Source organism: Carya illinoinensis, chromosome 3 (genome assembly GCF_018687715.1).
Source record: "Carya illinoinensis cultivar Pawnee chromosome 3, C.illinoinensisPawnee_v1, whole genome shotgun sequence".
NCBI classification, from domain to species: domain Eukaryota; kingdom Viridiplantae; phylum Streptophyta; class Magnoliopsida; order Fagales; family Juglandaceae; genus Carya; species Carya illinoinensis.
Window position 1 is genome coordinate 14,187,120 of NC_056754.1, and position 128,401 is coordinate 14,315,520.

The 128,401-nt window shown below is 35.8% G+C and overlaps 7 protein-coding genes and 1 non-coding gene across 16 annotated transcripts; 2 read left to right on the top strand and 6 right to left on the bottom strand.

Annotated features, from left to right (window-relative positions):
- Positions 1-13,525: 13,525 nt before the first annotated feature.
- Positions 13,526-22,179, bottom strand: LOC122303392 (GDP-mannose transporter GONST1-like). Of its 5 annotated transcripts, none has more exons than XM_043115164.1 (10): positions 21,783-22,175; positions 20,328-20,488; positions 18,973-19,204; positions 18,668-18,807; positions 18,430-18,559; positions 17,484-17,582; positions 16,292-16,446; positions 14,606-14,722; positions 14,035-14,132; positions 13,526-13,916 (listed from the first exon to the last, which is right to left on the bottom strand). In XM_043115164.1, the coding sequence occupies exons 3-10, from the start codon at positions 19,189-19,191 to the stop codon at positions 13,858-13,860; spliced, it is 1,017 nt and encodes a 338-aa protein (XP_042971098.1). In that variant the 5' UTR covers positions 19,192-19,204; positions 20,328-20,488; positions 21,783-22,175; the 3' UTR covers positions 13,526-13,857. The 5 variants fall into 5 exon arrangements, 4 of the variants coding, with proteins under 4 accessions (XP_042971098.1, XP_042971099.1, XP_042971100.1 ...); XM_043115165.1 differs by having other exon boundaries at positions 20,328-20,491; XM_043115166.1 differs by having other exon boundaries at positions 20,328-20,505.
- A 7,191-nt stretch (positions 22,180-29,370) lies between these two features.
- On the bottom strand, positions 29,371-33,129 carry LOC122303395 (5' exonuclease Apollo). Of its 3 annotated transcripts, none has more exons than XM_043115169.1 (4): positions 32,748-33,129; positions 32,552-32,657; positions 31,814-32,025; positions 29,371-30,851 (listed from the first exon to the last, which is right to left on the bottom strand). In XM_043115169.1, the coding sequence occupies exons 1-4, from the start codon at positions 32,934-32,936 to the stop codon at positions 29,715-29,717; spliced, it is 1,644 nt and encodes a 547-aa protein (XP_042971103.1). In that variant the 5' UTR covers positions 32,937-33,129; the 3' UTR covers positions 29,371-29,714. The 3 variants fall into 3 exon arrangements, with proteins under 3 accessions (XP_042971103.1, XP_042971104.1, XP_042971105.1); XM_043115170.1 differs by having other exon boundaries at positions 31,814-32,062; positions 32,748-33,127; XM_043115171.1 differs by having other exon boundaries at positions 31,814-32,079; positions 32,748-32,777.
- A 1,081-nt stretch (positions 33,130-34,210) lies between these two features.
- LOC122303394 (mitogen-activated protein kinase kinase kinase 3-like) lies at positions 34,211-40,608 on the bottom strand. The gene is made up of 11 exons (XM_043115168.1): positions 39,893-40,608; positions 38,560-38,877; positions 37,576-37,663; positions 37,444-37,506; positions 37,089-37,249; positions 36,937-37,012; positions 36,322-36,381; positions 36,062-36,169; positions 35,717-35,953; positions 34,885-34,988; positions 34,211-34,792 (listed from the first exon to the last, which is right to left on the bottom strand). Exons 1-11 carry the CDS (start codon positions 40,327-40,329, stop codon positions 34,525-34,527), a joined length of 1,920 nt encoding a protein of 639 aa, XP_042971102.1. The 5' UTR covers positions 40,330-40,608; the 3' UTR covers positions 34,211-34,524.
- Positions 40,609-50,804: 10,196 nt separating this feature from the next.
- LOC122303397 (callose synthase 5) lies at positions 50,805-69,451 on the top strand. The gene is made up of 44 exons (XM_043115173.1): positions 50,805-51,108; positions 51,267-51,325; positions 51,896-52,139; positions 52,342-52,442; positions 54,408-54,529; positions 54,634-54,730; positions 54,860-54,970; positions 55,055-55,183; positions 55,301-55,393; positions 55,741-55,832; positions 55,929-56,055; positions 56,176-56,313; positions 56,392-56,468; positions 56,575-56,653; positions 56,734-56,859; positions 56,970-57,084; positions 59,256-59,590; positions 60,388-60,440; positions 60,555-60,615; positions 60,711-60,792; positions 60,875-60,924; positions 61,053-61,139; positions 61,981-62,103; positions 62,211-62,305; positions 62,396-62,480; positions 62,555-62,715; positions 62,895-63,018; positions 63,120-63,214; positions 63,335-63,452; positions 63,552-63,703; positions 64,175-64,284; positions 64,404-64,529; positions 64,607-64,675; positions 64,906-65,095; positions 65,209-65,320; positions 65,404-65,523; positions 65,612-65,727; positions 65,824-65,907; positions 66,416-66,528; positions 66,595-66,824; positions 67,083-67,880; positions 68,349-68,399; positions 68,490-68,675; positions 68,886-69,451. The coding sequence occupies exons 3-44, from the start codon at positions 51,956-51,958 to the stop codon at positions 69,114-69,116; spliced, it is 5,748 nt and encodes a 1,915-aa protein (XP_042971107.1). The 5' UTR covers positions 50,805-51,108; positions 51,267-51,325; positions 51,896-51,955; the 3' UTR covers positions 69,117-69,451.
- On the top strand, positions 64,604-64,682 carry LOC122305933. The gene has a single exon (XR_006241364.1). It is a non-coding gene; the product is annotated as a small nucleolar RNA J33 (small nucleolar RNA).
- A 9,999-nt stretch (positions 69,452-79,450) lies between the features above and the next one.
- On the bottom strand, positions 79,451-84,856 carry LOC122303398 (BTB/POZ domain-containing protein At2g13690). Its single transcript, XM_043115174.1, has 3 exons — positions 83,972-84,856; positions 80,293-81,224; positions 79,451-79,742 (listed from the first exon to the last, which is right to left on the bottom strand). Exons 1-3 carry the CDS (start codon positions 84,656-84,658, stop codon positions 79,646-79,648), a joined length of 1,716 nt encoding a protein of 571 aa, XP_042971108.1. The 5' UTR covers positions 84,659-84,856; the 3' UTR covers positions 79,451-79,645.
- Positions 84,857-85,558: 702 nt separating this feature from the next.
- On the bottom strand, positions 85,559-89,774 carry LOC122303399 (NAC domain-containing protein 82-like). Its single transcript, XM_043115175.1, has 5 exons — positions 89,514-89,774; positions 88,619-89,005; positions 88,207-88,517; positions 86,667-87,083; positions 85,559-85,834 (listed from the first exon to the last, which is right to left on the bottom strand). Exons 2-5 carry the CDS (start codon positions 88,776-88,778, stop codon positions 85,682-85,684), a joined length of 1,041 nt encoding a protein of 346 aa, XP_042971109.1. The 5' UTR covers positions 88,779-89,005; positions 89,514-89,774; the 3' UTR covers positions 85,559-85,681.
- Positions 89,775-90,797: 1,023 nt separating this feature from the next.
- LOC122303400 (phosphatidylinositol 4-kinase beta 1-like) lies at positions 90,798-116,465 on the bottom strand. 3 transcript variants are annotated; one of them, XM_043115176.1, is made up of 16 exons: positions 114,324-116,465; positions 109,050-109,241; positions 108,869-108,917; positions 107,154-107,286; positions 106,465-106,984; positions 104,651-104,731; positions 104,439-104,558; positions 103,716-103,785; positions 101,708-101,805; positions 101,512-101,616; positions 99,950-100,003; positions 99,254-99,397; positions 99,036-99,089; positions 98,821-98,895; positions 91,997-92,080; positions 90,798-91,910 (listed from the first exon to the last, which is right to left on the bottom strand). In XM_043115176.1, the coding sequence occupies exons 1-16, from the start codon at positions 115,839-115,841 to the stop codon at positions 91,809-91,811; spliced, it is 3,399 nt and encodes a 1,132-aa protein (XP_042971110.1). In that variant the 5' UTR covers positions 115,842-116,465; the 3' UTR covers positions 90,798-91,808. The 3 variants fall into 3 exon arrangements, 2 of the variants coding, with proteins under 2 accessions (XP_042971110.1, XP_042971111.1); XR_006240664.1 differs by lacking the exon at positions 90,798-91,910 and adding an exon at positions 97,972-98,651 and having other exon boundaries at positions 92,010-92,080; XM_043115177.1 differs by lacking the exons at positions 90,798-91,910; positions 91,997-92,080; positions 98,821-98,895; positions 99,036-99,089; positions 99,254-99,397 and adding an exon at positions 99,698-99,812.
- Between the last annotated feature and the right edge of the window lie 11,936 nt (positions 116,466-128,401).

Genomic DNA, 128,401 nt, shown 5'->3' on the forward strand with positions numbered 1-128,401 from the left:
GAATGGTAGTTGGGACTACCACAGTAAGATTTGATTACAAATCTCAGCAAGTTAACAAAAAAAAAAACTTCCACACAGGCTAATGATGCATGGATGACAGTAAAAGCATAAATACATAATCAAATTCATAAATAATTAAAGCATAACTTAGCATACAATATAGCATAATTGACATAACTTAAATTGAAACATGAACTGAACTTGACTTGATATGAATTTGATCTGAAACTTGACTTAGCATGAACTTGCTCTGAAACTTGAATTAACATGAAAAATACATACTCCACAGTTGTTGTGGCCCTATGTATTCTATGTAAACTTGACTTAACATGAAAAACACATACTCCACAGTTGTTGTGGCCCTATGTATTCTACGTGTAAATACATATTCCACAGTTGTTGTGGCCCTATGTATTCTACACAAACTTGACTTAACATGAAAAATACATACTCCACAGTTGTTATGGCCCCATGTATTCTACGTGTAAATACATACTTCACAGTTGTTGTGGCCCCATGTATTCTACGCATCACAATTATAGTTAAATACATACTCTACAGTTGTTGTGGCCCCATGTATTCTACACAAACTGAATGTACTCAAGATGAAACGTGACTGGAATACAAAAGGACTGAAGCCCTGACGTAACATAACGTGACTTGAACATAACTTGAAATACATGACCAACTTGAAATAGAAACATTTTGTAACATGGCATAACATATAACAGACAACATATTTAACATGACATACTTGTAATGTATAGTAATACATGACAGAATATATTATGTAACAGATAAAAATTGATGACAGAATAAATTCTGTATAATAGACAATTACGTAATAACTTGGCATGGCATGACATATATGATAACATACATACATACACTGTAGTTCTTTTACTTAGCACACATACACAATAGACTGATAGTAAGTTAAAAGCTAAACTTACCTCGATCTCCGCGTTTCTTATAAAACTTCAAGTGCGATCACGAGGAACTATAATTAGTGATTCTAAAAGTTAGAACTAAATCACTAATAATTTGAAATATGGAAAATACTAACTTAAAGAGTAAAATTTTCATTTTACTCTCTACATGTGGAAAAATGACCGTTTTACCCATAACTTAAGGATTTTGCATACTAACTCCAAAAGTTTCCAAAATTTACATTCCTCATATAAATTTTGTCCTAAACTTAAATATTAACTCAGAAAAATTTAAAACAAAACACAACTATGAAGAACACACTATGGCCGAAACATCCATAGCTCATTTCCCTTGATTTTTGTTGCAATTCCTTCCAATTTCAAAACTCATGCTTAAACCAAAATTTTGCAACAAATATCTTCCAATCCTAAGTTCAAAACCATACTTAAAACATCCATTTAGAAAAATATAATAATTAACACCAAACTTTTTTTGTAAAAAGATCCAAGCACTTGAATCACAAGTTTTGACCTTAAATCAAAACATCTCCAAGAATTTCAAAAATCAAATCTTACTTCTAACATATTCATAATATCATCCTAACATCAACCATGCTTTAAATCATCAAACTAAAGTCACCAAAATCACAAAATAACATTTGGAGTTTTTGGTTTTACACTTAGTCCAAAAACAGAAACTTTTTCCTCAACTAGTTTTGATAAATCTCTTTATCTATGACTTATAAATATATGATCTTCAAACCAAACCATCACAAGGTTTAAAAAGATGTCCTAAAACATATATAAGCTTCTAATTCAAGATCACATAGTTACAAATTAACCAAAACATAAATTTAGCCAAGAATATCCACACTTTGGCTTATTTGAATATCTCTTTGCATAAAATTTCATATCTTTGAAACTAACATCAAATAACTTCAAAATAATAATATAACATGTATATAAGATACTTAGGATCCTCCAATAAAATTATTAAAGTCATTAGAATAGGTTTAGACCACCAAAGAGTTAAACTTTTTCAAAACAGAAACTGTTTTTCTTTTTCCAGTTTCTAAGTTTCTAAATCTAAGAAAATCTTTCATCAAAACCTTTAATCATGCAAAAATCCTCAACCAATAGTCACATATACATGTTAAAAATACTCCATAAAAATTTCGGACCAATATCTATCCATTAGCTTGGTCAAAAACTCCAAACTATAACATATTCTCCAGTTTATCTCCTAGAATGACCTTTCTATAGTTTACACAATATTTGACTGACCAAATAATCTTAAAATGGGGCAAATAAGATATCCATGTAAACTAGACTAAAAAAGAAACAGCTTATATGAAGGAGACGTTATGATAAAACACTTACAACAGCTTCGAAATGGGTATGCAAAAGAACTCCTAAAAGCTGTCCAAGAGAGAGTGTTTGATAATCTTTTATTGGAATGTGTAATTGAAGATAAGTTCATGAGTGCTGGCTGGACATACTTATGGACGAGATAAGGGAGGTGATAAGGCTGGAGTTGAGAGTTGAGTGTGGTTTTCTCCTACCCAAAATATCTATAAAAGATTATCTCAAAATATTCTATCCAATAATGTCTACAAAAATTAGCTCAATATATTTTCCAAATGTGGCGTAGACTTGGAAGAGTAAGGTGGCTAAAATATTTCCATGTGTCCAAATAAAATTTCGCTAACCTAATTTGGACATTACACATTGTGATTTTGAAAAACACTGCGCTTAGTACGTTTACCGAGGTTACTATTCACTCCAAAAATAAACGTAACAAACTTAGTACTGAAAAATCCTAAATGTTGAACCCAAGGTTTCAAGTTTTGTGTAATTATATATTTACACATGGATTTTGATGATAACAAATGAATTCAAAGAATAAAGAAGTCTCAAGCTCAAGTTGTCTACACAATGGAGTCAAGCACATCAAGGAAACAAGTATGAGCAAGAAGGGAACAAGTTCACATTAAAGTGATAGAGTAATGTTGTAAATCTCTTCAAAATTCGAAATTAGGATTAATGCTCAAAATTAATATTTTATCATAAAGCATTAAAATACATTTTCAACATGTGCATGAATATTTTGAAAATTAAATTTGAAAATTTTGAAAGATGATTGATAGTCATCTTTCACATGTGCATACCTTGATTAAAGGGTTGAACTTTGAAAATATTAAAGATGATTGATTGTCATCTTTCACATGTGCATGTTTTATTTGAATATTTTCAAAAGTGATTGATACTTTTCTTGACTTATGCAAAAGGAAAATGTCTTTGTTTGAAATATTTGAAAAGTAAAGTGTGCTCCTTTTGTCATATGTAAAAAGTAAAAGATTAGGTTTGAATTTTTTGAAAAGGAAAGTGTGCTCCTTTTGTCATATGTCAAAAGTAAAAGATTAGGTTTGAAGATTTTGAAAAATGAATGATGTTGTATTTGACAATTGAAAAAGAAGAACCTTTTATTTGAATTTTTTGAAAAAGTGAATGATGTTGTCTTTGACATGTGAATCTTTTTAAATTTGAATATGAAGTCTCATATGCCTATAAATAGATCATTTGAGAGCTTCACATTTACAACACCAAGAGCATACAACATTCATTCAAAGCTTTCATTCTCTCTTCTCTAAGCATTGAGCCTTAATCCTTGTTCATTTTGAGAGATATAGTTTGCGTTGTATTGTTCTTATTTCACTCATTGAGGAATGTTTTCTGATAACCTACCCACTATCAGCTCTTGTATCAGAAAAAGGGTGTGTATAACCCTTGTGTGTGTAGAAAGTATTCTACACGGGGAATAGTTGAATCACCACGTGTAAGGTGATTGCAAGTGTAGAGGGTGTTCTACACGGATCCTTTGTAGCGGTGTTGTTCAAAGGTGTAATAGGTTTCTATCTCCACCTGAAGGAGGTTGAATAGTGAATTTGGGAATCCTCAAGGGGTAGCTTGAGGCGAGGACGTAGGCAGTGGGGTCGAACCTCGTTAACATACTGAGTTTGCTTCTCTCTTACCCTTACTCTTTATATTTATTGCTATTTCATATTTTGTTTATATTTTATATTATATATTTGATTTTATAATTGTTATTTTTTTTAATACAACTCAATTCACTCCCCCTCTTGTGTTAGTCATCTGGGCAACAATTGGTATCAGAAATAAGAGCTCTATTATAAGATTAACTATCTTTTAAGTTAAGATCTTATGGCTAACATTTCAGTTTCATTTGGTGAAGGTCAATCTAGTAGTCGGCCTCCACTCTTTTGTGGAGATAATTACTCATTCTGGAAAGTTAGAATGAGAATATTCCTTCAGGCTCAAGGTCGAAAAATCTGGAAATGCATTGTAAATGGACCTTATATTCCAACAAAAGTGGTTGATGGAGTAAAGGTCAAAAAGGAAGAAGAAGAGTTTGATCGTGAAGATGATAGACTTTATACTTTGAATTTAACTGCTATGAATTTATTATTTAATGCTCTCAATGGAAATGAGTTTAATAGAATAATGACTTGTGCTACGGCAAAAGAAATTTGGGATAACTTGGAAGTTACTTATGAAGGAACTTCGCAAGTCAAAGAATCAAAAATTTATATTCTTACTCATGAATATGAAATGTTTAAGATGAATGATGATGAATCTATTTCTAGTATGCATACTCGTTTTACTAACATCATAAACAGCTTGACAGCTCTTGGCAAAATTTATTCCAAGGTGGAGATAGTAAGAAAAATTCTCAACTCTCTACCAAAACGCTGAGAATCAAAAGTGACAGCGATTCTTGAAGCTAGAGATCTCAAGAAGCTCGAAATGAATGAACGCATCGGGTCACTTATCACCCATGAGTACACATTAAAAAGAGGAGAAGAAGAAGGAAAGCCAAAGAAGAGCTTGGCACTTAAAGCTGTTCCTCATGAAAGTGAAAGTGATGACGATGAGGAAAATGAAGATAAAGATGAAGAAATTGCGATGATAACAAGAAGAATTCAGAGGTTCTTAAAGAAAAATAAAACTCCTCCGAGGAAATCCTTCAAAAATTTTTCCAATAAAGATTCAGGTAAAAATGACACTTTAATTTGTTATAAATGCAATAAGTCTGGTCATATCAAGCCAGATTGTCCTCTGCTAAACAAAGATCGAAACAAGGACAAGAAAGCAATGAAAGCTACATGGGATGATGATTCAAGTAGCTCAGATAGTGAAGCAAGCAATGAAGAATCAGCAAATCTTTGTCTTATGGCTAAAGATGACATTGAGGTAACAAATCTTGATAATATTGAAGATCCTTCATATAAAGAATTGCAAAATGTTTTAGAAGAGGTTTATAAGGAATTTGAAAAATTAGGTATCAAATATACTGCTTTGAAAAAGAAAAATTCTTCTTTAACAAACAAAATTGATATTTTAAGAAAAGAAAGTATCATTTTGAAAGATGAAAATCTTGAGTTGAATAAGAAGAAAACCGATTTAGAAAATATTGTTGAAAACTTTACGAATGGAAAAAGAAATTTTGAAAAACTTCTTGGTAGTCAAAGATGTGTTTTTGACAAGGCAGGTTTGGGATATATGCTAAAACAAAAATACAAACCTTATAAAAATTTCTTTGATAATCCTTTTACATCAAAGACCAATATTCAAAATTCTTTTCATAAAAATAATTTTGTCAAAAAAAGATATTATTATAATTATTCAAGTTCTTCATATATGTCACATGCTATTTGCAATTTTTGTAATAGAAATGGTCATAATTATCATACTTGTCCTATTAGAAGAAATCATACAATGACTATTAGGGCCATATGGGTACCTAAAAATCTTGTTTCTTCTAATACTAATAAATAAAGGACCCAAAGAACTTGGGTACCAAGAAAAATCATTTTAATTGTTTTTATAGGTATGCATGAAGTCATCCACAAGCAAAAACAAGTGGTTTTTAGATAGTGGATGTTCAAGACACATGACAGGAGACAAGACTAAGTTCTTTGATCTTAGATCTAAAGAAGAAGGACACGTGACATTTGGAGACAACTCGAAAGGGAAGATTGTGGGAATAGGTAAAATTGGTAATGAATCTTCTCTCATAATTGAAGATGTTCTACTTGTTGAAGGTCTAAAACATAATCTTTTGAGTATAAGTCAATTATGTGATAAAGGATTTACAGTTACTTTCAAAATGGATAAGTGCATTATTTTGAATGATCATGATTGTAATATTTGTTTTATTGCTTTTATAAATAATAATGTTTATACAATCGATTTTGAAGAAATTACCTCACAAGATGCTATTTGTTTTTCAGTTCAAAATGAAACTAGTTGGCTATGGCATAGAAGATTAGGTCATGCCAACATGGAACTTATTTCTAAACTTTCAAAAAATGATCTTGTGAGAGGTTTACCAAAAACAAATTTTCTTAAAGACAAAATTTGTGATGCATGCCAATTTGGTAAACAAACAAAAACTTCTTTTAAAACCAAGAAACATATTTCCACTACTAGATCATTGCAACTGATACACGTGGATCTTTTTGGACCAAATAGAGTTGCAAGTCTAGGAGGAAAATATTATGCATTTGTTATTGTTGATGATTTCTCTAGATATACTTGGGTCATCTTTCTTGCTCATAAAGATGAGGCACATAATGCTTTTACCAAGTTATGCAAGAGAATTCAAAATGAAAAGGGCTATACTATTTCAAGTATTCGAAGTAATAGGGGAAAAGAGTTTGTTAATAAAAATATTGAAATATTTTGTGATGAAAATGGTTTTGTGCATAATTTTTCTGCTTCTCGAACTCCTCAACAAAATGGGATAGTAGAGAGAAAAAATAGATCTATTCAAGAGATGGCAAGAACAATGCTCAATGAGAACAACTTGCCCAGTTATTTTTGGGCCGAAGCGGTAAGTACTGCATGTTATGTTATAAATAGAGTTATGCTAAGGTCTAAATTAGATAAAACCTCTTATGAGCTTTGGAATGAGAAAAAGCGCAACATTGGTTACTTTCATGTATTTGGATGCAAATGTTTTATTTTGAATGACAGAGATAATTTAGGCAAGTTTGATGCAAAATCTGATGAAAGTATCTTTCTCGGGTATTCTACTAACAGTAAAGCTTATAGAGTATTCAATAAAAAGACTTTGACTGTACAAGAATCTATGCATGTAGTATTTGATGAATCTAATTCTCCACTCTCCAAGAAATCTATTGATGAAGAAACAGGAGGTATAAATAACACGGAAAGTCTCAATCTCAACAAAGAGAAAACAATAGAGGAAGTTCAACATGGAGCCATCAGGAAAGATCATCAAAATTTAATACAAGATGCAACCAAACAGTGGAAATTTGTAAAAGACCATCCAGTGGAACAAATTTTCGGAGAACCTTCACGAGGTGTAAGTACTCGATCATCTCTTAGAAATATTTGCAATCATACTGCTTTTCTATCTCAGATTAAACCCAAAAATATTGATGAAGCACTTCTTGATGAATCTTGGATTCTAGCTATGCAAGAAGAGTTGAATCAATTTGAAAGAAATAATGTTTGGACACTTATTCCTGGACCCAAAAATCATACTATTATTGGAACAAAATGGGTTTTTAGAAACAAGAAAGATGAGTCCGTAGTCATTACTAGAAATAAGGCTCGACTTGTAGCCCAAGGTTTTAATCAAGAAGAAGGAATCGATTATGATGAGACATATGCACCTGTCGCAAGATTAGAAACTATTCGAATGCTACTTGCATATGCTTGTTATAAAGATTTCAAACTTTTTCAAATGGATGTTAAAAATGCTTTCTTAAATGGTTTTATAAATGAAGAGGTATATGTTGAGCAACATCCAGGTTTTGAAAATCATATTTTCCCAAATCATGTTTTCAAACTCACAAAAGCACTATATGGACTTAAACAAGCTCCTAGAGCTTGGTACGAAAGACTTAGTGATTTTTTTATTGAAAAAGGTTTTTTAAGAGGAAAAATCGACACAACTCTTTTCATTAAATATGAAAATGATGATATTCTTTTGATTCAGATTTATGTTGATGATATAATATTCGGTGCTACTAATGAAAATATGTGTCAAGTTTTTGCTAAGACTATGCAGGAAGAATTTGAGATGAGCATGATGGGAGAACTTACATTCTTTCTCGGATTGCAAATTAAGCAAGCAAAAAGTGGGACATTCATCAATCAATCAAAATATATTAAGGAATTACTGAAGAAGTTTGGGATGGAAAATGCTAAGGAAATTGGAACACCAATGAGTCCATCAACTAAACTTGATAAAGATGAATCCGGTAAGCCAGTTGACTCAAAGATATATCGAGATATGATTGGTAGCTTATTATATTTAGCAGCCAGTAGACCAGATATTATGTTTAGTGTGTGCTTATGTGCACGCTTTCAATCATCTCTAAAAGAATCACATTTAATTGCAGTTAAGCGCATTCTTAGATATCTTAGTGGTACAATTAACCTAGGGTTATGGTACCCTAAGCACACATCTTTCGATCTAATCAGCTACACAGATGCAGATTATGCTGGCTGTAAAATAGATCGAAAAAACACTAGTGGAGCATGCCATTTCTTAGGTCATGCATTAGTTTCCTGGTTTAGTAAAAAACAAAATTCTGTTGCACTATCTACTGCTGAGGCATAATATGTTGCTGCGGGTAGTTGTTGTGCTCAAGTTCTCTACATGAAGCAACAACTTGAAGATTTTAAACTCAAGTATAATCACATTCCAATCAAATGTGATAATACAAGTGTTATAAATCTTTCAAAGAACCCAATACAACATTCTAGAACTAAGCATATTGAAATAAGGTATCATTTTCTTCGAGATCATATGCAGAAAGGCGATATAATATTAGAGTTCACAAACACACACGATCAGTTGGCAGATATTTTCACAAAACCTTTACCAGAAGATAGATTATGTATGATCAGAAGAGAAATAGGTATGATGCATGCTATGAATATCTCTTAAAAGATAGACCAGAGTCAATAAAAATAGAGATAGATTTTTTAAATACTTTTACATAAACTTGAGATTCTTAGCCTCATGTTTGAGACGCTCATTCTCTTCATACAATATCATGTCATTCTTATCCATGGGAACCGGCAAGCGGAATGAAGAATCTAATAAAGATTTCAACTGTTTATTCTTCTGCCGAATGATTCCTTCCCTTGTGTGAGACTATTGAACAATTCGTTGAAGTACAACAATTTGTTCTTTGAGCTTTTCAACTTCATGATTTTTGCCTTGTAGCCGCTGAGAAAAAGCAACAATAGAGGAAGAGTAGCGAGTCCCAAGACTCACCAAGTCATAAATAGCATCAAAATCTGACTTATTAGTCAGATTATTATTTTCTTGCTGCAACATGGCACCAATGGCAGCTGCAGAAAGGACAGGAGGTTGAGATGCAGAATGCCTCATGGATGGATCTAGAGAAATGTTAGAAGAATAAGCCATTGAGAAAAGAATAGAAGGCTTAAAACGAGAATGTTGAAGGAATGCAGATGAGTTATAGATATGAGAAGAAAACTTGATGCGGATTGGATGAACTTCAGGACTGATTTTATAGAGATAGCATAAAGAATAAGACAAACTATTGTCTTTTCAAATCTTATTTAGTCAAAAGAAATACAAGATATGCTGGACACACATTGTCAAAAGTTTTCTTACTAAGCCAGCGAGATTAACAGTAGATTGTCCCTATTTTTCTAGTAAACGATGAACCTCTGCTGTTATCTGCCGATGTTGACCTTGTATCTGAACCCTTTTCTCGTTCCAGCTCCTCTATTCGTGGTTGCAGATCATGAGCATACCAATCTGTAAATTTTTTCAACTCTTGGTTTTCTTGCTTTAGCATTTTATTCTCACTATCCTTATTAGCAAGCTTCTGTCGTAATTCAGATATTTGCATGTTAAGATGATCAATCTCACTCACCCTCGCCATTAACCTCCGAGACATGATCGTAACAGAGGCAGCATATTGACTACTGAGCATTCTTGATTCTGCAATAATCTCAGAATCAGCCTTACTAGAAAAACGGTTCTCTGCTCCTATCATGGTATTGACGGCCTCAGGAGAGAAGATTGATGATTGATGCGTCAAGGGTTCCTGATTCAAATCTGGAACATTAGTGGAAGAGAATTGTTCGGCCATTCTATCGTTATGAAAAAACAGAACTTAGGTCAAGAAGCGATTTTTTTTTGTATTCGATAGGTTAAAATGATCATTTTTTATAAAAACTCAGAGCCTTCAAATCCCCGTTTGTCAACAACATCAGGCGATTGTTTCAATTTTCAGCCGCACTAAATTCATAGAGTTAGGCCTCGAGGCTTTGCAGCACTTGTTGGGTCACGGACGACTTCCTTTTTTTTCAACTATCTACAGTGTCTATTAACGCACTGTTTTCTTCAGTCTATTTACTTGCTGCCGATCCTTTTTAATGATGCCAAAAGGGGGAGAAGTGTTAGACTAGAACATTAATATTGTTTGAATTGCTAAACTTGTTATATATGCTTGGAATTATATTTATACTTTTGCTTGAAAAACTAAAGCACATTCTCAGGGGGAGCTTAAGTATTAATACAGGTTTCAGGTTCTATCAAGTATTTGTCATCATCAAAAAGGGGGAGATTGTTGAATCCAAGGTTTCAAGTTTTGTGTAATTATATATTTACACATAGATTTTGATGATAACAAATGAATTCAAAGAATAAAGAAGTCTCAAGCTCAAGTTGTCTACACAATGGAGTCAAGTACATCAAGGAAACAAGTATGAGCAAGAAGAGAACAAGTTCACATTAAAGTGATAGAGTAATGTTGTAAATCTCTTCAAAATTCGAAATTAGGATTAATGCTCAAAATTAATATTTTATCATAAAGCATTAAAATACATTTTCAACATGTGCATGAATATTTTGAAAATTAAATTTGAAAATTTTGAAAGATGATTGATAGTCATCTTTCACATGTGCATACCTTGATTAAAGGGTTGAACTTTGAAAATATTAAAAATGATTGATTGTCATCTTTCATATGTGCATGTTTTATTTGAATATTTTCAAAAGCGATTGATGCTTTTCTTGACTTATGCAAAAGGAAAATATCTTTGTTTGAAATATTTGAAAAGTAAAGTGTGCTCCTTTTGTCATATGCAAAAAGTAAAAGATTAGGTTTGAATTTTTTGAAAAGGAAAGTGTGCTCCTTTTGTCATATGCCAAAAGTAAAAGATTAGGTTTGAAGATTTTGAAAAATGAATGATGTTGTCTTTGACAATTGAAAAAGAATGACCTTTTATTTGAATTTTTTGAAAAAGTGAATGATGTTGTCTTTGACATGTGAATCTTTTTAAATTTAAATATGAAGTCTCATATGCCTATAAATAGATCATTTGAGAGCTTCACATTTACAACACCAAGAGCATACAACATTCATTCAAAACTTTCATTCTCTCTTCTCTAAGCATTGAGCCTTAATCCTTGTTCATTTTGAGAGATATAGTTTGCGCTGTATTGTTCTTATTTCACTCATTGAGGAGTGTTTTCTGATAACCTACCCACTATCAGCTCTTGTATCAGAAAAAGGGTGTGTATAACCCTTGTGTGTGTAGAAAGTATTCTACACGGGGAGTAGTTGAATCACCACGTGTAAGGTGATTGCAAGTGTAGAGGGTGTTCTACACGGATCCTTTATAGCGGTGTTGTTCAAAAGTGTAATAGGTTTCTATCTCCACCTGAAGGAGGTTGAATAGTGAATTTGGAAATCCTCAAGGGGTAGCTTGAGGCGAGGACGTAGGCAGTGGGGTCGAACCTCGTTAACATACTGAGTTTGCTTCTCTCTTACCCTTACTCTTTATATTTATTGCTATTTCATATTTTGTTTATATTTTATATTATATATTTGATTTTATAATTGTTATTTTTTTTAATACAACTAAATTCACCCCCCTCTTATGTTAGTCATCTGGGCAATACTAAATATTCAATTAAGTCTAGTGGTGTAGACTATAATGTATTCTGACACTTCTAACTATCTCAAATAATTACTATGCGATTAATCAATTCGTGTAAACTTACGGAGTTTTCACGAAGTTCCTAAAGTCAATAGAAATTCTACAATTGAATTTCTAGCTACTGTTACACCAACCACCACATGGAAAACACAAAGCAAACTGCTCAAAGTGGTGCGTGTACACACAGCCATGGAGAAACTAAGAAAAAGAGAGAAAAACAAAAACACAACAAAATGTGTAGGGGTTTTCTGAGAGAGAGACGAAGACTGAGATAGTTTTGTGATTTTTTTTTTTTTTTTTTTTTTTTTTTTTTTTTGTTGCATTTCCATGGTCTTGGCATTGGAGGAAACGAACGGGACATAAATCTTAGAAAAGACTGTGTCTCAATGATGGAGAGAGAGGAAGAGTAGTGTATATATTAATATATAATTGTACTTGTAATTAAATTTTTCAACATGAAAAACAAATTCCATCCATAGAGCGTGCCTTAAGAGTTATGGGCCCATAACTCTTAAGGCACGCTCTATAGATGGAATTTGTAGCGCAAGGGTGGTTTCTACGCAACAGTAAAAAGCCCAAAGGGCGAGACAGCCTGCAATGGAAGACACGGGTGGTTCTACGCAACAGTAAAAAGCCCAAAGGGCGAGACAGCCTGCAATGGAAGACACGCACGCTGCATTTGAGTTGCTTTTAGTTTTGGAAACACGCAGGACCCAGCATTAGTGGGAGATGGGGGGAAAATGATTTAACCTGCATGATCGATGTCCATTACCTGCATGATCATTGAATATTTATTATAATTAATCATCATATAAAAAATATCATTTGTTAATTTACATATTTAAGAAATACTAAAAACAATTAATTATTTTTTTTTTGACGTCCTGAAACATGAATGAGTTCTATATATTTTTAATTGTTTTAATTACTTTCGATTTATTTATTTTGTGGCACTTCTTTTTTTTTTTTTTTTGGCACTTTTTCGTTTAATTTGTTTGGTGTAATATCTTTAAATAAACATCACGATGATATGAATTTATCAACTTACAAGTATGACAAGTAAATTAAATGAATGCTTTTTTTGTTTTCATTTTATGAGTGACTAAAAATAGAGTTATTAAGTACTATATATATTGGTTATAAGATATTTATTTCCTTGCAATATAGTTTTATTTAACAAATATGACTATACAAATATTGTGTTTTCTTCTTTTAACACGTTTTTTGGACAATTGTGTCAAAACAAGCTGAACATGCTCTCAATCAATCCCATAACTGAAGCAACATGATAGATGTTCGAAATCTCTTTTTCTTAAGCTTTTCACTGTTATAATTATATACTTAAATACAACCTTGACTTATATATAAAGTCCATAGTTTTTTTTTTCTTTTTATTATGTTTTGTTTAAGTTTTATAAATTTATTACATGCTTTAGATCTGTTTAAATTTCTTTATTTATCTGTTCATTTATTATTTATTACAATTTTATTTATTTATTTATTTATTTATTATTATTATTTTGTCAACTGGGCACACGTGCAGCGCATTGCCCTTACTAGTAACTGTATATATAGATATAAGAAAGAATTAGCGTGAGCATTTTCCCTTGATACAACAAAGTGACAAACCCAGACACCCAACCCAACCCATCCCTATAGAAGAGAATGCATTTCTCTCATGTAACAAGGAAAATAATAAAATAAAACGAGCAGAACAGCACTTGCAAATAAGCCAAGATCATTCCATGTTCACTCCTTTTTCTCTCTTTTGATGGGAAACTGCACCACTAATGACTTCATGACACTAGTCCAGCTCTCCTGTGCAATTTAGTCCAGAGTGCAAAACCAGGTAATCATGTACAAGATATGTAACTTTTGCTACTTTTCAGGTTTGAGATCTTTCCCGCATTTTGGCCCTTGCAAAAATTACTCCAGCTATGAGACCTACAGAGAGCAATATTGTTTTGGTCATGCTCAAGTGCAAGATTGAATCGTGCTTCATGTCATGTGGTTTGTGGAAGAACATGAACATACTCAAGTAAATGACATGGACACAACTTACCGAAGAATATGCTTGCCGAGTTTTCTAAGCTGGTAGGAACTTTGAAAATAAGGATGCCAGCAATGGACAGAGGGATCTTATTCAACGACCCCACAAGGCTGCAGGAAGCAGTTCAGTGATTACAGATGTTGTATACATTTTATAATTAATGCCATCTTATCTAAAATAACCACGATGGTTTAATCAAACTATACCAATATTTTTTAAAGAAGAAAAGAAATTACCTGGTTTGTTAATGTTTTTCTTTTCCACAATTAAAATAAACAAGAAAACAAAAACAAATTTCAACCTAGAAATAACATATTACCCATCGGAATTTATTTTTCTTGTTGGGGGCAGGGGCGAAGCCAAGTACTTTTAACAACTTTCTCAAAACTATCTCATCTCATCTCATCATTACAACTTTCTCAAAAATTCTCATACAAAACATAATAAACAATTCAACTTTTTCAAATTCCAAAACAAAATTAATATTAAAAAATTATATTATAATAATATTTTATTTAACTTTCAACAAAATATCTCATCTCATCTCATTTGAACTGTAAAACCAAACAAGGCTTTACCTTACCTGTACGTTGTAGCCCCAGTTTGATGAAGAAACCACATAGAAGTGAAGCTGATTGCTAGTCCCAAAACTCCACTTAATGTCATTACAAACCAGAAGGTTGGCAACCTCAATAGTGGCCTGCCAAATCAATTCAACATTCAAAAGATTCAACAGGATAGAAAAGGAAAATAAAAAAGACAAGAAATTTTCTCTGCATACAGTTAGAGCTTAATCAAGTCCCTCACATTACCCAAGAGCACATCCAGAATTTCGGTATAAAAGGTAAGGGTTGTACAAGTTATTTGCAAAGTACATACAACGCTTATCTAGGAGATAAATTAATATAATCAAGGCTGATCCATCAGGTTTTCATGTTCAGGAGATGGATATAAAAGCACGCGCATTGGGATGTTTCAGAGTGAGATATATTGCAATCTGATCTCTCGTAGAAAGTAGGAATATGAAAAAAATGTCAATGCAAAAAAGGATGAATTATTGGGACTCGTTACAAAATGGTTTCTCATATGCATAAAGCAGTTCGAATGTATGAGAGGAAAGAAGAAGCAACCAAACCTACTGCTCTCAAAAGGAGCAAGTATTGGAGAAAGTGGGTGGTGGGAGGAGCAAAGGGAGAAGCAAGAAAAAAATGAATAAACCGGACAAGAAAGACAGATAAAAAGAACTATTATACATTTTGAGTATCTTACACAAGATTTCTTTATTGTGGACAAGTACTACTAGGAAGGTATCACTCTATAGCCAGAATATTTGACTATTTAGCAAATAATGGTTGAGGACTACATCGGAGGCAATACATGGTGCAAGATTTCTGGTTAATCTTGCAATAGCTAAAAGGCACCATCCAAGTTTTTAAGAAAATGCTATATACTACACTCTTACCCTACTTTTATCCAGTTGTGTTGACATGACATTGTTTATCAACCTTTTGAATGTATTATTATAAAAAGGAAAATTGAACATATCGTACTCTCATCCTACTTTCATCCAGCTATGATGGGGTGGCATCACCCACCAACCTTTAAGTTTTTCTTTTAAAAAATGAAGGATGATCCAAGGGAGATAAAAGTGCCAAATTTTGTGCAGTGAGATGGGAGTGTAGTATGTATGTAGCATTACTCTTTTAAAAAATGGGGACCAATCTAAAGGCTGATCAACAATGCCACGTGAATATAGTGTGATGGGGATGGGATGTGAGCCTAGTTTATAGCATAACTCAAGTTTTCTAGTCAATCTTTACTAAAATAATTAACGCTAAAAAAGAATAGGCATACAATGTAGCAGTTCATCTGAGTACCCTTGCTATATGGCAATGCAGTTTTTCTCGCTTCAACAATATCAACACAAATTTCCGATTGCATGGACCAAATAAGATGTTCATCATAAGCAAAATTTTTGTTCCACAACCAAAAATACAGTACGCAAAGAAAAACCTCAAGTAAAAACTGCTTCCACCTCTGAAGATATCATCTTCAGCTTTAAAATGAATTGGTACACTAGACGGATTTTGTTTGAACTTCAAAGACATGGTAGTGTCAACTCATGCAAATCCTAACATCTTTAATTACCATTAGAAGAAGATTAATTCAATATGTCAGTAACAAAATAATTGGGTGTCAATGACGTTATATATTAGGTAGATACCATTATAGAAGATGAAAAATTCAGAAAAGAGGGGGAAGAACTCACGTTCTGGTGAGGTAATCCACCTCATTGAAAATAAAAATTAGAAGAATCCCTAATGGCAATGATAGGGTGTTATTAAGCAAGACCATTGAAAACTCATTCAGATTTCCAGATTTGGTAACTTGCTTTGCTGTATCCATGAGCCTACGTAGAGTCAGCTGCACAAATAAAATAAAACATATAAAAGACATCTTTAGACCAAAACTAGAAAGAAAAAGTAATTATGTGCAAGCGAGTCAGCAGATGCACCCTAACAATAAACTAATACTCCCTCCCTACTTGTTAGACACCTACAGAAATTCTTACTTTTTAAGGTAACATTACTCAACTTATGACTTGGTGAATTTGCCCTCATTGGACAGAAAAAGCCTGTGAACAAAATGCTCCTATTATTGAGTATTTTTATAAGTAATCAAAGATTTTATTAACAAGGCATAGCCCAACCTTTACTTATATTTTGTATTTAATATGGACAACTACAAGAAGCATCCAAAAGCGGGAAGGAGGACAATCAAAAGGGGACAGAGGCAACAGCACATAAGGAACCACTCTATTATCCATACGCAAACACAACCCCATGCACCTATGGGATTAGCCACTACTACACCAAGTCTCTAGTATTGGCACCTCAAACTTGTGGTTTAAGGTCTAGTAAGAAAATTCTACAATGCCAAATTAATACTCAATTAAAATGATTGCATATATATTCATTCCTCTATAAGGTCCCTGCATAGCAGCATAAGTAATAAATATACAAAGTTCCTGGTTTCTTCAACTTTCCACTTATCACAACATCCTGATAAGCTTACATTACTATAGGTGTTTAGTTCTGGTGAACACCAGAGTTTTTTTATATCTAGGTGAAGCATGGCCCTTTTCTAACAAATAAAGAGCTCATGATAGTCGTGCAAAGATGTTCAAGATGTCTGGGAAGAGAATGGACTCCAAATAATATATGAATAAAAGAGAAGAAAAATGGGGGGCAGGGGAGCACAATGATATCGTAGTTTTGTATAAGTAATATCGTAGTTGACATGATAATTACTCCATTTAGGGATTAGTTCCACCAACCCAATTTTTCAACACTGCACTGCATAGCTACTAGCCAAATTACCAATATGTATGTCTGGCTTTCATTGAGTTACTGAGAAAAACAGAAATCTCATTGAAAAAGGCATCCAAATTGTGTACTCACAGAATACGATGCAGTTAAGAAGCAGTTAATAATCTGCCATGCGTAGCCAACGGCATGAAAAGATAGATCAGTAATCCCTCCGGAAATGGCTGAAATTATCTGCAGAAGTCAGACATAAAACCATTTCAAACTTATTCATTTGTAAATTCATGAAAATGTTTAAAGCAAATCTATAAAACAGATAAAAACAACTTCGGGAAAGCACAAATCCAGTAAAGCCATTGAATCCCCGAGAAGTTAAAACAGAACAAGATTAGTTGCTGACAATTTACATCAATCAACACAATAATATTAGAGTTCATCTAAGCAACCAATGACACATTTATGTGAGCAAGAACACATCAGTACTTGTGTAACAAATCTTTTTAAACATATGCCTAGCCCGGGGAGTTACTGCAGACAATCAGCTACTGACACGTAAACACCAGATGAACATCCTACACAGCAGGCACACCAATCTTACTTCTTCCCCACGCTATTGCATTCTTCACTTTCTCACGACAAAGAATCTAGGAGACCATGCAAACATAACATGCCTTTTACCCAGTTAAACCCCGGATCCGTGTAGCACGTTCCCATCACACAGATCAGGCGAATAATTGCCTTTTCACCAATGGGACCTGGCCCCTAAAAATTGTTTGCACCCAAGGGTTCGAGCCTTAGATCTAGAGGAAGCATACCACCAACCAAGGCCCTTACCACTTGAGCCAACCCCTAGGGGTTATATCTATAGGGACTTCACTGTTTAATACATGTATTAGAAACCTGAAGGAGACGGAAGAAAAAAACAAAGAGTAAGCATACTTTTTTTTCAAAAAAAGGACAAGACACTCTTAGATGCAAGCAACTAAAACCAGAAAAGAGTAAGAAGTTGATTGTCTTGTTCCACATGATAACCGATTCTGGAAACAGAATCCCATATTACACTTTGAGCCACAGAACATACCATTAGGAACAGAGCAGCCCACACTCTGCTGTCATGATGCTTACTGAATAAATACATTTCACCAAGAGCAGTTATCACGTTAGTAACATTCTTCAGGACAGTGACCATTGCAACATTAATGTATTTCAAGCTGCAGAAAAGATAAAGAATATTTAAGGAACAAGTTTTTAAAAAAAAAAACGTTCAGTTTACCGAAAGGAAGCATGAAGGTGAGCACACAAACTAGAAACTTTGATACCTAAACATGCTGGTAATGAGCATCCCGACGAAAATAACATTCACAGGAAACCAAACCTTAACCAATCTCCATGTTAGTGGTTCAGTTGATATTATGCCCAGAAAACTCAATATAGACACAATAATCACTGAAATAAGATTCTGCATCCATAGAAGTATGTATAAGTGTCATCAGCTCGTTAGATTTTAGAAACTGTTTTCAGATCATTTTATGAAAGGTCAGTAGGTAAATCAAACAAAATAATTTTCATGAAAAGTGGAAACATTGCAACTCAAGTTCCTAAGGAACGGATCACATTGAACTACCTGGTAAAGCATCAAAGATATCCCGGCATTAAAATCATAGCTGGAAAGCACAAACTTGTTGATGAGTATCATGCTGCATGACGAAATGCAATATGCGAAGCCAGATAATAAGGCTTGATTATGTATCTTAAGCACTCTGCTACTTCGTGCTGTCTTTTCTCCATCTTTGATTAACTTACCAGTTTCCAAGTCATTATCCTTGTTTTCAAAAGTATTCATTGCAGATAATGACCTACACAAAAAGCGGAATAAGATAAGTTCATGGCAAGCTCAGTTTTATTTGTTGTTCTACAAGGAAAAGGAAAAGGAAAAGATAAAAAATAAAAAATAAAAATCAAAGCCAAGCACATCAACAATGAATGACATAGTTCCCAAAGAGTCTTTCGGGTCAAATAAAGGCAAAAAAAGAACATGGACAAGGACAACATTTATGGAATCTGTAAATTCAACCATTGAGAAAGTAAAATATTTTAATTTGGAAATATTGTATGCTTGTTTCTTCCTAACTCAAATCTAACATAGAAAACACTTTCAATTTCCATTGCTCAAAGAATCAAATTAAAAGATATAGGATAAAACCTGTAATGATGGCAAAAGGCACCATAAAAGTATCATTATTTTCTTGTGCCCTTCAACTCTAGAAAAATTCCGCCCCTTTTTAGGTCCTCTAGATTACGGAGATAGAGCAATTCCATTGAGATATTTTCTCCTTCCAAGAAACCCCACAAATACTCCTACATATGAACGTGATTCTCGTCTATAAAGAACACTTGTTTGAAGCCACATGCGCTACCAGTCCCATATTCACATCCACCCCCAAACCAAACATTATGCACTCACTTCTTATAATATTCAAACCTAAACCTACAATACGAGAAAGATCACCTTCTTATTTTTTTAAGTAGCCATTTTAAATAGCTATATTTCCTTCTTCTTCTTCTTCTTTTAATTGAGCTTTCAAACATAAGGTTGTAATATAGAATGACAAAATTCTAATATAGTTCCAGACAAACTGGTAGCTTACAATGCCAGAGATCAAATAGGAAAAAATAACTCATCCTTTGATTATACACCTATCATTATTCTCTCTTCAGTAGTTGCATCCTTCAAATTTGCTCAATCTTCCGACTTGTAATAATATTAAAGACATCACCACTAAGCAGTATTCAACAGAAAATCACATATAATGCCAATGAATAATGACAATGTGCAACAAAATTATAGTTTTGTAAGCTATAACAGAGCTCAATTTAAGCAAATTCAAACTGACAAAATGAAAAAATATCAGAAGATTACAAAGATATGCATCTATTAATGCTAAAATCCAGCATCAGGTACAATATAGTCACACTTACCTGAGCAAAGCACACCTGTTAAGTACTTCTCTTCTTAACGAACTGGACACTGGAGACCAGATCTAGAACCCAATTTAACTCAAAAAACTTAAGGCCCCATTCAACCTTCGGCTAACTTAGTTTCTCTGTGATACTTCTTCTAGAAGCGCGACCATAAAAAGCTGCTGAAGACAGAGGGCTTGCACATTAAACATGGATATAAATATCAATTCCATGTACCAGCCGGAAACTATAAATCTTACTTAATCAAGGATCAAACTATAGTAGCAGCAAAGTAACATAACATAGCTATGAAATGTAGATAGTTGGTGAGTCAAAGGGCCAATACAATTCAATAATTCTACAAGCCATTTCTTTCCATTTTCCAACACTTGCAAACAAACATGCTGCGAGCTAAGTGAATAATCCACTATTCACCCACTTGTCTATAGCTTCCATAACCATCACAAGAAAATACAGGTTCTTTTAACATATATGAACGTTGAGGAATCAATACTTAAATGTTCCACAGACCTATCCATCATATACATCATTAGAAATTGTAAAGGCAAAGTTTTTTGTTCTTTCAATCATTAATTATCTCTTGTATGCATCTTGTGTACTAGGGTTGCGCCCCCCTGCACTTTTAATGAAGGCGACTTATTTTAAAAAACTAAAAAAAAAAAAAACCACAACTAACCTTGTTCACTTTTACAAAACATCTCATCTCACTTAATCATTACAACTTTTTCAAATTCTCGTGCAAAATAAAATAAACAATTCAACTTTTTCAATTTCCAATACAAAAATAATATTAAAACAAAATATTCTAATAATATTTTAATCTCATCTCATCTCTGAAAACAAACGAGACTGATTTGGAGATGGAACCAGTAGAGAGAGGTTTATTAGGATGCCTAAAAAACTAATGCTTTATCACATGAAAGCAAGCTTGTAGGAAAACAAACGCTACTCGTATCTGGAAAGAAACAAACACTTACATTGCACACATGAAAGCAAGCTTGTAGGAAAACAAGTTTCCCTCAAAAAACAACTAAAAACTCACTAGTTTGCCAAGAAGAGAGAATGCGTAAACAAACACAAACCATATTGATGTAGTTAAAAGAACAATCTGACAATATCAGTCTCAATATTAACGCCAGCTACGGGATACCATTCTCCAAATAAATGATACCACCAATCTTAACAACAAATATCTATAGATTCTTTTAAGCAAAATATTGAGTATAGCAGGATTTCAGACATTTCGTTTTGTAATCAAAGATCAAGAGAGTAAACATTAGAAAAAATGATCGAAACAACTACAAAGGTCATCTCAAATTTGTGAAATTAAAATTTCATTGATAATCAGTTGGCAAGAAACAAAAGCAGTAATTATCAATTTCATTTTCAGTTACGAGGAATCATATTAAGCATAAATTATACAATAGAGAAAAGCTGGAAAAGAGACAGTACCTTGAACCCAAAGCCAAGACCTCAAAACCCATCATGGGTCACAAAGGTAACGGACAAAAAGCGAGAAGATCGAGCTAGGAACGAAAAAAGGAATTTCCTTTTTGGGATTTGAGAGATACAGAAACTCTTCACAGAGGGATGATCACAGAGGAAAGAGGAGCTAAGAAGCTGGATTTCTCACAATCAAAGGAGTCAGAGAGAAGGAAGTGTGGAACAAAACTGACCCGGCTTCTTTGATTCCAAAGCGAAACTCTTTTAAATATTTTGAATTCCTTCTTCTCCCTTTCAAGTACCGAATGCCAGGATTAGCTGTTTCCTGGGTGCGCACCATAGCATTTTGGTCAGCGAACGTGTGCTTTGTTTAAAGTTTAAACATTGCTTCCGGTTTCAGTTCAAGAAATCATATTTGAAATTAATTTAGCAATTATAACTTTCTATCAGGATTTTATTATCTTCAATAATAAACTATTATTTTCAAAAAAAAAAAAAAATAATAGAGAAATATATAATTTCATACTTTAACCTCTTTAAGTTAAAAATTACATAAAATATTCTGTATTGACAGAGATAACAGAATTCAAATAAAAACACTCTTTTTTTCTATCTAAAAATTGCTTTAGTCATGTGTCATTTCCTTTTATAACATGTAGCTTCACCCAAGGTAATATTGATAATATCACTAATTTCATTAATTATATATTAGCTTTTCATTTTTTTTTAAATTTACAAAGAGACGATGTACCTGTGAAATTAAAATTTATGACCTTACCATTATCTTTTGTCGTTCTAATGAAATGGTATTAATTAAAGAAAACACTACACCCACCTACAAAACCAATCGATAAAACCCACTGATTAGATTTACTATTATTATTATTATTATTTAATAATTAATGAAGTGTTTTTTTTAATGAATTTATGATTTTTATTTTTTAAATATTTAAGGGGTTTAAAAAAATATTTAAAAGAAAAAAAAAAATTGCTGTTCAATGACTCCTCTCAGTGGGAGTAGCACCACTCTTAATTAAATTACAAATCAACCAATAACTAATTTCATTTTATTGATAGTATTAGAATATAAACTAAATGGCATCTCTAACCGTTAATTTAAGCTTGCTAGATAATGATTTAGCATGATATTCTTCACACCACGCAACATTCAATATTATGTGACGGGTGTATTTTTATTATTTGAGGTGTCAAAGACTCAGATAGAAAATTTACAAAGAAAGTGAACAACAATACTTTTATCGTCAAGTGGTCGCTTCAATTGTTTAAAGATTAAAGAGATAAGGAGTTCAACCCTTGAAAGAAAACAGAGATGAAGATTAAGAATACGTGTTGACATTTCCAAAGGAGAGGTTTTTAATTTATGTAATTGGAAGCATTCAAACATTATGAAAAATGTCATTTGCGGAGTACCATACGATAAGCATCCGAAAGTGATTGGGAGATTGGAAAGGAAAAAAGAAGAGAAAAGAAGATGTCATAGGAAAATTCCCGGGGAAAAAATGTGGTTGACAAGTTGCCTGCGTAGCTTACAACTTTGAGGGGAGAAAAGGAAATATAGATTGGAATTTGTTTCAATGGATTCATAGTTTGTGTTAGGAGGTTGTGATACGGGGCATACAATTACAACTGAAGTAGAAATGAGAAAGAATAAAAGAAATAATAAGGAACTCCAATTGTAGAAGAATTTCACTTATAGCAAAAGGATTACAAGAATTTCTCTCTTGAATAAGGAGAGCACAATTGACAATACCCTCTCTTATAAAAGGAGAAAACTCACTCTTTCTTATAAAATGAGAGACAATATATAGGAGAAACCTCACTATTTTTCTCTCTAAAACTCTCTCTCTTTCTCTAAATTTTTCTTTCAAAATGTGATAGGTTTCTAAAAGCAAAAACATGTATTTATAGGAGTTAAAGGAGGTGGAAGATGGCGGAAGCAACTGGAAGATGGCGGAAGCAAATGTGAACGCAAGCTTGATGTAGGTTGTCAACTAGCCACCATTTTTGACCCATAAAGGTGGCGGTGGAAGATAGCGGAAGCAAGTGGAAGATGGCAGAAGCAAGTGGAAGATGGCGGAAGCAAGTGTGAATGCAAGCTCAACTAGCCACCATTTTTGACCCATAAAAGTCCATAAAAGTGGCTTTACCGCTACATATCTCCCACTTAAAGTCACTTTTGTAATCCTTCTATCTTTTCTACACTTTCCATCTCTATGCCGCTTACATATCTGCTAGGCCTAAGGAGGATCGACACCAGATAAACTTGTCATTATTAATTGGCTTTGTTAATATATCTGCTAGGTTGTCTTTTGTATGGATTTTTTGTATATCCACACTTCCTTCTTCCACCTTCTCACGAATGAAGTGATACTGAACTCGTATGTGCTTTGTCCTTGAATGAAATGCTGGATTCTTTGCCAAATGCAAAGCGCTCTGACTATCACAAAATAAATCAACCTTCTCTTGTACGTGTCCGAGCTCTTCCAGTAGCATTTGCAACCATATTGCCTCTTGCTAGCTTGTGTAGCTGCAACATATTCTGCCTCCGTTGTAGAAGTAGCCACGATAGACTGCAATTTTGAAACCCAGCTTACAGCTCCTCCAGCAAGAGTAAACACATAACCTGAGGTGGACTTGCTCTTGTCAAGATCACCTGCATAATCTGAATCAACATAGCCTCTGACAGTAAAGTCTGATCCTTCATAACATAATGCGACATTTGAGGTACCCTTGACATATCTCAGGATCCTCTTTACAGCACTCCAATGCTCTTTACCAGGATTCGCCATGTATCGACTAACCATTCCCACTGATTGTGCAATGTCTGGTCTTGTACAAACCATAGCGAACATTAAGCTACCCACTGCTGATGCATACGGTACTCGAGACATTTTCATCCTCTCTGCTTCATTGCTATGACTCATACTTGAGAATAACTTGAAATTAATAGGAAGAGGGGTAGAAATTGGCTTACAATCTTGCATGTTGAAGCGTCGCAAGATTTTCTTCAAATAATTTTTCTGAGAAAGCCATATCTTCCTATTATTTCTGTCTCGGTAAATTTGCATCCCTAGAATCTTGTTTGCTGGTCCTAAGTCCTTCATTTCAAACTCCCTAACCAACTATGCCTTTAAGTCTGTAATACGATCTTTGTTGAGGCCTGCTACCAACATGTCGTCAACATACAACAACAGAATAATGAAATTACCATCACCAAATCTCTTGTAGTAAACACAAGGATCTGAACTATGTCTGTTGTATCCAAGGCTCATGATAAAGGAATCAAATCTCTTATACCAACATCTCGGCGCCTGTTTGAGACCGTATAGAGATTTGTTCAACTTGCAAACCAAGTTCTCTTTTTCTTTTTCTTCAAAACCTTCTGGTTGGAGCATGTAAATTTCTTCTTCAATTTCTCCATGAAGAAATGCAGTTTTCACGTCCAGTTGTTCTAAGTACAAGTCAAATGTAGCACACATCGCAAGGACTGCTCGAACCGTTGAGAGTCGAACAACAGGAGAGAATATTTCGTTAAAGTCTATGCCTTCTTTCTGAGCGAATCCTTTCACCACCAATCTAGCACGATACCGCTCCACTTGATCATTGCCATTTCGTTTGATCTTGTAAACCCATTTGTTTCCGATGGCCTTCCTTCCTTATGGTAGTGGTACAAGATCCCATGTTTTGTTTTTATGGAGAGCTTCAATTTCTTCTTGCATTGCAACCATCCACAGAGAAGCTTCTTGACTATTTGTAGCCTCATAGAAATTTGACGGTTCTCCATCTTCTGTTAGTAGACAGTATGCGACATTTCCCTTCATGATGTACTCTGAGTGCCAAGCTGGTTTTCTTCTCTCCCGAGTTGACCGTCGAACTTGTGGAATTGCACACTTAGCTTGTTCTTGTTCTTCGTGCTCTGATATTGCTTCAGAAGAATCTGGAACTTCTAATTCTTGTCTTTCTTCAACTTGAACTGTAGTAGTCTCTGGTTTCTCTTTTGAAGCGCTATCATTTTCTTTTTCTTGTACCTTATCTTCTACAAATACAACATCCCTGCTGATTAGCACCTTGCGGGCAGTGGGATCCCACAGGCGATACCTCTTGACTCCATCAGCATACCCTAAGAAAATACATTTTCTAGATTTTGGATCTAGCTTTGATGTTTCTTGGGCGTTGTACATAACATAAACAGGACTTCCAAATGTATGTAAGTGAGAATAATCAGCTGGCTTATCAGTCCACATCTCCATCGGCGTTTTCAGATCAATTGCGGTTGATGGTGACCGATTGATCACATAACAAGCAGTCTTGACTGCTTCTGCCCAAAATGACTTGGCCATTCCTGCAGTTCTCAACATCGCTCTTGTTCGTTCTAACAAAGTTCTGTTCATCCGCTCTGCTATTCCATTTTGTTGTGGAGTGTATGCCACCGTGAGCTGCCTTTTGATACCTTCTTGTTGACAGAAGCTATCAAATTCACTACCAGTATATTCTCCTCCATTGTCTGTCCTTAAACACTTGATCTTCTTTTCAGATTCAAACTCAACCCGCGCTTTGAATATTTTGAAAACTGGAAATACATCTGCTTTAGTTTTTATTGGATACACCCAACATCTCCTGGAGTAATCGTCAATAAATGACACAAAGTATTTTGCTCCTCCTAGGGACAAAACTGGTGCTTGCCAAACATCAGAATGGATTAGTTCTAAGATAGCTTTACTTCTAGCAGAGGAACTATTAAATTTCAATCTGTGCTGCTTACTAGTAACACAATACTCACAAAAGGGTAATGAAACCTTTTTGAGCCCTGGAAGAAGCTTTTGTTCAGCAAGAATCTTCAAACCTCGTTCCGACATGTGGCCAAGCTTACGGTGCCACATCATTGTTAATTCTTCTGCAGAACTTGCCAGCGCAGTGGATGCTTCTCCTTCTTGTTGTGTTTCTCCTTTAAGCATGTACAAATTTGCAGCTATCTTTTCCGCTTTCATCATTACAAGCGCGCCTTTAACTATTTTCATGATCCCATCTTGAATATGGGTTTTACACCCACTATTATCTAATTGTCCTAAAGACAATAGATTTTTCTTCAGGCCTTTCACATGTCGTACCTCCTGAATGGTGCGAACTGTACCGTCACACATCTTCAATTTGATGGTACCAATACCAGCAATCTCCAAGGCATGATCGTCTCCCATGAACACAGATCCTCCTGAGATAGGTTCATATTGATGGAACCATTCTCTCCGGGGAGTCATATGCCATATTGCTCCTGAATCAATAAGCCAGACATCAGCGAATCTTCTTCTACCTTCAGTAACTGTTGTTGCCTCATTGTATAAAATTTCACCATCATCTGAGGTGCTTGCTACACAACCCTGAGCTTTTGACAACTCAGGGCCTTTTCCTTTGGCTTCTTCGTTCTTCTTGAGATGCCAACACTCCCTTTTGTAGTGCCCTTTCTTGCCACAGTGATAACACTTGACATTCTTCTTACTTCTGGATTTTGATCTACTCTGATTTTGACTCCCACTGGGGCCACGTTCCGTTGATCTCCCTCTCGTCATTACCAAAGCTTCGGCTTGTTGTGAACCTCCTGGTCTATCTTCTTTGCTTTTGCGCCGACTTTCTTCTTCAAGAACCGCAGCTGCAATATCATCGAAGACTAGAACTTCAATGTTGTTGGTTAAGTTGATGATGAGTTGATCATACGAATCAGGTAGACTTTGAAGTAGAATTTCATCACGTTCACCCATCTCTATGTTATGCCCCATTGCTGTGAGCTGTGAAAATAAAGTGTTGAGGGTGTTGATGTGGTCTGTCACCATAGTTGACTCCATCATCCGAAGGGTATAGAGTTTTCTTCTCAAGAAAATTTTGTTGTGTAGTGATTTGGCCTCGTACAATTTTGTCAGAGTATCTCATATCTCTTTTGCTGTCTTTTTCTCCGCCACACTTGACAATACTCCATCAGCTAGCACTAGGTGCAGATTAGCAATAGCATTGTCATCCATCTCGTTCCACTTGCCGTCGTCAGTGATCTCATCGGGCCTATCTCCAATTGCCGTCAAGCAATTATCTTTCCTCAAAATTGCTTTTATTCTCATTTTCCACAATGAGAAATTACTCCCATTGAACTTCTCTATTTCGTACTTCGTCGCCATTATTGAAGATGCCTCCTTTCCACTAACTGGATCTAACTGTAGCACGAAAACTGGCTATAAACCTGATGCTCTGATACCACTGTTAGGAGGTTGTGGTACGAGGCATACAATTACAACTGAAGTAGAAATGAGAAAGAATAAAAGAAATAATAAGGAACTCCAATTGTAGAAAAATTTCACTTATAGCAAAAGGATTACAAGAATTTCTCTCTTGAATAAAGAGAGCACAATTGACAATACCCTCTCTTATAAAAGGAGAAAACTCACTCTTTCTTATAAAAGGAGAGACAATATATAGGAGAAACCTCACTATTTTTCTCTCTAAAACTCTCTCTCTTTCTCTAAATTTTTCTTTCAAAATGGGATAGGTTTCTAAAGCAAAAATATGTATTTATAGGAGTTAAAGGAGGTGGAAGATGGCGGAAGCAACTGGAAGATGGTGGAAGCAAATGTGAACGCAAGCTTGATGTAAGTTGTCAACTAGCCACCATTTTTGACCCATAAAGGTGGCGGTGGAAGATAGCGGAAACAAGTGGAAGATGGCAGAAGCAAGTGGAAGATAGCAGAAGCAAGTGTGAATGCAAGCTCAACTAGCCACCATTTTTGACCCATAAAAGTCCATAAAAGTGACTTTACCGCTACAGTTTGGGGTTTAAAATCTTTATGATCCGAGAAGTTTAACCAAAAGGGATAAAGTTTTTCAAATCATGGATTAAATCTTTACAATCAATACATTCTTCCATGTCGAAAAGAACTTGAAACATGGGTGCTTTTGGATTCAATAATTGTACCAGGAGAGACGCCACCCACAAAAGTCAGAACAGAATTAGAACGAAATAGGCCAACATCCACTACAGTGCCATGTACAAAACAGAAAAGGAAAGTCAACGAAATTGGATAAGTCTTCTTAATGGGGCCGTTCCCACAACTTTGGTTAGCGTTATCCATCAACTAGAGTATCAGAAACGTGTTTGTGTAGTGGATGTTTATTAATGGGCGCACCCACATTTAGGACATCAATAAATAAAGGATAGTGCTTTTTCAGGTTTATTAGTGAAGTTTTGCTATATATAAATAAAATCGCGTACTAATCTGCGTACTAATACTGATTCTTTCATACTTAAAATTTAAATCAGCATTGTTTTCAATAAAATCTACTTTTTGACCAATCACAATAGATTGGTACATATATTAGTGCATAATTATGCTTGCAACTAGATTTTTCCTTATTGGTGGCTGTGAAAAGTCCATCCTAGAGTTCAGACTGTCTTTGGTTACCTGTTCCCCAGCAAATGTTCAACATCTTTAGCAGTTTCTTAAACTAGACCTGAAGGGATGCTTTTAGTAAGTCCATCCAAAAGGTCATGTGATTATTTTCTTTTTCTTTTATTGTAATGATGAATGACAAATAGGTCTAGAGTATATTATTCCTCTTATTTTTATTGTTGAGATCTTACACGCTTTCGCGTGCGTTGGTGGCAGTACAATACCAGACGCCCCTTTTCCACAATCGAGATGAATCCTAATTCATAGAGGGGATGAATCACTGCTATAAAAATACACTCACCCCACCAACAAGAATAAAATACAATGAGGTTAATCGTATGGCTACGCACCAATCTTTTAGTGTCGTATGTATACTTGCCCTTTACCACCTCCTTGTAGCCTGTAGGGTGGTAGAAACTGAGAAAGCAAACCGATCCCTGGCTTCCTTTCTGTATTTTATATTCTCTTCCTGTCAGCCAATTGGTTTGTTTCATTAATCGAACTTCCTCTTGGCTCGCTTGTTGGCTTTCATAAGTTCCACTAGGGAGGGAAGAGGCTGAGGCACAGGGACATTCATTGACCTGTACAACTTTCTAAATCTCTCATCAAAGCTCTTTGAAGATCCAATTGTTGAACATGGAACACTCTTACAATCTTCTGTTTCTTTGTCCACTGACCCCTGACGTTGTGCTTCAGTTCCATTTATACCTGTCTTGTTTTCTGATTTCCGGCTTTTCACTTCCACATCCTCTTTGAAAGAGAGTTCGTCTAATTTGTTGGCAGCTATTTGTGGAGTGCCATTGTCAATGGTTTCGACTTTTGGCTCTTCATGTGAAAAACTAAAATCTTGGAGACCAAGTCTTGCCTTTCCAAATAATGTCACATTGTTGCTCTGAGCGGACAACTTTATGAGTCCTTTCAGGCTAGTAGACACTTTTACTGGCTCAAACTGAGGTTCGACATAATTTTGTGTGCTCCCTTCAAACACAGGAGAACCAGTAACAGCTTTGATTGATACATCTACGTCTAGAGAATCTTCCATGGCAATGTCGAGAAGCTTCCAGATAGGGTCTTTTGAAGCTAATTGAGTGGCAAAACAGTGTTTTGTAACATATTCCAGCTCCATCGCCCTGCAACTGGGGGTTGTTGAAACAACCCACTTTGGTGCAAGAAGTTGCAGGGCCCATTCTAATTCTTCCTTGGATGAGTGAATTGAGTAACAAACATGCCAAACACCAACCTGGTCCCTCACTGCTCCATTCAATCTCAGTTTTCTTTGGTTTTCTTCCTCGGAGTACTCGTCCTCACATGCATACCACTGTGTTGATGGCCGGATTATGAGAGGATCAGGTTGAAAGTTGGCTTGGGCCTCCAAAAGTTTTGCTTTTGCTCTTACATGCAGTTTAGGAAATCCATCTAATACCTGGAAGCGGGAGGAGGGATCTTCAGAGATGATTCCAGGATGTGTAAGTTTAAGAGTTTGGAAACATTCTGGATTATTGGCTTTATCAAGATATATCTTGGATCCAAACGTTTGGGACACATCTGCCAGTATTTCTTCCTGACCAAGAAGATCACATGCGAGGTACACCACAGGAGCATCCGGATGCTTCCATATACAATTAATAACCTGTTTTGTGGAGAAAACTAGAAATGTCAGATGAAATGGAGGCTAACATTTTTTTTTTATGGGTAAAATAACTGTATTAATACAAATGAAATAGGCGCTGCCCATGTACACAGGGAGTATACAAAAGAACACACCTAAATACATTTTAAGAACCCGAAAAAATAACAAGAAAAGAAATGAAACAACAACAAAAAAAAAAAACACACAATTTTGTGAGGCTAACAATAACCAAGATTATAACTTGATGGAAACTTGAAAAAGCCATCTTTCTTTCATAATTAGATGCAATTACTGATCGCAAATGCCAATATAGATAAATGTTGTGTCCTGGCATTTCCAATTCTGATTAAACGACTTGTTAATGGACACTGGTGTTTTAGGTACTGATAAGCATCACAAGAATGCATAGTGAAAGAAGAACAGCATGAATTTATTATTGACCTAAATCAGAGTTCAATATGAAATTGGGGATTTTCTGCACAGTTAAAAGTGTAGAGGAAATAAAGTAACTTTGCTAAAAAAAAGGCCTATACAAGAAAATCTTTATTTATTTATTTTTTTTCATATATTATACAAGAAAATCTTTATCATTGATGAGATTCAAAATCAGGTTCCTAAATGAATGTTACCAACAGGAAAGAAAGCCCATTACTCACAAGACTACAGATTATGCAAACAACGGAATAGTTTTCACACAAATTCTCAGAGAAACTATATAGGAGCAAGATAGACAATATTACAGGCAGGCACCCATCAAGATAGATTTTGATTATGCCAAATGCTCATATGTATCTACAGTTGAATAAAACTTACACTTTGATAAATTTTGGTGTAAAGCAAGAGAATCAAAATATAAGTACACAGGACTTAGTGGGGCCACAATTCAGACAAACGGCAGCATACTAAAGCCCACCTCAAAGATTAGCAAAAAACAAACATAACAAAATGAAGACCACGGGTACCTGTCTGATTGCTGAATGCTTGCTGGGAAATTTTTGATGACATCTACCAAATGTGCAGTCTAGGAAAACAAAATCAAGTCGACACTTCGGCTCTTTTCCTTTCTTGCCAACATACTTCTCTGGTAAACTTTGTACACATTCAGGTGTGAGTCTGCAATCTCCCGTATGCAGGATATTACCAAAATTGCCTTCAAACAAGAACATTACAGCTCCTGAAGTATACACAATCCACGCCAGACAAGGGATGATCTGTCAATAGAGCTTCCCTAAATCATTTAAAGTTTTTATAAAAATTAGAGAAAGAGCAAATTAATCATCCCCCTTCTCAACAGACAAAAAGGACAAAAAGTACCCGGCTTCATCCCAATTACGTATTTTATTAAAGTTCTATATTTCTTATCAAACTTCTATCTAATTCTCAACAAGAGAAAGATCGACTAATTTAGTTCAAATTACAAACATAACTGTCTGGTGAATAATTTAAATTGATACAATCACCAAACCATATCAACGAAAATTCGAAACTTACGCAAAACCCATCCCGGAGAAGAATTCAAACAATACTCCTAATGGAAATTCAAAACTAAAATTGAATCAACCAAACTCATAAAGCCAATCATACATGATACAAAATATGCAAAAATAAGACACAAAACTCAAGTTTCCAAAAACAATTAGCAAACCATCTAAACGAGAAAATGAAACACATGATCAAAACTAGAAAAGAGAAATCATTACCAGGACAGTGATTCGCATCGAATGCCGTGACGGTGAAAGCCCCATCAGGATCATAAACGACCACTGATTGTCCCACCTCAATACGAACGAACAGCGAATCATCAAGCTGCGGGAGAAAAACCAAAATTAAACAAACAACAAAGTACGTGGCCATGTCTGAAAGAAATGTCGAAAAAGAGTAGTAGATAAAAGAAACCTGGGGATAGTGCTGAAGAACGAGGATCTTGGTAATAAGGGTGGAGTAGATAGGAAAAGAGAAGTAGGTGGAGATCCCGGAGGAGTGGTCTTTGTGGGCATGGGTTAAGAAGTGGTGCCTCTTTCTCAGGGAACAAGGATTCCATGTGTCGACAGAGAACGGCAGCCCTTTGGGCATTTCAATCGGCATCTCGCCCGTCTAGCGATGGTGACTCGAAAGCTCTTTAAAAAGCTTGAAGAGGGAGGGAGACTCGAGAGAGGGAAAATGATTTGGATATCATCCGAGGGGGAGAGCGAGGGAAAGGGGTTCGATGCAGAGTCCCCGAACCAATAATTTTAATTTGAGAAGTCCTGCTTAGTCACGCACACAAAGTTAATATATAAAACTAAATTCACAAATTTAGATTATTTATATTTATTTTATGATAAAAATAATTTTATAATTTAAAGTAACATATTAAATCCATTATTTTATGAGTAAGTATTTCTCTTTTAATTTATCATTTTTCCCATAACCAAACCGACTTAAGGGTTTGTCTGTCCCGATAGAATTAGCTTGAAGTTGACTCCGATTCTTTTAGAAATCAAATATATTTGTTGTACATATCACTTAAATAGTAATATTTGATTTATAATATTCAAATTTTAAAATTTATCTTTTAAATTAAATTATGTCATGTAAACGTGTTTTACATTCCAACTTAACAATAAAATTATTTTTAAGTGATACTTGTAATTTAGTCCTTGAATTTTCAATTTTTTACAGAAGGCTCTCTTATTTGCTCAGATTTTTCATATTATATCCTTGATTTCAAAGAAAATCTCATTTTGCTTTTGACGAGTACAAGTAGTATATAGGATCTCGAATATGGCTCATTATGACTTGTACCTTAATTCAATGTATATGATTAAGATAGAACATCTTGCTTTTTATAATGATGACAATAAAAATTCGATTGTACTTTTGACTATTTTTTTTTTAATATGGCTCAGCCACGACTTGAATCTATCTTAAAACTATATTTACAAAGAGTATATTGATAGCGTATAACATCCCCTATTGTTTAGAGGGAGAAATTCTTTACTATTTTCAATAAAATATTATGTCAACCAGTTTATAATAAAAAGTACACAAGAGAAAATTAATGTTCAGAAACCAACAAAATAGAAAATATCAACCGAAACCAAAGCGGCCAAGCCGTGTTCCCCGGACGATGAGCCCCTTTATGGATGGCCTTGCCAAGGGCCACCATGGAGTTGGCCAAGCTGCAGGCCAATTGGGTGGCCCTCACCAACGGGGCCACCATGGAAATGGACCACCTCCTGACTACCCCCTTTTCATGTAGTTCTTCTATGTAGATAGTCTTTCTGTTTTTCATTTCTTCTTTTGGATTTAGGATAATCTTCTCTATATTTCATTCAAGTTAATTTGTTTTTCTTTTAATAAAGTATATACAATATAAATTAATGTTACAAACAAGGAGACCACCTTCCATTTACAACCTTCAAGACATCGTTACAACATCAATACATCCATCATCTGCCCCCCATACATTGAAATTTTGGCTCTCTTACTGCTCTCTTCTTCAACTTCCCATACATTGAAAGCATCCTCACTCCTAAAAAGAGGTGGCAAAATTGAACTGCCGAACTGTCCGAAAGAATAAAAAGAGGAGCATGAATACTAGATCCTCCTAATACAGAAAGTGTGGCTCTAATCCATAAAACATTCCGGGAGAGACTAGGGAAGTTCTATGCTTTTGCTGATATTTACATATTCAAATAGGTCTTGTTCTTGGTGATCCACCAGGGGTACGGACTCTATTATATGAGGAGATCTCCTGCCAAGGGTCAAGTGTAAATGTTTTGTTTGGTCTAATCGTTGTATACGAGGAGTACTCATTCAAGTTATAGCCACTTTGTCCCATCATAGGATAAGATGGATGAGGAGGGGAAAGAAAACAGCTCTTGTGCGCTGGTCCATACTGTCGTAAGGGGCTTGAACAGGGGGACACAGGTAAAGATGTAATCGCTTTTATACTATCCCTGCGCACACAAAAATTTAAAAGCAATGTCATCTTCATAATGTCATTCAATTATGAAGCGTGACTGAGGATAAAACGGGCGGATGTCAGTACCTCGGGCTTTTCATAGCTCCTGAAGTGGAAAGCACTGGCATCGTCGCATAATTCCTATCATTCGAAGTGGTATTTGCTCTATTGGAATGGAGCTCTGACACTGTCTGCTCATGAAAGTTGAAGTAAATAAGAGATTAGCTCAAGCCCAACTTTGATGAATGAAATTAATTAAAGGTGCATAGACTTGTATTCATCGAGGTCAGTGGCCACAGAAGACTTCTTGATCTTTTAGAAAAGACAGTGGAACTAGAAATTATTTTGCTAAAATGTCCATTGCAGAAGACAACTCTAATTCTCATGGCAATATCGCATAAGGATCAAGAAAAGCATTCAGTTTCATATCAAATAGAATTTACATGTTGATCCATGCACACGAATTGCACTAGGATTGAACAAACAATGTTGTTGATTTTCGGTGATATGCATATAGACCAACATGTCAAGAGTTACTGTTAAAAGTCTTCAATATAAGTGCAATCATAGAATGCACATTCCGGTTCAATTTACCAAAGCCTAAACAGCCGTAAACACCATTTACAAGCGCAAACGCTCATCAGTGGAAATCCTGAACATTATGAAGATGATGTACTACTCTCTCTTTGCAAACCATAGTCTGAAATAATCATTTAATTCGTGAATCAATAATTACAGCTCTTATACCATAAAAACAAATTTCAAAGTTAAAAAAGAAAGTTTCCTAAACAATTTCTTAATAACAGTGGTGTATAAATTCAAAGAGAATCATTCAAATCCAAACAGGCACCATTTATCAGGATCCTAATATTATAAGCGAGAACTTAGTTTTTTTGGGGAAAGGATCTTAGGCCATTACCGGTGTATAGCTTCCATCAAACATATAAGGGAAGGCATCCTTGGTCACATTCATATTTGCTACTCTACTTGTTGCCTGGTCTCGAATGAAGGGGTGATCAAGTAACTGTGAGGCTGTTGGCCGTGCTGACGGGTCTCTCTGCAAGCACAGCTTGATAAAATTCTTTGCATCATTTGAAAGGATTTCAGGAATTTCGGGGATTTCTTTGCTGTTTCCAATTTTGAATATTGCAGCCACCTGTTTAAACCAACATAACATAACGGCTCAGTCCTACGAACACTTCAAAGAAGGGCGTAACAAAATTAGTTCTATAAAAAAGTAATTTCTGAATAACTTTTGTCGCACCCCTTCGAACTGGCTCCATGGTGGTTTGGACGTAGCCATTTCAAGAATTGTACATCCCAAGCTCCAAATATCCACAGCAAGACCACAGCCACTTGTATTCATTACAACCTGAGATTAGAAAACAAGATAGGAACGTGAGTAGAACACGACTTAGTAACAGGAAAAATTAAAACGGAAAAAATAAGAATAATGTGTGCGTCCGGTACACGAAGAGGTGGGGTTTGGGGAGAGAGAGAGAGAGAGAGAGAGAGAGAGAGTACCTCAGGTGCCATCCAGTATGGACTTCCCTTGAAAGAAAGCATTGAGGCACAAGAATTCATCTGAATCAGAAGAACCAAAAATCAGAAATCATTTTTACCCACTAGTGGAAGGCAATAACAAAAAGAAGAATACAATACATGTATTCTCAAAGTTAACCGGTAAAAATATGTTTGTAGCCCACCAATTTGCATGCTTGCTTGAGATCGTAGATTATATTCCCTACATTCTACTTGGTTCAATAGAAAACACACACACACACATAGAGGGGGAAGACAGAGAACTTAAATGGTATGACTACTTAAATATTATGACTATTTTAGGTTCAAATATTTGGATTGATTTTCAGTAATATATTTTTTGAGATGTAACACCCTAGATTATGAGTGTGTGATAAAAGATATCCTACACTGCTTGTGAGGGAGAAGTTCTTGTGGTTTATTATGATTCCATTGGGCTCCAATTTGACTAGTCCCTGCAAAGTATGAGTCCAAATGTGGTTTGGGCTTTCTTTGGATCATTATATAACAAATTAATTGTCTTGGACATAAAAGGGCGTCTGACTTTCTCCGTAATGTTTTAGTAAACTTATGTTTATGGGGGTAAGATAAATATACATGTTTGGCCATTCCAAAGTCCGCCAACTTGATTTCACCGTTTGGGTCCACTAAAATGTTTGCCCCTTTGATGTCCCTGCCAGGAAAAACATATCATTTAATAATCATAAAGAAATTAACAAAGCTGAACCATCTAAATTATCGCCAAGTACCTGTGTACTGTATTTCTTCCATGTAAGTAGGCAAGCCCGGATATAAGCTGACTGGTATAATATTGAATAACAGGTTCCTTAAATGGGCCATATTCTTGAAGTAATTTGTGGATTGAGCCACCAGAAACATATTCCAAATAAACTGAAAGTGTTTCCTCACCCTGAGAACATGATAATCCAGAGTTATAACAAAAGTAGGGTCCAATATTCACAATTAACTACATAGATTGGCCGTGAAATCTCTCTCTCTCTCTCTCTCTCTCTCTCTCTCTCTCCATATACAAATATACATAAACTCATATATATATATATATATTTACATAACTGTGTCCAGCTTTATGAGATCAGCTCTTACCATTTCGCTTCCATAGTACCGAACAATGTTTGGATGAGAAAGCTGACTAAGCAAATTTATCTCCTGTTGAAAATAAAATATTCGGTTAAGAAGTGAACTAAGGGAATAAATAAATTAATAAATATGTTATACCTGGTTCAGTTGCTTGAGACATTCTCTTGATGTGTGATCGTCACTGGCAACCCTAACTTCTTTTATTGCACACATTTGCCCACTTCCACTGTCATGGTTGCAAACAGATCAATTGGAAGTAAGAAAATAGTAAAAACACTACTCTTACTACATTTTTCTAGAGTTCTTTTTCTTGGAATGGCTACTGAGTCCTTTCATGTCCATATGGATATCTCAAAAGAAAGATTGTTACATGACAGACCACCCCCAGTACACACATAGAAACTCACATGGAGTCTAGAATTTCTGTTGAACAAAAAATGCTTATCGTATAGAGTTGTTCGACAAAATATATAAAGCTAAATAAAGTCTTCTATTACTATCTGGTGATATGGTTTCTTTTTGTTGTTAATAACACCTTAGATTTTCCATTCTTATTGCCATAATAAAGGAAATATACTAAGAGGCATGTGTGTGTGGTTTCCATAAGAAAGAAGTTTCTGCTAACATTGACAGTTACAGCATAATAAAAAAAAATTAGCCTAGTTTATGAAGTCAAGGGACTTTGAATCTGACCATAAGCATGCATTTTCCCTTTAACACTCATTGTTAACTTCAATTATTGTCGGGTAAGATATACACACATCCTAAGAATTGAAAAAGTTTTATTGACACCCTGGGCTTTTGCAATTTCTCTAATCACAAGCCTTGTTGTATGCAATTGTTCTAATTACCTAATTTCATTCACTTCCAATTAGAACCATTAATAAAAATCAATCATACAAAAATAGGTTGATTATCAGAGGTATATGGTTAGAGAGAGATGTGAGAGTGAGTTTGTGGGTTTGCTTGCATCACATGTGACTAATCTGACAGAAGATGGCTGTAAAGTAGCAACCACGAGAGCTTGAAAACCAAGGGTGTCAATAAAACTGCATTAATCAAAGGGGGTGTGATTGTATTTTACTTCAGGACTGAGCGATATATACTAAGCACTTCAATTACCTATTAAACCCGAGGTATACATGCCCAAAAGTCCCCCTTCCTAGTAGCCTTCCTTTTTTCCACTGGGACTTTGTAAAAACTGTGTTTTCCATCCCTCCACTTGTTCTGGTGCCAGGCAAGGCAGAAGGGCTAGTAGGAGAACCTGGAGGAAGAGGCAGACGATGACATTGACTCTTCCCGTCTTCTTGCTTTCCTGTTGGAGACTCCAGACTCAAGCTGCTTAATCGTGGGTGAAGAGGCGACGTGGGGCTTGTAGGACCCCTAAACGATGGACCGGGGCTTCTCGACCTCATGTTGAACTTGGTATCACCTTGTCCTCTACAATCAAAACAGCGTTAATTAAAGAAGCATAATTGAAACTATTTATTCAGCTTTCAAGTTGGACAATAGAATAATCACTAACCATCTAATTCCACATCAATGACAAGCCAACCCTAGACCTCCACTTCTATAGAGAAAAGATGTAAAGGATAGAAGGCCTCTGTTAAATGTTGATTAATTTCTCAAATCTAAGAGACAGCTTTTTGATAAGCCAATTCTAAGACAAAGTGAACTCCATTATCTTCCAATTCTGGCCATCTTTCTTCATGGTGAGAAGTTAATGAAGTCAGTGTAACATGGAAGATACGAACTGAAACGAACGATAATTTAAGAAGCAACGAAGAATAACAATGAGCAGTACTTGGCTTCAAGCAGAAAACGCACGCGATCAAGATTGTCCAACATAATAAAGAGCTTGCAAAAGCTACAGCCTCATTTCTCGCCACAACTCGTAATCATATTTCAGGGATACGCATCTATTTACGGGGGGAAAAACCAAGAAAAGGCAAATACTTAGCTAGGTTGTCGGGATGACATCCAGAGAAAATACAGAAATGGACAACTGAAACTAAGTTCGAAAGCTCAGAGCAAAAAACCGACAGTAGATCCACGTGGTGTATGTCAGCTGTAAAGATCGAAGCCTCATTACACGGCTATCAAGATCTGACAAGAAAAAAATTTTAGCAGCAGTACAAAATTCGGTTTAAAAGGGCTGACAGAGCATAACCGACGGCAAACCGTTCGCCTTTTGTTTTTTTTTTTTTGGAAACCAGAAAAACCCCCCAATATGCAAAGCAGCCAAAACTCTAGAGACAGAGTGCCTCTGTCACAAAATCAATTGAATTAAAGTTGCTAAATTGCTCGAAACAATCGAAGTAAATACATCATTAATAACACCAGAGACGCTCAATTTAATGAATCAAACGCCTAGAATTAAACATCCAAATACAACGAAAAACCTAACCATCCAAAGCTCCAAAAATCCCTAGAAATCGACGCCCCCAAAACCAACCTGAAATTACCGGATTGACCATTTTCCTGAGCAACCGATTGATCCTCAGAGGACCCAGAGGAGCTCACACTCGAAACCGAACCCGACCCGGATCCCAACCCCAGCACAACCCCATGGATATGATCATTCCCGGACGAAGTCGACGGCAGAGGCAGCGGATGGCATTTCCTCTCGCCGCTGTCCGAATCAAAACCAGAGAACCCGGAAGAGCCGCCAAAATCCCTGCTGGTACGCGGCGAATTACGCGGCAAGAGCTCGTCGAAGCTCTTGGGCTTTTTCCTGTCCTTGCCCTTTGTGTTTTCATTCTTGATAAACAATTTGGACAGATTGAGGTTGAGGTGGCTGCTGACTGGGTTTTGGTATACATCTTGCTGCTGCTGCGATTGTGGTTTCTGTCCTTTGTTCTTGCTGCCCTTTCTTCCCCACCAAGCAGGCATTTTGTTTAGGTGCTGATCTAGCAAAGAAGAAAGACAGAGTCTAGAAGAGCAGAAGAAGACTCTCAAAAGAGAATAAACTTCGGATCAGGAGTTTGTAGAGGTAATTTATACGGAGAAGAAGCAGAAGAAGAAGAAGACGACGACGAAGAAGAATCGAGAGGGTGGGTAGGGAAGGCAAGGAGCTACAGTGAGGAAGGGGTAAGATAGGATGAGATAGAGCAAGAGAGAGAATGGGTTCGGCAGGCGGTGGTTGGAAATGACGTGGATATTTCCTTTGCTCGGGAGAGAACTGTGTATATATGTGTTTTTGTGTCAGTGAGTGCTTGCATGTGCGTGCGTGCGTGCGTGCGTATTCTGATTACTTCCCCAGTTTACGTGTTTTTTTATTTTTTTGTCTCTGTGCGTTTTTGTACGGTTTCTTGGCTGTCGAGATGATAAATGTCGACGTTCTTTCGTTCAGAAAAACAAAAGAGAGAGAGAATAGAAAGAAAAAGAAAACGAGAAAAGAGAATCTACCTTGATGATTGTGCGGCAGCAGCCAGCAATCACGCACTCGCACTCGCACTCACGCATCACGCTCTCTCGCTCACGGCCGCGGAGAGAGAAAAGGAAAGAGATTGAAAACCAAACAAAACCGTGTGATTTTTTACGTGCACTGCTGGAGCCTGGCGTGCTGCCATTGATCGCCCCTTCGCCAGTACAAACGATCGATATCGAGATTGCTTTTTCCTCTTTTCTCAAGTTCCTCCACCTGGGTTTTGGCGCATGTATATTTCTTCGAGATGTCCAATCGTTATCTACACTAAACGTTAAAAATAAATAAATAAAAGGAATTTTCATGATTCTATTTTCTAAATTTTTGAAATTATAATCAGAAAAAAATAATCACGATATTATCCTATTTTTATTTTATTATATAAAATATAATATATTTATTATTATTAAATAATTTTTTATTAAATTTTATTTATTATTAAATAATAATAAATATATCATATCTTACATAATAAAATAATAATATAATATATAACATTACTCGTACCGTTAATTATCATTTAAATTTTTACCTTTTACGTAAAGATTCACAATTCTTAAAAATATAATTACTTAAAATAATATTTATTAGGCCTTAGAGAGTTTTCTATTTTATTTTTCTTTCCTTCTCCGATGGGATTTGTATCTCTTTAACATTTAGTTGTTGACAATGATATACAGAGCTACTTGTAAATTCTAGCGTCTAAGCTTGGATTTGAAGTCTTATAATCCGTATCAAACCACACTATCGCCCTTACGAATATTATAAAATGAAGCAACAAAAGAAGAACATTATGGTATGTATGTATGTATGCATGCCATTGAGACTTGAGATGATCTTCTTCCATTATTTGCATGAATTGAATGATCATGATAAAGTCGAGCGAAAGAGCATGTGGAGTTCCTGTGAGGCTCATGCTATTCAAAGTCTCAGAATGAGAATAATTAAAATATTGTAAGACTCATATTTAAGCCTAGTGTGAAATCTGTGGATAATAAAAACTTCACATCTTATTTCATTTTATTTCAATATTTAAACATTATAAATATAAATATTTTTTTTATAAAAAATATATTATAACAAGATTTTAAATTTATATTATTTTTATTTAATTTTTTTGTCTATCATTTCTTAAAATCCCATAAAGTATCTCAATTTAAATTACAGTTTTATTACTATTCACAAATCATTTATCTCATCTCACAATCTAAATTACCCCTTACTATTTCTCTTCTAAAATGTGGCCATTCAATTTACAAAGAATCAAAGATAATCTAGTCACAATTCATAATAGTGAGAGAGTTAGTATGGAACAAGTGACTTCATTAAGGACAACACATGCATGAAATGTACATGAAATGGGTTGGGAGTCATAAGTTGTTGAGGGTGAGAGTCACTACTCATCCATATGGTATTTACAAACAGATATGAGGACATATAATTAAAAAATATATTATCTCTTAATGACAATATGCTTACGTTTAATGATGTCATTTGGCAAGTACTTAGGAGGGTGGTTAGGGTGATGGAGATGGATTGGTTTCCATATGCAATTTATTAATCACCTTGCCATCTATAATTAGATCATCAACTACTAATCTAAACCTCCCCCACTATTGCCATGATGGTACATTTCACTAAACAAAGCCATACAAGTTGTAGCATTCTAAAACCTAAAACGACGACGTTTATGAAGGAAAACAATACCCAACCCATGATCGATCTGGATCTGGCTGGCTGCAATAAAATCATCATCCATCTTGGTTAGAAAACAAATATAGAATCTGCGGGTCCTATTACTTTCTCAAAATTTCTTGGTGCACGCTTCCCATGAATTGTTTCAAGATGCGTCTAAAAAGAGAAGGAATCTGACAAATTTTTGTGCGTCATAAATGCAAATTCATCATGGCTAAAAAAGATACTGCTACGAGCAGGCTTTATTGAGGATCAATTAATAAGAAATGAAATGGTATTTGCTGCTGCTGCTGCTATTATATTTATTGCATTTGGTGGGAATAAAATGCCAATGTCTGAAACATTTGAGAGTCGGAAGGGAATTGAAAAACTCACGCAATACGTGCTAAGATAGAAAAAGTCTAGTTAGAAATATACTTATATATTAATATATATATTAATTTATTATAATAGATTAAAAAATAAATTTTATTAAAAATAATATTAATTTAACTTTTAAATATAAAAAAATTAATATTAATATGCAGATTAACACACGACTTTATTTATATATAACAAAACTCGCTAAGATATATAGAAGATTTTGAATGGAAAGATAATCACCACAAATAAAGTAACAAGAGAAGAGGTGAGGGCAATCATAAGTGAGGCTATTTACACAATCTCTATAATTTCGTGTAATGTATAAATCTTTGACTGATTATAGATAGATTTCATAAAAATAAATATATAAATTGATATAATTTGATAGATATATAAGATTATAAAATTATAAAATTATAAAAAAAATTTAACGTATCATATAAAATTATATCAATTTATAAATTTAATTTTATAAAATCTTTTTTAAACAATACCACTACTCGCACACACACATATATATATTAAAAAATGTTAAGAATTTGGACCGATCTACCATTTACAGAAATATCAAGAAAAATAGAAAAATAATAACAATATAAGATTTTATGTAGAAAAATCTCAAAATAGGAGAAAAGCCATTAAATTCAGAGAAAAAAATTCACTATATAAAAAATTATTACAATCACATAATTTTTCTCCACACTCCAAATAAACACACATAGTTTTCTCATTAGCAAAATTTCAACTCTCACCTCTTTCTATTTTACAAAATTAGACAATAAATTTTTTTTATTAAAATCATAACTTACTAGCTAAATATATAATTAATGTTCTTAAGTAAGAAGGCTAATCATTCTTTTAAAAGCTTTGGACCTTGCTATTGTTTTATTTCCCATAAATGTAGGACCAAAACAAATAAACAAAAAACTCAACAAGAAAGATTAAATAGATTTATGCATTAATTGTGCTGGCATGGAGTGGGACACCACCGTCTCTATCTCTAAAAAAATATCTTGTTTGTGGACGTAGATGAGAAGCATTGAAGATGAGGAATAATCTCTTCCTTTTTTGGCGTATTCATTGGAGGAAAACGAGACAGCATTGGTGCCCTCGAAATGGCTGGATGATAACGACGCTTGCTGTGAGCTTTAAAAGTTTAGGGATAAGTAACAATTGGCCCGACGGAATTAAATTAAATGAAATATATAGTTAATTCAATGATAATATATACTATACTAGCTAATACTACTAGCTTCGTGTATAAATAAAATTGAAACCATAACTACTCCAAATACTATAATTTTAACCTAAACCAAGAGGCTTTTTCATATTGAAAGCTCCATTAACTCAAGTAGAATTAATGAATTCATTTTGAGAAAAAGTATAAATAATATTAACTCAATACAAAATAATAGAAATTAAAGTAGGAAAGCTGTCCTCTGCATACTGCATAATGTCTAAACAAAAAATGGGTTAAGATTCTCTCAAATAAATACAATCTAAAAATTAACATCGGTTATGATAAATGTTATCAAATATATTTTGTGTTATTTCTTTTCATTTAAAACCTTCAAATGACTAGGACTGTTCAACCAACTCGGTTTGAAAATGCAAGTTCTAACCCGACCTAATTTAAAAAGCTTCAGCTAGCACAATTACCCAAACCGAACGTGTTCTGGAAAATCGGGTTTCTCACCCGACCCATCCCTTAAAAATATATATATATATATATATCATTCTTTAATAGCAGTCAATGCACTCAATAATATTTTTTAAATATGAAGTTGAATATGTGGCCTAACATATAGCACTAATACTTGAGTTTGTTTTAGAATAAGAAGTCACATCCGATTATTTTGCAATTCTTTTATCTTCTATTTTGTGTCGTGTTTTTCATTTTATATTTACTTTTTTTTTTTTTTAGAATGGGTGGGTTATCTGTAGAATCTTCAAGGAGATTTTTTGAAGATCAAGAGTTTGAAGAACAAGATCTGAAATCCAAATAAAACCTAAACTCATACATGATATTGCTTGCTTCTCTTTTCTTCATGATTGTCATTGATAATTCCTTCATCATCTTCAGGTTGGCAGAGAACAAGATCTTTGAATACCTTCTATGTTGGAAGACAATATAATCAACAAAGAAACTGAAGCAGAAGATTGAAGAAATGGTGCACCCACTCTGCTTAAGGTTTCATTGCCAAAGCAAAGTAACAAAAGTTTTTTCCAGTGAAAAAATAAGGACCAGTCCTTTCAAATTTTTGTATCACCACAATCAAACACATAGCATCTTCTCTAAAACCACAAGGCATGTAGGGTCATTATCAACAACCAACACAAGTAGTCTCGTTGGGATCTGGTCTGGAACAACATTGCTGACTTTCTAACTTCAACTTGGCCAAAAATGAATCCAAATCATTTTTCAATATCAAAATAAAATACCCAAATGATAAATCTCAAAAAATAAAGTAAAGAGAAAGAAAGAGACAGATGGGTATAGAATGAAAATAGAAAATGGAAATCAATTAATAACTTGATTCTGAGCCATTTTTTTGAAATGGTTATAGAAGATTCCAAATTCCAATCCAATTCTTTCGGATTGGTTATTTCAGGTCAAGCGGGTCGAAGTTTTCAATAGAAATCAGTTGCTAACTCTCTCTCTAATTAAAGATCCACGGGTCTTAAGTTCAACTCTCCTAGGTAGCTAGAGGATTGTCAAATGTCATTTTCAGGTCATTCTAATGCAAATTCATTTTTGTCTTAATTACCCGAATTGATTTGGATCCATGTAATTGACATTACATATGGCAAATTAACGTCAATTTCATGGTATCTAGGAATGGGCCAGGAAGGAGCCACTGTTTAAAAAAGTCAGCTCCACCTTATTGCACTCTTGATTATGTATTAGCATTATTATACGACTACCTTGCGAGCAACGCAATCCATTCTTTTTTTCTTTTCTTTTTTTTTTTCCTTCTTTCTAGAGACATGTCTAGGTTCATGTTCTTTCAGGGAAGAAGACAAAATATAAACAAAAACACGAAAAAAATGTAAATAGAAAATTACAACTCCGAACAAGCTAGCTAATTAAATTGGAGCATCGCTTTCACCGATCAAAAACATCATGGCATTCATTCCAAAGTTTTCATGGACTAAAATTGTTGAGGATGGAGGTGGACCACCTAATCTAGAAACTAATATACTGAATATCTTAATTAAGAAAAATGACATGTATAGCATAAATGTCATATATTTAAAAAAAAATGAATAAATATGAAATTTATATAAAAAAATTAAATTTTTAATAATAAATTTCAATTTTTTTAAAAAAGAATGCATGGTATTTGTATAATCTATAATTATATCTATCATTACTCTTTAATTAATTAAGCTCTTGTATATACCTTGACCTTAAATCCATTATTAATTTAATTAAATTTTTTTATCATATATTTTGCACGCATATACTCTACAATTACTTAAGGGGTTCAAATAATAAAAATATTATTATTTGGGACAGGAATCTAATTAAACATGAGTTCATAATACGCAAAGGGAACAACAAATAATTTTGTTTTAACACTGATTATAAATAAATGATTTATTTTATGGTCCAATAAAATATATGACATGATTTGACACAAAAATATATAAAAATAACATAGAGTGAAATTATTATTTTTTTCTTTTTGAAAAAAAAAAAACGATCTATAACATGTACAACCTTATTTTAACATAATTTCATTTTATGACACCTGGTAAATTGATTTCTTCTATAGTAATTTAATACCGTACCCATGACTTCGCCTTATTTTTATTGTTACAAAAGGAGTACATATGATTTCAACCACAACTTAAGATAGATAGACTTTTGAATGTTTATTTTAAGTATCTTGGTAAAATGTAAATAAAAGCTTGTATCATGTGTTAAAATTAAGAAAATGATTTGTATCTGTGTATTCTCTTTTTAAAAAATAGAAAAATATATATCTCTAATTCTAGATACAATTTTGAGATTTATTTAATATTAATTTTTTTTTTCTAAAAAGAATGTGGACTAACTAACGTTATCCTTAAGATCTTTGGTTGTAACTTGTAAGGAAGGGATGAATATTGGGGGAGACGAGGACGTTTGACTTTTTCTTTTCTATTCCTAATTGGAATTTGTCTTTCCGAACTACAGTCACCGTTCAGCCCACTTTTTTGCCTGCGGCTTTCCTTTCCCCGCGCGCGCGCGAGCAGCCCCATCTCTTCTGTATTATCATTTAGAAAAAAATATTAAAAATAAATATAAATTCATTAATAATTAAAAAAAATAAAAAATTCATTTATATTAATGTGTATATTTAATAAACATATTTGATAGTTATCCTATAATTATTCTTTGAAGAAATTGAATAGTTTAAATTTTAAAATTTATTAATTTTTTATATTTGTTTGAAATTTAAGAACATATTTCTTCTCCAACCAAAAAAATAAAAAATAAAAAGAATTCTATAAATATCTGGAAAAATATATCCCTGATGAACTAACTGTTCAATCCTGACTCCTGAGGAAGAGTCGTCTTCTACATTAACCAGGTCTGTAAGTACAAGGAAATTAATTAAAGACTTGTTCAGAGACCAGGGGGGGCATTATTTCCGTACACTTGTATGGGGGCAATTATTTGACCCCGATGGTTGACTTAGTCCCATGAGCAAGCTGCTTTGGAAACTTTCGCAACTTGGACTACTCAATATTTTCCATGTCAAACAAATTATAAACCTAACATATTTCTTCTTCCTTTTTTCTCCCCAGGGTCAAATTGGAAAAGAAGAACAGAAATGGAACACTAGTACTCGGCATAACAAGAACAAATGAACCTATAATTTCTTTGAGCCGAAGGGATATATTTGGTACCTACTTTCTAATAGGTCCATTAGGTATAACGAAAGCCTAACAAACGATTGTAAACGAAAGGATGAGTCTTGTAAATATATATCGTGAATAATCAGATAACGTTTTTGACTGTTCAACATTACTACACATTTATAAATAATATTTAAATGTAACATATTTATTTATTCATACACTAATATTGAGATTACTTCTCTAATTTAGATATCGAAAATCTACCAAATACCTATGCCGTCCTCCCATTTCATTATAAGTATTGTACAATTGATGATACGAAACACGTTTTTAACATGGATATTAACCTTTAACGCACCCAAACTATTTATTCCCAATAAAAAGGCTATTTAAGACTCCATCAAATTATGAATATTTCTTGGACAGAACAGTTCATAAATCGGGACAGCACTTTTTCAAGAATGTCACCGAATTGTCTAATCCGTGCCCTAATTTCTAGGCTACCAGAGATTTTTAATGATATTTGTAATTGAATTCTTCTAATCAATAACTCTATACCATAAAAAGAAAAAAAAAAGAAGATAAAAAATAAAAATAGACATATGGTATAGAATTGTTAAATATAATTTTTCTCTATAATTTATAAAGTGAGTTAGTATTGCTCACTCATTTTAAAAATAGTGAATAAATTTTACACATCTTAATATTATATTTAATATTATTTATATTTTTCAAGGATTATACATTATATCTGGAATTTGCTTGGAAAAACAAAAATTCCGAGTCAAAGAAATAATCTATACTTGGTTATAAACTTATAGGTCAGACAGGAAAAGAATAACGTGCGTGAGCTTGGGTTCTGTGTCTCGATTTTCTTTCTTCAGGGTGACTCGATTGCCTTAAAATTTTCAAAGTGTTAGGCATAAAAATTAAGGGCTTTTTTTCATAGAATTTTCTTGAGTTAGAAAATAGCTTGAGTTTCGGTACTTTGCGCTAATTCTTATGATCATTACCCGATGCTGTAATAATTAGAAAATAGCAGCGCAGAGTACCGAAACTCATGATCATAAGAATAACTTCTACGGGATTATTAAACAAATATATATATATATATATATATATGTGTGTGTGTGGAATGTGGATAAGTACGGGTAATGATTGGAGGATAGGAGGTAAGTACAACATTGATGACACTAAAGTTTAAAGAAAGCATATTAATTCTTTAATAACACAATATAATATTAACGTGTGATAAAAATACAGCTAAATCTCATGTCAATGACCTAGACGACATCATATTCATATATCCTTCACAAATATTAATAATATCTTCTGTATTGAGTACTACCAACCGTTTATTTGTTTATATAATGCTTTAATTATAAAAGTAAATTTAGAAATTGATGTATCTTAGTGTGGTATATTAAATTCATGTAAAATTATTTTTTATTATAAAGTATATTTAATATATTATACGAAATCATGTTAGTTGATGGGTTTACTTCTATAAAATATATTTTTTATAACTATAACATTTATATATATAACATATGATTGATAGATGGAATCAACTTGATAACTGTAAATTTAAGCATTTTTTATCCCCCTTTTTGCCTTTTGGATGCAAGAAGTTTGGCAATTATATTCGAGATGATGGCCGCAAGAATATGTGTGCCGCCCCTAACTTGATCATGATTAAGTGGGTCTCTTGGCCATGAAGTAATGAAATCACATATAATAATCCTTCTTATGATTAAGACGACAGATTATATATAATTAGGATATTATTCACTATCCCTTTATATTCTATACAAAATTAGATGAACCGCCTTAACTACCTTTTATGATTAATTATAAGAGATCATAGTGTAGGACCCTATCATTTAATCAACCCCACTGCAAAAGGCACAATTGACATTTTTATTTTATTTTTGGAATTATATATATATATATATATATATTCTACTCTAGTTGATGTAAAGCCATTCAGTGACGTATTAAATGTGTCAATTAATGATTTTGCAAATAGATATTTTTTCTTGGAAAAAAAATTGGAGAAAATGGAGCTGTAAATAAATATAGTTTTCTCTAACCTGATCTCTAGTTCTCAACGAATATGATATATAAATGGGCTCCATATATATCCCAAATTAATGAAAGCAATTACAAGGGATGGGCATGTATAGCTCAAAATGGATGGGCGTGGCCCAAAGCAAGTTCAGCTTAATTAGAACTTACACAAGGGATGGGCGGCCCAAATTGAGTCCAACTTTCAAGCCACTGAAGGAAATGATTTTTAAATCTTGTTTGGTAATTGTTTTTTTTAAAATAATTGATATATAATCTGGAGTACAGGAGTGGAAGAGATTAAAAAAATCTTTGAAAATCTCATAATGATAATAATAATTATAGATTAATTAATTTAAAATAATTTAAAATTAATGATTAACATAAAAGTAATTTAGTTAAAAAATGCCAAATTGGTAAATTATAACGAAAAGCTAATACGACTCATAATTCATGATATAGTATGATGGCATTCATTCAAGCTATCAGTTCCAAACGTATACACTACATAATTATTTAAATCCTTATACATATATGTGTGCATGTATTGTAATAATTTAGCGATGGATCGATGTTCATTGTTCAGCTTGGATTGCACGTGAGGCTGTGGGTACACAAGTACGGGTGGTCCCGTGCCAGCTCTCTCCCCTCCGGCCCGCTTGGCACCGCGCGCACCTAAACGGTTGAGTAGAAGCGCGCGCGAGGTGGTTAATGGTATGGAAGAGAAAGCTGGTACTCGTAAAATGGACCTTGGTGCGTATGTACAGACTGTTATAACCTAACTACAGCGTACAAGCAAGGGTGACAGACTGTTGTAACTTACAGCGTACAAGCAAGCTGCAAATTACAGATCCCCAAAAAATTAAAAATTAAAAATTAAAAAAAAGCAGAGAGAGAGAGAGAGGGGAAGAGAAAGACGGACTTCCAATCACATATATATGTATGTATGTCTGAAACTAGCAGAGGCAAGAGAGACGGAGAAGCGTTCAAATTCAAAACGATTTACGTGCCTCCAATATCGGTGTCCGTCCACCCTCGCACTTTCTTTTTTCTTTCTTCCTCTCCTACATCGAATCTCCTCCTCATTCCAACTCTCCCCTTCCTCCATCTGTCCCCCCGCCAACCGTACGGACTCCCACTAAAACCTCTCTCTCTCTCTCTCTCTCTCTCTCTCTCTCTCTCTCTCTCTCTCTCTCTCCATTTATTTTCTAACGACTTAATTTGGCTGATCAGCAGGACATTTTGCCTCGTCGAAACTCCATCCACCGGTAGGTTTACAATCGGTCTCCCCCTGATCTCACTCTGGTTTTCTTTCGCTTCATTTATTGTCCAAGAGAATTAATTAACTCATCATTACCACTAAGTTTTCGTCTTTGATTTTCCTTGTTGGTTATGCATGCATGGCTCCTGCGTGCATGGATTAAAGACGAAGGCGCTATTTAGCACCAGCTGGATCATCATTTTAATTGCACCTGCTAATCAAACGTAAGCTGCTTTATCACCCGGTCTGCGATTGAGGAAAAATATTCAGTTCCATTTTTGCTCCATCTTTCCTGCTCTCTGTCGCACATGTAAAGAATTGGACGTTCCGTGTGTCGCTCTTCGTTTTCGATTAATTGATCCGGTCCAGAACCTAACCATGGATTATATATGATTTTATAATGTTCAGGATCTGATCTCAAAATAACTTCGTTCTTTCAATTCTCCTGAACATTTTCGGGGACCTAGATTGTGGTTGTTAACTGGAGCATCTCCTTTTTCTCTCTCCTATAAAATCCAAGTTAAATAAATGACGACCGTTTTTTCAATTTTTATATTGATTACTTGTTAACATCCTTGTTTTCGACTTACTGTCAACCAGTACTCTCCAAATTTTCTTCTCCTTTCCTACGTTTCTCTGCTGCCAAATGGAGCATTTTTCTAATCTCATTTTTTAAAAAATATTTATCGTGAGAGCGCTTTATTCTTCGTGCGGCTAGGGTCCAATTATCGAGTTATATATACAAACGCATAAACGTTTTAGTTCTGATTTTGTTTCTTGTTGTGGTTTGGCAGGTAGAGATTAAAACAGAGGGAAACACGTAAATTCCTTCCCCGGCCGAGGAGGTGACAGCAATGTCGACTTCCGAGTCGGTCCAACAGGCCCTGGCGAGGAAGCCATCTCGCAGCGCCGCCATGACCACCTTCTCCATGGAGGTCTTCGACAACGAGGTCGTCCCCTCGTCCCTTGCCTCTATTGCTCCCATCCTCCGAGTCGCTAACGAGATCGAAAGCGAGCGACCCCGAGTTTCTTATCTCTGTAAAGTTCTCTATATCTCCCTCTATCTGTACGTCTGTATGTACGCATGCACGTGTTTGTAACTAGGGTTTTGGTGAATGTGGATGTTGTGAATTCGGTTGTGTGACACTACGAGTGTGCCGAAAGTGATTTCTGCAAGACTGCAAGTGTATGTTTTTGCCAGTTTTTCTGAAAGTACATTTCTGGTTGGTTGCTGTGGAAGGTCGATTCTATGCGTTTGAGAAGGCGCACAGGTTGGATCCAAGCTCGAGCGGGCGTGGCGTGAGGCAGTTTAAGACAGGGCTCCTGCAACGGTTAGAAAGGGTACTGACTTCTCTGTCCTTTTTTATTTAAAAAAAATTAAATTTGAGTGATCTGAATCATTTAAAAAAAATCTGTTTTCCGATTAATAAGCTTATAGATTAGTTACTGCTGATCTTTATTTCCATCATCATCATTTTTACATTATTTTATATAATGTGATATTAGGTAATTAGATATTATTTATTATATTTTATTTATAAATGCATTATCTAACATTACATCAATAAAATATATAAAATTTAATAAATAGATTATTTCATAGATTAATACTTCGAGTATGTAACGTCTTGGGATGCTAGCTGAAAAGAGGACCAATTGATGTTTGTGAAGGCAACAGTGATTGCAACCCGAAGCGCGAGCGGTCCTACGTCAGGGAGAGGGATGGCATCTTATAAAATTATAAATCAGATTTAAATTTTATTTTACGGTAAAGTATATCTCAAAACCACGTCTAATCATACTATTTTATAAATTTATTTTTATAAATCTAATATTTTTCATAAATTTTTACTAATTTTAAATGTATCGTGTTAGTGGCGCCTAGCGATTATTTCTGGGCATGCCACTAATTCATTTCAATTTTTATTATTATTTTATTTTTAATATATTTAATTATTAAAAAATATATATAATTTTACTAATAATTATTTACTTAATTATTAAATAAAAAATTAAAATATTTAAACGGTAATATTGAACCGTAACTTTGAAGAACTCTATTAACATTTTCCATTTCTAATACTAGATGAATGAAGGTCAGGATCGGGGTGCCTTCATCCGGTAGATCATTAGGAACAATAGATTTATTTATTTATTTTGATGAAATTAGGAACATAGGTTTTGATTCTCAAGTTATGATCCGTTATTTTTTACCCAATTAGGGAATTAGCTAGGTCGATATACACCCCTATAGCTAAGTATTAAACTTAATTAACCTATTATATGACAGTTGATTAATCTATTATTTCTTCCTCATTTAATAGAAACACAACTATTGAAAATTTTCAGATTCCTGTAGATTTACGACGATTATTAGGTGTTAACTATAGACTAGGTTAAATCTTTGAGTTAGTTAGGACTTTTGTTTTTATTATGGGCAAATAAAAATAAAAGACAATTATATTTTTTTTAAATTTTTTTAATAAAAATAATATTAAAAAACTATATTTTAATAATATTTTAATTTTATAATATTTTTTATTCAATTTTTCTCTTTTATTTCTTAAAATCTCATAAAACATTAAACTATTTTATTACTATGTTACAAAATTTCCATCCCATCTTATTTTGTAAGAAGCCGTCCATCCGGATCCACCTGTTGGAACTTGCAACGAGTGTTTTGGTAAACTGGGGACATTTACGGTTTTACCTGCTCTCATGGAAAGAACAGGACCGTCAGTTTTCTTATAGGTTACTAAGGTTAGAGAGTAGGCTCGGTTTATAGGTGTTTTACTACGTTTTTTTTCCCCTTCTCTGAGTTAACCGATACTATGTCATTGTTGAGTGAAATATTATGGAAAATTGTAAACTTCCTTATTCCACCAGATTGAAGGCATGATTATATTATTTTCCGAAATGAAGAGATAATTTGATACCTTGTAAAAGGATAAGTGGGAGGTAAAGAATAATTTCCCCGTGCATTTTTCTGCCAGAATGACCCTTCCTTCCTTTTTCTCTCGACATTTTCTAAAAGCAGATTTCAATTGGACTATAATCTTGAGGCCGTAGTTATAGTACAGTTAGTATAATTATAGGTGACTAACATTTTTTTCATCTGAGCTCGACGATGAATACCCCATTTTATTTTTTAAACTAGTACAATACACCATTTTTTGTCAAACTAGCTGGGAAAATATTACATCTCATCAGAAGTGAATAGTTTGAATGTAGAAATTTGGAGGTAATCTTTTCTCACAGTCCATTTGAAGCGTAAGGAGAATTGGTTCGGTTTTTTTTTTGGCTCAGGACAATGCTTCTAGTCTTGCCTCTCGGGTGAAGAAGACGGATGCAAGGGAAATTGAAAGCTTTTATCAGCAATACTATAAACACTATGTTAGTGCTCTGGACCAAGGGGAACAGGCAGACAGGTATTTAAACAGTTACTATACTTCTGTTCTTGTTATTTTTCTCTTTTGTTTGTTGAGGACTGAAAGCTCCTGTAATATGCTTATTATATTCCAATTATCGACAGAGCTCAACTCGGAAAAGCTTACCAGACAGCTGGAGTGCTGTTTGAAGTGCTTTGTGCTGTTAATAAAACTGAGAAAGTTGAAGAAGTTGCTCCTGAGGTAGACTAATTAATTGTCATTTTATTTTGATGTTGTCCTGAAATCGGGTGATTTTCTGCCTTTGTCAGTCTTTTTTGCAACGCCCACTATCCGATGTAAGCTTGTTTGCACCAATGTCTCTATGAGCAGATTATCGCGGCCGCCAGAGATGTCCAAGAAAAGACAGAAATTTATGCGCCGTATAATATTCTTCCTTTGGATTCCGCCGGGGCTTCACAGTCTATCATGCAGCTTGAAGAGGTATTCCCCTGTTGTGAACAGCGTCTTGTTTTTTTATGCTTAGTTGAGGTGGCATTCAAGTTTCCTGCTTACTGTTTATACCAGGTTAAGGCTGCTGTGGCTGCACTGTGGAACACTCGTGGCTTGAGCTGGCCCAGTGCGTTTGAGCAACACAGGCAGAAAGCAGGAGATTTAGACCTCCTTGATTGGCTGAGGGCCATGTTCGGGTTCCAGGCATGTTTTAACCGAGACGAGAGAGAAAGATAGATACATGGGTGGATAGGGCCTAGGAGTCACTTTAAGATCTTCAGCAAGTGTCTAATGCATTTGGTTTATTTTTTCTGACTACAGAAAGACAATGTCAGGAACCAGAGGGAGAATTTGATTTTGCTACTTGCTAATGCTCATATAAGGCTTCATCCCAAGCCTGAACCTCTTAACAAGGCATGCCCCAATTTCTCATTTTTGAATTCTAGTTTTGTCTACACTTTTTATGCCCGGCAATTGTAGTTTCTTTTGTCCCTTTGATGACTGATGGTGATATGGCTGTTCGTGCATTTTTAAACGCTTGAGCAACTTTGAAGTTTAGAACTGAAGTGGGATATGTGTGTATGCATCAGCTAGTTACTTTATTGACAATATGAACAGTGTTTCATGAGATTTTTGGCTTTATTTTGGCTCACGATCATAAACCCTGAGCACTGTCTTATATGGCTAGCCTGCCTTATGTATGATTTTAAACTAATGGCCGTGGCTAAACCCTTCTTATATTTCTTTGAATTTTTATGCAGCTTGATGAACGTGCTGTTGATGCAGTTATGAGCAAGCTCTTCAAGAATTACAAAACATGGTGCAAGTTTTTGGGACGAAAGCACAGTTTACGGTGAGATAACCTTATCTACATTTTTACAGGTTCAACTTGAGCTCTTATGCATGATGTGGAACTTAATGCTAAAATAGACAATCCCATTCCCTATAGGCTTCCTCAAGGTCAGCAAGAGATACAGCAGAGAAAGTTGCTATACATGGGCTTATATCTTCTTATTTGGGGAGAAGCAGCTAACATTCGCTTCATGCCAGAATGTCTATGCTATATATTTCATAATGTGAGTACTGCTCTCATCTGTGTGGATTCCTTTCTTGGTAAATTTTCATCTGATTTTTCCATCCATTGTATCCATTATAGATTATTACATTTTTGATAATGATGGAGACTTTACTTTCAGATGGCTTACGAACTCCATGGCCTATTGGCTGGAAATGTTAGCATTGTCACTGGTGAAAATATTAAGCCTTCTTATGGTGGTGATGATGAGGCATTCCTGCGGAAGGTTATAACGCCCCTGTATCGTGTAATAGAAAAGGTATGTTCTTGCAAAATCATTTCTGCTGGTTCAAACTTCAGTTCTTTATTTTTGATATGAGAATGCTGCTGATGCCAGGAAGCCAAGAAGAGCAGAAATGGCAGAGCTTCTCACACTGCTTGGTGCAATTATGATGATCTGAATGAGTACTTCTGGTTTGTATGGGCTTGATATCAAGTTGCTGATTGAATATTGAGATTTTATTGCTTGTTTGGGCCTCCCTCCTTTTTGAAGATTTTATTTTTCCTTGCATTTTTCTAGGTCGTCTCATTGCTTCTCTCTTGGTTGGCCTATGCGCGATGATGGTGATTTTTTTAAATCAACACGTGATATAGTACAGGTATTCTAATACTCTGAGAAGTTCCTACCACATTTCTGAAATTAGTTTGTGGCTTCATCTTAAAATAACTACCATAACAGGGAATGAAGTGTTCGAGGGAAAAAGCTGGAACCACTGGCAAATCATACTTTGTTGAGACCAGAACTTTTTGGCACATTTTTCGAAGTTTTGATAGATTGTGGACCTTTTATATTCTGGCTCTACAGGTACTTTATTGCTACAGATTGGAAATCGAAATGCTAGGCTGAAGTTTCTTTTGTTGGCTCTTATTTAGTAAGCATGTATCTATACTCAATTTTTTTGATATGTATTACAGGGAATGATCATCATTGCCTGGAAAAAGATTAAACTGGTAGATATATTTCAAGCAAAAGTCCTATTCGATCTATCCACGATATTCATCACTGCTGCCATTCTTCGTTTCCTTCAGTGTATGTTATGCTCACTTACAGCTGCAATGCTCATTTATATTCAATTATTATTAATTCTTTATAAATAGACACTTTGAATATATGCTGCTTGTATCTCTCGTTCTAAGCATCTTGTACTGTAAAGTAGTTAGTTAGTGCTAGTGACAATGTTTACTTAAACTTGGAGAGAAGTCTGTAATTTATCCTAGTACTTTAAAATAAACATGAATTCCTGTTATGAATAAATCTGTCAATCATGTTTGAATCAGTGTCTAAAAGTAGATAATATAAGTTGGCAAAAAGAAGGAAGGAGAGAAAACTAATTGATTCTTGGAATAAGATTTTTTCAATACTTAGCAGTACTTATAAGCAGGATTTCCACATAATAAATATTTTCAAATAATATCCATTTTCCAAATGTACTTATATAGTTGCAAATGTTTTAGATGTTATCTGTAAAATAAATGCCTTTGAGGACTGGATATAAATCTGATTTATTTTTCATTTCTGCATTTTGTGGTTATTGCATTATTCTGGAGCCTTCTTATTGGCGGTTAATCTCACTTTGTTAAAAAAGATGCTTTCTTTGATAAATACATAAAAGAAGATGCTTCCTTAGATAAGGCAGAATGTGCATTCAAAAGGAAGTTACCTGGCTTCTTTCATTGATTTTCAAACACTTTCCCACTTTTTTTGACAAATTTGTGAACTTATAATGTCTTTTCCACAAAACTGGCAGTTTTTGTTTTTTGGACAAAGTATAGTTTCCACCCTTGAACCATGGTTGTTTTACACTTTGCACTCCAAACTACCACAATTGACACATTACACCAACTAACTACTAGAAACTGATAGCAACCTTGTCTGATTTTGGCTGTTAAGGTGGATGCAAAATAGGTAAAAATAGGCGGTGTGCCACAATAATTTTTTTATTTTTTATTTTTTAATTTCGGGGAACCTCCCAAGGCAGGGCCCTTCGGACCCACCTCTGCAGAGTAAACCGGGGTCCCCTGCACCTCACTCTCGGAAGTTTCCCCTATACGGAATTGGTTAAATCGTTGGCTTTTCACCAGGGAGTGTGGCCCCAAAGGATTGTTTGTACCCATGAGGTGTTGAACCTTGGACTTTGAAGCGAGTGATACGCTAAAACCAAGGCCTTCACCACTTGGGCCAACCCCCTTCGATCTTAACAAAGGGTGGGCATTGCAACTTTTTGTTCGTTTAAGGGTGCAATGTGCTCGTTTTGGCAGTTTAGGTGCAAAGTGTAAAATACTTTATAGTTTGAAAGTGGAAATTGGGGTTTCCCCTTGTTTTTCAAATATATTGCTCATGAGTTATAAATTATGGGATGTTGTGGCTATCTGTTGTAGTTGAGAACTTTTGCAAAGTAAAGATTCAAATGAGGTAGATTTTCCTTAATTTCTCCAAGTTGAACCTATTTGGATCCTGTTGGAAAGTGAAAAACAGTTTGGGTACACTATGTGAATGATGTATATGTGGAATTCATGGTGTCAGTTCATAGGGATAAATTATAGGACTCATCTAAACGCTTACATATACATTTAACATGTGATCAATTTATATTCGATTTTCTATTAGTATGTTGGCCAACGAGAAAGATGTACCTCTGAGACTGTCTATTATGGAGAAGCCATTGTAGCCAAATCACATTTGTCCCTTTTCTTTATTCCAAGCATCCAAACAAACCAGCAAAGGCTGCTGTGGCAGAGACAACAGCAAAAGCACTAGTCTCTGTTGATCACCTTCTTTAATCTGCATGTACTTAGATTTCACATTAAGTCCATTTGCAACTTTAATTGCATCTACTGGGAAGGTTGAACTCACCTGTTTTTGTTTTTCTTTTTGATTGGGACACGAAGGAGGAGGGTTAGGGTCCCAAATTGCTCAGGCATGGGACTTGATATGAGCTTTGTATAGTTAGGACTCTCCACAAAAGAAAGTTGTTATCATGGGAGCCAATGAAATAATAATCTCACGAATGCACTACCATCTCCCACTATAGGGAGAATAATTTGGTTTCGATGCAGCTGTTGGATCATTGCTTTACTCCTATATCTGCTATTGTTTTCAGCTGAGATGGTATTTGTATTTGAAGCAAGTTACAGCATTTTATGCCACTTCAATTTTGCAGCTGACAGTTTTTCTCATCTGTTTCCTTTATTTTGTTTTAGGTAATTTGGACCTTTTTCTGAACTTCCCAGGATATCATAGGTGGAGGTTCACTGATGTGCTGAGAAATATTCTCAAAATAATCGCTAGTCTTGCATGGGCCATTGTTCTTCCAGTTTTTTATCTGCACTCATCTAAAATGGCTCCTAAAAACATTAAAGATATGTTGTCATTTCTTGGTGAAGTGAAAGGCATTTCCCCTCTATATATCATGGCTGTAGCCATCTATTTGATCCCAAATTTACTGACAGCTGCTTTGTTCGTCTTCCCGATGTTCCGTCGTTGGATTGAAAACTCAGATTGGCATATCATTAGGTTCCTCTTGTGGTGGTCACAGGTAATTATGTTGCTCTGCGCTTCTTATATCCTATGTTTTATTGCATGTCTTTTATTATCATTCCTTAGGCTTGCCCAAGTTCTTAACTGGTAGGGCATTTGTTAAGCAAGCCAGTTGCAAGAGACTATAAGATGAAAGTAGCTGGGAAATCAACTTTAGCAAATATTTTATGAAATTGGGAAAAAAAATATTCTGCCTTGTTCACAACTGCAGACAGTGTTTCAAAAGTTTTGTGCGCGTGGGAGAGTGGAATCCATGCGCTTATGTTGTGAAGCAATTAACTTGCTCCCTATCAAGTAGATGTTTAACTAATAACACATTCAAAAAGTCCTTAGCACATGAACATAGTACCTTTATGTTTTCGAGTATGTTGCGGGTCAACAAAGATAACTAATAGATGAGATGGGTTAAAATCTGTTGAGTGTACTCTTATAGCTAAATTTGTACTTTGAAGGGCAACGTATTGAGAATCAAATAATGTTGCATTCTTTTCAATTTTATTTTATTTTTCCTTATTTTTTCGGTGCCTCTGTTTTTCACAGAATTTTGTCAATAGGGAGTATGATAATTCCGATAGATACAGAAAAGAAAAAGAAAAGATACAAACTATGGGATTCGGAATTCAGTTCTAGGTCATGTTTTGTACCGACACCATTGGATTAGAAATAACTTTTGCCTGGCTGAGGCTTCAAACATAATAGTTTGAACTTAAAATTCACTTAAAAATTCCCTTATTTGTTTTCAGCATCCCCAGGCCATAATAAATACTGTTATATCACTTTCTCACTTTTATGCAGCCAAGAATATACGTTGGGAGGGGAATGCATGAAAGTCAATTTGCCCTGATAAAGTGCGTATGACGTGGAAACACACTAATCTTTATCCAATGATTTACAGTTCGGTATTTCAGTTTTTTGTTGGGTAGAAGTTTGCTTCATTTGTGTAGATAATTTTCTGATTTCAGGTATACTATTTTTTGGTTGGTACTTCTGAGTTCCAAGTTTGCATTCAGCTATTTTGTCCAGGTATTGGTCAGTTGGTGATTCTGAATCTTTCTATGTAAAAGAGATATGGGAGGTGGTTGGATTTTCAGTTAAGCATTTTGTCTCTTTTTGTCTAGATAAAACCATTGGTGAGGCCAACACATGACATAATGAATATTCATCGTATTGACTATGACTGGCATGAATTTTTCCCTGAAGGTATCTATATGCTGTTTCTTCATTCTTTTCATGTTTTCCAACTTAGTGGCCAGTTTATGCTCAGGTTCTGTTGTCAATGCAGCAAAAAAGAACTATGGAGCACTTGTGGCACTCTGGGTACCAGTGATATTGGTATGTGTTACTATATCTTTTCGAATTTCATTCTGACATTTTGTTACTTTGTTCAGTTTGTCAGGGATGACACTTCCTACAGTGTCCTTTGGCAATGCATCTCATATCACATTGTAAGTTCAATGCAGGTCTATTTCATGGACACTCAAATTTGGTATGCCATTTGCTCAACCATATATGGTGGTGTTCTGGGGGCATTTGATCGTCTAGGAGAGGTGACCCATTAGAATGATCTTTTTTTCTGTGTTTTTTTCTGTCCTAAATTATTCATGACATTTTTTATTGTATTACATAATGGATCATCATGCATCCTTTAAATTGAATTATCTGCCCATTTTGTTTTGCGTTCATACTTCTCTATTTTTTTTTTTGTAAGCACAAAAGATTGGCCAAAGCTAGATTAATTGGTCCCTTTTTTATTTTCCAACAATACCTGGGTAGCATTACTCAATATCGGTGCTCTTGATAGTTGGATCAAGGATTACAGAATCGAAATGTGGACTTTTGGGTTGTTCATTTTGAGTTTTACTGAAGTCATTGTGATTTACCTCCCACATTAAACTGTCAAGGAGGCATAAGAGAATTTCTAGAAGTGGGAGATGTATCATATCAAGACTACGCGACATTCTATATTTATCTCTACATCTTGGTAAACTATATTCTGCTTGATGGCTACATTGTCAGTGAATCATTAGGGTGGTATTCCAGGCTTCGTTAAACTCTCTCTCTCTCTCTCTCTCTCTCTCTCTCTCTCTCTCTCTCTTCAATTTTAACAGGCACAATCTTTCCAGAATTAATAAATATTAACATACGGCCATCATTTTCTTTTAATTTAAGCGAATAGCTTAGTCTTCCAGTCGTATCATTGGGCAATTGATGCATCTCACTTATGTTACTGAGGAAACCCTTGGATTGATTTAATTTTATGTGATCAATGAGATAAAATATGATAGTGGCATTGCAACAACTCCATGGCTTGTAGACTTATGCGCAACTATTTTGACTTGAGCTTTGAGGCCGGCCAGTTTATGTTATTTTCTTTTTTTCTTTTTACAGATACGAACACTTGGCATGCTAAGGTCAAGGTTCCAGTCCTTACCTGGCGCATTCAACACATATTTGGTGCCTTCTGATAGGTCACAGAAACGGGGATTCTCTTTATCTAAGCGTTTTGCTGAGGTTGCACTTGTGCATTCAAAACTTTTGTATATTATTAATTACCCTAAGTTGAGTAGAGACATATGTGTGTACTCTTCATGTTTAATTAAAATCTTATTCTTTTATAGATCACGACAAGCAGGAGAAGTGAAGCTGCCAAATTTGCTCAGTTGTGGAATGAAGTAATATGTAGTTTCCGTGAGGAAGATCTACTAAGCGACAGGAAATGCCCTTGAACCAGTTTACTGTTTTTCAGCCATACTATCTTTTTATTCATAATGCAGTTTAACTGAGTGGCTCCTTTTAAATGCAGGGAAATGGATCTTTTGATAGTTCCTTATTCATCAGATCCAAGCCTGAAAATAATTCAGTGGCCACCTTTTTTGCTTGCCAGCAAGGTTAGTGTAATCCTTCTTCAAAATATACTGTATCTGTCACTGCTTTTTATTTTGACTGTTTGTCTACATTGAAGATCCCAATAGCATTGGATATGGCTGCTCAATTTCGATCCAAGGACTCTGATCTTTGGAGGCGCATATGTGCGGATGAATATATGAAATGTGCTGTGATTGAATGCTATGAATCTTTCAAGCATGTTCTGAATGCCTTGGTGGTTGGCGAAACAGAAAAAAGGTTGTTATTGGCACCTCTTGGTTACTAATTTGTAAAGTATATATTCAACCAATCCTAGATTCTATACCAAAATAAACAAATTTAATGTATGTGATTCCTATAAAGTGTATATCCTAGTTATATTTCAAGATTTCCAATTTTCTTCCACCTGGCTGACACTAATGCATAATAATTAACAGGATAATGGGCATCATCTTCAAAGAAGTTGAAAGTAACATTTCAAAGAATGCACTTCTTGTAAATTTCAGAATGGGCCCTTTGCCTACTCTTTGCAAGACATTTGTGGAGCTGGTGGGGATCTTGGTGAGTTTTTGGAGAAAAACTACTTGTCATAGCCAGAGTTTGTGGTTGTGTATGCATGACCATCATATAATAGAAACTCCTGTCTTCCTTTCCTTTTGCAGAAAGACGGTGATCCATCCAAGAAAGATACAGTGGTGTTGCTGCTGCAAGATATGCTAGAAGTAGTTACTCGTGATATGATGGTGAATGAGATCCGGTTCGTTAACTTTGTTGCAATCAGTCTGTTCGGAAATTATGTTAGAAGTTTAATGGTATAATCTGGATATATTCATATATTATGGTGCTTGCTTTCTCTCATATAGTATATGTCATTCAGTGAACTGGTAGAAGTTGGTCATAGCACCAAGGATTCTGGAAGGCAACTTTTTGCTGGCACCGATGCCAAACCTGCTATAGCGTTCCCTCCTATAGTCACTGCACAATGGGAAGAACAGGTAAATTATTAAAAGTTACTGATAGCAATGGAAGTATAAATTCTACATTTGATTTTTTTGTAAACATTACACAATTTTGTTGCATGCTACTGTTTGTAGATAAGACGCCTCTATATACTATTGACGGTGAAGGAATCAGCCCTTGATGTACCAACAAATCTTGAAGCACGCAGACGGATTGCGTTTTTCACAAATTCATTGTTCATGGATATGCCACGTGCTCCACGAGTTCGTAAAATGCTCTCATTCAGGTCTGATATATATTTCAATTGATGGCTTCAAATATTTGTCCACTCTGTCTTGGTTGGTTCTTTCTGAAAAAATCAGCCATTTGAAGTATTGCTTCTAGACATGTGCTCATAGAAAAATAACAACGTTTATGGGCCAGAAGTATACTTGCTGAAAGTTATCAAATAGTGGGCTAATTATCAAGGGACATAATTATACTTGCCAAAAATTATTAGTACTCCTATGAATTTTACTTGTGTGTCTATATCAAATATTGGTACCCACCTGTGTTAGTTTCTGTAAATTTTGCTTGCCATATTAGATGCAATTACAGATGCCTAGCGAATGTGTCATAGCTTATTCTTCATGATACTACAATTACTTTTGAGTTTCCGATAAATTGTTTCAGGAATTGCAGATGAAGCCATTAAGCTTTTGATTATTATTATTAGCCTTGTCACATGGTTGCTAAATCATTTTTCTTGCATTGAAAGTGTCTTGACTCCATACTATAGCGAGGAAACTGTCTATTCTAAAGCTGACCTTGAGATGGAAAATGAAGATGGTGTATCAATCATATATTACCTGCAAAAGATTTTCCCAGGTTTGTGATATGTGAATATGCACTCTTAACACTGTTTAACGGTGTACCTTAACTATGTTTAAAGTGAATTCGTTTTGCTTGGTGTTACTAATTTAGAAATCATATTGTGACTTGATTAGATGAGTGGAATAACTTCATGGAGCGACTGAATTGCAAAAACAATAGTGAGATATGGGAAAATGAAGAGAACATATTGCATCTTCGTCACTGGGTCTCTTTAAGGGGACAAACTCTGTGCAGAACAGGTATTTATGCTTTATTCTCTCAATTAATTACATCTACTGGTTTTGGTCTTCAGTCTAAGTATATTTTAGCATTGCAGTTAGGGGGATGATGTACTACCGACGGGCTTTGAAGCTTCAGGCTTTTCTTGACATGGCTACTGAAACTGGTTAGTGTATAGTAGCTTTTTCTTTTTTAACATCTGGCTAAGAGTGATAATCATGTGTGAAGCATGGGCTTCCTGATGCCTTTGTACCTGTGGCCTCTACTTTTTGTTGATGTGTGTTTACAACTTATTTTTTTTCTCCTCAGATGCAGCCTATTGTCTACTTTAGTATGTTGTCTTTTGGAGGTGATTATGTTGGCATCTAACTCTTTTTTTCTTTTCTTCACAATCAGAGATACTTGAAGGCTACAAGGCTGTCACAATTCCATCAGAGGAAGATAAGAAAAGTCAGAGATCGCTATATGCGCAATTAGAGGCTGTGGCTGACATGAAATTCACCTATGTTGCTACATGTCAGAATTATGGGAATCAGAAGCGCAGTGCAGATCGCCGTGCAACAGATATTCTTAATTTGATGGTTAAGTATGTTCTCCATCTGATGAAGCTGATAGTGTCATGCAATTTGATTTCTTTGAGGATTTTGATGCTGCATTCATTGTGCTCAAGTAAATGATTCTTGATCCTTCTTTGTACAGTAATCCCTCTCTTCGTGTGGCATATATAGACGAAGTTGAGGAGAGAGAAGGCGGAAAGGTACAGAAGGTTTACTACTCTGTATTGGTCAAAGGTGTTGATAACCTAGATCAGGTGACTACTCTTTCAAACACTGAACGTGACTGTTGTTTTGATTTACAATCACAAAACTGACCATTGTTGTATCTTCTTTAAAGGAAATCTATCGGATAAAATTGCCAGGATCGGCAAAGGTAGGGGAAGGGAAGCCTGAAAATCAGAACCATGCTATAATTTTTACTAGAGGGGAAGCTGTCCAGACCATCGACATGAACCAGGTTAGTCAATAGAATTTTGAAGTCATCATGGTTCCACTATCTATTATTTGGGCCAACCGTGATAATTTACTTTGTCAATTTCTCATAGGATAATTACTTGGAAGAAGCTTTTAAGATGCGTAACCTTTTGGAAGAGTTTAATGAGGACCATGGAGTGCGTCCACCTACGATTTTGGGAGTTCGTGAGCATATCTTTACCGGAAGGTTGGATGAAGTCCATTTATCGAGAGATCTTTTTTAATCTTAATATTTTGATCCAATACAACATTATTTCTAAACATTCTAGCATCTGCACTACAGTGTATCTTCATTGGCTTGGTTTATGTCAAACCAAGAAATGTCATTTGTTACCATAGGCCAAAGAGTTCTTGCAAGACCTTTGAAGTACGTTCTCTCTCTTGTCTTGTCTTTTCTATTTTTTATTAATTAAGGTTCCCAAGGCAATTACTTTTTAAGTTTTTGCCTCATCTTGAACAGCAAGCCAGAATTGATTTGACATTTTCCATAGTGAGAACAGAGTTGGGATGAATGAATGGTTATTGTAATTGTACATTATACCCATAGATTACTTGAAAAGCTTGTCATGGATGCTCAAAATATAATTTTTTTGAGCTTCATTTGGTAATGAATTTTATAACCTCTCTCTCTCTCTCTCTCTCTCTCTCTCTCTCACTCACACACACACACACACACACACACCCTCTTTTAATGTTTGGAATTCACATTTTCCCCCAAGACCCAGCTACTATCAATATTTGGACAGTTTTTAGTATACTAGGTATATTGGAATGGGAAACTAACTTCTTGTCGTTGCCATTGTCATGAAAATCATCTAAATAAATATTTTGCAACAAAATTTTATATTCGGCTTTACTGTATTGGTTGTTCGTAGGGTTCGGTTCCACTATGGTCATCCAGATGTATTTGATAGAATATTCCACATTACTCGTGGTGGCATCAGCAAGGCTTCTCGTGGCATCAACCTGAGCGAAGACATATTTGCAGGTAGCGTCCTCAAAACTTCCATTTTCTCAGAGATAATACTTCTTAATGTGTGCTTGACCTATGCAGGTTTCAATTCAACTTTAAGACGAGGGAATGTTACTCATCATGAATATATCCAAGTTGGAAAGGGTAGAGATGTCGGGCTCAACCAAATCTCACTCTTTGAAGCGAAAGTGGCCTGTGGTAATGGAGAGCAGACACTGAGTAGGGATATCTATCGATTAGGGCATCGTTTCGACTTTTTTCGCATGCTGTCGTTTTATTTCACGACAGTAGGATTCTACGTCAGTGCTATGGTAATAACCACAGAAAGTAAATTTAAATTGGTTATAGATCACCACATTTCTCCTGTTTTTGTGAACCACCCCTCCCCTGCCCTCCCAATGAAGAGAAAAAAGTAAAGAAATTAGGTTGTGTACCATTTACATCAATTTAATATGTAAAGGACAAGCATGAATATGAAGGAGGACACATCGCTAAGTGCTTAAATTTTCATTTAGAAAGTTAACCAATTTTTCATCTGCTAAAATGGACACTTCCTTCTTTTTATGCAGATGGTTGTCATTACAGTCTATTTTTACTTATATGGCAAACTTTACCTGTCATTGAGTGGATTGGAGAAGGAAATAGTTAGGTTTGCCAGGAAAAAGGGAAATGATCCTTTAAAGGCAGCAATGGCTTCGCAATCTCTTGTTCAAATAGGTCTTTTGATGACCTTGCCCATGGTCATGGAGATTGGACTGGAGAGAGGGTTTGGAACTGCATTAGGTGACATAATAATCATGCAGATGCAGCTAGCTGCAGTTTTCTTCACGTTCTCACTTGGAACAAAGGTCCATTACTTTGGGCGCACCATCCTGCATGGTGGGGCAAAGTACAGAGCAACTGGGCGTGGTTTTGTGGTTCGGCATGAGAAGTTTGCAGAGAACTATAGGCTGTATTCAAGGAGCCACTTTGTGAAAGCGTTGGAGCTTATGATATTGCTTATAGTTTATAGGATATATGGTTCAGCTGCTCCTGATCCTACATCTTATACCCTCCTCACATTTTCCATGTGGTTTTTAGTGACTTCTTGGTTGTTTGCTCCTTTCCTCTTCAACCCTTCAGGCTTTGAATGGCAGAAGATAGTGGAAGATTGGGATGATTGGACAAAGTGGATAACTAGCCGAGGCGGAATTGGTGTGCCAGCAAATAAGAGCTGGGAATCCTGGTGGGATGAGGAACAGGAGCATCTGCAGTATACTGGATTTTTTGGTCGGTTCTGGGATATTGTTCTTGCTCTGCGCTTATTTGTCTTTCAATATGGAATTGTATATCACCTACATGCAGTAGGAGAAGACACAAGCATTAAAGTAAGTTCAGCAGCTGGCTATCGACATTTAATTCATATTTCCATGAATTTTGTTCCCTGAAAAAGATGCAAGATTGTTACACTAAAAACTTCAATCCTTCTGTAAACTAAGCTCTTGCCCTTCGTTTAAAATTTTGAAAGTTTCCTTGCAACAATGTCTGTAAAGTTCCAGTAAAATAATAAAATTAGGACCCAAGTGCTGTTATGATAGATGCACTCCGGTGCATGCAGAGGAAGCACCTGGTTGCAGCTCATGGCTGAGTTACAAGACTCGGACTGTTTGGATAGATAGAATAAATAACTACTGCCATCTGCTTTTCCCCACCATAGATGAGTTCAAACGAAAAATTTATTTTGGAATGGGTTAGAAGATCTTGTGAAGTTGAGGATTTGAAAATTCATAAAAAATACTTTCCCAACAAAGAAATTTTCTTCCTAAAATTATTTATTTATTTTTATGTTGTTGCAGGTTTATGGTCTATCCTGGCTGGTCATTGTAGCAGTCGTGGTCATCTTAAAGGTTAGTCTCAACCTCCGAGAACTTCATCTGAATTGTCTTTGGTCATGGCTTGGACTTATATTTCATTGGATGGTAAATATTGGACTGCAGATCGTGTCGATGGGAAGCAAGCTGTTCAGTGCAGATTTCCAGCTGATGTTCCGTCTGATGAAGTTAGTCCTTTTTATCGGATGCGTATTCACCGTTTTTGTGCTATTTACGGTGGTAAATCTCACAGTCGGAGACATCTTTGCGAGCCTGCTGGCATTCTTGCCAACAGGATGGGCACTTCTGCAGGTACGACTCATTTATTGTTTTTCTTTTTCTTTTATTTTCCTATAAACCATTCTCCGCAGTCCGCATAGTTTCTCTATATTCTTGCATCTCTGGCTTGAGACCACGTCGGAACGAATTTTGCATTTTCTAGTTTCATTGAGTTGAAAGCATTTTAGAGAAACAAGGAGTTTGTTTTCAACTAGTCATTGAAGTGTTGGCTTTGTACGACAGATAGCACAGGCATGCAGGCCGTTCGTAAAGGGCATTGGAATGTGGGGATCAGTGAAAGCTCTAGCAAGAGGTTATGAATACATTATGGGGATAATAATCTTTGCGCCCGTGGCCATGCTGGCCTGGTTCCCATTCGTCTCAGAGTTCCAGACCAGGCTGTTATTCAACCAAGCTTTCAGCAGAGGCCTTCAGATTCAACGAATTCTGGCTGGTGGCAAGAAGAACAAGTAAAACCACCCATGCAGCATCAACATGATCTTCCCAAAAGAGATGAGAAAAAGGAGATGAGGGCTTTTTTTCGGAAGTTTTAGTCGTTGAAGAGAATAATCAGGAAATGAAAACGCAGCATGCTTTATCTAGTGTGATATCTCCATCTCCTGCTCGGGACGCCTCTTTACATGTTGCGGGAAGTAACTGTGTTTTTGGTCCTTGTGAGGTCCTCACACTCGACAATAAAGGCTTCAATCCAAAGTTTACAAACCCTTTGTTACTTGGTACGTGAATTGTGAGCAATATGCAATTAAAATGTATATCCAGTTGGCATCATTATTTCTTTTGTTTTCCAACCTTTTTGCAAATGAAAGCATGAACATTTCAAACCCTAGGGGTTCAGCCCAAGTGGTAAAGGCCGGGTTTGGAGGCATGCTCTCCTAGGTCTAAATTCAAATTACCTTGGGTACAAACAATCTCTAGGGATTATCGGATTAAGAAATTTTTCTCTTAAATTATCTGAGGAGCACTTGCAGGAAATTTCTTGTCGAGAGTTTATGCACCATCGGGATTAGTCAGGGCGCTATTCCCATTTCTCTTTCATGAAAGCGTAAACAAGGATACTCCAATATTTAACACAAATTTGAATAGTATTTGCAGTATGGAGTAACTAATGAAACATCATTTGAGAACATAGAATAGACTCGGGAGAGAACAAAAAATCTTAAAGAACTGAAAACATTCACATAGCTAGTCATTTGATTTAAAAATGGTAGCAATGCTTTAAAACTAATCAAAGACAGAACTTCAGGAAGGGTAATTAGAAGAGGAAGAGATTTTTTTTTTTTTTTTTTTAAAAAAAAAAAGAAGGGAAGTGGAAATCACGATCAAATTCATTGATCTTCATCAATAAAGCATATGGCCACGTACACAAATTTCCTTAAGTCACTGTATTCATTTCCTAAAACCAAGAGGTGCAAATTAGAGGATTAAAATTAAAAGAGACTTCTTTTTGCACTAACAATTAGAGAGCAAGACAGGTCAGACTTGTTTACTCCCCAAATTGAGTAACTGTCAGATGGGTCACAATTGTTGCGGCACGATGTAGGGGACGTCAAGGAGACCCACTTCTTTAGTTATAGATTGTAATTGTATATTGATTAGCAGTGGGAGATAAATCCTGTAACTTTGCATGAAACCTCCAAGTGGCAGTGACCATTCTCAAGCACCTATGGCACAAACAGCTTGTGCCACCACAGAAGTGAGGAGTCAGATTAGGAGTCACAAGCAACTTTTGTGATGAACAATACCTGTCATTAATAAAAATAAGGCTCTCTAGGAATATTTCCAATTGGAGTGGGGATTATTTGAGCCATTTACAGCTCCAAGTCCATTAAGCAACCTGCTAGCCAATTCCTCTTGTTGGAGGTTCACACTAGCACCCTAAGGCATCAATGGCGAGCTTACTATAGAGACAACTACAAATCATGCACAAAATCCTCCTTAGAATTGTCTGTTATACTAAAATCATAGCAGTTATAAATTATTTAATTCTTTCCTTATTTGTCAACTTGTACAGCTCACGGTAGCTTAAGTTTAGGAGCAATTATCTTGCCTACAAACGTGTATATATTCTGTATTCCATCTCTAATGAAATTGTATGAGTCTACTTTCTAATTCTGGGTGTTTCCTCTATATGGTATTAGTCTAAAAGCCACCAAACCTCTACCGAGTTTTTTTTTCTTCTAATTCCTCTCTTCCCTTCCACTTTCACCATGGCCAACTCTTCTTCAGAAAACACCCCAATAGCCATCAATGCTACCCAACAAATACTGCAAGACTCACACCAACCAATTTTCCTTCCTGGCATGCTCAGTTTGAGTCACTCCTCCTCGGTTATAACCTCTATGGTTATGTTGATAAAACTCATAGATGTCCCCTTCAACCAACAACACCTAATGCAGCTGCTACTATAGCTTATTAGCTTTGGTTTCGTCAGGACAAACTTATTTTAAGTGCCATTCTGACCTCTGTCTCTCCAGCTGTGATACCGCTCATAGCAACATCAAAGACATCTCATCAAGCTTGGACTAAACTCACCAAGCTCTATGCTAGTAGATCAAGGACTCGTGTGATGTAGCTGAAAGAGGATCTCACCCTCACACAGCATGGCACTCGCACAACAACAGAGTATCTCTACTCTATCAAAACAATTCCTGATGAACTTCCCTCATTGATGCTCCTCTATCTCAAGATGACATCACTTTATATGTTTTGCATGGATTAGTCTCTGAATATCGTGACATTGTTGCCCCCATTCGAGCCCGTGAATCCTCTCTCTCCTTTGAAGAATTACATGATCTCTTAATTGGTCATGAGGCATATCTCTGAAGACTTGATTCAACTGCACAATCCTTGGTGCTAACAACAAATACTACTCAACGTCGAGACTCTCGTGCTTCCAAACCACAGAACTCGTCATCATCAAAGCATGACTTCAGGTTCAAAAGTAAGCAATCAGAGCAGTATAAATACCCACCAAAATGTCAGTTCTGTGATCAACAAGGGCATATTGTAAAATATTGCCCCAAGCTGCAGTAACAAGAACCACATGTGAACTGCACTACTGCTACTCGAAGCCCAGACAAGCATTGGCTTCTTGACTCAGCAGCCTGCCATAACATCACCTCTTAGGTTTCCAATCTCCAACTTCACACTAAATATGATGGTACTGATGAGGTTATTATTGGAGATGGATTAGGTTTGCCCATTACTCTCTTTGGTTCCCTCACTTTATCTTTCCCGAAAAGTTCAAGAAACACTTTGTGTGCTTGATATAAATAAGAACTTGATTTCTGTCCATCACTTCACCAAGCAAAATAATGTTTTACTTGAATTTCATCCCAACTTTTTTCTTGTGAAGGATCGGAAAACGGGGGAGATAATTCTTCAAAGCCCATGTGAGCATGGCATCTATCCTCTACCTTCATCATCTATTGCTACACCTGTTGCACTCATTCATGAAAGAACCTCTGCAACTGGTTGGCACCAAAGACTAGGCCACCCATCTTCAAAAGTTGTTAACATAATTATTAGTTGTTTTTCTCTTCCAACTACTTCTTCTGATTCAAATTCCACCCATTTTCAATCGTGTCTAATTAATAAAGCTCATCAGTTGCCTTTTCATAAGCATGGTTTGACTAGTAAAGCTCCATTTGATTTGATATACATGGATGTATGGGGACCTTCACCTACTGCCAGTCTCAATGGTCATCGTTTTTATGTCATTCTTGTCGATCACTTCACAAAATACGTGTGGTTCTTTCCATTACATCAAAAATCTGATGTGAAAAATATATTTCAACATTTCTACAAAATGATTGAAACCAAATTTCAAATAAAAATTAAAGGAGTATATTTTGACAATGGGGGAAAATTTGTTGCCCTGAAATCCTTCTTCATTCATAATGGCATTAGCTATTACACAACAGCCCCCCATACACCACAACAAAATAGGTTCTCAGAGCGTAAACATAGACACATTGTCGAGATGGGCAAAACTCTTCTTACTCATGCTTCTCTTCCCTCAGAATATTGAGCCTATGCTTTTGCCACTGCCACATATTTGATTAATAAGCTCCCTTCACCCGTTCTTCAACATAAAACATCACTTGAAGCTCTTTTTAACCAAAAACCTCAGTATGAAAAACTGAGATTTTTTGGCTGCCTCTGTTTTCCATGGCTTAAGCCTTACAACACTCACAAGCTACAAGACAAATCTGTCCCATGCCTCTTTCTTGGCTACTCAACTAGTCAAAGTGCATACTTGTGCCTTTATCTCCCAACTCAGCGTCTCTATACTTCTAGGCATGTCATCTTTGATGAAAATGTCTATCCTTTCAAAAAAGAGGCAGCTCACAAATCAAGTATACTATCATCTCCAGAAAATGAATTCATCTCGGGACCACTTTTGCAGCTTGTCTCCAAGTATAACATACATGTCTCACGGCCTCAAGAAGAAATTTCTCCTGCTTCTTCCCCTTCCATTAAAGTACAAGAGCCAGTAATTCCAATTTCAAATCAGGTAACTCCAGAAACTTTTCCTCCTTCATTACCACAGCCACCACGCACCATCATCACAAGATCCATGAATAACATTTTTCAACCCAAAACAAATTCACCACACCTCCAAGCATTCAATACCTGAATCCCAAGAGCCTACATGTGTCAGTCAAGCTCTAAGGGATCCAAACTAGTGCAAGGCTATGTTAGATGAAGTCACAGCACTTCTTCATCATGGGACTTGGGACTTAGTTCCTCCTACTCAAGATCAAAATCTGGTTGGCTGTAAATTTGTGTTTCGAATTAAGAGAAATTCTGATGGCACAATAAATTGATACAAAGCAAGACTTGTTGCTAAAGGCTTTTATCAAATACCTGGAATCGACTACTCTCAAACCTTTAGTCCAGTTGTGAAACCAGCTACAATTAGGCTTATTCTAAGCATTTCTGTCATACATGGATGGTCAATGCGACAACTAGACATCAACAACGCATTTTTGCTTGGGTCTCTTGATGAGACTGTTTTCATTCATCAACCTCCCGGGTTTGAGGACTCCTCTAAACCTCATCATGTATGCAAGTTGAAAAAGAGTATATATGAGTTGAAGTAAGCCCCACGGCAGTGGTACCAAGCTCTAAGGGATGCCCTCCTCAGCTTTGGCTTTATTCACTTGGCAACTGATAACTCATTGTTCATTTTTAATTCTAATGAAATTTTGTGTTACTGTCTTGTTTACATTGATGATATAATAGTCACAGGCAATAACAACAAGTTTACAAATGAGATTATTGCAAAGCTGGGCACTACTTTCTCAGTCAAAGATATGGGCAACTTGAACTTCTTCTTAGACATCGAGGACCTTCCCACAGCAAAAGGACTCTTCTTGTCCCAACACAAAAATGTTCGGGAGCTATTAATGAAAACATCAATGGATAATGTTGCCCAGATGACTAACACAAGAGGGGGGGTGAATTGAGTTGTATTAAAAAAATAATAATTATAAATAAAATATATAATATAAAATAGAAACAAAATATGAAATAGCAATAAATATAAAGAGTAAGGGTAAGAGAGAAGCAAACTCAGTATGTTAACGAGATTAGGTCCCACTGCCTATGTCCTCGCCTCAAGCTACCCCTTGAAAATTCTTAAATTCACTATTCAACCTCCTTCAGGTGGAGATAGAAACTTATTACACCTTTGAACAACACCGCTACAAAGGATCCGTGTAGAACACCCTCTACACTTGCAATCACCTTATACGTAGTTATTCAACTATTCTCCATGTAGAACACTTTCTATAAGCACAAGGGTTATACACACCATTTTTCTGATACAAGAGCTGATAGTGGGTAAGTTATCAGAAAACACTCCTCAATTAGTGAAATAAGAACAATACAGCATAAACTATATCTCTCAAAATGAACAAGAATTAAGGCTCAATGTTTAGAGAAGAAAAAATGTAAGATTTAAATGAATGTTGTATGCTCTTGGTGTTGTGAATGTGAAGCTCTCAAATGATCTATTTATAGGCATATGAGACTCAATATTCAAATTTAAAAAGATTCACATGTCAAAGACAACATCATTCACTTTTTCAAAAAATTCAAACCTAATATTTTACTTTTGACATATGACAAAAGGAGCACACTTTCCTTTTAAAAAAAAATTCAAACCTAATCTTTTACTTTTTCTATATGACAAAAGGAGCACATTTTCCTTTTCAAAAAATTCAAATCTAATCTTTTACTTTTTGTATATGACAAAAGGAGCACACTTTACTTTTCAAAATTTTCAAACAAAATCATCTACCTTTTGTATAAGTCTAAAAAAATCAATCACTTTTGAAAATATTCAAATAAAACATGAAAGATGACAATCTATCATTTTTAATATTTTCAAAGTTCAACCCTTTAATCAAGGTATGCACATGTGAAAGATGACAATCAATCATCTTTCAAAATTTTCAAATTTAATTTTCAAAATATTCATGCATATGTGGAAAATGTATTTTAATGTTTTATGATAAAATATTAATTTTGAGCCTTAATCCTAATTTTGAATTTTTAAGAGATTTACAACATTACTCTATAATTTTAATGTGAACTTGTTCCCTTCTTGCTCATGCTTGTTTCCTTGATGTGCTTGACTCCATTGTGTAGATAACTTGAGCTTGAGACTTCTTTATTCTTTGAATTCATTTGTTATCATCAAAATCCATGTGTAAATATATAATTACACAAAAATTGAAATCTTGGGTTCAACAGATAATGCCAAGGAAGTCCAAACTCCAATGTCTACTACAGCTAAGCTAACGAATACACAAGCTTTTGTAGATGTTGATGGAGTTGAGTACAGAAAAGTAATTGGCGGGCTTCAATATTTGGGGCTGACACGCCTAGATATTGCCTTCTCTATCAATAAATTAGCTCAGTTCATGCAAAATCCGAAGTCAAATCATTGGGCAGCGGCTAAACGACTTCTAAGGTATCTCAAACAAACAATGTCTCATGGTATTCTGCTACAGAAAAATGCAAAATTCGAATTGAAGACATATAGTGATGTGGACTGGGCATCAAATACAGAAACTCGAGTGTCCACAACTGCTTTCATCACATTCCTAGGTTCGAATCCTATTTCCTGGTCAGCAAGAAAGCAAAGAGCAGTCTCAAGGTCATCAACTGAAGCAGAATTTCGAGCACTTGCCACTACTACATCAGAAACAATTTGGCTTCAATCTCTCATTCATGAACTTGGCCTCAAACTTCAACAACAACCTCAACTATTCTGTGACAACATTGGAGCCAATCAATTTAGTCTGAATCCAGTTCAACATACGAGGATGAAACACATTGAAATTGATCTGCTATTTACTCGAGATCTCATCAAAAAAAGGAAGATAACAGTGCATCATATTCATACTTTGGATCAACTAGCTAACCTCCTGACCAAAGCATTGCCACGACAAAGATTTCAAACATTAAGATCCAAGATTGGTGTTGCAGACGACACCTCCATCTTGAGGGGGCATATAGAGACAGGTACAAATCATGCACAGAATCCTCCTTAAGATTGTCTGTTATACTAAAATCATAGCAGTTATAAATTATTTAATTCTTTCCTTATTTGTCAACTTGTACAGCTCACGGTAGCTTAAGTTTAGGAGCAATTATCTTGCCTTCAAACGTGTATATATTCTGTATTCCATCTCTAATGAAAGTGTATGAATCTACTTTCTAATTCTGGGTGTTTGCTCTATACCTACCCTTCCAGTAAAAGTACCAGAGTTATTCATCATGGCAGCTCTGATACCACTAGCAGCGGTAGAGAAAGCAAACTCGCCACCAAAGTTCCCAAACCCTCAACCATGAACACCAAAATTGTTGTTGACAACTTCATTCCCCGCTAAGGACTTGGTATTGGTCAGTGAATGGCTACTTCCATTCACATTAATCATGTTACACCCCAAGGTTCCAACAGGGAGCATATTATTCCCTCTACTATACTGAGATGATTTGGCTATTTCTTGTAGAATTTTCTTGACAGAGCTCTAGCATTCATCTTTGGCCTCCTTTGACTGAGCTGAGTTCTATTGTGGGATTTTTGCAGGTGAATTTGCTTAAATGACATTGTTTGTTGTGGCTAATGATGTTAAGTTGGAAGTTTGCGGGTGTTTGTTGGAAGAGGTTGGAGTTGGAGATAAGAAGGGAGAAGAGGGATTGAGTTGAGATGGCAACAGAGTGGTTGAGGAGCCTGTGCACAACATCTAAATAGGGGTCCCAGCATAGGGACTGCTTGGACCGTTCATTTGATTTTCATGCCTTGAGTTCATGGAATTCTCATGGAGAAGCCCAACAAAATTAGTAGCAGAGGTCTAGGATGATTTTGGGGACTGTGAACTGTTTACACTTGCAAAACAAATTGCTTGCATAAGACTACATCGTTAATGATTGTTCATTAATTAAATTCCCTCCTGTAATTTGCTGCACTTGCTGCTGCTCCATTTTTATAGTTAAATTATGCAGTCCAGATGAAACACAACACTTCTTGGTATTTGGAGCGAAAAAATCAGAGACAAGTTTATGCCAGATGACTCTTGCTCTGACTATTGTCCATGCTGGAACTTTTGCAGCTCAAGTTTTTTAACTTGAGGTTGCTGTTGTTCTGACAACATTCGGGTTCTTAAAAAAGGGGATGATATTTATGAATTTTGAACTTGGTCAAATGAAGCAGGATTTGCAAAGTTTGATGGCACAAATAATGAAGGCCTGAGACCACTGTCATTTTTTACAGTTGAAACAGTATCAGACCTCGTAGTGGTATCAACAATTCTGTGTTGAAGAGTTCCCAAACAAGATATGAAGTTGTTCAGCCCACCACCTCCAAATGTTTTATTGAAAAGAGATGAACTTTTGGGTGTATGTCCATGCAAATTCATGTTATACAGTGTTTGTAGAGGTCCAACTGAAGAAAATGCCCCCTTGTGGAGGCAACAAGCTCCCTGGAGATCCTAAAATGGCAGAATTTAATTGAATAAGCACAGAGGAACAGACTGGGAGTCATCAATGGGTGTTAGCGAACCAGATGGAACCATCTTTCCTGTATCAAAACTACGCATGTTCACCAAAATGATCAAATACAACATAAATAACATATCTAAAAATCTAAATGAACTTACAAAGATACCAAAACATACATAACTCAATTTTCATATTAATACAGAATGTAACTTCAACAACTTATTAAAAAATCAACACCATTTGTATCTCCCTGTTCAGCAACAAAAGTAATAATAATTCTAAAAATAACAATGATAATAATAATAACAATAAAGATACCTTTTATCATTTGAGCTAAGTTGTAGAAGATAATGATCTAATAACAGAGAAGAAAAAGGCTTAGGAAAAAAAATGGCTTTGGTCATTCAATTGGCAGCAAGTATGGAAGCCAATATTTAATCAAATGGTTAAACTAAGCCTTAAACCTTTTACTGGAAAACACAAAACCAGGACACATTGATTTCACACCACCAAAAGAATCATTTTGGAATCTCAACCAAAATGTGGCAACTACTTAGCTCATCCCATCCCTCGCACTTTCACGTATCGTTCCCTCTAGTTTTTGCCTGATTTTGAAATAGACATAAAAAATGAACCATATAAAATTTATCGTCAGGAATATTTATATTGGCATCAATATAAAATCACGTTATAAAATTACGGCCCAAACAAAATATCAAACTCAATTTAAAGACGAAAAAAAAAAAAAACGCAGAGAGAGAGAGAGAGAGAGAGAGAGAGAGAGTGGACACGAAAACAAATAAATTCTATGAAAATATTATTATTTTTCTCTATATAACTTGTTTTTTTTTTTAAATTTACTTAAATTTTAGTTTTTCTAAACTTATTTTTTTAGATTTTATTACAAAGTTGTGTAAGAATGATGATATAGTTGAATCTATATCATTTTTACACGTATTAAACTCCATAAGAAGAGATATTAAAAAAAAATAATAATGATCTTATGTCCTAGTTGTATGGCAAAATTAGTAGAAAGTTACAAAGTATGAATTCAATAATATTTCATGTTATTTTAGTGTATTAATATAATTTTATATTCTTTTGCAAATCTTATTAGACGATAGATTGTCATGAAATTTTAGGGTATAAATGACCTAATACTTTCGTCATATTATACATATAACGTCATTACCTTATAAAAGCACTCATTTTTAGCATAGGATATTTGAATTCAATATGATCTTTCTCTTGAATTTCAGATCAGAAGTGTTACCGTTTCTAGCAGATGCAGAGCCTAAAGTTTGTTTGATGCTATATTATCAAGCTCTCAGATTTTGATTTACTTTGTGGAATTGATGAATTGAACAGGAGTGTAACGATTTGCTAGAACATATTTCTCTAAGTGCTTTTTGTATGGTTAAAAAACGAGTTCCGCTAAAAACAGTCATTTTTATGTATTTCTGTGCACTTTACTAATGTGATTGGTCAAAATAATTATTTTCTATTAAGAAAATGACGCAACTAATCACATTAGTAGAATGTATAAAAAAAATATGTAAAAATGATTGCATATAGAGTTTTTGAAAAAGAAATTAATTTGCCCCTATTTTTTTAACTCCCAAAATGAAATTTCTGGATCCTCCCGAGTCCCGTGTTTGAAAGTGAATCTGCGATGCATGTGTGTATCTAACAATGTCATCTCTCGATGCATGATATCGTGGTTTATATGGCTTTGCTGCGTTACATGTTTGCAAAGGTTGACTAACTGCAGATGAAACATGCCGAGAAAATCTCGATTCTCCATCAGGAAATATAATTCGTGGTTGTCATGGTACACCATTACAAATGCGCGGAACAGTTTCTAACGTTGGGTCCCACAGCTTTTTACAATCCGTACGATTCGATGGTTGTTTCTACACCTTCCGGTTCTAATCACAAACTCAGAGCGCGCAGGAGCCGAAGATCCGTCAACACCCACACCTTGCTATGCGTCTGGATAAAATTCTTACGAAGTACTTAAAGAAGTAACGCCGATTGACGCAGTCATTTGACTTCATGTACAAACTACATAAATATGGAAAAATAAGATAAATATCTGTGGAAGATTTTGGGGAGGATTTTACTTAGCCGAAAGAGAAAGATATACATGCCTTATTGTCATTCAATTGTCGGAAGGAATAACTAGCAAAGATTAAGAAATAATGAAATAATACTGCGTAAAGAAACAAACATTATTTAGGGGAGTGCGAGTATTTTCTATTTCTTTGCTGTTTTTATTAAAGAATGTGAAGGTTCCTTCGTGCGTTTGCCTTTTCACGAGGGGTATCAACCAACTATAAACTGTCTTTTTCAATTTTGTTTGTTGTGGGGGGATTGGGTCTTCTAACATTCATCCAGGTTTGTAGACATGCACAACAAGGTATAGGATGATCTCATAGAAATTATTGAGATGCCAATTTATGCACTTAGATATTATGCACTTAGAGATGTTACAACAAATCTACACAGTTGATCTAGATATTATTGACTCCCAGATGTTTCTCCAAATCTCTCACCTACACTTCTACTGCAATACCACACACGAGTGAATGATAGAGGAATTGTTGCCTGTTACCTGGATTCAATTGCTTGAGTTTCTGAGCCTCTTAGGAATGAGCGTCGCCACCAAATCTGGAAGGCTTTGCTTAGATTAGGGCATTCAGTGCCATGCTGGGAGAAACACTGAAACCATTCCATAAACAGCACATACTGCTGCTTCAAAGGAAGAGTAAGGAGTGTCTGACCCATTGCTTCCTCCAATGCCTTCACGTCGAGCCCTTTTCTGCATCTCTGTAGCCAACCAAAGTCCAGCATCATAGGGCCAAACCATGCCAGGAGCAGTCTGGATCTCGATTCCGAACGGCAGTGCAGTTTTCTGGTCCCCATGGCAATGAAGAGAAGGGCTGAAACCCTGCTGAGCTCGTACCTGACCATCGGAGATGAATTCTCGTGCATTCTAAGCAGCTTTCCTTGATCTGCCCACATATCCACAAACTCCTCAGCCATTTGCCTATCAAACAGGATTTCTAGCAACCAATTGATGTTATCTACTTGTCTTGAGATGCGTTCAATCAACGGCATATCCTTTTCCTTCTCTGACAATCTCTCATGGGAGATAGTACCAGAGGCCTCCTCAAACAAGCTGAAAAGTGAACTCAGGCATGACTGGCAAGCAACGTAAAGGTCTTCCTTATTGAGGTCAGATTGGTCCTCATAGACTGAACTTCTACACAGGAGACCCTTGACTAATGACTTTAACTCGTTCCTAGCATTGGCATCGGTACAACTGGTGATAGACAAAACAAGCTGTCTCGCTAAATGTTGATGGGAATCTTTCGAGCCATGAGCGTACAGTCTGGACAAAACATCTCTGGTTGTTGCATCATCAAACTTAAATCTTGTAAACAGGATCCTCAATTTTTCCTCTTCTTCCTCAGTCCAAGGAACAGCCTCAAGGTACTTTAAACAGGACAAAACCCCCTTGGTGAACATGATACCTACTGATACCTAGAAATAATAAGCAGGCATGCAAATGTTATTACAGATATCATAGCCCATATTTTGCAGAAGCTTTCTTAACACCGAACTTTTAAAGAACTTCAGTTCTTTTTTTTTTTTTCTTTTTTTCTTTTTTTCACTTTTTCCCCACTTTTGCTTATACAGACCTACAAACTCTCTCTCTCTCTCTCTCTCTCTCTCTCTCTCTCTCTCTCTCTCTCCCCCTCCCTGGCTCTCTTTCCCAGTTTAATTTATTTAAAGGGTATGAACACATAAGATATGCATCAAAGAGAGAATTGTTTTTACCCGGCTCTCTTTCCCTGTTTAAAAGTATGTGAACATAGGTGATTATGCTTTCTGTCATAGCACTGGTGTGAAAAGGGTATGGAACACATAAGATATGCATCAGAGAAATCCCAAAAAAGGAAAAGAACCCTAGGAGGGGAAGGGGGATTATTGTGAAACTGCCACTTGTCCCAAAAGCTTAAGTTAATAAGAAGAGGTAGATTTAATTATTTGTATTACATTCTTAACATATTCTTCCTCAATGAGTGGGCCCAACACGTGAAATATTTAGTTAAATGGGATAGAGTGTAGAACCAAGATTCACACTCAGAACCTCTACTCTGATACCATGTCAAGTGGTAAAGGCCTTGGGCTTGGGGGTATACTTCCCCTAGGTCTAATGTTCAAATCTCTTTAGGTGCAAACAATCTTTAGGGGCCATCAGGTTAGAGGATTTTCTCCTTGAATTACCTAAGGTGCACCTGCGGAAAACTCTTTGTTGAGGGACTGTGCACCCTCGGGATTAGTCAAGACGTTGTTTTAGAAACCCGGTGCCAATCAAAAACAAAAAAAATACCACGTCAAACCACCACTTGTCCGAAAAGCTTAAGTTGATGGGAAGAAGTAGATTTAATTATTTATATCATATTCTTAACCGTTATGATATCATTGAATAACAAAATGAACAATAAGGCATGAGCCTTCCACAACCTAAACGAAGTCTGAAGTAAAAGCAAGAGAAGCAAAAGATGAACTTCTGCAGAAGTGAGAATTGTGAAATGTTACTGGTACTTATGCAAGGAAGGGCCTTTTACAATTAATCAGTTCATCAAAAGGCTTGTTAGGTATAACATGAGAAGATGGTGATGTTATTATTAATCTTTCAATGTAACTGACAGAAGTTACCCTCTTTAGAGAGGAAACAAACTAAAGGGATGCTTGGGGAATGAAATGAGATGAAAATTTTGTGAATAGTAGTATGATGGTTTGTGAATAGTAGTGAAATAGTTTAAGTTAAGTATTCATTGGGTTTTGGGAAATGAGAGAGAAGAAGTTTAATAAAAAAATTCATAAAATTAAAATATTGTTAGAATTTAATTTTTTAATATTATCTTTGTTTTTGGATTTGAAAAAGTTGATTCTTTTTTAGGAAGTTTGGGAAAGTTGTAATGATTAGTTTGAAAGTATTTGTGTTTTAATGATGTTTAGAAAGGGAATAAGATGAGATGAAATAGGATGGGATGAAAACCTTTTCCAAACATCACTTAAGAAAATTAGAATAACCTGTTTAGATTCGCCAGAAAATCTGATCAAATCCCAAAAGGAAGAGAACATTTGACAGAAGAGTTAGTTGTTCATATTCGAAAATTTTAGTTTGGGAATCTCCAGCATGCAAATTTGGGCTCGGGCTGCATTTGATTAACCCTTTTCACAAATCATGCGACCAAGCACAGACCAAAGACAGAATCTAGCTTCCTATGTACTAGAAAAGATATTTCCATATTTTATAACTAATTTCCTATATACTCAAAAAGATTAATCCATGTTTTATCTGTTCATATGTTCCAACATCCATTCGACATCTTGCCTCTGATAGAAGAACAAGGTTGAATTCATTTGATCATTCTTCACTCTTCATAGGCACCCTAATGGTGGCGCAGCTTGGTTCTAAGTTAGATAGCTTCTGAAACAAACAATGCAGCACAGAACCATTGAGGCCCAAATGAAAAAAAAAAAAAAAAAAAAAAACCAACAGAGGTCAACTAGGTATGGAAGCCAAAATGCATATCATCTCATGCTTGATGACAATGTGAAATAAAAATTCTATCTAGATTTTGAAAACTATGATTCACATCAAACTAACTCTAGAAATCATATTGGAATGAAAAATGTAACTTGCTGGGATATAATTCACAAAGCAAAAAACTTTGGGGCCAAATAGATGCATTTTGAAGAGTTCTTTTTTTCTTTTTTCTTTTTTCTGTTCTCTCAATTGAACAGTTGATCCATCTAATTTCCAATACACAATTTGCAAGGAAATAACAAGAATCATCCTCTCTGTTTTCAGGTTGGACATTTAATTGAAGTTAATGAAAATAAATACGAGATTGATGGCACAAAAAAGCACTCTGAAAAAGCTAATTTTGCAGTAGATTATGGTCTTCTAAAGCCACATTCCTTGCAAAACAAAATCTCACTCTAACACAGTTCTAACCAATCAAATTCACAGCCACCAAAGTCTTACAAATACTCATTCAAGCAACATGCATGCAGTTTAACTAAAATACAAGCGTTCTAATTGTAAATAAAAGATTGATACTTTTATACACACGTATTAGAACCAAGCAAAGCTTCCATAAAAAGAGCGCAAGAATCACATAGTGATCGCCTCTTATGCATTACCATGAGCACAAGAACCCGCAAGAAACCGCGATTCAAAGAACAAAAAACAGAAACAAAATGCCACGAACCTCGAGTATATCGATGCACCGATACACACCGATCTTCAAGAGCCGCTTTGGAATATCGTCCTCGAACATCAGCTCGACGGTCTCCCTAAACACCCTGAGATTCTCCACATCCGGCACCTCAATTCTACACACCTTCCGCCTCGAAGACGAGCCGCTAGAATTCCTCTTATATTCACTGATCAAGCCAGCGAATAAATCCGAACTCGCGCCTAGGACCTCCGAGTTCAGCTCCAAGACGAGGCACCCCCCGCACTTCCCACGCAAGTTCAACCTCACGTCGAATACAGCGTCATTCTCGGCACTTCGGGAGCTTGGGGAAGAGCTCGCCGCTGGCGCCCGGAAGCTTTGCGATTTGGGAAGCGATGTTGAGGAATAGATTGGCGCGGGGATTTCTTCTTGGACGGAATGGACGGTGGAATCGGAGTCTATTGGGGACACTCGACCCGGTGACAAGATCCGGCGGGCGTCGATCCGGGTCCGCCCCTTGAGGCCCAGACCAGATTTGGAGTTCTGGGGCGAGTTGGGGACGGAGTTGGCTCTGGGTTTGGAAAAGATTTCTGACTTGTTGGAGGGACAGGATTTAAGGTGAGAAAGAGAGAGGTTTTCGGGGCTAGGAGGTGGTGCCTTGAAAGAGCAACACCATGATCGGCGGCGAGCCTGGGGGTGGTGGCGGGTGGAAGGGTCCATTCAGGGCCCGAGTCAGGGACGGAGTCCTAGAAAATAGTGTATGAGAGTGAGTGAAGAGTTAAAAACGTCCAAGTCATTCTTGGAAATCGTGGGGGGAATTTTTGTAGTTGAGTTGGGTGACGACGGTTTTTTGGCTCCTTTGCTCTCTTCTCTGTTAAAGAGAGCAACTTTTTTTTTGGTTCTTTTTACATTTTTTATATCTACTTTTTATAGTTTTATACAGAGAGATATTGGTTTTTCTCTCTCTTATTTTTTTTTTTTTTTTTGAGGGATACTGGTGACTTGTTGCCGTGGGAAAGGCATCGATGCCAGGTTGCAGAAACGAAACTTCACCAACTCTTTCCTTCAAACATGGCCAAAGCATTTTTCTTAGTTAGAGCTACCTATTCAAGTTTCATTCACGAGGCAACAAAACAAAAAGATGGTTTTTTTTCTTTTTTCTTTTTAATTTACTTAAGGAAGGAACAAACAAAGAATTTTCAGGACCATGGAAGTTGTTGGGGGCAGTGGTGGCGTCAGGTGGGGGGAGATTGTGACTTGTTTCAGCAGTATATAGAAAGATTATTTTCACTCAGGCGAAGAAAATTATTAGATGTTTACATTTCCCTCTTGATAGATAGAGATACATACATTGGTAAAGAAGAAGAAGAAGAAACCAATGGAAGGAAGAAGAATCGGTGGAGCGGATTGATGATTTGATTTCAGATATAAAATTTTCCCATATCCATATTCAATCCTGAATCCAAGGAACAGAATAAGGAATAAACAATTGATTTCAATTGTGGTACCTTTTGGATGTTCTAATTCTGCACGTCACTTTTGAAAGACAATCAAATACATAAAAGCTCGCAGGGTAAGAAGGAATGACAAAATTGATCGGCAAATCAATGCCACTGGGAGTGTTTAAATATGGTAAGTTTCTTATTATTCAGTACAAATTTGAAGTTCCTTATTATTCAGTACAAATTTGAAGTTCCAGATATTAAACATACATTTTCCAATAATATTTTTTGGGACAGAATTTTATGTAGGATGAGCGTCCAGTGGGCGTTCGAGATCAGCCATGCCCAAAAAAAGGTCTCCCAGGGGGAAATCGTCTCCCTCACAATAGTAGAAATCTTCAAATGAATCCATTATATCAGATATACTAAGTGCATCTTCCTGATGATTGAGATCCTGCCAAATCAATAAAATAAAATATATTATACCTCAGTAAATATTAAAGCTTCAAAGAAATCTGCAAGCAGAACTCACAGACAACAACGCTACCATGATCAACTGTAAAACATTCAGAAATTTGTCTGTAACGTCCCAATGGAAACGCTAGATTCACAAGAAATTAAGGTTATGTCGTCCAATGCGAAGAAGGAACAGAAAAAAGAAAAAAAGAAAAAGAAGAAGCCCAACTCCAGCAATTCCGGCAAACAGACTTACCTAATCTAAACTATAGGACAATGCATTCCCAAAGATACCATCACAGTAATGTCTTTCTGACAGCAAACAATGTTTCAAGTGGAGACGTATTAAATACTATTGATAAGGCAATTACCAAGATTCATCTTTCTTCTTTGCTTTCACAGGATAGCCAATTGTCAAAATGCCAAACCAAGTTATTTTTAACAAAGGCCGAGGAAAAACAGATCATTAGATCATTAGTATTACTTTCCGAATTGCCTTTCAAAATGGGCTGAGAAAAGAAAAGAATAGAAAGAAATGTGGATAGACAAAATTAGCAATACTAAAATGTAACACGGCGAGTCCACCCATCTGGGTCACCCTTCACAAGTGAGTTTTGGTCACTACTATGACAGAAATGAATGATACTTCTTTTTCTTAAACGAATAATGGTTAACGCAACTACCACCTTGAAAAACAAGAATGTACAACATCAGATAAGTGAAAAATGTGCAAAGCTCAGTGTAAGCATGAAATGAACACGAACATTTGAAAATATGGCATTTTTAAAATCGCAGATGCACTGGATCTAAAACATATTCCTGTTACTCACCCTATTTCTGTTATCTTCACTCAAAATCGAAGGGTTGTCCTCTTGGAAGGAAGTAGGCACTTTTGGAAGAATCTCGTTATTGCCCAATACTTTTTTTTTGATAGGTTTGTTATTGCCCAATACTTGAGATAACTCATTTGAGGCATCATTATTGAGAACTGCAGAAATCCCCTCACGTTGTGACTGTATAGCTTCAGATAAACCTGACTCAGATGTTGTGACACCCAATACGTTCGTGCCGATAGCAGCCAAATTGCTACTGCTATTAGGCAACAAACCAGCTAAAGTGACAGTTTCTGCAGAGTCATCCTCCTCATCATAATTCCATTCTTCCTCCTTAAATGGTGCTCCATATTGAGCACCATTTCTTGGCCCCAGACCCTCCTTCTGGAAAATCCTACAGAGCACATACGTGTTCTGCAAGATCAACATGACAAGAATGAATTCAAATAAGGGCACCATAACACCATCATCAATGGTTCTTATTATGCGGGAACAGAGATAGAAATACTATTACCAATAAATACGACTCCCCACCGTAAACCCCATTTTCAAAAGAGGCAATTATTTCGGTCATTTTCTATGTTTTTCTCCCTCTATTTCCTGAAGAGCATTGGTAGAAATTATTGATTTCTTTCTTGAACAAAATCAGTTCCAGAAGTTACTCTTAACAAAGTTTCCATATTTTCAAGGATGCAACTTTTTAAGGGCAATTTTGAAATGTCGTAATTGTATACTCAGTTTAGATAGTGGGAAAAAAAATGAACATCTACAAAATTGAATATGGGATGGAGGGAGTATGTGCATAGCAAAACTATGCTGGCTTCCAAAGAACATAAAACTCAACCAACACAAACCCTTTTATACATGGAGAGGTTATGGTTGTGATGTTTCAGTCCTATGCTTCTCAAAACAATGTATAAGCTGGATGATGAACGAAAGAAAACTGTAGCTAGGAAGAAATAGAGGGGAAAAAGAGAACCTTTATCATCCATATTTGCAGCATCCAAAATATCCATTTCATCGTATTTCCAACAGGCTCAACAACAAAAAAACCACCTTTTAGCCAGTAAAAAAAACAAGAGGTCGAAATAATTTCTTCCCATCAGTTTTAAGAATATTATTTCACAAATTCAAATATACAAGAAAAAAAAAATCAGGAATTCCGTCTTAAACACGGTGGGTGTAAACGACTTTGGTTTGACAAATCCTTGTACTTCTGAAGTGTAACCAAATCAATGGATCGCTGTAAATGAAAAAAATGGGATAACAAACCCAGAAATGTGCGTGTCATTCCACAAGCATATGTGCTATTATCTGTTGATCTCTGGTGCCAAGCAGGAAAGAACTATTATTGACAATTAGCTTACGTTAGTCATAAAATAACAATTAGCTTAAACAAATAATACTAATAATAATAAATCCTGTTTTCTAAGCCAAAAGATAAATTACTAAGAAAGTTTTGATACATCACAAACAAGAGTATCAGACCAAGGATGACAAATAACCAAGCATTACCTGGCAAATAACCAAGCATTACCTTGACAATTCCTTCCTTGGCCATATACTGATCTCCAAGGCTGTACTCGTGCATAACCCAGTCAGTTCGTTCCCTTTGTGGTGCTTTTCCTCCCCGTAAACCTGTAGCTGTCAAGTTGAGGTTCTTGTGAAAAACCAATGTTTTTTTTGACCCCACCAACTCTTTATGGTGATGAACAGAACTATCTTTTCCAGTTTTTTTCCAGCACCCATCTTTGGTTTCCCGATTGATTCTTTGCCCTTTAGCATACTTTTTCTCTACTGGGCATAAGAAGTACAATCGCAGATCACCACTTTCGGATTTGAATTTACCTGAAGAAGGAAAAGGCACAATTTAGTAAGAAACACACAGAGAAAGTATATTACGCTAATCATACGAACAAAAGCGTGTATGTAAGGCTCTTCCCATGTACCTGGAAGTTCCCAAGGTGCAAACTTGTAGATATCAGCCTCTGCAACTGGTTCAGGATAGAAACGTTCACCCTTTATTTTCCTTTTTAGATAGAGCACAACCAGCTCATCATCAGTGGGACAAAATCGGTACCCCGGAGGTAGACGCAGTGCTTTCCCCATATATTAATTCAAAATTAAGTCCCAATAGGTCGTTTTCCACAGAAACAATTAATTAACTCTACTTAGAACGAAATGAGAAGGAAGCTTTCCAGAAAAAGAAAGTGTCAATTGTCATGCCCAATGAATATTCCAAACACCAGAGCCTTCTCCAATTCATGAAACCAAACCAAATAATTGAAAAATGTTTCCCGTCGAGATCAAAAGACATTTGCCGCGCAGTGACAAACCTGCGATCAACATTATTAGGCACGCAATCCAAATAAACCCAGAAACAGATCTCACAGACTAAATTAGATGATAAATAAGACAACCGATCAAAATAAAATTAAAGATAAATCAAATAAAAATATAAAAAAGGGGGTGGACAATCACCCACAAGAGGCATATAAATCCAATAAATTCTCAAATAAAACCGCCAAAATACCTCCAAACCAGAAAATGGAAAGCAAAGCAAACCCAGATAGACTCAGTCAAAATTATCTCAAAAAGCAGCAAGAAAACTCCAGCATACGAAGTAAGATGCGAAAGAATACGCCTCAAATAAAAAAAAAAAAAAAAAGAGAGAACGAAAGCCCAAGAAAGCAGTCTAACACGAAACAAGTCGAAAAAGGAAACCAAAAACGCCAGAGAAGGAGACAGCAATAAAAATTAAACAAGAAATCATAAAATCAAAGAGAAATCAAACGCAAATGACAGGAAAAACTCAGAAAGAAAGAGGTAGAGAGACAAGTGCACCTGGCAAAAGAGACCGAGAGAGAGAGAGAGAGAGGAGAGAATTCAAGCTAAATCAACATTCGGAATGCTGCTGTGGAATGCTGGTGTAAGGCGCGAGTTGATATATGAGAGCTGTAAGGAGTGAGTATGTGTACTCCTTCTGTGATCTTATTGGCTGGGGGAAGCTTAAGTAGCAATCCTGAGTTCCGATAGGTCGGTCAGCTTACTTCAATAATGTACGAGTCGTTCAAGATGATACCATGGCGCGTTCCTCTTGCTAAATTCATCTTTCATCAACGTTCACACTACCCTTTTCTCCAATTTTGCCGACTCCATGTAATCTAATTTTATTCCCAATTACCATTGACCAAACAACTTTTTTTTTTTTCTTTTTTTCTTTTTTTTTCCCATTAAAAAGATTCGGTGATCATTAAAGCATAGCCATTCGTGATAATTGTTTCTCATTCAGTAACCAAAGAAGGAAGGGGGTGAAAAAAAAAAAAAAAAACTTTGACAACCTTGTCGTTTTGATTGAAGAGAAGTGTAAAATCCACGTGTATTCTCTCCCCCTCTTCTATTTGCACAAACATTTCCATTTCGGTTGATTGATAAGTAAGCTAATGTCTACAACATCACGTGTCGTGGGATTGTCTTCTTTTTTATTTGGACAAATTGGAAGTGGACATTTCAATTTCAAAGGAATATAAACGAGAAGGAAATATTGTCAAACACAAAACAAGTAACGGGTGTACCAAAATGAACTCCGTTTCATGGAAAGTTGAGAGCTTTAAAATTAATACACAATGATAGAGCAAGAACTCAAATACTCTCTCACTTATAGAATTATTTTTTTCACTTTAATTCAAGATTATTGACGACACAGTATCTCTAAACAAAAGAAAGATTTAATTTTTCATGTTTCATTGTGATTTAGTCGTAATATTAGTGGTAAGTGGTAACTACATCATTTTCCGAAATTAATAGTAAATTGAAAAGCATGAAACTTTTATTTCTTTAACATAATTGCACATAATCTAATTGAAGATAGATTATTTACTAAAATTCCTGGTAATAAACATACTGCAATTCGTAGTGGAGGATCAATTTGGCAGTGAGCACAATATAGGGGTGTGTGTTTCTTTTTTCATTTTTTCATTTATTTTTTATTACTGGGCATTAAATCTCATAAAATACGTAACTATCGGAGCCAGCCAATCGTCCATCACTAAGCAGGATACAGTAAGAAACAGGGCAGGGCCCCCAGATTGGTTTTAGCCACAAGATTTTTAATTAATTACATTCTCATTTGTGCACCCGACCAACTCTTAGAAAAGATAGTTAAAGAAACTGCTACTTACAAAAGAGAACTAAATACATGCACAAGCTCACTGACGGTGGCTTGCTCACTGTCACTCACTGGAGGGATACAAAATAGTTGATAAAAAAAATCAATGCCTTCAAAATGCTTTATATGTGATAAGTTGCAACAAAGAAAAAAACAAGGGAATACTCGTATACAATCGTAATATTCTTTTCCAAGAATTTTCCAACACAACTTCATGAAGAAACTGTAGAAGAATCATAACACTCCAGGGAAGGAACACCAGGCCACTTTTTAAATGTTGAATCTTATCCATGCTTTACTCAAAATAATACATCGGCTTCATATAGAAATGAAAGATGTAAAGAACCAAAACTAGTTGAATACCTTCAGGCTTCAGATCACTAACTGGTGCAAAATATGTAGATGATATCACAATCACCGGATTATTATTATTTGTTTTTGATAAATAAACAATCACCGGAAATTTCTTCTACCCCAATCACACTTCAGCTTGGTAGTTCCACCGCCTTTTTTTTTTTTTTTTCAAATTCTGTGGCTATTTCCATTTCTGATCTGTCCTTTCCACCGGAGTTGCTCTGTACAGTGTGTGCTCCCCCATGATGGTTAAGATGGCTGTATATCTCCTCCAAACAAGCTAATATGCCCATCGGCCGAAAGAGTTTCATATCGCATGAAACAAAACGGGGAAAAAAAGTAAAATACAAAATGAAATCCCTGCTGAAGTAAAATGCACCTGCTAAGACTTCCGAGAAATATTCTGACGAAACAGTTACAAGTTCTTCCCAGCCAGCAAAAACAGGCCAAAAGCTGCTGTTAACAATCCTTTGGGCTCCAAGAGAACTCTGAAGCCATCCCACAATGACCCAAATGCCCTTACATCACACGGTGACTGACATGCAATTTTAATCGGGGCACCCAAACTGGGCTTGCCTTCTCGAGTGGGACAACCATTCAGCAGAGGATATTCAATTTCACAATATTCCATTCAAAACCCTCTGATAATAATCATATTGCCGTGTCCGCCATGCATCTAAACTGCTGCTTATTAGGGAAAGCACCACAGAGACACATTGCTGCGAGAAAACAACAAATAACCCCCATAAAAACCATAGCAGTGAAATGCTGTACAGTAGAGAAAGGTTTTGTGATTAAATCAAACCTCTTCCGTTAAACTTAAATGGAATCGTTTTCTTAGGTTCTGTATTGTCCGTGGACCACCTTTAAAGCAAGGAAAATCAGAGTCCTGAACCAAACATAAAAGTATAGCACCTTTAGTAAACCATGCAAAGCAGACACTAGAATTTTTTATCCACTCACTATCTTGTTTTTTTTTTTTTTTTTTTTGGATAAGTAAAAGGAAATATGTTAGAACAAGAAAAGGGCAAGGCCCGGGTACACGGGGTATACAAAGAGCCTTGGTACAGGCTAAGAGCTGCAAAGAGCAGCATAAAGTTCAGACTCACTATCTTGTTGTACGAATGACCCCACACAAATTAGTAAATGAAGTGTACGCTAAAGCTTGTTATTTTTATTTTTTTTTATTTATTTTTATGATTAAAGGATTGTATTTATAAGAATAGACATAGACCAAGTACACGATGAAATACAAGAGGAAACATCTATTTAGGTAGAAGAAATGGAAACAAGAAAGTCATGAAAGTCGAGGCCATTAAAATCTGCAGCCCATAGAAATAAAGTTCTAACAAAAAGAGATCTAAATTCCTCTAATGAGTGCTCCTTGTCTTCAAGCAATTGGTCATTTTGCCACTGCCATAAACACCACAGAATACAGATAGGAACTATCTTTCGCACGGCTGTGATTTGTGGAATACCTCCTAGATTTGTCACCAACTGGCCAAAAACACAACCATTATGGTGGGCATAACCCAAGCTAGCTCTAATCTGTAGAACACATCATCCCATAACACTCTAGCAATCTCACAATGCAGTAGAAGATGATCTACAATCTTGCCACTTTTTTTGCACATACAGCACCAATCTACTATGATCACTCTATGTTTTCGCAAGTTATCCGTCGTCATTGACGCCCTTCTTGGATACCACCACAATCCAGCAAGATAAAAAAATGATCCGAACAAAGGCGAAGCAACCTCTTTTGACATGTGTCTGAATAATGAGTTTCCCACTCCAATGAAACTAAAAATCTGTCCAATCTAGACCACGTATGGATATTGAACCATGTGAATGCTCCACCCATGAGAGGGATGTCCACCAAATTCAAGTAAAAAATACACTCCAAGAATTCCATCATTGCTGGTAGCAGCCTACTTTCTCCTAAACATCCACTTGGAAACCTTAACATTAAAGTCACCGCCTACGCACCATGGTAGGTCCCACCAACTATGTACTCCAGCTATTTATTCCCATAAAAGTCTTATGTTTCTATCCAAACTCAGCTCATATATACCAGCAAAAGCCAACATAAAGTTGTCTTCCACACTCTTAAAGGAACATGCCACAATGTTCTTCCCTATGAATTCCTCCATTTTCTCCACCACCCTTCTATCCCACATAACTAAAACATCTTCCGAAGCCCCATCAAATGCAAGATAAGCCCAATCCACATATGTACTTCGAAAAATTCTTCTTGGAATAGATTTCAACTTAGTTTCCTGCAAGCATACGATGTCCGCCTTCCACTCACGAAGCAACTTTTTTATTCGAAAACACTTATTGGCCTCGTTGAGCCCTCAAACATTCCAAGAAACAATTTTGAGCTTCATAATGAAGATGTTAGCCCCTTCCCTTTAATCTTTCGGGGGCTTGAGTTGCCCCCATAATTTTTTTTTTTGATAAGTAAAAATATTATATATATATATATATCAATAGGAGTACCCAAGTACATTGGATGTATACAAGAAAACACCTAGCCCATACTAGAGAGCCCGTGAAACACTACCCAAAAAATCCAAGCCCAAATTAGAAAGGAACACACCTTCCCAACCCCAGCCCCTTGTTCCCCATATAACTAATCCTCTACCCGAAAAACCCACTACGAGAACGTCTTCACAATGTCCTCCCTCTAGTCTTCCCTTGACTTGAACTACCTCCCTTAGTATCGTAGTTGATTGCCCTCATAATTAAGAGACCATGTTAGTCTCTTTAGCTCCCTCTGTTTCTTGGAATTTGACTTCTAGAGTTAAGCATGACCAACTTCAATGGCAATAAGAAAAACCATAAATTGTTCCTAAAAACTTGGGCTGCAAATGAACAGAGTAACTTGTGAACAGCTTGAGCTCGGCTCGGGTATACTTGGTTCGAACTCGATTCATTTAATAAATGAGATGTTCGTAAACACTAATATATGTTCGAATATTAAATAAGCAAAACTCGTATAAACTCGGCTCGACTCGTTTTAGACTCTTGAACAAAACTCTTATAAGCTTGGCTTGACTCGTTTGAGCTCGTTTTGAATCTCGTAATATGTTTTATATATGTATGTGTTATATATGTTAAATGTTAGTTATATTTTACATACTTAATTATATGTTATTAATTTATTTATAGTTTACCTTATTTATTATAGATATGTCATGTTTCCAAAATATGTATAGGATAATTTGTATAATAATATATCATACAACTGCAACTATTGATTTATTATATTATCAATATGTATTAAAGAGTTTAGTTTATTGCATTTATCTTGTACATTATTCTTTTAATTTTTTTTTTTTGATAAATAAATAATTATATTGATCAAAGAATGGCAAAAAGCCTGAATTACAACTCTGATACCCCACCTAAGTGGATACATTAGAGGCAAGAAAATCTCGAAGGGCCATGCCATTAAAATCTACAGCAATGGCCCAACTACAAAGAGTTCTAAAAAAAAGGAATTTAAGCTCCTCTATAGATCTTTCCTTGTCCTCGAAAGTCCGCTCGTTGCGCTCCCTCCACAAACTCCACAAGATGCAAATAGGGATCATCTTCCACATAGCTCTGATCGGTTGTCTGCCTCTTATGCTAGGCCAACTAGCCAACGTTGCCTCCACCGTTTTTGGCATCACCCAAACCATATCCAAACGAACGAACACTTCATTCCATAGAGTCCTTGCTACCTCGCAATGTAACAGAAGATGATTTACCGATTCTCCCTCTCCTTTGCACATGCAACACCAGTCTGCGATAATGATCCTTCTTTTCCTTAGATTATCAGTGGTAAGAATCTTGCCCAAAGAGGCTGTCCATACAAAGAAAGAGGCTTTTGGAGGTGCCTTGTGACTCCAGATCTTTCTCCAAGGGAAATGAGAGTTGGACTCTGGGGTGAGAGCCTTATAGAAAGACTTGACCGAGAAAGTTCCTTTTCTTGCTGGAATCCACCACATGATATCCTCTTGCTGGCTGTTAACTCTTATAGCATAAATAAAACTGTAAAAATCAACAATGCTACTCATCTCCCAATCCTGAACTGCTCTATCGAAATTAATGCTCCAAGAAATCTGTCCCCCCGACACCTCCATAGCATCTGCCACTGATAAATCCTTTACACTTGCCATTTGAAAAAGAGAGGGGTACAAGTCTTTTAAAGCCCTACTATCACACCATATGTCCTTCCAGAATTTAATCCTGGTTCCTGTACCCACCTGAAGCTTAACAAAGCGGTTGAACACCTCCCAGCCTCTTCTGATGTGTTTCCACAATCCAACTCTATGAGCCCCACTAACTTCCCTAGTACACCACTCTCCCCATAAGCCTCCATATTTCTTTTCAATGACCAATTTCCATAGAGAATCTGGTTCCATGGCAAATCTCCATAGCCATTTGCCTAATAGTGCCCGGTTAAAAACCCTTAGGTTCCTAACTCCCAGACCTCCCCCCGGGATAGAGCGGCATACCTGTTTCCATTTAACCAAATGAAACTTGAATTCATCCCCCAAACCCCCCCACAGAAAATCTCGTTGGAGCTTCTCGATACGGGTTGCCACACTTGCTGGTATCGGGAATAGAGATAAGAAATATGTAGGTAAGTTAGATAATGTACTTTTTATCAAAGTGATTCTCCCACCTTTGGACAAGTACATTCTTTTCCACCCCGCCAACCGCCGCTCTATTTTCTCAATCACTGTATCCCATATTGAAAAAGCCCTCGAGACACTCCCCAACGGAAGCCCCAAGTAAGTAAGAGGGAAAGAGGCTATCTTGCAACCCAACGTTCTTGCCAAGAGGCGAGTGTTAGGAACAGGCCCGATTGGCACCAATTCTGATTTGTCCAGATTTACCTTCAATCCTGAGACTGCCTCAAAACAAAAAAGTAGGGCCTTTAATGCTTGAACCTGCCTTTGGTCTGCTTCGCACATAATCAAAGTATCATCTGCAAATAATAAGTGGGAGATATTGATAATACCCCTACTCGGGGTTCCGATCGGGAAACCTGATATATCACCATTCGCGACCAAAGCCGATAGCATCCTGCTTAACGCCTCCATGACTATGACAAATAGCAAGGGTGATAGTGGGTCCCCTTGTCTCAATCCACGTGAGCTATGGAAAAAACCCACTGAGACTCCATTCAATAAGATAGAGAATTTTGCCGATGAAATGCACCAATGGATCCATGTTCTCCATCGCTCTCCAAAACCACACCTCCTTAATAAATGAAGGAGGAAATCCCAGTTAACATGATCATATGCCTTTTCCATATCAAGTTTGCACATTATCCCTGTTTTCTGGGCTTTCATTCGACTATCAAGACATTCATTAGCTATTAACACCGCATCCAGGATCTGTCTTCCTTTTACAAAAGCATTTTGAGGTTGACAAACAATCTTCCCCATCACCTCGCTCAGTCTATTCGCAAGTACCTTGGAGATTATCTTATACACCCCACTCACTAGACTAATAGGTCTGAAATCCTTAATTTCCGACGCCCCCACCTTCTTAGGTATCAAAGCAAGGAACGTTGTATTAAGGCTTTTTTCAAATCTTCCATTGCTGAAAAACTCATGAAAGACCTTCAGCAGGTCTTCCTTAATAACTTCCCAACAACCCTGAAAGAAACCCATAGAGAAGCCATCAGGTCCTGGTGCCTTGTCCTTTACCATTTTCCTCACTACTTCAAAAACCTCCCTCTCTTCAAAGTCCCTTTCGAGGCGTAGTGCATCACTCAAGCCTATGGTGTTAAAATCCAGCCCATTCAGTGGAGGCCGCCATCCCACCTGCTCCTTGAGTAGATTCTCATAGAATTCCACAACATGATTTTGGATTACCTGTACATCTCTGCACTCTTCTCCATCCACCTTCAACATCTCAATATTATTATTTCTCCTGTGTGAGTTTGCAATTCTGTGGAAGAAACCCGTACTCCGATCCCCTTCCTTCAACCATAGAGCCCTTGATTTTTGGCGCCAAGACATCTCTTCTAAAAGAATCAACCTTTCAACTTCTGCAACCAGCTCGCCCTTCCTCTCTTGTTCCGCCTGAGTGAGGTGTTGTACCTCTTGCAGTCTCTCAATCTCCTGGATTTCTAACAACTTCGCTTTTTTCATTTCCCCTACGTTGCCAAAGGATTCCATGTTCCATACTTGTAAATCTTTTTTGAGAGCTTTCATTTTTGCCACAAAAATGAAACTGGGAGTACCTTGGAACTGGTAGGAAGACCACCACTGTTTTACCCTATCCACAAACCCTTCCGATTTCAGCCACATATTCTCAAATTTAAACGGCCGACGACCCTTACGGATTCCTCCACAATCGAGCAAAATCGGCCAATGATCCGAGCAAATGAAAAAATTGGTCGAATAGTTAAATGGTTTGAGTTTTTCTTGTAAAATTTAAATTTTTTTATTAATCAAAAGATAAGATTAGAAATTTCAAAATAAAAAATCAAGTTCGACCTCTAGTAGCTTGAGCTCGAGTCGTCTGTTTATTTTTAGTCGAGCTCGAGTCGAATTCGAACAACATTAATGGTTAACGAATAGAGTTCGAGCAAGGATATTCGAGTTCAAGCGAGTAAACATGTTAATCGAGCTCGAGTACCCTTGTTTGAATTCGACTCGATTAGGTTCGTTTGCAGTCCTACTCAAAACCCTCACACCATCCCCACACAATGTTGAATTTCCTTCAGCTTATGTAGAGCCTAGTAAAAAACACGAGAATGACATGGTAACATACAATTTATGGGTATGGGCTCCCCATCATTAGTAGCCCACTGCAAATCCAATAGCATCCCCATCTCCTCCTCCGCGAAGGGAGTCTTGCAGTCCCATTCAAAGAAGCCCTGCATCGGAATTAGCATCCGGGAAGGCCCTTCAACGGCTCCCTCGTCACTTATGTATTCTCGGCCCACCTTTGTATGTTGTAGGGCCATTGCCGGAAGGGATAACACCAGAGAGTCGATGGCAACCACTTCCCTACTTCTCGTTAGTGTTGTCTGGCTGTGATGCGCTAGAGATCCAACCCTCAATGGTAGGGAAACGTCCGAAGCCCTTTTAGAGATAGTTGTTGTCGACTTCCCCACCATTGCTGTCACCCTCTGGGCCACTGTCAAGGGTTCCTCAGCCTGTTGTAAAATAGCTGGAGCTTTTTCCAGCAGGGTTACCAAATTCCCGCCGGTAGAGGGCCTTGGATCACCACCCTCTCTGATCCTCCACAAGGGATGGGTCCTGAGCCTTGCCTTCATTTTGCCCCCATGGGCTGAGGCCCAAAGGCGCAGCCCACTTGCTCTGCCCTTTGCCTCCTATTCAACTGCCCATCTGCTACAAAACCAAGTCCAAGCCCACTTGTCCCCTTTTGAGCTACCCTTCTATTGTAGGTCTGCTGAGTCCTCTCGCCTCCAAGCCCATTTTTTTCCTCTTCGCACCAATATAAAAAGGAAAACACAAGAAGGTGCAACAATATGACTCAGTGTAGCTTCAGTGTTGGAGAGCTTCTCGGAATTATGAAGGTCCTAACACTTTCTTCATGCACATGCATTTTATTTTACCTATACAGTTAAAATAATCAAAAAGCAAAAGCTGGTACCTGCAACATCTCCACAAGAAGAATAATGCGCTCAGCATGCTTACGACATGTAAGGAAGCCTTGAATGCACAAAACCTGAATTTGAGATGCAAAGTCAGTAAGTGAAATTTAACCTAGGCTATCTGAAGAGTTCAGAGAGTAAAAAACCAGGAAAAAAAAGAACAAAAACAAAACAAAAGCAAACCAAAAGAAAATAATCAAAATAATCAAAGAACCTTGAAATAATCAAAGAACTCGCTAGGAACTCCCTCAGCATCAGAATCCATGACCTAGAACAATCACAACTTTCCCATCACTTTACGGTTAAAATCTAAGTCTATAAAAGATCAAGGTGCTAAGTAAGTAGCCCAACATATATTGTTACAATTAACATAGCAAAAGAGAGAGAGAAAAAAATAAAAAGAATATGAATCTCACAACATTGCTGCCATACCTCAAGAAGTTCACGGGTTAATTTGAAAGGTGCACTCTCAAAATTGATGTCACCAGGTGAATTGGAAAGCATGAAGCCAAAATCAATATGTATGATATGACCTTCTTCATCCAATAAGAGGTTCCCATTGTGCCGATCCTTCACCTGGGTAAGATTAAACTGTCTGATGAGAAGCAGGTATGAAACAAACCGCAATCTTGAATATACTATAGAAGACGCTTTACTTTGCCACACCAGATATATTTTCAAAGAAGAGGATGGATGCATATGTGCATAAAGCGCAAAGTCAAATAGGTTGTATATAGATGCAGTTACATACTAATTCAAATCAAATAAGTATAACTTACCAGACATACAACCAAAAAACATAAACACGTGACAGAGATATGACATATTAGCCTCATTCGAGTGACTGTACAGGGTGTTTTCTTATGTAATTGATGAAATCTCAAGTCTTTGATTTCTTGGACGCTTTGGAGCCTAGAAAGTAATTCTTGTTCCTACTTCAGTCCAAATTTCCCCTTTGTAAGCATCATCAGGTAGTTTACCCTCCTAATGCCTTGAAAATTAAACCACATGAACTTAAAAGAGACAAGTTCAAAACTCAGAAGAGACCAATATAACAGATCCTGAATTATCCTATTTATGTTGGGGTTTTTTTTTTGGGGGGGGGGGGGGGGGGGGTGAGAACCATACCTGCAGAAGGTAGCATACAAGGGAATATCCAGCCATACTCTCAACAAAATTTCTCTGCAGAAAGAACAAAAAAGTTAAACCAAAAAATATTACTGAAAAGAAATTGAACTCACTCTTTCTATATATAACAAGAAAATTAAATTAATCAAGTGAATGTACAACAGAAAAACTCATCCAAAGATAAGTGTTTCTAGAAACCCTCCATTCTTTCTTTTTGTACAAGCATAAAAAATAAAGCAAAACACCAAAAAAATAATGAGTGCAACCAAGTGCATGAGATTTATAAAAAGAGGAAGCCACAAAAACTGAAACGAAGAACCAAGATTTTCACCTAAGGTTTGATACGTTCAACAAGGAAATTCTAATACTGAACAGAAGGATGGAAGATTTCATCAAACCAAGCAGAACAAAAGTCTCATGAAAAAATATTTTTGACAAGACCCAGTCACCCTTAAAATAGAGCTATTCCTCTCTAATCACTTCTCCGTGACAAAGACAACATCAAGTGCCCCATTCTAAAATACTCCAACAATCCTTACATCTCCATTTCCAGCCTTCCAACAAAAACAAAACTGGAAAGGAAACGTGTTTTACATATACTCAATTGAATAAACATAAATCAACATACACATACGTGTCTGCTTATACATACTCATGCCCTAAGTACTAATAAAGAGAGCCCCACAAGTGGCCTTTAAATGAAAACTCTACAAACATTTGGGAAAAATAAAGGTAACTCCCTCAAACTACCACCTAATTTGCAATCACCCCTTAAACTATAAATTTAGACACATACACCCCTAAATAACCAAAATATTTCAATATACCTCTAATGTAGAAATTGATACAAACACCCTTCATCAAAAATTCAAAAAAATAAAAACTCTTTTGTGTCACCTTTTTTCTTTTTTTAATTTAATAGGATTATATTGTCATTTAAAACAAAAATTATAAGTACATTTTGAAAACTGTTAGGCATAGCTTGGACTTTTTACAGAAAATGGGGTAAATTAAAATTTTTTGGTAGTTTTTTTTTTGGGGGGGGGGGGGGGGGGGGGGTGTTTGATTGACTGCCATGACGTGGTAGTTTAGGATGATGATTGCAATGGCGTGGTAGGTTGAGGAGGTCTTCAACAACTAACTTCTTAAAATAAATAAATTTCTACTTATAAATTTACTTAATTATTTTTGTAATTGAAAGTTTGGAAAGAATTTAAATTCTCATAACCACCTGCGCTTTCTCCATCCACTCTCAACAACTCTCTCTCTCTCTCTCTCTCTCTCTCTCTCTCTCTCTCTCTCTCATAAATAACTCCCTCTATTGAAAATAAATTTTTTTAAAAACACTTCTGAAAAATAGAGAAGGCATGGGGTGGGGACTTTGTTTAATACAATATGAGGACCTATTTCCATCTGAGCTTTGTTTTCTCAAAAAATAAAAAATGCAATTAATAGTGTTGCATCCACCCATGGTTAAAAACTGGAAATACATGGGAATGAGTAGACTCACAAAGGATAATAGTGTCTGAAAGATAACTGTACTGATTGCAAATGTAAATTACCTGAGCAAGCTTAAAACTTGGGGAATTTTCTCCATACTTAGCAATGAAAAACTCGTGCAAACTTGAAATGTTGGGATATCTACTTTTTATAGAATGAAGTGAAGCCTAAAACATTTAAAAAAAAACATTAATCAGGAGATAGGCAGCAGCTTAAAATGCCAATTCAATTAAAAAGCATAAGTTCACATAATATTACTGTGTCTGGAATTGTTTCAATCAGAGCTGTGTATGAAGAAGTAACAAGAACTTCATAAGGCCGCAACCAGAGAGGGAGACCAGCTTCTTGGAATATATCTGGCATCAAAATCCAATTACTACAAGCTTTCACAGGAAAAAAGATAAGAGAAAACCAGCTTCTTGAAATGAATAAGCATTGGCTGTATAAGACACTAGATCATATGAATGTTTATTAATTTCCTCTTTGCTTACTGTGCCACTTGTGAACAGGAGAAAGCCAACTGCAGTTTTGAGTGCATTTGGTCACAATCAAAGATGAATAGTTGCTTACAAGAAACGAGATAAAAGGGCTTAGAAAATGCCCTCAAGTAATAGTAAAATCATTCACTCACTACTACAGAGAGATTTACTACATATTTTTTCATAATCTAATAATTTCATTAATAGAAAGCTATGGGGGTGCCATCCAAGTACACAGAATAGAGTCCTAAAAACTAGAAATAGTACAACCATGAACATTCAACTAAAGATAAAGAGGCAAAGACAAAAGCCCTAAGATACCCCCATCATCCTCTCAAACTCCAAACGTTTCTTTCCCTCCAAATGCACCAGACCGAAACATGACAATCATTTTCAGAAGGTTGCACCATGAAGATTACCGATTTGGCATTAGCATGACCCAATGTAACCCAAACATACTGAAAATAGAATATCATAAAACAAGAGATACCTCACAACACCAGTAAATAAACTAAAACGTATCGCTTCATTCATTAGAGTATTTCAGTCACCGCTTTTTAGACCAATCATAAACCTGGATACATTTTCTCTTACAGTGATAGTAAACTGCTATTAATCTACAGTCTAGAAAACAATGTGAGAAGAGACGAAAAGCAGAATAGACATACACTCACTTTCGAGGAGATTCATTACATAAATAGCACATACCATGCACATTTTTTTATGAGTAATACAATCTCATTAGAAAAGCACAGGGGTGCAACCCTAGAACAAGAAAAATATACAAGAGATCTCCTAGTTAGGAGAAACAAAATAGAACAATTCAAAAAATCAGAAAAACTAGTGTTAAAAAAGCAAACTATTATGTGCTGCAATCCATGTGTGGAGTTGAGAACAATCTTTTTCAGCATTACCGCATCTTCAAAGGTATGTGCACTATGCTCAATCTAAATTCACCACATTTAATATAAAGGATCCAACCTCTTTCCACAATGTTATCATGCCCCTTCTTTCTTCCCTAACTCACTCATAACTCTCACCCTCCTAGGCATTCTAACTTTTTTCCCAAACTTGAAAAAAAAACTCCATAAATCTCTCACTACCTCACAATGAAGAAGATGGCGAGAAATGGACTCCCCACTCTTCTTACACATACAGTACAAACCAAGCACAATGGCATTCTGCTTCCTCAAGTTATCCAACATCAATATCTTCCCCAATGATGCAGTCCACACTAGAAATGCCACTCACAAAGCAGCAGTCACTCTCCATATACTCCACAATGTTGCTTTTTAAACAGGATAGAGGGCACTACAATTTTCCAGTTATTATTGAAAGCTAAATTGAAGAAAAATGATCCAATTTTTCATCTGTTTTAACACTAAATTTAAGTTGATAGGGAGAAACAATATCCACTTCCATATCTAAACAGTTCATCTTTTCCTCACTAAAATAAAAAAAAATAAAAAAATAAAAGATTGAGAAACTATAAAAGACAGATATAAAGAATGAGAACATTCTCTAAGTGAATCAACTGGACAAAGATGGTTCCATGTAACAAGACAAGGAAAACCATCACATTTTTCTTTTATAAGTACCCAGAAGGGCAAATGGGTCAGAGAATGTTTCATCATCCTATTCAAAATCCTCAATCAAATAAGACAAACAACATCAAGAGGATACTACTTGGAGATCATAATTATTCATGATTTCGCACAGCTTCTGAAGATGATAAGGAACTACATTACATGAAACAAAATCATAACAATGACAAAAAGGGCACCTACCATAAAAGTGAGAGATAAGTTGCACGGCAAGATGTTCTTGCCTACAATCATCACCACTCTTCACGATAACCTAACAGAAAATATAAAAAAAAAAAAAAAATGAGAAATGTCATTAATGTCAAATGTGTTTTAAGATCTGCAACAGGACATATTCAACATATGCAAATACATGTCAGCTCTGCCGTAACAAAGACAATCAGACAGCACAAATCCTCAAGATTAAAAAATGACTAGGCCAAAATACAGTCACAAGTAGCCTTACCACACAGTCAACAGTCCCCAATTCTATTCATTAATGCTAAACAAAGCAAGCATCAAACACATGCACAAGGGGCCGTCATTTTAGATACATTAGTTTAACATGGGGCAGTAGTGTCATAATTGTTCCAACTAATCAACATCCAACAGGAAACAGGATACCATCATTAAAGTTTCACAATCTCATTCCATCAACCAGGTAATAAACATGATACATGAAGGAACTCTAGGTTGATGAGCCTAAGGTTGAACCCTACAATCAGATAGGAATTGTCACATGGACATATTTTTCTAGTTAATTTTTGCACAAATTCATATCTTAGGCATCCCACTAGCTGCCAAAATAGTAGCCTACAATGTTTATCGGCTATCTAGTTCACATTGCTCAATGTAACTTTTTGATAAGTACATTGCTCAATGTAACTACAGTCATCAAAACAAAACATTGACATATATATTACTTACAGAGCGCAAATCCCAACCAGGTAAATTTCCATACACCGAATCTCTGCGTATCCTTTCTTTCTTAACCTCCCAAAGTTCACCAGATAAGGCATCACTGGCCTTGGGTGAACCACCATTGACCTGTTGAGAAATTAGGATTCTCTCAGTATAATATTCTCCACCACCACACTAAATCAAAAGTCCACAAATTTCAATTTTCAATGAATTTTCACCCTTGATTGTGCATCTGTTGAATCTTGACCAGCGCCCTTCAGAGGGAGCCCAGGAGGTGCTTCTCCTTTTGCAGCAGCGGCCTACAGAAAATTAAAGTCCATCAACAACGTCTGAAAAAAGAATATAAATGAAAAAGGACGGGAGAAAAAAAAGACCCATGCATGAAATAGATAAATGCAGAGAAACTACATGTCTATCTGTTTTTTTTTTTTTCTAGTGTAATGCTAAAATACAGATCAGTGTGCAGCACTGATCTGTTACCATGGATTCTCCCTGTGTTTAAATCACTGCTCTTTCTTTTATGATTTAAGGTAATCTGAAGAGACAACCATCATTCCAGGTACTGGAGCTTTCAATTTTTCCCATTCATGTTTGTTAACTTCTACTTTAGTCCAGCTATGGCAAGAAGAATGGGTTGGCACTCACAATATAGCTCCTCTCTGTACTGCAAAAAGGCAGCTGTTTTCCAGAAGCAACATACTAGCACACAGTCATACTGCTCAATATTTTTGTCCAATATTTGTTTCTTGATAAGTATTCAACAATTTGATTAATGAAAGCATTAGGCATAGTCTATGAACACAGGATATGTCTACAAGATACACCTAAGCAGGACTCTTTAAGTCCAATATTGACTTCTACCTAATCAGGACTCGTTTAAGTCTCCATGGTACATAAAATAAACAGATCCATCTACTCAACAAACCAGATTGCAATTTATGCAAATTTGGATATTTTTAAGTCACACGTGAAACTTTGGCCTAATAAGAAAGCATGTAGAGATGGTCTGAAAAGAACACATCCGAGCCTTTAGAACTCAAAAATAGGAGCCCCACACATCATCAATGAATCATCAGCATACTGATACACCTGGCTGAATGCTTAGGGGAAGAAAAAAGAATACACCCAGGAATGCTTTGGGAAAAAATAAGTGTAGCTAAAGAGCGCTCAGACCATAATCCGTTAAAGGAATTTTCATACTGTTTTCAAATCTATAAAATTCAGCCAAGATTTTGTACTCTTTACCTTCCCATAAAATAAACACAGGAGATTGTCTCCCAAGCCTGGAAACTTTAACCACAGAGCCTGAGATCCTTATTCTAATAGCCACAGAGTCCTGGCCTTAGTCCCATCTTTTTTTATTAAGTGACCCTTGGTCCCTCCACTTTTTTAACAGTTAGGATAAAGGAAAGCAATTGGTAATCATTTATCTAGTGGCCAGGGAAGAAAATCTTAAAAAAAGGCTATACTCAACAGTGACAAATGAACTAATATAAGAGCCACCCATTGGAAGAACGGAATGGGAATAAACCAAAATCAACTAAAAGGCTAACTTTCATTTGCAATTAAAAACTCATTAAAAAGACAAAAAAGCAAGGAGTGCAACCCAAGTACAAGTTAATTGACAGACATCTTGATACGTCAAAGTGATGCTAGAAAGATTTTTGATCAGTAAAAATATTATATATATATAGATATATCAATAGCAGTAACCAAGTACATTGAACGTATACAAGAAAACACCTAGCCCATACTAGAGAGCTCCTAATGACCCAAAAAGCCCGTGAAAAACTACCCAAAGTGATGCTAGAAAGATAACAACTAATGCAGCAAAGTTGGAAAGAAAGCTAGCTGTCAGGCATAAGTACCATGAACAGAGTGAAGGGTCCTTTCACCCTCCTCCCCAATAAGCTCCTCTAGCGAGGAGACTGCTACCATAAAAACGTAAGCAGTGGGGATCAATAATTTGTCCTGTATTAAAAACAATAATGGCAACAACAGCATCAAAACTTAAAATCCCCTGAGAACGCACCTTTACTGCTTCTATAGCTACTGTACTTGGAACACGGCGGTGTTCCTTCCGATGTGGTGGGCCTTGATCCTCAATGTCTTCCATTCTAACCCCCGAATCTACTGTCAGAACTACCTGTACCCACTCGAAATCACAAATATGTGCTGCTCTTGATGTGTGGTTCAAACATTCATCACCTTGATAACTCCAGGACATAACACCGCCAGAAGCTGAAGCAGACAGCAGACTACCACAATGGATGCTACCGTGCTCAATAATCTCAGTATGGCTGGGAAATTGCTTCTCTACAGAAAGACTCACATTGACAATATTCATTTTTGCCTCTGAATTGTGTGTCATTGCCTGGTCAATTGCTTGAGCAGTTGAGCTTGACATTCGGTCATTACTATTACGATAAACCTCCTGGGCAGTCCACAATGGACAAGCCCAAGGAGGGGGCTTTGGCAATAATGCATCTCCATTTGCCAGAGGAATTCCTCCTCTAGAAAGCTTTTGTGCACCATAGGCATCCTTTGTAGTGCTAAAACAAGTTTTTATAGAAAGGAAAAAAAAATATGAATCAGTTAAGAGTCCTTTCATTTGCAGAAAACAAAAGGTTAAAAATCCTCTCATTTGATGGTACTTGTTTCAATTACTGTAACGACTAGGAACAACCGTCCCTCATTTGAATAATGTAATTCATTAATTACCTTGGCATTTCACTTTTCAAAACTTCAACACAGATCAGATAGGGTGCCTTTTCCCTCGAATTCAAAAGAACAGCTTCATCTTCAGGTATATGAACCACACGATACATCCCTTTTCCCATTGGGAAGCAAACTCCTAAAACATTTTTTGTTTTATAAGTAAAAATATTTTATATATCAAAAGGTGTAACCAAGCACACTGAACGTATACAAGAAAACACCTAGCCCATAATACAGCGCCCCTAATGACCCAAAAACAACCCACAATACACTAATCCCAAAACTACCCAAAATACCCAAAAATTACATTGAACCTCAACCCCTTGTTTCCCATAAGTAAACTCCTAAAACATAGAATCGTAATTATTCAAATAAGAGAACATGGCAATATCCCCTTACCCATTTAAAAACAAACTCCTAAAAAATATAATCTGCATTATTCAAAGACAATGTAGCAATATCATAAAATGAATAACCCAGATAATACAAAATATATATCAACATTGCTACACAAAAATCATAGGGTAAAAGCCAATTAAGAGAAGTGGGAAAGGATATCCAGGGACCAGAACAACCAGTGTCTAAATAACTCACAATTTAGACAATTAATTTGAACAGCATACCAAACCTAAAAGAACCTGAAGAAAACCAAAAACAACTCACAATTTTCTACAGGCCAAAACCTGTTGGCAAGCCTCACCTTGACAAAATTTCACATTAGCACCACATATACAAAACAAAAGGAGCACATACATATTTAAACAAATTTGTAACGCCCCAAAGGATGCCCAAACCACATCTTGGCCTAGACTCCAAAAGGACTAGTTAAACATACAATTGAAGCCCCGTTGCAACCATTATAAAGAGCAATAACTTCTTTCTGCCAAGCAATGTGAGATATAATACACCACCTACCCTTATCAGTCAGTATGGGGTATCACAATCTCCACCCTTAAGTTCCCGACGTCCTCGTTGGGACAGTCCGTCATAGATGGCATGGCTTAAGTCCCATATTTCTAGATGAAATAGGCTCTAATACCATTTGCTAAAACCCTAGGGGATGTCCAAGCCACATATGGGCCTATAATCTAGAAGGACTAGTCAATGATACAATTGGAGTCCCATTGGAACCATTATAAAGACCAAAAACTTCTCATTCCCAAGCAATGTGAGATCTCATACACCACCCACCCTTATCAGTCAGTATGAGGTACCAAAATGTTTCTCTTTTTCTGTTAAATAGTATTGAGGAGTTCAATTGAAATATCCAGCCAGTAAAATCAACCTGAGAAAGCTATTCTCCTAGCAGAAACATTATCTGTCAATCTGGAGAAGGCCACATTGTTACATTCCACAAACATAATGTAAACTTCTGCATGTGCTTCTATAAGAATAAACAAACCTCCTGGTAATACCCTTTTCAGAAATCCTTAGACTTGTTCCAAATGCACATTCCGAACATTTTTGAGAAATATAATGGAGAAAAAATAAAAGATACGCAAAACACATTTTTCATAAGGTCATTTTGTAATTTTCCAAAGTTGAAGTTTTGCAATCTTCACGTTACAAAAACACATCTTCAGAAACATTCCAAAGTGTTCCAGAAAAACCTAAGCAACGTGTTGAAGCATTACAAAATAATAATAATAATAAAATCAAAAGCACCATGCCCTAGATGAGCATTCATCTACTTAAGTCTACAATGATTAAAGAAGTACCTCCATTATTTTGAGCCTCACCCACATGCAAATTGATTTCTGCGAGAGACTGGAAACATATGAATGACAAACACAACAAATGCATCAGGAAAAAACTCAAGCAACATATATCCAAGTACATATGTATCATAGAGCGCTATCATAAACTAAGCTGGAGAGAGCATAAAAAGATAATAATAACCTCACGAAGAGCACTTTTGCGATCTTCAACTGGAAATACATCGACCAAGCCATATGATGTTTCACATAATGACTGCACGAATTCCAATGACTCATGATATGCCCCTTTTCGAAACTGGGATGCAGTGTCATTTGGAAGTGGGGGCTTTGCATTTGACTTTTCACTCCGTTGCTTCGGGGAACCAGGATACTTCTGTCAAATAAAGAGCATGGTGAATCAGCATAGCAAACTATGAGACACTTGCATGTTAACAAATATCCAATATACATTTTCCTTTTTTCTTCTCATCTTTTAAAGCATGGTGGATTTACCGTGGCATGGTCATATCTTGGATCAACCTATGGTTCTTTCTACATGCTAAATCAGAGATGTCACTATATCAAAAACCTCATCATGTTTTTGATGTATCAATTAAATTCAAGGGAAAGAAACTAATTTGTAAATATAATTGGCCTCAGATTGAGTCCATTGAATAATGGGGCACTGTAGAACAAGTGGATTGAGGGGGTTGCTATAGAGAGCAAGCTAACGGACAAACACCATGCAGGGGATAATAATTCAAGTGGTGTCCTAAAACAGACCTTACTTAGATGCTTCCTGTAAAGCATTGCTATTGATATTCTATATGAACATATTAGAGAACCTGCTCATTAATTGTTCAGGATATGTACAGGCAAGCCAAAACCAACTCCTGCAAGTGAATGGATTATCCTCTAGATTCAGCAACCTATTTATTGAACTCAAATCCCCAAGTCTAGCAATACCATTTCATTCAGGCAAATTGGCTTTTATTAGAACTCAAAATAAGTTGTGTAAATTGGAAAGCAGTGGTACTTTGTGGGTGTAAAGAGTATATTACCATATTCCATAGACCATATCCTTTTCTAGAAATACCTACAACTTACTTTTTTCACTTGCTACCATCCCCATTACTTTCACATAGCTATCTTTTTTTGTTTTCATAAATTACATTCCCATAGTTTTTTTCTCAATGTAGTCAATTTTGTATCAAAATCCATACTACATTATGAAATGCACAACTTTTCTCGTAGACAAACTAAAAAACACTCCCCCATATCATTGACTCTTCCAACTCAGCCACTCTACTTGGATGCATTCCCATATTTATTTTTGTTGATAAGTGGAAGCATTCTCATATTTCAAGTTGCAAATCTAAGACATGCCGTTTGAGAATCAATGCACCTACGCCAAAAACACCAATTATCTACAAGCAACCGTGCTTCTATGGCAGATGGAAAGCTAAGAGCTAAAAACTGCAATTTTCACAACAAAACACAGCTATGAGTGATGCAAACAACAAGGAACTCCTTGAAAAGAAAACTTATTCATTCAAAATAAATAAATAAATAAGACAAATTTTATTGATAATAAAAAATAGAGCATAAGCATTATCATGGTACACAGGGAGTATACTACAAATATGCCTATTAAGAGGGGGAAAAGGTAAAAAACGCCAGGTACTAAAATTGGGAATACAAATGCGGGCTCTTCAACTCCTTAAAGAGCAAACTTAAAAACCAAAATAATTGAAAATAACGGTCTTCGTTTGACGTGTGGCCTATTTGGGATTCTATTAAGTCCAAATCTATTTAGTTTTAGACTTGTTTTCAAGTTTCTTTACATTAGGAAGCTTTTGGTTCAGTTTTTTTTCTTTTTTTTTTAAGTAAATGATTGTGTAATAATAATAGGCATAGCCCAAGTACACAAAGAGATATACAAGAAGTAACACCTATTTAGGAGGAAGAAATGGAAACAAGAAAGGCATGAAAGTCTAGGCCATTGAAATCTACAGCTTTAACCCATAGGAATAAAGTTTTAACACAGTAATCTAATCTCCTCCAATGAGCGCTCCTGTTTTCAAGAGTCCGATCATTTCGTTCATTCCATAGGTACCATAGAATACAAATAGCTGTGATTTGTGGAAGACCACCCAGTTTCATCCAACTGGCTAGAAGCTCGACAATGATAGCAAGCATAACCCAAGCTAGCTCTAACCTTCTGCCGACGTCATCCCATAATGCTCTAGCAATCTCACAATGCAGTGAAAGATGATCCATAGTCACACCACTTTTTTTGCACATACAACATCATTCCACTATAATCACCCTGCATGTGTGTAAATTATCCATCATCATAATCTTACCCAAATAAGTTGTCCACGATAAAATACTGCCTCGGGAGGCACCTTATTTCTCCAAATCTTTCTCCATGGAAAGTAATTGTTCTGTGGATGTGTGAGGGACTTATAGAAGGAATGAAGAAAAAATGTACCTTTTCTTGTTGGTACCCACCACAAACTGTCAGATCCTTGAATACTCAATCTCATGGAGTACAAGAGTGTGAAAAAATCCAAAAAGTAGCCAACTTCCCAATCGTGGGCCTCCTTAATAAAACTCACATTCCATTGGACTAAGACACCAGACATCTCCATGAGGTTAGTCACTGATGCTTCTTTCTCACACACAATCCTGAAGAGTGTAGGGAATGTGTCCTCAAGGGCTTTATCAGCACACCATAAGTCATACCAAAATTTTATTTTAGATCCGTCTCCCATCACAATTCTAGTGTGGCGAGCAAAAACTAGAGGAGTAACTCGTCTAATGTGCTTCCAGACTCTCACTCGATAAATCCCATGTACCTCCCTAATGCTCCTCCCCCCCCCCCCCCCCAAAAAAAAAAAACCTTCGTACTTTTTTTTTTTAATAAGTAAGAAGAAATATATTAAATCATGAAAATAGACTAGGCCAGAGTACACAGGGGGTATACAAAAGCACCTAGATACAAGCTAAGAGCTGCGAAAAAGCAGCGTAGAGATCATTGAAAGAAGTGCCATTCAGTACAATAGAAGAAGCCCAAAGTAGTAAAGTATGATAAAAAAAAAAGTCCCTAAACCCTTCCGTTGAATGCTCCTTCTCATCAAAACAAACCTTCGTACTTGAAGTCAATAACCAACTTCCACAAAACTTCCCTTTCCATGTTATACTGCCACAACTATTTCCTAGAAAGAGCCAATCGAATACCCTCAGATTTCTGATTCCCAGCCCACTAGAAGAGATTGGAGAGCATACCTTAACCCACTTGTCCAAATGGAATTTGAATTCATCCCCCAGCCCACTTCAAAGGAAATCACGATAGAATTTCTCAATTCGGATCGCCACACTTGCCGGAATTGAGACCAAAGATAAGAAATAATTTGGTAAATTGGACAGAGTGCTCTTGATTAGGGTGAGCCTACCACCATTCAATAAATACAATCTATTCCAACTTGTCAATCTTCGTTCAATCTTCTCAATTACTTCATCCCATATAGATTTAGCCCTAGAAGCGGCCCCCAACGGAAGGCCCAGGCATTCATGAGAAAATAGCAGACCTTACATCCAAGGGTGTTAGCCAGCAACCGGATGTTGAGAATGTTACCAACTAGAACCAACTCTGACTTGGATAAGTTCACTTTCAAACCGGACACATCTTCAAAGCAAAGAAGAAGTGCTCTTAATGCCCAAATTTGGTTTTTGTTCTGCCTCACAAAATATCAAAGTATCATCTATGAACAACAAATGAGAAGTCTACTAAACAGTATCCTGATCGAAGTCACCAACCGAAAATCCAATCATAAAGCCATTGTTAACAATGGCAGAGATCATTCTACTAAACACCTCCATGAAAATGACAAAAAAGGGTGGGCACAAAGGATCCCCCTGCCTTAGACCTCGAGGGCTGTTAAAGTAGCCAACTGAACTACTATTCACCAAAATTGAAAACCATGCCATCGATATGCAGGACCTAATCCAAGAGCACCACCTCTCCCCAAATCCACACCTCCCAAGCAAATATAGTAGGAAGTCTCAATTAACGTGATCATATGCCTTTTCCATATCAAACTTGCATAAGACACCCAGATTTTAATCTACTATCTAGTATCTAGACATCTATTGGCTAAATGCCAAGTCCAATCTTTGTCTTCCCCTTACAAATGTGTTTTGGGGTTTCATAATGATCCGCCGCAAGACCTCTCCTAGGCGGTTTGCAAGCACCTTTGAAATAATCTTATACACCTCATTTACAAGATCAATGGGCCAATGGTCCTTAACATCCAAATTTCAAACCCCCAATCTTCTTGGGAATAAGCACAATAAAAGCGGGATTGGGGTTTTTCTCAAATTTCCCAACCGAGAAGAATTCCTAGAACACCTTCATTAAGTTCTCCTTCACTACATCCCAACATGATTGGAAGAAGCCCGTAGAAAATACGTTTGGACCAAGTGCTTTGTCTTTGACTATCGTCCTCACCACTCCATGAACCTCTGTCTCCTCAAAGGGCCTCTCCAACTAAGAAACACTCTACTACTCGATGTTCTCAAAGGCTAATCCATCAAACTTTGGCCTCCACACCATATGATAAGAGGATAAGGTAAGTAGTATATGAGATCCCACATTACTTGAGGAGGAGATGTTCTTGCTCTTTATAATGTTTCAAAAAATCTCTAACTGTAGCATTAATTAGTCCTTTTGGAGTATAGGTCATGTGGTTTGGACCTTCCATTTGAGCATTACAAATGATATCAGAGCCTATTCCAACAAAAAATGTGGAACTTGAGCTGTACTACCTATGACGGATGGGCCCGAAAAGGGCATCAAGAATTTAAGGGGAGAGATTGTAATACCTCATATAATAAGAGGATAAGGTATGTAGTGTATAGGATCCCACATTGCTTGGGGAGGAAAAGTTTTTGCTCTTTATAATGTTTCAATGAGTCTCCAATTATATCATTAACTAGTCATTTTGGAGTATAGGTCATGTAATTTGAGCCTTCCATTGGGGCATTATAGAAAGATAAGTTTAATGGTTATGCATAGTACATGTTACATATTTATGTTAGTATATGTATTAAGTACACACACTTTCAAAAACGCCCTATGTTTTTTAAATGTCCAGGTAAAGAAGATAGTGTTGACGAGCTAACGGCAAGGCATAGATCATGTCTCAAGGGATTTTTAGGCTAAGTTAATAAGTGTTTTTTCACTAAAAGATCAATTTTAAACTTTCTTGCTATGAGATTATATTTTTATGTTATGTTTTTCTTTGGAAATTTATTTTCAATAAATTGGGTATTTTTATTATTTTGGGTCTCTTTACTGGTAATAGTTACAAAAGCATGTAACACTCCTAACTTACGAGAAAGGGGTGTTACATAAGGTCATGCTTTCACATTTACATATAAAACATAGAGAGTAAACAAATTCTAAACAAACCTCTTTGTGCTTCTTTGAACCAAATAGCTCCGAGTCTTCCATTGAACGGTCACGATCCCTAAACAATTTGCGGAAAAAACTCTCAGTTCCCGGACTACTTTCAAGCAAGCCACCACCATTGTTGTTTTCACTAGCAACGGTAATTTTGGAATCCTCAGGGTGCACACGAAACACTCTACGTAACAATGAAAAGTCAGAAGCCTCTTCTTCCTCACAATTGACACACCCCTCATCAGTTTTATCATTTGCATCTTTCTTGTCCTCAAACTTATCTTTAAAAAATTTCCGGAAGAACCCCTCTTTTTCATCATCGTCAACAGATTTGGAACTTTTCTCTCCAAAGTTAACAGTATCTTCATTTTTCTTGTCATCAGATTTATCTTTAAATAATTTCCGAAAGAACCCCTCTTTTTCATCATCTTCAACAGATTTGGCACATTTTGCTTCAGAGTCAATAATATCTCCATCTTCCTTCCTTTCATTCCCATCCTTCTTGTTGTCAAACTTTTCTTTGAAAAGCTTACGAAAGAAGCCTTCCTTTTCATCATCATCCACTGATTTATCCTCAGACCCACTCTTGCTATCACGAAATAACCTCTTAAAAAGACTCTCTGAGCTTGCTGTCAATTCCTCATCCTCACCTCTACTGTCCCTCAAAAGCCTCTTAAAGAACCCATCCTTTTCAGAATCATCATCATCTTTCTCCATTGACTTCCTAAAAAGAAACATATCTCGAACCTTTGAACCTGCCTCATCATCACCTCTACTGTCCCTTAAAAGCCTCTTAAAGAACCCATCCTTCTCCAAGCCATCGTCATCTTTCTCTGTTGACTTCCTAAATAGCAACTTTGGACTTGGAATGAATTTCTTTAAGATGCTGTTCTCCTCAGAAGGTAACTGACTACCATCCTGCTGCAAATTATTTGCTGGAGAAGGCGAGAATGACAAAGACTTCTGGAATGGCGGTGAAGATGTAAGTGACAACAGCCGCTGTTTTGATGATAGTAGCTTATTAAAAACCAGGTTCTTGCTACCAGGGCTTGGCGGCACTGTTTGAGGCTGTTTCAAAGGAAGCCACTCACCCATCAAAGTCGCTGCAATTTGGCACTTCTCTTGAATCCTGTTAATCCCTTCATTATCATCTGAATCCTCAATCTCAGCCATTAGAAACCAATGCACCTTCAGAGCTATCTTCAGCGATTTTGAGCACGTATCAATGACAAACTTATCCAAAGAAGGGCTCGGCTTGTGCACCATCATGTAACAAATCTGAAACAAATAGCTCTCAATACCCGGTAAGGGTAGAGTGTACATTCGATTACAGAGGTAGTCCCGTACCCCAGAGTGATCATGCTTGTACAAATAGCTGACGGCGATCCACTCACAGAAGAACGCAGAGTCGAAGAAACGAATGAGCCACCCATTCTCACCGGTATCACTCGCCCGATTGATCCGCGAGGTGATCTCGCGAGGCAACTCATCCGATTGCCCGCGAGTCAGTCCAAGAAGCCGCACCATTTCTTAATCTTCCATCAGATACCCTAACCACCTCAATCCCTAAATCCTAATTACCTTACAGCCAAATAAACACTCGTCAGAACCAACTCATCAAATCTAGCATTTCGCTGCTCCACTATAAACCCTAGAGATTCCTAAAACCTTCGGCGGAAACCCTAATAACCCACCAGTATTAATACACAACTCTACAGTAATGCAATCCAAACGTCCGCTGTCAAGCCCTTGATATATTCACAGTTCCTGACAAGAGAACCAAAATTCCCAAGCAGAAATAACGAGGATATGAATATTCTGGCCGTTTCTCGACAAAACAAAGAGGAAGAGACGATTTATATTGTGGAAATGATCGGGAATTTTTAAGGAGAATATGCGAGAAAGTTTGGACTCGAAGAAAGTGAGAGGGATCGAATTATGCTTACGGAGAGTGAGCGGGATCAGATTCTGCAAGTATAACAGGAGAAGAGATACGAATGCAAAAATGGATCTTCCTCGTTGCAAAAGACGTCGCTCTGCAGCTCCTCTGGTAACGGTGGTGATGGTCGTAGACGTCTTTGTCGTTGGAGAGAGAGAGAGAGAGAGAGAGAGAAGAAAGTGAGGTAATACTTGGTTTCGATTTCAAATAAGATTATTCTTTTTCAAAGAATAAATAAATAAATAAGAATGTGAAAATTTGAAAGATTCTAACGTGCGAGGGTGCGCACTGTTGGTGGCGTGGGGTTCCAACTTCCAACTTCCTTCCATTTCCCTCCGGGCCTCCAGGCCAGAAGAGACTGAACGTACAAGGCTTTTGATTTGGTTGGAAAGCAATGGCCACGGTGTCCAATGGGACCAAATGAAAAATCATGCAGGCCCACCTTAAAAAATAAATAAAGAAAAAAACCCAGTGTGGATACTTTTTTGAGCACTGCTAAGGCCACCACAAGTTCTATGGAAAAGTGTAAAATTATTTTTTATTTTATGTATTAAGTATTTTTTAAACCTCTAAATATTTTTTAAAAAAAAATTAAAAACTCACCAAAAAAACACTTCATTAGTTATTAAGAAAAATAAATAAATAAATCGGTAGAAAATACCAGGGGCCATCCTCGATAAGAGTAGTGTTTTCCTACTTTTTCATCCTTGGGTATTTGTGATTTGACACATTTTCAATTTTCTTTCGTATTAGGGTTGGAAAACAGTTTCTTTAGGTTTTTTTATCTAATATTATCAAAAATAAATTTATTTATAAGTTTTTTAATTAATGCACTAATTACAGTATTGGTGTGAAAACTTACTACATTAACTTAAATAGTTTTTAAACAAATAAATATTGATATTTTGACTTATTTTATAATTTTAATGGGTTCTATGGTAATTAATACTTTACTTTAAACACAGATTTATAAATAGTTATAATCTATTATCAAATCTTACTCAACTTATAAATCCTTTGGAAATAATACACTTTTTTTTTTAATAATGTTACATACAGTCGTGAAGTATGTAAGTGTTATGTAGTTGTTTTGAAAAATAGTAGAGTCTATTATTAAAAAATTAATTTTTTCCATATAAGTCCCGTATTTATTTATTTTTTTCAAAATGATTACACGGCACTTGCACACTCACAATTATAACTATTATTTCTCTTTTTGCTATATAAAATTCACAGTTTTGCAATATCTCCCGTAATAATGTTATTTTTATATACAAATCTTGATGTTTATTTTTCTTTCTAACATAGTATTTAGCATTAAAATTAAGTCCTTAAAGTTATGTATCTAAATTGCTACTATAAAAAAAAATATGTTGACAAGTATGTAGATAGTCTTCTATCCGTTTTAACTTATACATATTAATACATCAAGTGGTGATAAATCCATGTCATAAGTCAACAAAATATATATCAAGTGGTGCATGAGAGGATCATATCTACATTTCTACCACCACATTTACATGATCAGGTGCATAAGTGAAAGGGCTTCACCCCCCCCCCCCCAAAAAAAACAAAACACGAACAAAAAAAATCATAACTTTTCAATGAGATTCCAATATGAAATTTGATCAAAATATCAGAAATTGCACGTGGAAAATCATTAGAGACATAAAAGGGATTCTACAAAAGAATCCCAATTTGAAATCCCTAGCCCTAGTCATCTTATCTCCTTGTTTTTAAGAGTGGCAATACATGACACAACTCATTAACTCCAATACGAACACGAAATAAAAATAGCGACTTTGGATTTATCCTTAATGGGTCCAGGTCAAAACATGTTAACCCGTTAAAACACGATTGTTTAATGGGTCACTAATGAGTCAACTCATTATAACACGTTAAGAAAGTTAAAATTATATTTTTATCTTTATACCTAAAAACTCAAAAACCCTACCGCATTCAGACTCCCTCACAATCTCACATTCATCTTTAGTCTTCCCCCCATTTTGAAAAAAAACCCTAACCCACAGCCCCACCTGAGCCTCCTCACTCACGACTCACAAGTCGCAGCCTCGCTACTTAGCTATCTCATGGCGTCCAAGGCTCACTTCTTCTCTTTTTCTCAACCCTGTCTCACGTGACTGCTCAAGCACTAGCAGGTTCTACACTTCTCAACTCTTCTCTTCTCTTTAATTTTTCTTTGTAAGATTTATAAATTGTTTGATTCCCTAGAAAATAATACTAATGAATATCATTTCTTTATCTCTTGCTTCGTTGAACTTTTGATGATAAAGATCTCAATTGGTTGAACTTTTGAGCTTCATTTCCCTCACGACTCTTTCCTGCTTCAGAGCTTTTCTCCTTGGTAGCAGCTCTTGCTTCAGTTCTCCTCTCCAAATCTCCAACAACAAGCTAACATCCTAAACCATAGCACTTGATCTCTGGTGTTGCTTGATTTGATTTAGGTTGCAAGCCATAGTTGGGTGCTCTATCTTATCCCAATGGAATTAATAACAAATATAAATAATATCATCATTTATATATCCAACTTAAACATGGAAAATTTTGGAAAAATATGGCATGCTAGTTATATTATATATTGATGATTGGCAAGTATTTTTCTTCTTTAAAGTACTGTCATCAAAAATATTTTCATTGTGCTTTTAATTTGTGCTTTTAAGCATAGGCAGTGATGAATTGCTCCTTTCTCCATCTTGTATCTTAAATTTTTGACATATTTATGTTACTGAAAAAAGTCAAAGGAAAACATATTTGAGATAGTATGTTTATTTTTATGCCATGAATTAATATAGAAAGAATTTATTTATCCTAATGGATGCATGATGTATATAATCTTTGCTCCATCTTACATGCATGCACCCACGTAAAATGTGGGAATGGGTGGTTGAAATAGCACAAGGGTGGTTCTTTTTTGCCTCTAAATCCAACCATCTTGTGCATTGAAATACCATATTCTTTTAACATATTTTTTTTATAGGATTATGTATTTCAATAATATACCAGATCTGTAATCTCTGCTTTGATTCCTTTTATTTTTATTTTTATTTCTTGTTGTTGAAATCAAATCAATCTTTTTTTTCAAAAATTGAAATTAAGGTTACTGCATAGTTATAAAAAAAATTAAAAAAAAAAAGAAGAGAAAGAATGAAAGAAATTTCAAAAATGACTATTTGATATACTTTGCAATCGGAAAATTGAAATGATTTGGTGTTGATTAATCTTTATCTTCAAAGGGTTTGAATATATCATATTTAATATCTTGTTTCCTAATTGCTCTTTTTTTCATACGAATTCCTTGAGATCCATGTCATTTTATTCATTTCTTGTCTCTTGGATTTATTGCTGATTGAAATAATATAATGTTGTGTTTTGATTTAGTTTAACTCATTCTTAAAGAACTTGAAAAGGAAAACAAGTAAGGTAAAAGGTAAGAGAGGGTGAGAATAATATTGAAAAAAAAAACCAAAGAAAGTGAAACACGAGTGGAGTCACAATATTTGAGCGTAAACACGTAAGGGGGTGTGTGAAGTTTTACTACTAACATTTTTGTTGTGTAACCCATTAAAAATATCTCATGAGAGTGACTCAACATCTAATGAGGAGGCAGATAACTCATTATTTATGTTGTAGGCTATGCAACAATAGTTTAAACGGTTGAATTTGATATTGGAAGAGGTGAGAGATAAGATGGATCAACACATTAAAAATGTCTCATGAGAGTGACTCAACACTTAAGGAGGAGGCAAATAACTCATTCTTTATATTGCAGGCCATGCAATAACAGATTGAAAGGTTGAATTTGGTGTTGGGGGAGGTGAGGGATAGGATGGATTAGTAAAATGTAATTATTAGAAATTTGTAAGGTGGGCGAGATAGGACAAGACATAATCCTAATGTTAAAAATGAGTATGAGAACGAAGAAGATGATGAAGATGAGAAAGACATAACATCTGAAGTTGGAATGGATGGAATGGGCAGACCTAGAGGAGATAAGCGTGGAAGATGCTCTAGGAGAAATCTAAGGGGTCAAGATGGGATAGATAGAAACCTTAGAACTATCAAAATGAAAATACCATCTTTACAAGGTACCCTGAAATCTATTTAGAGTGGGAGAAGAAAATATAGTTGACTTTTTATTATCACAATTATTCAGAGGAGAAGAATGTGAAGTTGGCAATAATTGAGTTCATTGATTATGCAATTATTTTGTGGGATCAATTAATGACCAATAGGAGAAGGAATCATGAGAAGCCTATACAAACATGAGGTGAGTTAAAAGCTCTCACGAGGTAGAGATTTGTACCTAGCTACTACTATAGAGACCTCTACAAAAAATTACAAAAACTTACACAAGGGTCTAGAAGTGTAGAGGATTACCATAAAGAGATGGAGGTGGCTATGATTTGGGCTAATGTAGAGGGGGATCGAGAGGCCACAATGACCAAATTTTTAAGTAGTTTAAATAGGGACATAATCAATGTAGTTGAGTTGCAGCATTATGTAGAGGTAGAAGATATGGTGCACATGTCTATAAAGGTGGAGAGGCAGTTAAAGAGAAAGGGGCAGCAAGGTATACTTCAGTTTCTAGCACTCTTTGGAAAAAATGAAAATCGGATAGAAATGATCGAGCTGTAGCAAAAGGAAAGGCCAAACCACCTAAGGAAAAAGACGAGGGAACTAGAAAGAATAAACCCAAGGTAGATTTTCAACTTTCAAGAAATAGAGATATTAAATGCTTTGTGGGGAGGTGCTCATGGATCGAACTAATCCCATAATTGCAGAATTTAACTAACAGCATAATTGCAGCATCCTTTTGATATAAATCATGGCCTGCCTATTTGATGTAGACTTTAACCCATTTGATGATTAATTTTAGGTATATTTGTTTGAAAATGTAAATTTGTTATTTTTTTTAGTTTAGTGAGAACTTTCATTTTGCCTAACAATGTCATGTTTGAACAAATGCCACCTTATATACCCTACCCTTTGTCGAGCAATCTGGAAGACCTGAGGCAAGAAGTGCCCTCCGAGCCAACTGTGCCAACTACTGTTGAATTTGAACAAAATGTTGGAAATACATCACGGATTAGTGATGAAAGTTTTCATGACACCAATGGTATTATAGTTTTCTTTGCCTTGATTATAGTTTCTGTAATATTGCTTTTATGCTAATCCATTCATATGTGAATAAATATAGAAATGGTTTTCGACATAAATGAAGATTTAAAAGGTACCACTATTGTCCAAGATTATGAGGTACGAGTTGATGCACCAAGATCTGGTATGGAATTTGGAAGTGTGAAAGAGCTAATAGCCTACTATAAGTAATATGCGAAGGAAGGGGGTTTTGGTGTGCGGACACAGAGGACTAAGAGAGATTATGATAGGAGGCCAGTTTATGTGACTGTTGGATGTGCCCATGGAGGAAAGTACCAACCTAAGAACAGTAATATCTTGTGGCCATAGCCAACAACTAGAATGGATTGTAAGGTGAGAGTAAATGCGACTTTGAGCAAGATTGACAAGTGGGTTTTCATCACCGTTAAAAATTTATATAACCACATAACTATGAGCCCCAAGAAGACAAGACTGTTGCGATCTCACAAGTTTTTAGATGAATACAGTCAAAGGATCCTCGACTTGAATGATCGAGCTGGTACACGAATGAATAAGAATTTTTATTCTCTTGTTGTTGATATGGAGGGTTTTGAGAATTTTTAGTTCCAAGAGAAAAATTGTCGAAATGTTATTGACAATGCGAGATATTTAAGTTTGGGTAAAGGAGGTGGCGATGCATTTAACCAGTATTTCAAAAAAATGGGAGATAAGAATGATGGGTTTGTTTCTAACATGGACGTGGATGATGAGGAAAGGTTACGAAATATATTTTGGGCTGATGCTTGTAGTCAAACGATCTATGAGTATTTCAGAGACGTTGTAACCTTCGATACAACGTACCTAACAAATAGGTACGGAATGCCTTTTGCTCCATTCGTTGGTGTTAACCATCATGGGCAATCCATATTATTAGGGGCAAGATTACTTTCAAATGAGAACACACATACCTTTGTGTGGTTGTTCCAAATGTGGTTGGATTACATGAATGGTTGGGCCCCCTGTGCCATCATAACCGATCAAGATCAGGCAATGAAGAGTGTTATTGTCATTGTATTCCCCAACACTCGTCATAGATATTATTTATGACATATAATGCGTAAACTTCTAGAGAAGTTAGGGTCTCACGCCAAATTCAATGCGAGGTTAAAGACTGACATTCAGACAACATTATATGATTCACAAACCAACACCGAATTTGAGGAGAGTTACGATGAACTACTTGCTAAGTATAATCTGGTCGGTAATAAATGGCTCCAATCATTATACGAGAAAATGTCTTTTTGGGTTCTAACTTACTTGAAATGTATATTTTGGGCTAGTATGAGCACGACCCAAAGGTCAAAAAGTATGAATGCATTTTTCGACGGGTATTCCAAAACGACGTTGAAGGAATTTGTTAACCAGTTTGATAATGCTCTTAGAAAAAAGATCGAGGTCGAAACAATTGCTTATTTCAATTCTATCAACTAGACTATTCCCTGCATGTCTCACTTCAACATTGAGAAGCAATTTCAATCCATATATATAAATGCAAAATTCAAAAAGGTCTAAAGAGAGTTGCTGAGCTAATATGTTGTAATTGTTTGTTGGTAAGCACAAAAGGGTCCATTTTAAAATACAATGTGTTAGATGAAATTTCTACTTATGACCACATTAAAATAGTCCATTTCTTAGTATACTATTACGAAAAGGAGGTGGATGTAAAATGCACATATGCACTGTTTGAGACGAGAGGGATTCCATATAGGCATATACTTAGAGTTTGTCAGTTGAAGAAGATTAATGTGTTGCCAAATGTTTATGTATTGGATCACTGGAGAAAGGACTTGAAGAGGAGATACACATTACTCAGAAGTAGTTACGATGACCAACGTGAGAGAGAGGACACACAGAATTATGAGTTTGTTGTTAAGAAATGTTTGAAATTAGCAACCAAAATATCCTCAAATAATGAAAAAGTTAGTGCATTCCTACGTGTTGTTGATGAGTTTTAGATAAAATGTGAAGGTTCAACACTAGACTCGACACTTAAACAGATGAAGGAGAAACCAAATGTGATATGGGATAAGGGTAAGAAGATATTAAACCCCAATGGAGTATGAGAGAAAGGGAAACTCTCAAGTAAGAAGAAGATTCCACCCGTGGAAAAGATGGCTACAAAGAAAAAGAAACCGGTAATAATTATCCAAATATTTACCTCTTCAATAGTTATTCATTATGATTTTAATATATGTCATTTCTTGTTTTGAAACTTAGACTTGCAGAAAAATCTTGGTAGATGAAACAAAATTGGGTAATAATTCAAGATCTCAACAGCATCAATTTGATGATGGGGTATATGTTAAGACACAAAATAGCATTCTTACACAATCCACCCCACCAAGAAATGAGGTTAACCATGATTTTCAATAACTGAATACCATGTATGACATCATGATGCAAATAATTTGGATAAAGAAAAACTATGCTTTGGTCATTGTTTTAATTATAGTTGTTTTTTTTCAAATTTGTGAATAATCTAAAAGCACACTTCTAACTCCATGATGAGAATTGAGGGATTTTTTAAGCCAATTGGAAAGGGTATGGTGTAATGTGTGGAGGGTCTGGAGCCTACTTTTTGTCCCTCTCCATTTTGTAATAACTAATTTTTTTTCTATGCCCACCACAGTAAGCGTAAGCTGATCTCTCTGTTCCTACCCATCTCGGTAAGCTCTCTCTATTTAAACTTGAGTTAATATGGATGATAATGTTGTCTATTTTTTTGGTTGGTCTTGTCTGGAAGTTTATGTTTACCTTATTGTTAGATTGGAAGTAATTATTGGTTGGTCTTGTCTTAGAGCATTTAGTTGGGTTCCTACGATTTAGGCTAGAGAACTATATATTGTTATTATATACACATCATGCTTTAATGTATACCACATTTTCTTTTAAAAAATAAAATTATGACAAATATGGACTTAAATGGTTAGAAGAGAAGTTTTGATAGAAGCTTAATTAATTGTGTAGGCCAAGGATTTTTTTTTCTATTTTCTATGTTTAATTTATGTGAATACTTCCAAAAAAAATCATGGTTTAAATTATGTTTTGGAACTGTCGTGCATCTCTTGTTTGAGCTGCTAATCATGGGCTAGAGAAGTTAAAATTGGATGTGAAGGCTAAATTCACCTGCAATTCGTTTGTGTCTATTATCTAAGTTCATTGATTTAAATGGTTTGGAAATATGGTTTAGAGAAATATGTATTTTCTTTAACAAGTTTATGGTTCAGATGGTAATCATGGACGATATGGAAGTAAAATTAATACTTTTTTTTTTGGCGCTGAAAATGTTATTTTCTATAGTTAATTTTCTGGTTTAATGCTAGATTATATCAGTAGCTGATCTAGTTATTAGAAAAAATGATTTCTTTTTTCTTATTGGTGGACTTGCAGCAATTATAGACTTTAGTGACCCTATTGAGCAAGAGGAAGCTGTCTCATAAACCATATTTTATGAAAGGGAATGAGAAATGCACTCAAATTGTGAAAGAAGAAGTGGTAATACCTGCACTGGTGTCCTAAGTGCGTGAATGGTGAAGGGGACATATAGAGCACATGGAGAAAAGTTTAAGTATATTTTGTTATTTACACCACCAAAAATTACAGGGCACTTGTAATGTATGGTGTATTTTTTGTCCTCTCGTTTGCCATGCACAAAAGGAACATGTATATAAAAGATATTTGAATTCAAGCAATGTATTCCCAGCTGGAAAAAAAAAAAAAAACTAGTGGTATTTATGGCTATATATGAAAGATCATGTTTATGCCTTCATTGCAGATGGCAGCTTTTAACCCATTTAGCTCATTTGCATAGTCATACCAAAAAGGAAAAAAACAATTCAAACACAAACATACCTTGTTTTAATTATATTTTTCCATTCCTCTTCATTTGTTTAGATTTCTTTCAAGTTTTATAAATTGTCATCGACATTGCAAGTTGTATTCCATTCCTCTTCATTTAATGTCATCAACAGCATTACAAATTGTAATGAGAAATGCTTTATTTTCTCAAACGAGGTCAGGACACATGGAAGAATATGAACAAGTTTCATGCCATTGCGAATGGACAAAGACATAGCAGATGCATGCCAATACAGATGAAGACTGCACAAAGTGTAATGCATGCCTTTCTAATTGTGGGAATTTGTGGGAAAATGGACAAAGATAAGGCCAGCACCCTAAACATGGAAGTAAGGTACATGTTGCAACAGTAGTTGACCTTGAGTGTCTTGGGTTACTCTTCAAAAATCTAAAAGATCATGTGTATGCCTCCATTTGAATGTCAGTTTTTAACCCATATATGTCATTTGCATAATGATTTCAAAAAGGAGAAAAACAATGTGAAGACAAGCATAGAAAGAAGGTTGCATATTAAATTTGAAATGGTCATTCAACTACACAATATGGCTAAAGTTTACATTTAGTCTACTTCAAGTGCAAAACCTATTATATATTACATAGTTAGTATCGACCTGAATTTACATGGTTTTCAGTACCAACATGGGGTTAAGAAGCTGTTTCCAAAAAACAAAAACTCAGACTAATCCATACGATGTGCATATTACATGGTATTTATTCAAACCAAGTAAAGACTATTACAAATGTCAAAACCCAGTACAAACACAACAATTTTTGCTTTTACTTTTGCTTTTTCAGATTCTTCATGGCTTCTCGGACTTTATCTCCCTTTTCGTAACGTCATACTTGCGCTGTAATACATCCTCCCAGCTATAGGAAGCCTTATTCTCTCTTACACGAAAATTCTCCACTAGTAAAGTCAGTATATCCACCCAAACGAAGAATTCACACCTTGCATCTACCTGCACACAATGGCGAACTCCTAATTAATATGATTCAAATGCACCCCATAGGGTAAACATTGATATGCAAATGTGACCAAATATAAAGTTGGTATTACCGTATTATAGTTTGAGCATGCAAAAAATCTCATTCCAAGATTTTTCTTAGTGTGAGACATTTTTAGTAGTTTTTTCAAACCACACTAACAAGTTGGTGACTCCATCACAAAATCATTAACTAAAGATGATGATTCGGATGGTGCCATGCGCGATTATGAAAAACCAAAGACAAGTTCAAAGACATAAAACTTTCTATTAACATAGTGGAGTTAATAACATCTCTACTTAGTGCTTAGCTTCTACCCTTCCATATGACTCAACAAAGTCAATAAACTGTAAAATTGCACAAGAAAGCATAGGGAAATGGTTTGAGTGGTAATAGGTTTGGTCTTTGGTTTTAGGTTCAAACCCCTTGGGGTAAATAATTTGTAAGGATAATTTATGTTCAAAATTGCACAAGAAAGGCTTTGATGACATCTATAGTGATTTATGATGGCCATTGTAATGCATATATGCAACTATTCTAGTTACCAAAGGGAAAAAAGCAACAACCTGCTTGGACTTGTAAATACTGAGAGAAATGCAACAATGGAAAATGGAAATACTTGCTTCGATTCCCAGACAAGTTTCAGAGAGATTCCTCTCAGCTACCTAATTCTTGAATAGAAAATCAGTGGTAATCAGAACACCACCTGATAATCAAGAAAGACTTACAACCTTGCTGTAACTCAAAAACAATGTTCTGGTTAGAAATTCTGTTGGTAAAAGTATAATCTTGTTTAACAAATAATAGCTGTCCCTTTTAAGACATGCGTGATTCTAAAAAACCAAAGACAAATTAAAAGAAAATTTTAAAGAATGAGAAGTTGCTATGATACAATACTGTAAAAGGTAACCTCCCTTCTATAATTTATGTGATTTCCCTTTCAATAAACTACTCAAAACTGGGGTAAGAATTCTCCGTTCTCAGTACTTACTTTTCTATGTTGAACAATCAAAAAAGAAAATACATATTCAAAGTCAACTTGATATTTTAAGACCATTCAAATCAATCAAATTAGAGAATAGACACAAATCCAAAACCGGTAATAATTAGCCTTCACAATTAGGCTAAAGTTTTATATTTTAACTTCTCTAAACCATGATTAACAACTCAAGCAAGACAGTATATATGTACATATTTAAAATGTAAAAAGAATTTTTCTTTTGGTATTCACATAAATTAAACATAGAAAATAGACAAAAATCCAAGGCCTACACAAGAACTTCACTTTCTATCAAAACTTGTCTTTGACCATTTAACTCCATATCTTTCTCAATTTTAGTTTTTTTAAAAGAAAATGTGGTATATATTTAAGCAGGATGTGTATATAATAAGAATATAGTTCTCTAACCTAACTACAAAATATGAAATAATAAGTACTAATGATGGCCCAGGACGTGCTTGCCTTTAATGGCTTTGAGGACTCAGGGGGTAAATGACCGAATAAGGGGAAGGAAATGAGGGCTGGCTGAGAGACTAGTTCATTGGTGTTAATGAACCCGGTCCGGTCTACACGTCATGTGTGCATTGGATGCACCGAACAATGGTTGCTAAGTGGATTTATTCTTCCAATATATATAATAATTTTAATTTTCTTTGTTTTGAAATTTGAATAAATTGTATTTTTTTTTTTTATATTTTGTTTGGGAAGTTTGAGAAAGTTGTAATGATTACTTAATGATTAGATGAAAGATTTGAAAATTTAAAATTAAAAGTATTTTATATTTAAGTAATATTTGAGAATAAAATATCTAAAAAGAGTAATGTTATATATCATTTCATCATCCAATTATGTGGTATTAGATAATTGGAGACTATTTATTATATTTTACTTGTAAACCTATCATCTAATGCCACATCATGAGATGATGAGAGAATAATAAAAAAATAGATGATGAATAAATTTTTTCATCTAAAAATATTTAAAAACAATTGTGTTGACAAGTGTAACCAATTGAATATATACCCAAATTAAAGTGGTTGCATGTGGTATAATTGAAAAAGGAAAAAGAAAAAATCCATGTTGGTAAATTAAACATATATAGGCATATTACAAAGCTTTTCAATCATT

Bases quoted from the DNA above. Each gene is read 5' to 3' on its own strand.
- LOC122303397 (XM_043115173.1), top strand. From the start codon at position 51,956: ATGTCGACTTCCGAGTCGGTCCAACAGGCCCTGGCGAGGAAGCCATCT. The intron at 56,056-56,175 runs GTGAGTACTGCT...CTTTACTTTCAG, and splicing joins TATGCTATATATTTCATAAT to ATGGCTTACGAACTCCATGG. The intron at 63,453-63,551 runs GTAAATTATTAA...TACTGTTTGTAG, and splicing joins CTGCACAATGGGAAGAACAG to ATAAGACGCCTCTATATACT.
- LOC122303395 (XM_043115169.1), bottom strand. From the start codon at position 32,936: ATGCCGATTGAAATGCCCAAAGGGCTGCCGTTCTCTGTCGACACATGG. The intron at 32,026-32,551 runs GTAATGATTTCT...TGTATACTTCAG, and splicing joins CGATGCGAATCACTGTCCTG to GAGCTGTAATGTTCTTGTTT. The intron at 30,852-31,813 runs GTACCCGTGGTC...TCCACAAAACAG, and splicing joins AGCATTCAGCAATCAGACAG to GTTATTAATTGTATATGGAA.
- LOC122303394 (XM_043115168.1), bottom strand. From the start codon at position 40,329: ATGCCTGCTTGGTGGGGAAGAAAGGGCAGCAAGAACAAAGGACAGAAA. The intron at 37,664-38,559 runs GTAATTGAAGTG...CAACCATGACAG, and splicing joins GTATACCTCGGGTTTAATAG to TGGAAGTGGGCAAATGTGTG. The intron at 35,954-36,061 runs GTGCGACAAAAG...TGGTTTAAACAG, and splicing joins CATGGAGCCAGTTCGAAGGG to GTGGCTGCAATATTCAAAAT.
- LOC122303399 (XM_043115175.1), bottom strand. From the start codon at position 88,778: ATGGGGAAAGCACTGCGTCTACCTCCGGGGTACCGATTTTGTCCCACT. The intron at 88,518-88,618 runs GTACATGGGAAG...TTCCTTCTTCAG, and splicing joins TGCACCTTGGGAACTTCCAG to GTAAATTCAAATCCGAAAGT. The intron at 87,084-88,206 runs GTAATGCTTGGT...TTGATCTTGCAG, and splicing joins CCAAGGAAGGAATTGTCAAG to AACACGTATGTGCTCTGTAG.
- LOC122303400 (XM_043115176.1), bottom strand. From the start codon at position 115,841: ATGGTGCGGCTTCTTGGACTGACTCGCGGGCAATCGGATGAGTTGCCT. The intron at 101,806-103,715 runs GTAGGTGCCCTT...TTTTGATGCCAG, and splicing joins ACTTATCTCTCACTTTTATG to ATATATTCCAAGAAGCTGGT. The intron at 100,004-101,511 runs GTAATTTACATT...TTCTTTCTGCAG, and splicing joins CAAGTTTTAAGCTTGCTCAG to AGAAATTTTGTTGAGAGTAT.
- LOC122303392 (XM_043115164.1), bottom strand. From the start codon at position 19,191: ATGAATACTTTTGAAAACAAGGATAATGACTTGGAAACTGGTAAGTTA. The intron at 18,808-18,972 runs GTAGTTCAATGT...CTATGGATGCAG, and splicing joins TATCTTTGATGCTTTACCAG to AATCTTATTTCAGTGATTAT. The intron at 14,133-14,605 runs GTAAGGTAAAGC...TGCTTCCTGCAG, and splicing joins ACTGGGGCTACAACGTACAG to CCTTGTGGGGTCGTTGAATA.
- LOC122303398 (XM_043115174.1), bottom strand. From the start codon at position 84,658: ATGGACCCTTCCACCCGCCACCACCCCCAGGCTCGCCGCCGATCATGG. The intron at 81,225-83,971 runs GTTCGTGGCATT...TATTATTTCTAG, and splicing joins GGTGCATCGATATACTCGAG to GTATCAGTAGGTATCATGTT. The intron at 79,743-80,292 runs GTAACAGGCAAC...ATATTTATGTAG, and splicing joins ACTCAAGCAATTGAATCCAG to TTTGTACATGAAGTCAAATG.